This window comes from Mesocricetus auratus, unplaced genomic scaffold (genome assembly GCF_017639785.1).
Source record: "Mesocricetus auratus isolate SY011 unplaced genomic scaffold, BCM_Maur_2.0 Super-Scaffold_100013, whole genome shotgun sequence".
In the NCBI taxonomy this organism is placed as follows: domain Eukaryota; kingdom Metazoa; phylum Chordata; class Mammalia; order Rodentia; family Cricetidae; genus Mesocricetus; species Mesocricetus auratus.
In genome coordinates this window covers 78,414,622-78,558,429 of record NW_024429196.1, presented here as the reverse complement: position 1 = coordinate 78,558,429, position 143,808 = coordinate 78,414,622, and the positions used below count along the sequence as shown (strand labels likewise).

General features: G+C 48.6%; 1 protein-coding gene and 1 long non-coding RNA gene across 4 annotated transcripts; one reads left to right on the top strand and one right to left on the bottom strand.

Annotated features, from left to right (window-relative positions):
- The first annotated feature begins 46,670 nt into the window (after positions 1–46,670).
- Slc28a3 (solute carrier family 28 member 3) lies at positions 46,671–103,571 on the top strand. The gene is made up of 18 exons (XM_040756100.1): positions 46,671–46,855; positions 70,997–71,095; positions 73,846–73,931; positions 76,112–76,203; positions 78,037–78,226; positions 80,537–80,681; positions 83,000–83,113; positions 83,833–83,910; positions 84,693–84,773; positions 85,595–85,675; positions 87,847–87,972; positions 91,326–91,456; positions 92,015–92,183; positions 93,244–93,441; positions 98,815–98,896; positions 99,445–99,543; positions 99,772–99,883; positions 101,420–103,571. Exons 1-18 carry the CDS (start codon positions 46,745–46,747, stop codon positions 101,544–101,546), a joined length of 2,121 nt encoding a protein of 706 aa, XP_040612034.1. The 5' UTR covers positions 46,671–46,744; the 3' UTR covers positions 101,547–103,571.
- Positions 103,572–103,628: 57 nt separating this feature from the next.
- LOC110342485 lies at positions 103,629–111,167 on the bottom strand. Of its 3 annotated transcripts, none has more exons than XR_005881007.1 (3): positions 111,074–111,167; positions 108,816–108,910; positions 103,629–104,063 (listed from the first exon to the last, which is right to left on the bottom strand). It is a non-coding gene; the product is annotated as an uncharacterized LOC110342485 (long non-coding RNA). The 3 variants fall into 3 exon arrangements; XR_005881008.1 differs by having other exon boundaries at positions 108,816–108,874; XR_002384569.1 differs by lacking the exon at positions 111,074–111,167 and adding an exon at positions 104,409–104,539 and having other exon boundaries at positions 108,816–109,038.
- Between the last annotated feature and the right edge of the window lie 32,641 nt (positions 111,168–143,808).

Sequence of the window (143,808 nt, the reverse complement as noted above, 5' to 3'; positions counted from 1 at the left end):
CATTCTCTTCTCTTAAACTTCAGTAAAGCTGGGTTTAAATATGTCTAAATACAGCTCTCAGTTTTATGAAAGCATTTTGTGAGTGGGGTAGGTCAGTGCTGGCCCACAACATACAAGGCCATAGGTTCAGACTCCGACACTGCAACAGTAACCCAATTAATGTAATAAATCATTTCCCTTTTTCTCCATCAATGTATCAGTAAACACATGAGGAGAGTAAACTTTACTGTGGAGATGGCATGCATTTAACACAGTGAGGATGAGATCAGAAATTGGCGACTGTAACCCGCAAGTCAAATCTAGCCCTAAATAAGGGGTTTTTTTTTGTTTTTGTTTTTTTTTGCGAGACAGGGTTTCTCTGTATTGTTTTGGAGGCTATTGGTCCAGCCTGGCCTCGAACTCACAGAGATCCGCCTGCCTCTGCCTCCCGAGTGCTGGGATTAAAGGCGTGCGCCACCACCGCCCGGCACCCTAAATAAGGTTTTATTAGACACATGTTTCCATATTGCCTGTGCCTGATTTTACATTGTCACCAGTGTTTCTCTCTGGATTCCGCTCAGCAGATGCCATACCCCACCCCAACAACCTTCATCCTTTTTGTTACCAAGGGCCACGCCAATTTTGTAAAACTCCCCCATTTTGGTTAAACCTTGACAACTCCAGTAATAATGGTAGCTTGGCTTCTAGAAGTAAACTAACTTCTTTCTCTAGATTCTTGACTCCCTGGCAGTGTGGACCCTAGTGAGGGCCACAAGGAGAGGCGTCTGCTGTTCACCTAGTACCGTTAGCTGACTGCACATGGCCAACTCCTAGTCAAGGCTAATTTCAAGTCCAAAAAATGAAACAAATTTAAGAAATGTTCAGATCTCCTTCCCTGCTCCCTTTGGGCCCTGCACCTCCCCAGCACACGGGGAGACAGCAGGCCCTGATTCTACAGAGATGCCCTCTGCAGATTTCTCCCAGCCACATGGTTGCCCGACGGTGAGGTGAACGAGGAGGACACTAATGAACACGCTAAGCTGGACAGAGAAGAGCACACCCATGTCTTCAACCCTGCGCAGAGAGCTGCAGGCAACCAGGAAACGCAAGAGTGGGAGAAACAGTCTTCTTCCCCAGGGAAGAGCACGCCCACAGGGTATCCAACAGTCAGCCCTGAAAATGGGCAGAAGAATAACTGTGAGAGCCAAAGTTGCATTTAAGTTTTATGCCTAAGAGATCCATGAAACAAAAATGCCTCAATCTGCAAGCCCCTTGCCCAAGGACAGACAGACAGCTCCTGAAATGCTGGGAGCTGTTATTTACGGGCGATGACAAGTCACGTGTTTTCACCGCTCTAAACAAGGTTGTCTGACCCGTCTGCACCGGACGTGCTGCATCACATGTGGGCGGGAGGCTCACAGGAAGGAAATACATCAGGATGTATGCTTGCTCCTGATTGGATAGAGGTTGGAGGTGCATCAAGATGTATGCTTGCCCCTTATTGGGCCTGATGGGAAATACTTAAGCCTAGGCAAAACTTGAATCGGGGCCATTTTTCTTGGGAATGGGAGATGGACCTGGCCAGAGCCCATCTATCTGGTCAGTATTTAATTAAAGCCTGCTTCATATTTGGCTGTAAGTTGTAGTAGTGGTCTTAGTCTCGACTGGTGGGATTAACATATTATTCAGTCTGAGCAGGTTATATTTAGGAATATATATGTACATGCATACACGCATATAACAGCAATTAATGAAAAAGGGGGGCATGAATTTGAAAGTGAACAAGGAGAAGGACATGGGAGGGTTTGGAAGGAGAAAGGAAAGGGGGAATGATGTAGCTATAGTCTCAAAAATAAAAGAAATAGCAAACTCAAATGTCCCCTCTGTCCACCAGGGCCCTTGTCCATTCTCTTAGCGTGGGATCAGTGCTGCATTCAGGTATGGCGACAGTCCGAGGAAGCGAAACCATTGACTGTCTATACATCTGCAACACAAGTTTACTGACCCTGCATGCAGGAGTGAGACTCAGAGTGTGGGTCATTTTGTTTGAATGTTTTGTTTTTTGTTTTTCATTTGTTATAGTTTCCTGACATCTTTAGGAAGCCCCGTCACTCTTAGTGGGGCGGTAATCAAGCTCTGAATTTTAAAAATGACCGCCACACTTGTATTTCCACATCCTAGTTCGCTTCGGTCGGGAAGAGAGGCCACGATGTGACTCCCGGCTCACCTAGAACTTCATTCCCTCAAGAACAGTGGCTGCCACCTGAAAAGCTGGTGCTTGTGTGGGAAGGCATGGAGCAAGGAGAGCTGTTAGCAGTGGGAATCTGTGGTTGGTCGGGGGAACCTGTCTAAAGGAGCTGGGTGTGCCAATGGTTAGGGCCATATCCTTCCATTTAGCATTGGCCAACATGAGAACCTTCAAAAAGTACCATACAATTCATAAAAACAAGACACACAGACAAAACCTACTCGTCTACTGAAACTCAGATGGAAAGGGTGTCAGTATTCAGGCATCTGTACTGGGCTGCCCTTGGGGTTCCATCAAGATATGCCCTCAGGGGCAGCCACTAAGAGCACCATCTGTGCACATTCACAACTATGTTCCCTTTTAAAAGGCCCCTCCCAAGTAGGGAAGCTCAGAATGTTAAGTGCCCACTCGGGCCAGAGGAGTAGTTTTCCCAAAGGGGCCTCCACGGAACCCCCAGTTAAGGCCATTGTAACAAAGGCTCAGCAAGTTTCTCCCACGACTGGTAGACTTAAGGATAAGTTTTAACACCTGCATGTCAATTGAGTTTTCCATCCCTGTGACTAAGAAACCATCTCAAAGGAGGATGTGTTTACTGTGGCCCTGGGTTCCAAAGCTCTCGGTTGAGGATCAGCTGGACCTAGAAGTTTGTGCCTGGGGAAAGGAAGATGGTATCCTATGGTAGAAGCAATTTACCTCATGGCTATTAGGAGAGGTGTGGGGGGGAGAAAGAGGAGAGGAGAGGAACCCAGATGAGATACGGCCTCCAAGCACACACCTCTAATGCCCTGCTTCTTCCCCACCCCCACCCCGGCCCTGCCTTGGAGAGTTTTCAACATATCAAAACAACGCCATCAAGTCACAAACCCATAGATAAGCCCATGAAGCTAGTCAGAGACCTCGTGATGCAGCCATCTCTCAGTGACTGGATCCACCAGCTGGACACCATGCCTCTGATATGCAGAGACACGTCAAATCATAGCAAGGTAAACATGAAAACAACTTAAAGCACAAGTTAGAGTGGTGTGAGAAAATTGCTTATAATTCATACGACGAATAAAAAAAAAAACCTGAAGGATATTTCTCCTAAAGGTTTTCAAGTTTTACTCTAAAAGCCGGGGCTCTTTCGCCTTCTTCAGCCACCTAGATGGTCAGTGAAATCTAGAATATTCACCCAGGACCAGGGGAGGCAGTTCAAGAGAAGTTTCCTTCAGGCCCCCCGGAGTATCTACTGGTGAAGACTTAAAAGACCAGATGAGTCTCTGTGCGGCCCAGAAAAGGAACAGTGGTTTCAGACCCTGCTGTAGAGATGTTGGAGTTCTGATCCTGCCAAATAGAAGCCCTAAAAAGACTCATCATGAGAGGAGACTGAGTCCCATGAGTGAGGACATGAGCACTGTCAGGACCAAAGCAAAGGTGACAGGCCCTACCTTAGAGCCCAAGTCCCCAAATTCAAAAGTGTCAAGATGATGGCGGCATGTTACGTCAGATTAAAATGCCGCAGTGTGCAGAAGACAAATTCAGGCTCGCTATGATGTGTCACGTCCCCAAAGTGCCCTGTCTTAATGTTATCACACTAGGTCAGGTGCCAGGTGCCAGTAAGTGGGTTTTTAGGGACACACATATTCGTGGCAGGACAGTACGCAATAAAGAACTCTAGGTATATGGGGAATGAAGTTAAATGCGTAGACTTTGTCATTTGAAATGCCAAGCCTCTTTCCGTTGGTTCTTTTTTCTCTCGGGGGTATTTCAGCTCGCTTTTTGCTGACCAAGGGAACGTGGCATTTCTGGGCTTCAACAGTGGCTCTGGGTCTCTGATAAAGGATCACGGATTGATAGTGTTGGAGTCGCTCTCATTGTCCTGGCTCATCTTCCTCGACTAGCAACAGTGTGCGGCTGCAGGGAGACCAGCTTCCTTAGCTGGCAGTGCTCTGTAGCTTTACTGGGGGATACTGCTCAGGAAAAAAAATGTCCCCGGTCCCCTCTCGTCTTCCTTTTCTCCCCCCTTCTCCCCTCCTCTCCCTTCTTTCTCTCTCTGTTCTCAGAAGAGACTGTGTGGGGTTAGGGTAGGTACTGGGGAGAAATTCAGAGTGTATCATACGCCTCCCCTGCCATGCCAAACCTGCCACAGACTTGCAGCCTCTGCCTTCTCTCCATCTCCCTTCCCCTGCCAGCAAGACGGACACTCAGCCAAAGCTCCTCTTACCTGAAGCTGGGGAATACTTAAAAGAAAAAGGAGTACGACACTGCCCTCCCCCTGTGCACGTACATCCCTGTCTCAAGAACTCCAAGTCTTTCGTTTGATCCTTTAGTCGCTAGTGAAAGAAAATTTAACTCGTTACTCTGTCATGGCCAGAAGTAAGAATCCTACATGTTTTAATACCTCAGTAATTTTCATTATTGTAATAATAACATAAAATTCTAAGCAAATGTTATCAAAAAGCAATTTGGAACAAGCCCTGAATTTGGAATGCAATGCCTGAGTCACCCCACGGGCTCTGGCTGCCCAGCTGTCACATGAGCTCCCTGAACCTCCCTTGGACAAACAAGTCGAGCACGTGGCTGCTGGTGCCCCTTCCAGCTCCAGCATTTTAGGACGCTTCCATTCCCATTAGCTAATTGGATTCATGGGATGGACTACTTCAAGAATCCAATCAGCAGATCCTTAGGAAGGGCAAGTTATTTCTGAAGCTCTCAGTCCATAAAATCTCATTGACTCCCCCCCCCCTCCTGCAATCTTTCCACCGTCCCCTCTGAGGACTGAATTATGTCGGGAGAGGTCCAGGATAAGATAGGACTTAGGCTGGAGCAAGGCAGATGGGCTGTGTGTGACAAACGAGACCTCATAACCCAGCGGGCACAATTTCTAAGCTCAGGGACACTGAGGTTGGTCATCTTGGACCCCCTTTCTCAACTGTCAAGTGACCACAATGCTGCTGCCCAGCCAGACTATTCAGGAGACCAGGTAAGGCTTTATATATATATATACAAGGACGCTCTCCCCAGAGCCCACTGACAACTAAGGATCCTCCTAAGTCCGCTCACGAGAAGTGACAACACATACATTAAGGTTTAAGTGTCATCCTCACCATGCAGCCTCTACCATCCCCTACGACTAAGATCCATTCCACATGTACAGGAGCAGCTGCGCCCCCAAAGGAACACCTGCCCCTGTCCCCTCCCTCGGGATGTAATCAGATTTTCACTCTAGAACAGAAAAAGAATCGCCCGGGAAGAATGGTCACAATGCTACCTCAAGAAGAGGGTCGGGGCCAGCAAGTTGGCTCACCCTGTAAAGGTGCTTGCCTCACAGCCCGCTGACCTGAGTTCGATCCCCAGAAACAGCGAAACGGTAGAGAGAGAGCCAACTCTACAAAACTGCCCTCTGACCTCCACACGTACGTCGTGGCAAATGTGTGTCCCCACATAATGTCACCCATACACAGGGAGGGAGGGAGGGAGGGAGGGAGGGAGGGAGGGAGGGAGGGAGGGAGGGAGGGAGGGAGGGAGGGAGGGACACCCCAAAGTGCTCACAGACCTCAAGAACAAGAGCACCCATGGGGATTCCTGAGTCACTGTTGGGGGTCAGTCCAGAGAACATCTGAGAACTACTGCAGAGAACCCACCCAGGACCCCCCTATACTGAATAAGAGTAAAGGGAGCAAACACCTTCCTTTGACAGTCCAGGGCTGTGTGGACGACTAGCCCGTGGCCTGGGTTGAGATCACAGAGTAAAAAGAATCCAGGACAATCTGTGTTCAGCAGTGCCCTCCAGTGGCAATCAGTGCAACTGCAGAGCTGCCAACAACATTTAAGGTTTTTGGTTTTTTTTTTTTTTTCTCACTGAAACTGAAAGTTTGGACTAATTCCAAAGAGAATGCTAAGCTGGAAGGGTGTTTGTAGGTTGTTTTGAAGTTTTAGAAACTTCCCTTTAAGTTTAAAATGTTTTGAAAAGTTGGCAGATGATTTTTTTAAGGAAGGAACCAACCCTAAGGAAACGCCAGGGCTCTCTGTCAGTCTTCTGCGAGCGGACTCCAGGGTTCCAGGTCAGTGAAGACAGGTTACACACATGAACACCAGCAGCCAGGCTCAGCACATGGGCGGTCAGTTAATTATCATTATAAATAAATGTGCGCTGAATTCGGTAAGGACCTACGTCTCCGTGACAGGAGGGCTTGGCCTCTCAGCGACCCTGATGTCCACTGAAACCTAAGCCGTGGAGGATGGGACATTCTCACTGCTGTGAAGCCAGCATCAGGAGTGACGCCTAGCATACACCATTAAATGAACTGAGGGAGGTGGAAATGAGCTTAATGTGTCACACAGCTGTGACCCAATATACAGTCATGTACCCTGTAGCCACATGTCAGCTAAGACCCCCCCATACACAACGGTTTCAGAAAATTATATCTGAGAGATGCATCACCCTTTACAATAGCCACAAACAACATAAAATATCTTGGGGTAACGCTAACCAAACAAGTGAAAGACCTGTATAGCAAGAACTTTGAGTCTTTAAAGAAAGATATTAAAGAAGATACCAGAAAATGGAAAGATCTCCCATGCTCTTGGATAGGTAGGATCAACAAAGTAAAAATGCCAATCTTGCCAAAAGCAATCTACAGATTCAATGCAATCCCTATCAAAATACCGGCACAATTGTTCACAGACCTTGAAAGAACAATAATCAACTTTATATGGGAAAACAAAAGACCCAGGATAGCCAAAACAACCCTATACAATAAAGGAACTTCCGGAGGCATCACCATCCCTGACTTCAAGCTCTACTGTAGAGCTGTAGTCCTGAAAACAGCTTGGTTTAGCACAAAAATAGACAGGTAGACCAATGGAATCAAATTGAAAACCCTGATATTAACTCACACACCTATAAACACTTACTTGATTTTTGGCAAAGAAGCTAAAAGTATGTAATGGAGAAAAGAAAGTATCTTCAACAAATGGTGCTGGCATAACTGGATGCTGCCATGTAGAAGACTGCAGATAGATCCATGTCTATCGCCATGCACAAAACTTAAGTCCAAATGCATCAAAGACCTCAACATAAATCCAGCCACACTGAACCTCTTAGAAGAGAAAGTGGGAGGTATCCTTGAACGAATTGGTACAGGAGACAGCTTCCTGAACATAACACCAGTAGCACAGACACTAAGATCAACAATTAACAAATGGGACCTCCTGAAACTGAGAAGCTTCTGTAAGGCAAAAGACACAGTCAACAAGACAAAATGGCAACCCACAGATTTGGAAAAGATACTCACTAACCTTACATCTGACAGAGGGCTGATCTTCAAAATTTAAAAGAATTCAAGAAGCAAGTCTTCAAAACACTAAAGGATCCAATTAATAAGTGGGGTACAGAACTAAATAGAGAATTCTCAATGAGTCTAAAATGGCTGAGAGACACTTAAGCAAGTGCTCAACATCCTTAGCCATCAGGGAAATTCAAATCAAAACAACTCTGAGATACCATCTTACTCTTGTCAGAATGGCTAAAATCAAAAACACCAATGACAGTTTATGCTGGAGAGGATGTGGAAAAGGGGGACACTCCTACACTGCTGGTGGGAGTGCCAACTCATACAGCCACTTTGGAAAGCAGTATGGAGATTCCTCAGAAAAATGGGAATAAACCTACCACAAGACCCAGCAATTCCACTCTTAGACATATACCCAAAAGATGCACACTCATACAACAAGGATGTCTGTTCCACTATGTTCATAGCAGCATTATTTGTAATAGCCAGAACCTGGAAGCAACCTAGATGCCCCTCAACAGAAGAGTGGATAGAGAAAATGTGGTACATTTACACAATGGAGTACTATTCAGTGGGGAAAAAAACAATGGAATCCTGAAATTTGCAGGCAAATGGATGGAACTAGAAGAAACCATCCTGATTGAGGTAACCCAGTCACAAAAAGGGAGTAGGTGTGGCTTTGTTGCAGGAAGCGCATCACGGGGGGGGGGGGGGGTTGAGGTCTCACATGCTCCTCAAGCCAGGCCCAAGGTCTCACTGGTTTCCTGCTGTCTGCTGATCCGGATGTAGGACTCTCAGCTACGTCTATCTCCAGCACTGTCTGCCTGTGGGCCGCCACGCTTCCTGCCATCACGGCAATGGGCCAAACCTCTGAACTGCAAGCCAGGCCCAGTTAAATGTTTTCCTTTACAGGAGTTGCTGCCTTCACCTGTCTCTTAGCAGTACCAGAAACCCTGACTAAGACACAATGTAACACACTTTGTACTTCCTTCTAGGAGTCGGCATGCGCACTGCTAATGGTTGGCTTGCTCCAGTATGCATTCAATCTTGACGTCATCCAAACGGTGGGGGCCCAGTGTTTGTGAACCCTGCCCTGCTACAGAGAACAGACAACAGGGGGGGGAGAGGGAGACCCCCAACCCTGCGAATCCCCGAGACAAGATAGACTACAAAGTGGTGAACGCCTTTAAATCCCAGCACTAGGATGTTTAGGAGGCAGAGGCAGGTGGGTCCTCATGAGTTCTAGGCCTTTCTGGTCTGCATAGCAAGTTCCAGGCAGACCAGGGCCACACAGTGAGACCCTGTCTCAAAATAAATTAGCAAAGAGATCACCTGACCAGAAGGGGAAAGCTAAACTCTGAAATGGCTGGCTGCCTTTGCTTCCCCTCGTGGGTAACCTGGGGGAGACATCTTTTGGGCGTGAACCCACTGTCCTCACAGATGCCTGCCTCTCTAAGTAAACACAGCTTGAAGACTCAGCCCTGAGTGTGGTGTGTGTGTGTGTGTGTGTGTGTGTGTGTGTGTGTGTGTGTGTGGGCATGCGTGTGCGTGCAGAGCAGAAAGGGCCATCACTCGCATTGCTCGTGACAACGCAACTGGCCTAGATCTGCTCTATGGCGCCTGCACGACGGGGAGGTCACCTGAGAACACACTGCAGAAGTGTTCCGTCCCTGAGCAACACACACCTGCAATTCCCAACAGCTTGAGGAAAGACTGCAGAGGCCTCCTTCCTGAGTTTCCAGACAACGGCAAGCTGGGTGACGCAGTCAGCGTGCCGTATGGGTTAATGTGCTCAGACAGAAACAGCTCAACCCAGACAACGGGCTGGGAGCAGATGGAAAATAATGTCTATCAATTCCCACCTATAGGCTGAAAAAAATCGGATGCAGGCATTCAAGGCAGAGAAAACTGGGCCTGAAGTGGCAGATGGGAAAGGCATGGAAAGTTACGGCTTGGCATCAGGGCCTAGGCAATGCTGGACATGGAACAGTGGAAACCACGTCTAGAACAGTGGGGGCTGGTGTCCGGGGACGCTCCCGGAATGCCATATGGAATGACTTCGGAGGACAGTGAACAAAACGGGGAATGAGACATGCTGGGGAGTTGGCTCAGTGCCTGAGAGCACTGGCTGCTCTTGCAGAGGACCCGGGATCAGTTCCCAGCATCTGCGTGGCAACTGGCAACCTTCCATAACTTCAGACTGGGATCTGATGCCCTCTTCTGGCTTCTATGGGTACTGCATGCATGTGATACACAGATATACCATCAAGCAAAACACTCAGACACGTAAAGCAAAAAGAAATCTTAAAAAATAGTGTGTGATAGCTGGGCATTGGTGGCGCACACCTTTAATCCCAGCACTCGGGAGGCAGAGGCAAGCGGATCTCTGTGAGTTCGAGGCCGGGCTGGACCGACAGCCTCCAAAACAATACAGAGAAACCCTGTCTCGTAAAACAAACAAACAAACAAAAAAATAGTGTGTGAGGTGCCATGCGTTTTCTACATTTGTTGTGAATGTGTGTGCATGTATGCCACCGCACCTGCGTGGAGGCCAGAGGACAACCTTTATGGGTCAGTGCTCTTACCCCACGATGGGAGCCTCGGGGTTGGAATTCGGGGCGGCAGGCTTGGCGGCGTTTGCGACAGCCCAGTAATTCCATGTCTAATGCTCCGTGACGCTGTGAGTCATGACACCAAGTAGAGCTGGCATGAGCACATTTAGAAAGGAAACGGGGACTGAACAGAAGTATGTCCCGCGCCGGCAGCTATCAAAACCAACCCGGTCAGCTCCATCCCGGCTCCGGCCGGGGGCAGGCGCCGGCGGCTATCAAAACCAGAAGTGTGTCCCCCATCTGCTGGAGTCTTCTCCAGGAGGTTTCTGGAGCCTCCTGCCACATCCGTGTTCACGGATACCCAGCAGCCCACATCACGGGCAGGAAGTGGTCAGGCCGCAGAGAGTCGCTGGGCACGTGTCCACAAGCGCTCCATCCTGGATTTTGTTGCTGGAGGACCCTGGCCTTACTCCCAAGAGCTAATGGACATCTGAAGAAGTCACACACAGCCACCGGTATCTTAGTACTGAGGGGACAGGAGCTGAGTGGCCTCCAGGTGCCTGCAAGGTGGAGTGACCTTTGTCTAAAACACTTGGGACCAGAGAGCTTTAGATTCAGATGCTTTCCCGAGTTCAGAATATTGGCATACACATCATGGGAATCGTGGGAGTTTTGCTCAAGTGAGAATACAAAATCCGGTAGATCTCATGTTTACATATACAGATCACGTACACATAACTGTGCACGCCTCATTTTTCTTTCTGAGACAAGCTCCTCGCACTAGTGTGTTCCTGGCTTGTCTGGAACTCACAGAGATCCTCCTGCCTCTACTTCCTGAGTGCTGGGATTTAAAGGTGTGCAGCACCACTCCTGGGGGGGGGGTTGGTCTTTGCTTCCAACTAGACAACCACACAATGTTGTCATCGTCGGCAAAGTTCACACTGAGAGCCATGCGGTCCAGTTACAATAAATGAGTAAAATCTCATAACGTTTTAAGCAAGCTTATTATTTCGTGGCCGCGTTCATAAACTCCCTCTGTGATAAGCCTTCATCTGGCCAGGCCCTCACTCAGGCGGCTATGAACACCCTTCCAAGACTCACCGGTGCGAGTCGCTTGCTTTGCTCCGGAGCCTCGCTCCCCTCCTGGGCACGCATGCCTGATCGATACAGCTTTGCCTTTACCTCCCCGCCCTACACACGGTTCCGGGTCCCCACGACCCCCTCTCCTCCCTCTGACTCTGCAATTGGGAAAGGAGACAAGCAGGAGCCTGGGGGTATCTGTTGTAGCCATTAGTTTCCACTCAGGGTCCTATTTTTGCGTCTTTGCTTACCATAAATTAAACCTTGAGGGTTTGTCCAAAAAGTCCCAGAAGGCGTTGTTGTTAAGTGGGGATGGGTTACCTTGCACCTAACAAAGTGAAACACTGTCACCAAGTGGCCTTCTCGAGTCATCACAGGCTGGCCTCGTTCTGTTCCCAAGCCTCTCAGATGAGATAAAACTTGAAAGATCAATTGGACCAACACAGCCCTTCCCTTCTTTTCTCCTAATAAATAAATAAATAAATAAATAAATAAATAAATAAATAAATTGCTTTATACTCATAGAAATTTATTCACAGGACTTGGGGGATATCTCAGTCAGTTCAGCCTTGTGAACATGAAGCCCTCCTTCCATTCCTAAACTCTTCTTTTATTGTGTATTATGTGGAAGACTGATAAAGGGGAGGGACATGGGAGGGGGAGACAGGAGTGAGAGACAGAGACAGAGAGACAGACAGAGAGAGACAGACAGAGAGAGACAGACAGAGAGAGACAGACAGAGAGAGAGACAGAGAGAGAGAGGAGAGAGAGACTCACATGGCATGAAACTTAGAACCCAGGTGGTCCCTGCTTGTCTGCAGAGGGTCTGCATTCTGCTGGATGCTTCACTCAGGACCTCCATTTGCCTGTTCCTAGTCCCAAAAGCTCTGTTCCTAGGTGCTCAGTGTTCTGTGTCACCCGAGCTTTTTTTTTTTTTTTTTTTTTTTTTTTTGGTTTTTACCAGACAGGGTTTCTCTGTATTGTTTTGGAGGCTGTCGGTCCAGCCTGGCCTCCAACTCACAGAGATCCCCCTGCCTCTGCCTCCCGAGTGCTGGGATTAAAGGCGTGCGCCACCACCGCCCGGTGTCACCCGAGCATTTACTACAAACTCAATTCCACAGAAGCCAAGAGCTGAGGCTAAGTTCTGGAGTAGCCCCCAAGGTCTTCCCATTTAGAAAAGCACTGAACACTAGGTTTTTTTTTTTTTTTTGCTAGTATTCAGTGATTTTCTAAATGGGAAGACGCATCCCTGAAATGGCTTCAGCTGTCCAAAGGACGAGGACATTCCTACCTTGGAGACTCCGCTTTACAAGCAGTGTGTGATTCCATCTTGAGGGCAAACTCAGAGGCGGGATGGTTCTTGCTGTTTGAATAAACATCGTCCGAGGGCACCATCCACAAAGGCAGACTGATAAATACCTTATTCTTAGAAATAAAACTGGAGCCACAGGGAAACATGAGCACATGGGTATATAAAAATTGTATCAAGGAATCCAGGCCCCACAGCTCACAAACACACCGGACTGAAGAATGGGTGCAGCACGCTCCCCTGGGCCCCACAAAGAGGAGGAGCTAACACGGTGATGGCTGTGGTCCTCGCTGACCTGTCGTCTGACGACTTGTGCTCGGCAAAGACCCACAGGCAGAGAACGGCCACCTGCGCCAGGGCCTCCAGCTCTGCCGAGGGAGGCTTCACTGGTGATGTGGGCCTAGTGACATCGCCACCCATTCATCTGGTGATTTGTCGTCTGGGCCCACCATCCGTGAGTCTGTCTGCCTGCACCCAATCCTGCCTGTTGTCTCTACAGCTTCCGCGGCGGGCCTGTACCACATTTCAGGAGTTCAACTCTGACCCTGCGGCCTGACCATGCAGGCAGAACCTCCGGCGTCTAATTCCTACAGATTCCCTCTGCATCCTTAGCAGCCTCTGCTTGCCTCACTCGTCCCGGGACTGTGACGTGTCCTCTTTAACTCTGTGACCATTCTGTAACTGGATGGATGGATGGATGGATGGATGGATGGATGGATGGATGGATGGATACAGAGACAGATACATGCATAGATAGATACATACATACATACATGCATCCATAGATACATACATAGACACATAGATTTACTGCGAGATGTAAATTGTGACCCAAGAGTTAATATTCATGACTACTATTAGAATAAAAGAATCCAGGAGTGGCAGGAACCCAGGCAACCACAGGCCAGGGCCATTCTAACCCCTGGACCCCACTGGACTCCAGAGAAATCCCCCACCCCACACCATGCAGCCAAACGCACCAACCAGGAGCCCACCAGGCACTGTGCCTGGCACTTGGCCCTGTACTCAACTCTTTGTGATAGGAAGCACGACCCGGCCCGGCACCAGGGCCTGTCCACTCTGGGCTCCAAGCAGGCCCACCCGGTACCTTGCAGCGCCAATCAGATGGACACTGTTAGTGTGAACAGAGATATGGCATGGTGGTTTACGGGGGGGGGGGGGGAGGTCCTGTGAACAGAGGCAAATCTGAAGAGATGAGAGAGGAAAGGGGTGCCCTAAGAGATGGCGTGGGAACTTACTCTTGACCAGGGACAACACACAGAAAAAGAAGCCCTGCACTTTGCCCAGGCAACACAGCAGAGCTGACCCTGTCCTCGAGAGCAAAGGTGAGCCAACAACTCAGAATGAGTGCAGGAGACCTAGCCCCTCCCCTCATGATGTAAAATTAATCAATTAGTTTTTAAAAAAAGAATGTGTGTTTGCCTCAGCCAGCCACCAAGGGGAAACCAGGACAGCACGGTACACATCAGCCAACAACATGAACGAAGCTGTAAGTTTGTTGTTAGTCAGTAAATTCTGACATCATGAGAGGATGCAAACATGTCTGTTTCTGACATCGAGTGAGCATGCCACCTGCCTAGTGAGAAATTCAGGCAGACACACACTAAGAAAACCTTCCAGTGGGCCGGAGGTCCTGAGGAGATCGCATTCCTGTAATTTAACCCAACTACAAGGTGTGCCGTGGATAACGACTATCCCGCCACGACAACGTAAACGCTAACAGACACGAGAACAGCGTCACATTTGAAACTCCTTTCTTACCCGGACGGACGGCATGTGTTCTGCTGTAGTTGTTCTTACCAATTCACCTAAGGTGTGATATCACGTGGCTACGTCAGCCAGCTAACTAACCTCACACTTCTCTCTACCCAGTGTTCAAGTTTCTGCTTCATGAAGAAAGCAGCTGTGGTTTTTCTTAATCGATGGTAGACAGACCTAATCAGACACACTGCAGCCTTCGACTCTTGTTTCAAACGTGAGCCAGGCTGAGCTCCTCCTAATCTCACTGGGTTTCAGTTTCCTCGCCAAAAAATGACGAGACTGGACGGAGGATATCTGCGATGCACCCATTTCCCAACAGCCCCTCCCACGTGCTCAACACTCCACGCTCCCTGTGAATCAGACCCACCGCAAACCAGAAACTAGACACACCTCCCAGCACAGCCCTCCTCACCCATCACATCTATGGCTCTTGTCCGGAAGGCTCCAGATGTTAAGCAATTTCCTCCCCAGCTGCCCTGACCCTGGGCTACCTTTCTACTGCCAGCCTGAGCGGCAGTGAGGGCAAAACTCCCTGTGACCTGCTGAGGCACCCTCCCCCAGCCACCCGCAGCTGGGAACGTGGGCGCTTCCGAGCCCTGGAGTCAGGTAGAACAGTCCCTCCGGAGGACCACAGCTGCTTCCATCAGAAAAGCTACACTGAGCCCCTTTGTGCCAAGCCCACAGCTAAACCCAGCGATGCCACTCACCCTCGTCAGTCCTCAGTCAAGGCTGCCTTTCCCATCCCCAGAGGCCTGGGGGAAGGTGAACCCTGCCTAAGCAAGTCTGTCTGGGATACGGGTACCTGGTAAAGCCCACTGGGTAAAGGAGCACTGTGAGAGTGTCCTATGGCTCCCTGCCCTGGCCAGGTTCAGCCACCACTGCATGGCACAAGAGGTGGCCTGTTAATCCTCTCGGCATTCGAAAGGGCTCCTCTAGGCTTCCAACCTCCAGTTCTCTGTTTCACCCCCTCCATGGACAGACCTTGACCTTTCTCCCAGTTTCTGAGCCTTGTTCTACTTTGCTCCTAGCTTCCTCTGTTAAAGAAAACTTTGTTCAAGAGAGAGACCAGGAGGAGGGACATGGAATGGCCAGGGAGATGGTCCTATAGGAGAAAGCAAGCGTTTGCCAGGAAAACTTGACATATAGGAGTGAGATCTAGAACCCTGGATATGGAGTGAGATCTGGAACCCTAGATATGGAGTGAGATCTGGAACCCTAGGTATGGAATGATATCTGGAACCCTGGGTATGGAGTGAGATCTGGAACCCTGGGTATGGGAGTGAGATCTGGAACCCTGGGTATGGAGTGAGATCTGGAACCCTGGGTATGGGAGTGAGATCTGGAACCCTGGATAGTGGAGTGAGATCTGGAACCCTGGATAGTGGAGTGAGATCTGGAACCCTGGGTATGGAGTGAGATCTGGAACCCTGGGTATGGAGTGAGATCTGGAACCCTGGGTATGGAGTGAGATCTGGAACCCTGGGTATGGAGTGAGATCTAGAACCCTGGGTATGGAGTGAGATCTGGAACCCTGGGTATGGAGTGAGATCTGGAACCCTGGGTATGGAGTGAGATCTGGAACCCTGGGTATGGAGTGAGATCTGGAACCCTGGGTATGGAGTGAGATCTAGAATCCTGCCATTCTTGTGGCACAATAGAGGAAAAGACAGAAGAGCCCAGAAGCCCACCAGCCAGCTCACCTGAAGCACATACAGAAACAGCAGAGACCCTGCCACAAACAAGGCAGAAGGCAAGAACCAACTCTCAAAGGTTGTCCTCTGACCTCCAGAAGTACACCATGACACACACATGGCCATAAACACACATACACTATATATGCATGGACACATCACACACACACACACACACACACACACACACACACACACACACACACACCGAGAACTGACCTGAATGCCCCTTCCCTGAGGACTAACTTTCATGGTACCAGGTAGACATAAAAGAAGAAAGGCAACCAACAGTCCTCCCCATCCATGAGGCCCAGGCACGCAGTGATAACCCTAAGGGTTCAGTAGTGGCAGCTGCACCTTGGGGAAACCAACGATTCTCTAATTGGACTTAGGACCCACTCAACAAGAGGAATAGCACGCCTAGGACTGGAAACCTAGCCCACTAATCAGTGCTAATGAAATCGTGGTTTGGAGGAGACTCTACAACCACTAACTGACTAAACCAGCACGGATCCCTAACAACAGTTGCTCTTATACCTCCAGATCAATTTAGTGGTCACCCCTCATCAAGGAAACTTCTCTTTGCAACAGACAGATACCACTACAGAAAACCACAACCAATAAAAATGCAGAGTTGTGGAGCCCAGTCCCAGTGGATACATCTACAAAACATTCTAGCACCTAAGACTAGAACTTTGTGGAAGAGGAACAAGATTACTATAAGAGCCAGAGAGGGTCAGGGAGTTTGCCATGAGACTGTGTCTCCCCGTGACGTCAACAGCTACACCTGTAAAGCTCACCACCATGACCAGATGTGAGCGGAACAAGGACACCAGTGAGCATGCCCAGCTGGATGGGAAAAGCACAATGCACACACAAGTGGCTTTTTATGAATTCATATTTAGAAATATATATGCATCTCAAGCCCAAACACATGCATGCGGTAACAATTGATTAAAAAAAAAAAAAAGAGGCCATGAATTTGAAGGAGAGTGGGGAGGAGTGTTCCAGAGAGCTCAGAGTTAGGAAAGAGAAGGGAGGAACATTGCAATTGATTTATAACTAAAAAAAAAATTTAGATAACCCATGTCAGGCTTTGTCACTAGATCTGAGCAGAGACTCAGAGAGCCCACACCACAGCAGGGAAGAGATGCTCTTGACTCCAGGTCTTTGCTGAAAGGGGCAATCCCTCCTCTGCACAAAAGTCACTTCCACTCTGAAGCTGTGTGTCCCAGCCTGCCATCGCCCCTTTAAAATGCACCCATCCAAAAGAACACTCTTCCAAAATGTTCAGAGAGGCCAGCAAGGCTGAAGTTCTTGGGGCCCCTCCTCCCCCACTCCTGGGAGGTGCCCTGTGTCTCCTCCTGGTCAGCCCCCTCCAAAGCATGCTCTGTATTGCTCAGGTGAAGATGATTCCTCATCTGGAAGAGTAATTATTGGTGGAAGGACCTGAGACAGAGCTCTACACTTCAGTGTCCGCTCAACTGCGCTCACAAACCCACGCTCCCCTTAAAGGGAAGCTACGGCCCTGTGCACGTCCCTCACGCTCCCACAGCACGTGGAAACACTTCATGTTCTGTGGCCTGTAGAGTACCTCCCAGCCACCCTGCTCACACCTCACTCATAACAAAACTGCAGGCGGGGTTTCACCTCTGCGGGGCTAGAATTTAACCTGAGTCTGTAAAACTGACTCACTGGTGACCTGTCAGAGAAGCAAGCCCCAATTCCACCGTGACTCTGAGGAGAGCAGAACGACGGGAACGGAGTACAAACGTAGTAGGAATCCTAGCACATGATCAGCTGTTTATGGCCCTTCTCCCTTCCCGGTTGGAAACCTGCAACTTTCTAGGAATCTTCCCAGATAGTCCATTTTAGGGAAAGGACACACACTAAACTCCTTGGGCAACCTTAGCGGCATCTGGCTTTTACACAGTGGTTTCTGTTTTTACAGCCTGTGAGATTGTAATTCCATCCAAGGAGTATGCAGGGTCAACCTGTAATGCCGATTATCAAGGAGGAAACAGGGAGAGGAGGAATGCAGACCTCAAAAACCCCCGGAGCAATGAAAGGCTTCCAAAATCCCATCTATGGTCACCAATAGGACACAGGAAAGGGGGCTGTCACACTCACAGGTGTGCCTTCCTTTCGTAGATCTCCCCCTCCCCTCCCCCCACCTCCCCACCCCCACCCCATTACTTAAACCTACACTAAAATATCTTCGGCGCAATCTCCAGCTTCTGCTTCACAAACCGATTCCTGGAATTCTTTCCAGGTTTTACTTGGGTTTGGCCCCAGTCAACGTCCCTGAAAGATTAGAAGAAGCCCCAGGCTGCTGAAGGTAGGGACTTAGAGCCGTGTCTGCCCCGCAAGCACTGACAGCTTCCTTGCATTGTGGAAAGCTAAAGTCTTATGCCTAACTTGATGACCCACATGTCCCCAAAGACAAGCCGACCGGGTTCCTCTCCTACAGATAGATGATCTGAGCCAGTGTTTCTGTGTCTCTGTCAGATCCTTCACGACAGAAGCAAACAGAGCCCTGACACCTACCTAGCTCACAGCTTCCTGCCTGTGGAATCCTGCTGCTAGCCTTGCAGGGCAAGCCTCACCAGGAGGCACGGCAGCCTTCAGCAGGGGCCAGAAATTCACATTCGAAACATCGATGCTGGAAATGACGTATTCCTAGAGCGAGGGCATGCTGTTACTGTCCCCACCAGGGAACACTGAGACCCCTTTCCCCCGGTCACCCTCCCACCCATGGATCAACAATAGGAAGAAAACACAGCAGCATCCATTTGCACACTGTGGCCATGCACCAGCCACAAACCATCACTGTAATTAATCTGTCTCCACACCTCTCTTCGAGGCCCCATTATTCCCAGCAGACTAATGTGCCCAGGGAGGGGAACGCTAAGCTGTAATATATATATACCCTGACTCTCACTTGACCCTGAGGAAGCTTCTCCCTAACAAAATTGTCATGGAGTGCAGAAGAGGATGGTGTTGAGGAGTGGGTGGGGCTCACTCCTCCCAGATGTGTTTGGAAAAAGCTCAGCTTTGAACCCAGCACTTAGGAGGCAGACGCACAAAGGTCTATGAGTTCAAGCCAGCCTGGTCTAGACAGTGAGTTTCAGGCCAGCCAGGGCTACATAGTGCAGAGAACAGGAAGCCCTGGTAGATTTGCCCCTCTGTAGAGCCCAGCATGACGAAAGGACTGTATTAAAGGGACTCGTTCGCTTGGAAACAGAGGGAAAGGCTGGAGATGAGCCCAGGATAGCATCTGAAGGAGAACAGAAGCCTGTGGGCCGGGGGTCTCCCCTCCTCGCCTCTCTATGTTCCGTTCCCAGAGCTTAGCTGTCCCTCAGCATCCTCGGAGCTTGATAAAGAGAAGCTGGGCACTAGACAGATAAATATTTCAAAAACAAGATAAAAACCCTTTTTTTTTTTCAGATAAACTATGACTCAATCGGTGATTCAGTCTGGAAATCCCGAGAATCTTGCTAAGCTAGTCATCAGGGCAGCCGAAGGACACGGGGACTTGGGGAAAGAGCAGCTCTGTCCAGTTTCAAGCTACACCAAGGAACAGAAGAAAAGCAAAGCAGCCAGCATGATGCGGTGAGGCCAGGCCCGAGAGTGGATGTCAGGCTTCCTCTGCCACCTGCACCCAGGTGCGTGCCAAAGCCTTCACAGCCAGGTGTGACCTCCACGCAGTTCCCTCCTATTTTATTTTATTCTGTTTTGTTTTATTTTATTTTATTTGGTTTTTCGAGACAGGGTTTCTCTGTGGCTTTGGAGGCTGTCCTGGAACTCACTTTGTAGACCAGGCTGGCCTCCAACTCACAGAGATCCACCTGCCTCTGCCTCCCGAGTGCTGGGATTAAAGGCGTGCGCCACCAACGCCCGGCTGTTTTATTTTATTTTTTGAGATAGCCCCTCACCCATGTATCTGCCCAGAGCTCGCTATGTACACCAGGCAGGCCCCCAAGTCCTGGAGCTCTGCCTGCCTCTGCCTCTGCCTCTGCCTCTGCCTCTGAGTGCTAGGATTAAAGGTGTGCGCCATCACAATTCAAGGTAAACAGATCACCTGAAGACAGGCCTCCTCCTCCTGTGCTCCTGCTAAGCCTGCTGGTCCCCGCTTAGGTTCCCAAGTCCATAAATAAGTTGAAGTGGGATCTCCCACAACACAATGTCCTTCCTAACTATGGAGAGCCCAGTGACGTGAAGCCTTGTCGCTGTCCTAGGAAGAGACACCGTCTCAGTCATCTGATGCCCCTCATGCCAAAGACGAAAGACTTTCCTCCCTCAGCAGATGTGTTATTAGTTAAGTCCCGTTTGCTATGTTATAAAACAGTGCTTTAAGGTAACTAGAGAAGGAAAGGGTTTGTTTGGCTTACAGGTTAAAGTCTATCATCAGAGAAGCCAGGACAGTAACTCAAGGCAGGGACCTGGAGACAACTGAAGCAGGAACCATAGTAGAACCCTGCTTACTGGCCTGCTCCTCAGGGCCGCATGGCTTGCTCAGCCTGCTTTCTTAAATACCACAGGACCACCATAAGTGGCCCCGCCCACAGTGGGCCGGATCTTCCCACACCAATCATTAATCAAGGACATTACCTCCAGATACACCTGCAGGACACTCTGATGGAGACAGCTCCCCAGCGGAAGTCCCTCTTCTCCGGTGACACAGTTTACATAGGATTCACAGTCACAGGATGGCTTTGAACCCCTAGATACGGGAATGGGGGCTTTGAAAACACACAGCATTCAGATAGATACACAAACTCTTCCCAACTCACTCAAGTGACTCTTGGTTCCCAGAGCTTAGCCCCGCCGTAAACCAACACACAGATGCCTTGATTTTTTTTCTCTTAAACTAGATCTAATTAAGCATTTTTGTTGTTTATTTTTTATTTTATTTTTTGTTGTTTGAGACAGGGTATTACCGTGTTGCCCAAACCAGTTTTTAACCTCTAATCCTCCTGCCTCAGCCGCCCCAGGATATTACAGGCAGCTAGGTTTACAGGTATGCACATGCCGCCCCAGCTATTTTAAACTCAGCAATAACCAACTATCAACCATAAAAGAAATACAATCTGGAAGCATTCTAGGGATTTGGTTACGCCACAGACCTTTAGCCTTGGTGGTGGAAAGCATCTCACAAAATCAGCCCTAAAACTGAACCAGCGCTCAGTGGGGAGCGAGAATGTTGGCCACAGAGTGAACTTCGAGCTGTGCACGGCGGATTCCTTCACCCGAGGTGTCAGCATCGCAATTCCTCATCCAGCCGTGCCCACTGGGGTTAGTCCGGGGCCCTCATGAATATCTAAGTCTGCATGTGCTCACGTCCCCTACACGCAATAGCATTGATATTTGCGCATAACCTACGCATCCTCTCGCATTTTAGGTCACTTCTAGGTCCCTTATGATACCTCACGCAATGCACACTCTGTAAGTAGCCGCTGGACCGGTGAGACCGCCCACTGAAAAGGTGACCTCCTGAGTCTGGTCCCTGGAGGTTTCTGACAGGAGAGAACTGACAGTGTGTTGTGTACTCTAGGCCTTCTGGCCAGGGTGCTTACGGCAGGTGCTCCTGTCCCCCATCTCCCCATAAGAACACTAGGATTGCATCACAGCCCTGTCCTTTACATGAGTTCTGGGTCTTCGAACTCAGGTTGGCATGCTTGCCCAGCAAGGCTTTCTGTACTGAGCCTCTCCCTGGCCCATTGTTGTTGTTAGTAGCTTACCACACTGGCCAGTTTTTTATCAACTTGACATACGCCACCGCCATCTGAAAGCGGGGTGCCTCAACAAGAAGACGCCTCCATACGATAGGGCATTTTCTTAGCTACTGACCCATGGGGTGGACCCAGCCCACCACATGAGGTGCCATCCCTGGGCTGGGGATCCTGGGTTCTATAAGAAAGCAGGCTGAGCAAGTCATGAGGAGCAAGCCAGTGAGCAGCTCCCCTCCATGGCCTCTGCATCAGCTGCTGCCTCCAGGTTTCCGTCCTGTTCCGCTCCTGTCCACGCTTCCTTTCCGTGATGAAACGGGATGGGGAGGTGGAGGCCAAACAAACCCATTCCTTGGTCCTGGCTTCCATCACAGCAGCAGTGACCTCGGGTAGGACGCTTGCCAAGTGAGCTTTGCGGCAGCATGTTCCCACACACACTTCCCTGGGCTAAGTCTCCTACCTTCCTCCTGAGGCTGCCCCCTCCCCTACGGTGATCTTTTGTTCCCAGCATCCCCTACTCCACTTGACTGTCTCGGGGCACGCTCTGCTGTCTTCCCCGAGTCCCATTGAACAGCTTCTCTCCTCCTCAGGGTCCTCAGAGTCTCGAGGAAGTCAGAATGAGCCCTAAACCTGCTTCCCAGACTCACCCAACTGAGTACACTCGGCACCTTGTGTCAAAGGACAATAAAACTAAGACAGGGTTCCTTCCCAGACACCACTGACTGAAGAGTTTATGCCACCGAGCAAACCCCTTCGGAGGAGGGTGGGCACAGACACTTTGCCCTCAGACGGGCTCTCCCAGCCCAAATCGAAAGAACCCATGTAACTAGAAGCTGAGGGGACCATCTCGGGTCTGCTCGTGTTGTTACAGCACTGACACTCCCTCGAGAACACACGAGGACTCTCCCATTCCCTCCAGGGCCCTGTGAATTCTGTGAACTCAGTTTTGATAACAACCCTGGCCCCGGGACTTTGCATGGCCGCTAACAGGCTCTGGCTGCATACTCACAATTCTGTATAAACGACACCATCACAGGCAGCTACGGGGTCATCCCTCATGCTACAGATAAGGAACTCTGGGGCTGGAAATGCGAGTGTCTTGCCCAGTGGTCACATGCTGGGTGTTTGCCCACACCGGTGTGCACACACACACCCCTCCTCCATGGCTGGGGAGATCACTCCAACTCTGTGCTGGCATATCCTCCCCGTCTCCTGAGAAAGGGCTTTGCTTTCTGAGAATCATTTTATAAAATCTCTCCAAAGTGGACTGCTAACAGCATTCCTTTGTCCTGTGTAAAAGGACCTCATGTGTGAGTCACTTCACCTGGAAAGTTAGTGACTGCTTTGGTTTTTTTCCCCATACCTGGCTAATTTCTGAATTATTTTTTAGTCTTTTTTGGGATTTTATTTATTTTTATTTTACATGTATGGATATGTATGTATGTATGGTGGCTGAATGTTTGTCTGTGTACCAGGTGTGTGCAGTGCCCATTGAAATCAAAAGATGGTTTCAGATCCTCTAAAACTGAAGTTACAGACAATTGTGAGCTGCCATGTGGGTGCTGGGAAACGAACCTGGGTCCTCTGGAAGAGCAGCCAATGCTCTTAGCCACTGAACCGCCTTCCCGGCCCCGTCATTTAAAGATTTGCAAGTCCCTATAAACCCCATAAGGGCGCAAGCAACCACACCTGTTTTATAAACGGGGAGACAGACCTGAAACGTCTGTGGCTTCAGACCCCGCTGTGCCTGGGTGCTGAGCTCAGAGGATGCGCACACTGCACGGTTGCCTCCATCATCTCTGCATCCGCAGACCTCCGCCTGCCATCACCCTCCAGATGGAGGGCAGAGGGCTTCCCTTCTCCTCCCATAGCCTCCTGGGACTCCTCCCAGAGTGGCTGTTAAGATAAAGCGGGAGGGGAACCTTGGTGGATTCCATGTCATGCGAGGGTGATCAGGGCCAGGGAGACAGCCGAAAGAGCAGAAAGAGAGCAGCCTACGTGGGCGGGTTCTTTTAAAGGGGTCCTTTGCACCTGCGTGCAAACTGGTTCTCATGGAAGCCTGGGCTGACCGGGTTACTGCCTGAGAGCATTCTGCCAGGTGACGGGGTAGTCCAGCATAATGCCTGAATCCTGACAATGGCTTTCCCCTTCCTCCACACTCTCTCCTTTAATTTTGATGACCCTTTTCAGGTCGCAAGGTACTTGGGTAAAGTCACCTTCACAGTCACACGTGTGAGGAACTTCACACGGCCTCTGTCATGTCTCATCTCTTAGTGCCTGCTCAGGACATGCCAGGCGCTGGTTAAAACAATGAGCACCTGTCTCTCGGGGCGGGCACTGCCCTGGGTACCAGGAAGGAAACAGCGAGGCAATGAGTCCCTGTTCTCAAGTTACCAGGAATTCAAAAGTGAGTTGCTATTCTGCAGCCATGCAATGAGTTCGCATTCAGCAGCACTGAGCAACTCCTCAGGCTGCCAGGTTCCGTGTTGCGCTGTGTCCCCTGCTGTCATGCATGCCAAGAAGACAGTCGATGCCCAACTGCAGCCCTTCTGACCAGCCTGACCCACCCAAGGAAGGAAAGTCCATACCGCAAGGCACAGATGTGGAACACACTCTCTCTCTGTCTCTGTCTCTCTGTCTCTCTCTCTCTGTGTCTCTGTCTCTCTCTGTGTCTCTCTGTCTCTGTCTCTCTCTGTCTCTCTGTCTCTGTCTCTGTCTCTCTCTGTGTCTCTGTGTCTCTGTCTCTCTGTCTGCCTCTCTTTGTCTGTCTCTCTGTCTCTGTCTGTCTCTCTCTCTGTCTCTCTCTGTCTCTGTCTCTCTGTCTCTGTCTGTCTCTGTGTCTCTCTCTGTCTCTGTCTCTCTCTGTGTCTCTCTGTCTCTGTCTCTCTGTCTCTCTCTCTCTGACACACACACACACACACACACACACACACACACATCAAAGGCCTGGTTAGTCAATAATGCTTTCCCCTTCTCATGGTGTACTGAATCTGGCTATCGGTAAAATGTGAAAATGCAAATAAAAGGAAAAGTCATTTTGAATGAACAAGTGTCAAAACTGAAGAGGTGCACAGGATGTTGGGAATTAACAAACACTGCCGTGGAAAACTGGGCATGACGGTCAAGATCTACAGTCAAAACAAACCATGGGCTGAGGAAGGAAATCGTGGCCAGCCTGGGATGTAAGAAATCTGTCTTCAAAATGAAACAAATGGGGGCTGGGGAGATGGCTCAGGGGTTGAAAACACTGGTTGCTCTTACAGAGGACCTGGGCTTGATTCCCAGCACCCACATGGTGGGCTCACAACCGTCCCTAACTCCAGCTCCAGTGGATCTGACGCCCTCTGCTGGCCTCTAAGGGCACAGCACAGACATACAGCATAATAGCCATACACATAAAATAAACAAATCTAAATTAATTAACAATAAAATAAAAATAAATTTAAATGAAAGGTTACAACAGGAATCAAGGACATGGCCGAGCGGACAAAAACAATTGGTGAGCTTGAACGCACCTCAAAAGAAATCTTCTAAGCAGAAAAATCAAAGAGAATTAAAACAAAAACAAAAAAAACTTAATCTTTGCTTAATCTTTAACCTTGATATAAATCAATATATTCTGGGAGTAAGCTTAGAATAGCTGAGGGTTGGCTGGGCATTGGTGGCCCACGCCTTCTATCCCAGTACTCGGGAGGCAGAGGCAGGTGGATCTCTGTGAGTTCGAGGCCAGCCTGGTCTACAGGGTAAGTTTCAGATAGGCTCCAAATCTACACACAGAAACCCTGTCTCGACAAACAAACCAAACAAAGAAAGACTATCTGAGGGCTTGCCCAGCACAGAGTGACAAGAGGTAAGACATCCCCACGTTTGGGCGTAGGTTCCTCAAGGAGGAACCACAGCTCAACAAATAGGATGGTGGTGGTGTGCGGAGTCAGTGCTGCTAAGGGTGGTCCCAGAGACACGGAACAGGACTGCTGAGAAAGACCCTAGCAGGGCTGGGGAGGGGGCTCGGAGGTTAAGAGCACTGACTGCTCTTCCAGAGGACCTGAGCTCAATTCCCAGCACCCACATGATAACCCCCAACATCCATAATGAAGCCTGGTGTCCTCTTCTGGCCTTCAGGGATACATGCAGACACAATACTGTGTACATAATAAATAATACATATTCTTTAAAAAAGAAAACAGAAAGAAAGATCCCAGGATGTGAGAGGGTAGGGCATCTAAGTCAGCCGTCTTGTTTGAGGTTCTTGTCTGGGGAAGGGAGGCTCGGCCCAGTGTCTTACGCTGCTTTCGTTTTTGTTGCTTGAAACTTTGCTTTGGTTGGCTGGCTTTGGCTTTGTTAAGACAGAGTCTCACTACATCTCCCTGCCTGACCTGGAACTTGCTTATACCGACCAGGTTGGCTTCAACCTTTGCTCATCCCCCTGCCTCCGGCCCCCCAGGTAAACGGTACAGACGCGTGCCGCCATCCTGGCTTAGCATCGAGCTTTCTAACCAGCTTCACTCGCATCGTTCTCACCCCAGCTGTCTCTCTTACTTTTAGTAGAGTTGCTTGGGCTGTTGACTAGAGTGTGACGACTTGCCCCGGAGCATTCGCCTTAGTATCTTAGTATGGCATGTTTTAAACTCCTGATTGCGTGTGAACACTCATTTTCCTTTGTAGTGTCACATGTTTTGCACTATGCATTTGAAAACACCACTCTGAAAGGGGAGCTGTGGGCTCCCTGGACCATCAAGGACTTGTGGCATAAAAACAAAGTCACCCTTGGCTGAAAGCGTAAGAAGTCCTCAGTGTTTTCGTAGTTCTGGTATGTGCTAGCTGTCCCCTCAGACTCAGGAGAAGGGACGGCGCTTGACGACCCCTGGGAGACCAACACTGTCTCGGAAGGAGCACTGTGAAAACAGCCCCAAGTCTTCCTGGAACTTGCCCCTCCCGGTGTCTTCTTCACACAGCCTCTCAGCCATTAAAGCCCAAGTTCCTCTCCTCTCTCTACCCTCACTCGCTGTCCTCAGGATGGAGCACATGGGGTATCAGAAGCCAGGTCGCTCCCAGGAAGGACCCTCCAGATCTTCTAAGCAAGCCTAGTACAGCTAGGATGCACCCCACCAGCGAATTTTCACACAGAAATCCCCTCATAGCTAGGACATGCTGGCTTTTGGTTTTGTTTTCTGTGTTTCTCCTGGAGCGCTAACGCGGTCTGTCTAGTCTGTCCTAGGTCGGAACAAACCTCGAGGGATACAGAGACTGAGATGGGTTCACACAGGGCTCAGGAGCAGTCTCACGGCCAGCCGGTCTTTTGGGAGCTGGACTGCAAGTCCGTCATCTGGTCACCGCATCGAGGAGGCAGGAGAATACAGAGGCCATCTGTGGCTCAAACCGGCGAGTGCAGAAGCTGGAGAGACACTCACATTAGACCTCCTTCTTTTCTTCGTACAACTCAGTAAGCATGCAAAGGCTTGTTATCTGAAACTCTGTTCTATGCATTTACCCTTGAAGCGTTTACCCAAAAGTTAAGTTTGAAAAAAACCACTGAGGACATCGCTGAGGTCAGCTCATAGGGGCAAGTGTTTGTGGAAGAGAAAGCAGCTCATGTTCATTGAGTACCTAGTGCATCTCAAGCTCTGTGTTGGTACTGGTTTGTTTGAGACAGGTTCCCGTGTAGCCCATGTGTCTTAGGGTTTCTACTGCTGCAAAGAAATACCACAGACAAAAAGCAAGTCAGGGAGGAAAGGGTTTATTCAGCCTACACTTCCCCATTGCCGTTCATTATTGAAGGAAGTCAGGACAGGAGCTCACACAGGGCAGGATCCCGGAGGCAGGAGCTGGTGCAGAGGCCATGGAGGGGAGCTGCTTACTGACTTGCTCCTCATGGCTTGCCCAGCCTGCTTTCATTACAGAACCCAGGATCAGCTGCCCAGGGATGGCACCGCCCACACTGATCACCAATTGAGAAAATGCCTTGCAGCTGGATCTCATGGAGGCATCTCCTCAACGGAGGCTCCTTCCTCTCTGATGACTCTAGCTTGTGTGTCAGGTTGACGAATAAAACCAGCCAGTACAACCATGCCAGCCCCAAACTCGACGTGTATCCCAGAACGACCTTGAACTCCTGACTTTCTGCCTCTGTCTCCCAAATGCTGAGGTCACAGGCAGGGACCAGCATGTCTGGCTTGTGTTGGGGTTTCAGATGTGTGATTTTACTCAGTGTGGTCTCCGCAGAGGGGAACAGGGGGTGCTAAGACTAGCCGTGGGTGAGTTCCTGACCACACCGTTCTGAATTCCCGTCTGGTCACGTACCTCCATCTTGGCTTCTGAGGACTGCATCTTGTTGGGTAAAGCCTTCCCGCCAGCCTGGTCCCAGAGCCGCATCAGTCACAAATAACACACAAGACGCTATATTAATTACGAAGCTGTTGGCCTTGCTTGTTTCTTACTGGCTAGCTCTGACTTAAGTATTCATTCCATAATTGTTAATCTAAGTATTTCTCTTACCGGAGAAAAGGGTCCGGACTTCTTGCCCCTATGGCAGCTACATGATGACTCCCTGTGTTTCTCCTACCCAGAATCCTCCTCGACTCCTAGTCCCACCTATCTTGCCTCCCTATTGGCCAACAGTGCTTTATTGACATATACACAGGACTTCCCCATCAGCATCTGACCGAAACTCCTTTCTCAACTTCTCCTCTTAGACGCCTCATGAGGACCTCAGCATTCAAGAGTCTCCACGCCTCACCCAGCCTGCACCACCACAATGCTCACCTCTGAAGCCTGGTATCCCAGTAGACGGCAGCCATATTGTCTTCCACCTGTGTTTCCTACCCTGTGTCCCCACTCCCGGGGTCAGTCATGTGTGCTCTCTGCCCTGGACGTTGTTGTTTCCATATTTTTAATTTTTTTAATTAGCAGCTATGATTCTAGGGGATGACTTCACTGTGACTCTTTGTTCACGCCCTCCGTCACCGTCTCTGAATCCCCCTTCTCCCCTGCTGTTTCCCGTCTGTGCTAGCGTTATTGGTCACCTTGACAGAATCTAGAATTCTCTGGGTTTGGGTATCTGGGTTATTTCTCTGGAGGATTATCTTTCCTGACTGATACAGAAGACACTTGCGAGCTGTGGGCAGGACCATTCCTAAGCAGGGGCCCCAGAACCGAAGAATCAGCACTCGCTTGTGTTCCTCCTCCTTGCCACGACAGACTGTTTCTTGGACTGTGAGCTAAAACAAAGCCTTCTCCCTTTATTCAAGTATTTTATCACAGCAATGGGAAACTTAGATACTTCCCTTTCTTATACTCATGCCTCTACTTTCTTATCTTTTATGAGTAGACATAGAGTCTTCGAGTGAGAGAAAATGTGTGACCGGCCTTTTGAGTCTGACTTAATTGGCTGACGTCAACGCAAAGCCACAACTTTTACCTCAAAGTGAGTGCATGGTTCATTCTGGAGCCAAATACAAGTCACCATGACCCAGGTACACAGACTCAGACCATCCCAACGATCCAAGGTAGCAGCAGTTTTGTTAAGTTTCTATACTAGGAGAGCAATGCAAACTATGAATTGGGTATTTTTAAAGGTGTTGATGGAAACATTGGGTGCCCAGGTTACGGTGCAGCGGAATTCACACTGGAAGTTGGGCTTTGGGGATGGGGTAGCAAGGAGAAGGGGAGGAGCAGTAGGTGGCGGCGGCGGCTTGGTGGACAGGCACGCTCCTTTAATCCCAGCAAAGGCAAGATAGGAGGAGGCAGAGGTGGTCCCGGGAGCCCGGAGACCCCTACCCTAGCCTATGCAGCAAAGTCCAGGTCAGTGAGAGACTTGGTCTCCAGCCAAACTCGGAAGGGGTGCTGAGGAACATCAGAGCTCATCCCTGGCTTCCACACAAGTGCAATGCACATGTGCGCCCACAAACACATGCAGAATTACCTAAGTCCCTACAGTCCCAACACAGCACTGGGGGGTGAAGGCAGGAGGACCCAGAGATCCAACAGCAAGTTAGAGGCCAATCTGGATTACATCTCTAAAAAAACAAAAGAAAAATCTAATGAATTCCAACACAGCACACAAGTCGGCCACCTGTCACAGGCAGCTCAGGCCTGGCTCAGCCTCCTCCACTGAGCCGGAGGCTCTCATTTCCCCGGGGTGGATCTCTGTCCTCTCTGTCTGCCTTGTCGCATGGTTTACCTTCTGAATATGGATCCACATTCTGCAGCCACCTTTGTCATTTCTGGCTGCTGTCTGTGTCCAGATGCTAGGCTGCGACCTTTCCCCTACATCAAATCCAGCCCCCTGGACCAGGGGCTGAGATGCATCACACAGGTGCAGAGTCTTGCAGGGAGCTGCTGGGGGGAGGCCAAGGAGGGATGGGAGAGGCGAATGGTGGTCCGGACTGTAACTGCAGGTCTTCCCTCTGCCCTGCTACCTTGGGCTTTGCAGCTCCTCTCCGGCCCTCGTCCCGTCGGTCAGATTAGGGACAGTGGCTTCCAGGTGTCTGATAGTGCTTTACTCACCTCTGAAGCCTGGTATCCCAGTAGACGGCAGCCATATTGTCTCAAGAAAATATTTGAGATGTGATGGGGAAGTCCTGTGTCTATGTCAATAAAGCACTGTTGGCCAATAGGGAAGCAAGATAGGTGGGAGGGACTAGAAATCCAGGAGGACTCTGGGTAGGAGAAACACAGGAAGTCAAGATGTAACCGCCTTAGGGGTAAGAAGCCCGGGACCCTTTTCTCCGGTAAGAGAAATACTTAGATTAACAATTATGGGGTAAATACTTAAGTCAGAGCTAGCCAGTAAGAAACAAGCAAGGCCAACAGCTTCATAATTAATACAGCGTCCTGTGTGTTATTTGGGGACTACAATGTGGCAGAGCCCAGGCGACTGGTGGGGAAAAACCAAAGCAGCTGGCAAGGAAAAGGCTTCCCTCTACAGTGATGCCCAAGGTGACAAAAGAGGAGTAGGGGGAAGCCCATGTCTTTAAGACAGACAACCATGGCTTGGGTTATCTGCTACAATAGCAATGCAAGCCAAGGTGTGGTTTAACTTATTTTCTGGGGGCTGAACCTCAGTCAGGTAAGCAAGTATTCTAACACTGAACTATATCTACAGCCACAGGGTTTAACTTCTGAGCTTCCGGACTTCTTTGGGTCTAGGCAGGGGGACACTTGGCTGCCCCATGATTAGCTGAGTGTGGCGCTTCTGTTAGTGGAGGACACTGCCGCATCTGCTCTCTCTGGCCAGAGTCATATACTAAACACAGTCTCCCCCTTCTCCACCCCTGCTGCAAATAACTTAAGAGGTTCTTAGCCCTCTCCTGGCTCCTGTATGATCAGCCACACCCTGGTAAGAAAAAGAGAGGGAGGCAGGGCTGGGGAATCAAGATTCCTAGTCACTTCCTGAAACTAAGCAGAGGGAGTGGCTTGGGGAACTCCAGCCTTGCTGTGTGAGTGACACACAGTGTGTCTCATTCAGGCCTCTCACCCAAGCTCTGACACTGCCATGACTTAAGTCTTTGGATGGAGACAGGTATGTACAGCCATTCTGCAAGCTGCAGACCTAAGTCACGTACTTGTGAGATCAAGTTAAGAGTCACTTCTCACTCGTTGAGCAATTCCGAGCAATTGAATTAAGATTTGGGCTAGAGGCATATAGTCCCATCCGGTCCTGTTAGGAGATGGTTTTTAGGAGGCAGAATCCAGTCTCTCAGAGTTCAGAGCCCTTGCCCAGCATGTACCAGGCCTGGGTTCCACCCCTGGTATCGGGAACAGAACAAATAAGAAAGCCCCCATCGGCCGGGCGTTGGTGGTGCGCGCCTTTAATCCCAGCACTCGGGAGGCAGAGGCAGGCGGATCTCTGTGAGTTCGAGACCAGCCTGGACTACCAAGCGAGTTCCAGGACAGCCTCCAAAGCCACAGAGAAACCCTGTCTCAAAAAACCAAAAAAAAAAAAAAAAAAAGAAAGCCCCGATCATTACCAGGCATCTACCGTGCACCAGGACCATTGCAGAGGCTTGGAGTTCACTGGTGAATTAAAAAGCTCTGCCTTCATGGGGCCACAGTCTAGCAAGGGAAATCAGAGATCAACAGAGGAAATGGGTGCGGTATTTCTCCTCCTCCCTCCTGAGAGCACCCATCAAGTCACCGTATGTGTGATTTCCAGTAGCCAGGAGCACAGTCACTCTGAGTACCCTTCCAGACCCTGTGTATGTACATACCTGTGTGCACGTGTGTGCAGACAAGTGTGTGCCCTTTCTTCCCAGATGCCACACCTCTCCACCCTGCACACCTGTCTCTAGTCTCTTAAGTGCCTTACACAAGTCCTGTGCATGGCTTTCTGACCAAAAATCCTGGAGTATGCATACTTACGCCTACTAGAAATCTAAAATCTTGGAACCTAGACCAAGAGGGCCTGAGGAAGAGACATTAATATTACATACGCTTATCATGGCTATCGCAGGCATTAACCGAGGGAATAATCAACGTTTGTAACAATAGCTGGTTGGTTTGCAAACGCCAGGTCCTAGTCTAATAATGTTCCAAGCTGGATTCACAGTAGACCCACACAAGTCCTTAGAGGCTCCAACAGGTTGTAGAATGACGCGAGACCCCACCCTAGATGTGTAAGGATCTAAACCAAGCAGGCTCTGGCTATGCTCGAACTCCCTATGTAGCCAGGGCTGGCCTTGAACCCTTGATTCTTCAGTCTCCACTGTCTGAGGTTAGAAACATGCATTTCCGGAGACAGCTTTGACCTTAGAAGTTCTTAAGAAAAATGTGACGCAAGCGTAAAGAAACAGAAGGGACAGCGTGTGCCTCGAGTGGTTCCCCAGAGGCTCACTGCGTCTGGGAGCCCACTGGAAACACACTGGGACTATCTGATGTCTACACCACGCCGTGTCACTGTCCCCTGTGCCTTTGGCTCTAACAGCCAGCACCTCACCAACTACCCAACCTTGGATTTAAAAACTACTAATCCAGCCAGGCAGTAGTGGCACACGCCTTTAATCCCAGCACTCGGGAGGTAGAGGCGGGTGGATCTTTGTGAGTCCCAGGCCAGCCTGATCTACAAGAGCTAGTTCCAGGACAGCCTCCAAAGCCACAGAGAAACCCTGTCTCGAAAAACAAAACAAACAAAAAAGGATAGGAATAATTCAGAAAATGTCCCTCATATGTTTTTCACTCAGTATAATTTCAAATTCCTAGAAAAGTTCCAAGAATAATCCACGTTTCTCGGGCAGGTTCCCCTTCACTGCCGGCCTGACCGCTTTCCTTACTCTGTCTGGAGCTCCTTCACATCCACGCTGTATCTCTACGGCTGCTGCTTTTATGAATAAACCATTTGGAAGCAAATCACACTGCTTTAATTCATTAACACTCCAGTGTGTGTATGTCCCAAGACCAGTCTAAAAAATAAAATAAAATAAACAAAAACCCAATACAATTACCAGAATGCAATTATCTGAATAGGTAGCATAAATACGTTACCAGAGTCTAAGCTCTGGATCTGATCATCGGTCCCTAAGCTGCACTCCCCCTTTTCTCTTCGTTTGAGGTAGGATCTCTCTATATAACCCAGGGTGCCTTGAACTCATGAAAGATGTTCCTTGTTAGGAGCAATACCACAAGGGAGGAACCTTGGGGGATTCCATGGCACGGGAGGGTGGCCGAGGCAGGAAATAAACTTGCCAGGCAGACAGAGCTTAGTGAGAAGTTTTATTAGAAAGGGGAAGGAAAGAGGTAAAGAGAGAGGAGAGGAGAGAGGAGGGAGCCGGGAAAAGTCCTGTCTGCCCCAGGGAACAGCGGGGAAGGAGAGGGAAGGAGAGGAAAGAGATCCTAAGTGGGCAGGGTCTGTCTTTTAAAGGGGTCCTTTGCACCTGAGTGTAACCATGGAGCCCTGGGCTGACCAGGGTGCTGCCTGAGAGCATTCCACCAGGTGACAGGGGCAGGCCAGCGTAACGCCTGAGTCCTTACCCTCCTGTCTCAGCCTTACCTGCTAGCCCCAGGCATGAGTTAAAGGTGTGATCAGGTATGATCCTATGCCCTGTCAATATGCATTTTGTTTGTTTGTTTTCCAGACAGGGTTAAACTGTGTAGACCAGAATGGCCTTGAATTCACAGACATCAGCCTGCCTCTCTTCCAGAGTTCTGGGATTAAAGGCACTCCCGTCTTACCTTATGTTTTTGAGAAATGGCTGTAGGTTCCCATAAGAATGTGGGTTTCACAGCCAGAATCTAGGATTTTTTTTCCTTATTCAGAGCAACAAATCCCAAAACTCTCAGGGAATAGCCTAGTTCCAGTTTTCTGTCCTGTAAAATGAGGCTATTGAATCAACTGTATCGGAGTTCTTCCGAGTAGCAGACGTAAACTCAGCGCGTGTGCAGATAGCTGACATTCAGTAGAGGGATGGGCTCACCCTGGAGACTGAAAGACCCAGGAATGCGCCTGCAAGCTGGAGACCCCACGGGTGGTGTCTGAGGCCTCTGGACCGAGCTGGAGACCCCACGGGTGGTGTCTGAGGCCTCCAGACCGAGCATCTGCTGTGTCTTGCAATCACAGTGAGAACCTACATTCTACCGTGGGGTTTTTGTTGGTGGTAGTTGTAGGGTTTTTTGTTTGGTTAGTTGTTTTATGTTTTTCTGTTTTTCAAGTTAGGGTCTCTCTGTGTAGTAGTCCTGGCTATCCTGGAACTCACTTTGTAGACCAGACTGACCATGAACTCATGGAGATTTGCCTGCCTCCATCTGCTGAGTGCTGGGATTAAAGGCGTGCACTGCCACAACCCGGTGTTCTGTTTTTGTTAAAGTTTATTTATGTATTTATTTATTTGGTTTGTGTGTGTGTGTGTGTGTGTGTGTGCAAGAGTGCACAGGATTCACTAATGGAAGCCAGAGAACAATTACAATTGTTGGTTCTTGGAGAGATGGCTCAGGGATTAAGAGCATTGGCTGTTTGTTCTTCCAGGGGTCCTGAGTTTGATTCCCAGCTACCACAAGGTGGTTCACAACCATCTATAATAGGATCTGATACCCTCTTCTGACATGCAGGCATACATGCAGAACACTCATACATAAATTTTTTTTAAAAAGAGAGAGTTGGTTCTCTCCTTCCACTGTATGGATTCCAGGAACTAAACTCACAGCATCAGGCTTGGCCATAGATGAGCCAGCTTGCCAGCTCCAAATTGTCTTTTGTGATAAATATTTCCCTTGCCCCAGGACCCCCAAGAAGGATGCGGTCCATCTCTTTCTCCTGTCTGGTTACTGTCCTGTAAGTCAGAAGTCTCTGTCTTATTTGTCTCTGATGGTCTTCACACGAGGAATATAGGTCCAGGCAGATGTCCCCCAGCTGGGCCAAGTGTCTCTTTATGATTACTCTGTCTGTTGGGAGTAATAACAGAGGATATGATATGTCCCTAGCACCTCCTGTCTGAAGCAGCAGACTCTTACTTGGTCCTACTTTGAGCGATCATTTGATTAAAGTAGAATCTTCTGGGTCTCCCCATTTAAAGTCTATTCCCCTTGACTTTGATTAAGAATTTGCCATTTATGAGAAGATACTCAATGTCTATGCAAATGTTCCTGCCACAAAGTTTTCAGCCACGGGTGTTAGCATCCACTCATAACGCTTGCTATGAGGGTTATAAAATAGTCAATAAAACACATTTGAGTATTCACTTTTTTCCAAGGATGATTTTCCCCCCTTGGAACAGCCAACCATCCGAAAACACCAATAAGCGACAGGGTGTTTCTCGAAGCAGAAAGTGTTTAAAGCTTGGGCTGTGAGCCAAGTGTGCTCATGTATGCATGTGATCCAGCATTCAAGATGCTGGGACAGGCATTGCAGAGAGTTTGAGGCCCACCTGAGCAATTGGTTACTTCCAGGCTAACCTAAGAAGCATAGAGATGCCCTGTCTCAAAATGACAACAATAAAAAGAAAACAACGTTTGGGGCCCTGGAGAGACAGCTAAGTGCTTGCCACACAGCATGAGTTCAGGTCCCCAAGCAGCAAGATAAAATAAATAAATAAATAAATAAATAAAGCAGGCATGGTAGTACATGCCCGTGATCCAAAGTTGAGGAGACAGAGGCAGGAGGATTCCTGGGTTTGCTGGCTAGCCATCCTAGCCAAAGGGCAAACTCTGGGTTCCAAGAGATATCCTGTAAAGAAAAATGTGGGAATGGATTGAGAGAGACTCATAAATAAATGCCGGGCCTCCACACTCATGCACACAGCATACACATGCGCTCATGCACAACACACGCCTTGGGCTGCGTCTGCAGAGGCTTAAATCACACACAATTGACACACTGTTGCTTCAGAGGACTGCAACTGACACTATTGCTAACAGCCTTCTAGAGACAGAATTCCACGTCCATGCGAAGGTGTATCTGCTGCCCACACTTGGACCTGCCCGCTTGCGTACTCAGCTGTTCTCTGAATCACACCAAAGCAATGGTTCTATTAAAAGGAAAAGCCTTTACCTCGGCACATCCTTTCTCAGAATGAATTTCCTGGAAGGTCTTTATTGACCCAGAAGTTGACTGTTGCTAAGGCCTTTCACCGAGCACAAGTCAGTGTTTGTTCTCACCTGCCTTAGTCAACCTGGTTTGAATAGATACAATGTTTCCATTCTTCTCACACGGCCAGAGTGGGAAGAAATGAGCACCTCATCAGGGACTGAGCTGAACCGTAGCCACCCGGCGGGTTTGCCTACAGCCTTTCATGTGTGGACGTTCACTCCATGTGCTAAACACTCTCCGAGGGGCAACCTCATCCCGTCTTCATCACAGACCCAGAAGACAAGTGTAACTATAATCCTCATTTTGCAGCTAACAGCAGTTGGCAGTCAACTTACCTGAGACAGTTGAATGCAAAGGTAAAGACTGTGTTGGAGGCAGGTTAGACCCCTTGCTCTTGGTAGAATGGGCTCAGCAAGGAACCCCCTGTGCCTTTGCAAAGCCCATACTACGTGTTCAGTGCAAAGCCTGCACTTGACCCCCGAGGGCGACTGCCCCCGTAGGTTTTGAACCATCAGCTCTTCAGTTACCTCTTGAGGAGTCTTATGCCAAATCCGTGAGACGCCAAAACAGACCACCAAGAAGCCGACTCACCGATGCAAACGCATAAGGTTTAATGTACAAGCCTCGGCAGGGACTCTGTCCAGAAAACTGGCACAGGAGCTGCAGGAAACACGGTGCCTGGACTCAATTGTGAGGGGTTTTTAAAGGAAAACACCGCAAGCAGGGTGGTATGTGCCTTGGCTGTGTAGGATTGGGTAAGAGTAGGTGACCTTGATTCCCTGACGTGGGGGCTATGGGGAATTTCAAAATTGTTACTAACAGTTGCCCACAAGGACAGTTGTGATGAAAAGATGTTATTTACCAAAATTAGCCATTGCCTGACCACCCGGATGAGTTCATTTTGACCGGGGTGGGCACAGTTTGGGTGCTCCTTGGAACTGTTTATGGTTCCTTGGCTGGAGCTGAATCAGCCTTGTGCCACACAGAGAATTTCTCAGGGTGGCTTTTTCTGAGGATGCAGTGAACTCCATCCTCTCCAGCGTACCTTGCTCTTACATCCCCCCTTTTTCTTACAGGTAGCCCATTCCTGGGTTACTAGTGGACAATTTAAAAGACTCTGGGGAAGTTTGGGGTACAGATTCTATTGCCATCTTGTCCCCTATGTAAGGAGGTATTCTTTTGACTTAGCATTTCAACCAGGAGAAAGGGGTGACGTATTCTTTCCTGTGCTACTTCCTGCTGACTTTTGGGATGTTGTCAGAGGTCCAAGCAGGCTGAAATGCTAGTCAAAAGCAAAAGGGGGATTTAGGGAAGGGGATGTTTATCAGGAGCAGCTGGTTTGCAGGACTCTGTTGAAGATACAGGGAATGTTCACATCGGCTGGACTGGTTCACATCCACAGCAACTTTTAGGGCCCACAGTCTCTAGGAGTAAGTTGGAGCCAGAATCTGATGCTTGAAGAAACCTGTTAGGACACATTTAAACTAGGAACAGAAGTTTAAGCTTGTGTATTCAATCTGTACTCTTAGACCCATAGTATTAGTGATCAGAAAGGGCAGGAGTACTAAGACCAGGGGAGAAAATCCCATCCTCAGAACAGACAGGTGGGAAACTTATCTGGAGTCCTTTGACCTGTGAGAAGTGGATGCAAGCTTTATAACATTTTGATCCTCTGACACCTATATGAACTTTATTATATAAAGAGACATAAAAGTTTTACAAATATTAGCATTACCAATCTGTACTAAAATCCGTATTGCAGAAAAAGCAGATGTTGGGTATCTGTAATAGACTCATAGCTTGGAGTCCTAGCAAAAGCTACAGATTTGGGTTAGAAGCATGTATATTTTCCTTCTGTCCAGAGAGGGTCAGGTATAGATTGAACAGAGATGCCGTTGGCCTGATGAGAAGCCCTTTAGGTTTATACTTAGACAACGATCAAAATAAATCCAAATTCTTGATCTTGTAACTGAACAGCAGGTAGTCACCATTATACCAGATTATCAGAACTTTATTAAACATTAAGCTCTAAACTTTTATATCATAGAAGGGAGAAACAAATTTAAAACTATTTTTATATTTTAAATCATTTTTATATCTTTAAAATGTTTATTTTTTTATATCCTTAGCTTCTTATTTAGGAGCCATATCAAGGCTTGATTTTAATATATAAATTGAGCTATCAAGCTGGCTATAGCCTTGTGGAAGGATCTGTTTGCCTGATGTTGTCAAGCTGACAAAGTTAAAGCTAGCCCAACCATCAACACCATCAGAGATCTGAGAAGGATAAATTTGATAAATGTTACATAGCTTCCGGATCTATTAAAAAAATTACAGGGACCAGTTCATACAGTTACCCATACCCAAGTCTTTATAGTGTTGGAAGCAAAAGCATCAGAAGAACAGCGTCAATCTTCACCAGGCCCATAAGGTGAGAGTGTCTTCCTCTCTGTAGAAGAAGGACATGGAAAAGACTGACCTTATTCTGTCTAGGTGCAATCAATTCTCCAGTGTCCTACAGCTTGTCCACCATCTGGGCTGGGTCCTGGCAGCAGGTGCTGCATTGGGGCATCTTGCCCCCTGGTCAGCATAGTCATAACCCTGGTGCAGGCACCAGGTGGTGCCCCATAATCTTCTTTGGAGACCTTGGGTCACTGTCAGGATCTGGGAGTCTCTGCCAGACATTATAAGCTTTTAAATTAACATTTTAAATGCCATATTCTGCAGATCTCTGTAGTATTAGAGGGTTGCCCGGGTAAATCTGAATAGACAATTTTGTTTCCAGTTACTGAGCATAACTTATGAAAACATATGCAGGGGATTAAATAAGATTTATCCCTGTAATTAATCATATTAGTATTTAGCATGACTACAATTAACAAACTTGATCATTTAAAGGGATGGCTATTAACTTGATTTTTTTCCTTTTTTAGACTTAGGTCATTGCCTTAATGTATCACAAGAAATAAACGTCCCAATTGTTGGTTAGCATATAGTGCTTATGGCTATGATTTTAGCTTTTTAAGTACAAATATTAACAAAAACATTTTATGAGTACAAATATCTTATAACCTTATAAATTTAAGTATTTAAAAATTGTTCTTAAAAACTGAAAAATCTCTTAATATCTTTCTGCAATACCAAAAATAAAGTACACTTTTATGCCTTTAAAACTATTATCGCCAGGCTTTGGTGGCACACACTTTTAATCCCAGCACTCGGGAGGCAGAGGCAGGTGGATCTCTGTGATTTCAAGGCCAGTCTGGTCTACAGATCCGAGTTCCAGGACAGCCTCCAAAACAATACAGAGAAACACTGTCTTGAAAAACAAACAAACAAAAACACTATCACCTGGATGGCTGTTAAATTATAAAACTTATATGGTATGACTATACCAGAAAATAGACACAACTTTCTGACAAGCATATATAACTTTCTTGAGAAATAGACAGACTTTTAGACCAGAATTAACGTAATATGGTCAAATTTTTAACTTATATTACTGATTTGTAAGCATGAGAAGCCATAGCAAACATAGCTCACACTTCCCTCTTACCTTTGATAATCTTTTCTCTGACCACTGATGACTTTCTTTGACCCCCTATAATTTTCCCTTTTTTTGGGGGGGGTTTCGAGACAGGTTTTCTCTGTGGCTTTGGAGGCTATAATTTTCTATATTACATTTAGTCTCTTTTTTTGTCCTTAGACATTCTTATTTTAGATGAATTTCTCTTTCCCTTTCCCTCTTTATTATTTTAGTCTCCTACCTTTTCACTCATTTCCTAGTCAACATAAAAACTTTTACCAAGGTCCTTCTTGTGGTTTCAATAGCTCTGCACTTGTATCAACACATTAAACCCTGTACCCGTGTGGAACATCTTAAATGATGACAAGTGAGTGTAACCCATTAGATGACCAAAAGCCATATATGTTTCTTTTCCTGTGGAAACAAAAGCATGATTTTCTCCCAAACATATGTATCTTTAACTTTTGTTTTAAAGTCAAAGCTTCCCACAGCATATAGACTGGCAGAGTTTAACATTTTTTCCAAGCAGAATTAGGACAGAGAAGGATTACAGTGGGAAACTGCTGGCCAGGAGAAGAGACCTTGATGGTTATCACAGTGAGAAGAATTTGGCTTAGGAAGGGAGTGGAGGAATGTGTCTGTCCCGTGTTAGGTTGAGTCCCATCAACATCCATACAGTCAATACGGACAAGACAAAACAAACAAACAAACAAACACAGCAGTTAGACAAAGATTTGTAAGTGTCAGATTCACAAATGGGAGGCAAACTCCTCAGTAGCTGTTCCAAAAGTTACAAAAGTAAAAATTGGATTAAAAAATCCTGACGGGACAGCCCCCACAGGAGCCCTGTCCACTGAAGAAGGGGAACATCTTTTGACCCTTCCTCCATCTGACCTTATGGGCACGTCTGCCAAGTCCTTCTTGATCTGTTTTATACAGTTTCAAATTGTCCTCTAGCAAACCAAAAACAGAAAAGAACAAAACCACGGAAACCTGACAAACACAGAACACTTACTCGACCAGTGGGAAATTAAACCTTTAGGGTCAGGAGTCCTTGAGGGTCTTATGGGTCCCGGTCGAGATCCCACATGTTATACCAAGTTCGTGAGACCTTAAAAAAGACCACCAAGGAGCCAACTCACCAATGCAAACGCATAAGGTTTAATGTTAAGTTACCAGCCTCAGCAGGGACCCTGTCCATCTAACTGGCACAGCAGCTGCGGTGCCTGGACTCAATTGTGAGGGGTTTTTAAAGGAAAACACCGCAAGCAGGGTGGTACGTGCCTTGGCTGTTCAGGAATGGGTAAGAGTAGGTGACCTTGATTCCCTGACGTGGGGGCTATGGGGAATTTCAAAATTGTTACTAACAGTTGCCCATAAGGACAGTTGTGATGAGAAGATACTATTTACCAAAATTAGCCATTGCCTGACCACCCGGATGGGTTCATTTTGACCGGGGTGGGCACAGTTTGGGTGCTCCTTGGAACTGTTTATGGTTCCTTGGCTGGAGCTGAATCAGCCATGTGCCACACAGGGAATTTCTCAGGGTGGCTTTTTCTGAGGATGCAGTGAACTCCATCCTCTCCAGCGTACCTTGCTCTTACAGGGAGAACTGGCTGGTGTAAATTTAGGCTCCCTCTCTAATCACTCATTTTGAAACTCGCTCGTACCTAGTCATCAGGACGCATGCGCAGGAAGGTAAAGATCCAGTGCTGTTATGCAGAGCACGGTAAGGAAGTACTCTGGGGCGAGGCAGGATGGCGCAAGCCTTTAGTGTCGGCACTCAGGAGGCAGAGGCAGGTGGAGCCCTGTGGAATCTGTGCCCTCAAGGTCAGCCTGGTCTACATAGGGTTCCAGGCCAGCCAGAGTCACACAGTAAGACCCTGTCTCAACAACAACAAGAAAAGGAAAGGAAAGAAAAGAAAAGAAAAGAAAAGAAAAGAAAAGAAAAGAAAAGGGAAAGAAAGATGAACTCTACTAGCTGGGCATAGTGATGTATCATGCCTGTAACCTTCAGAAGCAGGAGGCAGGAGGATTGTCGGGAGTGTGAGGCTGCTTTGAGCTATATAGCCAGTACCGAGCCTTCAGTGCTGCAGAGCGGGATACCATCTTAACAAACAAACAAACACCAGGACACGCAGATTAGGAAGCAAGGAAGGCAGGAAAGAGAGATCCCCACCCTGACCTTGCCTCTCAGTCCCCAGAGTTCCTGGTTCTCTCTTCCCATCCTCTTTGATCAATGAGTAAGTTCTTTACCACCGAGCCCCCCCCATTTCTAGAACTCTCAAAGCACTGCAGATAGAATGGGTGTGACTTCTGCCCTCTGTGCTCTCCTGTCCAGGTGTCCAGTGGCGCCTTGTGCTTTGACTAAACATTAGGCAGTTGAAGGTTACAAAGTAAGTAAATAAATTAGACGCAGTCTCCCGGGCAGGTCTATTGTTTTCTTAGTTTTGTTTACCTTTGCTGGTTCTCCACAGTTGTGTGCAGCTTGCTTCCTATGCTGGGAGAAACTGGGACATTGTTTCACTTCCTTTAATAAGGCATTACTTCTTTGCAGAGCTTAAGTAGATGTCAGAGACATGAGCCCAAATTTTGACTGCGTGATTGGGAGCCTGGCCCCGGAGAAACTCCCTTTGTCTTTCTGGTTTAATGGGAGAAGTATCTTGAGCATTGACACGGAAACAACCCAAATGCCCAATGGCACCCTGTGTGTTCCCCATACACTCCTTTCTTCCCTTCCTTGCCTCCAGAGTTGTCCTCTTTGGAATTCGAACAGAAGGGACCAGACAGCCAAAATAAGCCACACAGCCAGGCCTCATTCCAGCGCCTAGGGCGTTGATTGGCAGGGCTCTGCCACCAAGAGCACACTGCTGCCAATCCAGGACCTGGCTGCAGCATGTGCAATTTAAGAGTGACCCAGAAGCACTGACAACGCTGCTAAGCAAAGCCTGGAGGCCTCCCAGTTTTGAATATATATTCCCATATATATTCCCTTTTTCTCAGTTATTTGTTTTTGTTTGTTGGTTGGGGACTAGAGGCTGAAGGCAGGGCCTCATACATGCTAGTACATACACATGCTGGTACAAACATGCTAGTACATTCTCTGCACATGCATGCAGCTTTATCCCCCAATAACAAAGTCTCTGCTGCTGGGAAATCTGGAAAACTCAAGTGGGTTAGGTTAATCAATTTATAAACCATGCAGGAGTACTTTTTTTTAAGACAAAAATCTCACTGTTAAGCCCAGTTTAGTCTCAGAACTCATGATCCTCCTGCCTCAGCTTCTCGAGTGTGGGGGTCACAGGCACGTACCTCCGTACCCGGTGTATTTTATTTTAGCTTTAGTGTCAACATTACCGTTGATGAAGGTCTTTCCTTTTGCAAGCGCACAGACAGACGATGACCTGTGGCACATGAACAGTCTCCAGAGAACAGCAGAGGCAAGCATGGCTACAACACAGCCCCTGATGCCCCTGCTTATCACTGCACATGGGTTACACACAGTAGCCTTGATTTTTTCCCCCTTCAGAGAATGTCTTCATACGGAGCAACCTGGTTACAGCATGATGCGAACAGCAGGAGTACGTGTTTTCTTGGTTTGCTTTTATACTTTCGATGCAAAGGTTGCTTCCAGTGGACACACGCAGGGATTCGCAGTCATCATGAGGCAAAGGATACAGTAATCGGTTGCTTAAAAGGCCCACTTGTTTAAAAAAACCAAATGTCCACTGGTTTTGTTGCTTCCCAGTGCTTTTGATGTTCAAAAGTGAGATTGAGGCTCCCAGGTGATGGTGGCACACGCCTTTAGTCCCAGCACTTGGGAGGCAGAGGCAGACAGCTCTCTGAGGCCAGCCTGGGCTACAGAGCAAGTTCCAGGACAGCCAGGGCTGCTCAGAGAAAGCCAATCTCAAGACAACACTACAAACAAAAACCCAAACAAACAAAAAATGAGATTGGAGGACTCCAAGATGAAAACAGCCCAGAAGGGTTGAGAGACGCAGCTATTCCTAACAAACCAGGACTTGACGTGACTCTAGATGATACAAAATCCACTCCTAAAGTGGTGGGGGCACACACCTTTAATCCCAGCACTTGGGAGGAAGAGGCAGGCGGATCTCTGTGAGTTCAATGCCAGCCTGGTCTACAGAGCCAGTTCCCGGACAGCCAAGGCTACGCTGAGAAACTCTGTCTCAAAAAAAAAACAAAAGAAGAAAAACCAAAAAAATAATCCACACATACATAGCTCGTAGCAAGCACCACCACTCCTTAAGTCCAGTCAGCTCCGGTGTTAAGACATGGCTGGATTCCTATTCGCTCTGAGAGTTAAATCTGCACAGGCTCCAGGTTGCATATGAGATCGACCTTAGTCTGGACACGATGACCATTTAGGACATGTTGGGGTCATGGCTGTATACACAACTTCCTCAGGTTGCCAGTTTTCTTGGTGTGGTTGGAGAGTGGGAAGTGGTGATCACCGTGTGTGTCTTTGTGGGGAGGGGGTGAGATAGCGTCTTGGGACACAGCCCAGTGTGATCGTGACCTCACAACCCTCTCCACCCTCTCCGTGGTGTGTGCACTGCCTCCGGTGCACTCTATGTTATAATCAGACTGTACAGTGCTCGCCACTGCCAGGGGACAGGCTCAGAAATATCCACGTGCTGTGTCTTTAGCCAGTGGGCGGAGAACACATTGGGTTATGGCTTCTGCCCCAGGCTGGAGATTGAACCCAGGACCTTTCGCTTGACACACAGAAGTCCTACAACCGCACTACAAACCTAGCTCCAGGACTGTAGCATCCAACAGCAAGCTCCAAGAAAGTCAGCCATCAGTCAAGCCCCTGCAATTACCATACAGCAGCTTTAAACAATGCATAAGCAATTGTGTTCCATTTCTGACACTACAACTTTAATTTTTGTTTGTTTGTTTTTGTTTTTCAAGGCAGGGTTTCTCTGTGGCTTTGGAGGCTGTCCTGGAACTAGCTCCTGTAGACCAGGCTGGTCTCGAACTCACAGAGATCCGCTTGCCTCTGCCTCCCGAGTGCTGGGATTAAAGGCGTGCACCGCCACCGCCCGGCTAACTTTAATTTTTTTAGAAGACTTCATATTACACTATTACGTGCAAAGGTCAGAAGAATATTTTCAAGGACTGTTTCTCTCCTTCTACCATCCCCAAGACCAAAACGGGGTCCTTAGACTTGAGCCAAACACTGGTTTTACCCACTCTGCCATCTTCCTGCTCTTAAGATTTTCTTTTTTCTAAGACACAGTCTGACTACTGACCCCGGCTGAGCTGAAACTCACTGTCTAGACCATGTCAGCCTCCAGCTTGCAGCAACCCCGTCTCTGCCTCAGAATGCCAAGGCTACAAGGGGGTGCTGCCACACCCAGCTTGAAATTAGAATCTCATATGACTTTCATGTGTCATAAAATATCCTTCCCTATATGTGATGGAAAGTGCAAGAGAAAGCTAACGGGAGGGAGGATGGGGCTCAGCTGGAGGGAGGATGGGGCTCAGCTGGAGGGAGGATGGGGATCAGCTGGAGGGAGGATGGGGATCAGCTGGAGGGAGGATGGGGATCAGCTGGAGGGTGGATGGGACAATGAGGCTGCGGGGGAGGGTAACTGTCTTACTTAGGGCTTCTACTGCTGTGAGAGACACCATGACCGCAGCAAGTCTTACAAAGGAAAACACTTAATTGAGGGGCAGCTTACAGTTTCAGAGGTTCGGCCCATTATCGTCACGGGGAGGGGGGACCAGGGGAGCATGCAGGCAGATGTGGTGCTGCAGGTGAGAGTCCTACACCTTGCAGGTAACAGGAAGTCGACTGAGACACTAGGCCATATACCAAACATAGGAAACCTTAAAGCCCACCCCCACGGTGACACACTTCCTCCAACAAGGCCACACCTCCTAATAGCCACTCCCTGTGAGATTATGGGGGCCAAGTACATTCAAATTGTCACAGTAACCAACCAGGATACCCTAGGACACATACATATGAAGACGCAATGATAAAGCCCATTACTTTGTATTTAAGTCTAAAAACATTTACTTAAAATAAAAAAATAGTGAAATATTCTTCCCTTTCATTATTTTTCAATTACTAACCTAAAGCACACTCTTAGCTCTTAGGACATATGAAAATGGGCAGTAGGTTGGATTTAGCTCTTAACTGTAGTTTGCAGACTTGAGGCGGGAGGGAAGCTGGGATTTGAAGCCACACAATAAGTTTAGGTCATTCCCCTAAACATTTCTAGAGTCTATAAGTGAAAATAAAAGCCATGAACTTCATAGAAAAAATGGTGAAATACAAAGGACACTTTAGCAATCATTCATAAAACCACCATCCAGATATGGACTCTAGGAAGAGCTTTTCTCCTGTTCTTTTGTCCACTGTCTCCCCGTATTAAATTTTATAATTCTACTTTTTCATTAATGAGAAACTACACGATGATAAAGGAAAAGGAGGAGGAGGAGGAGGAGGAAGAAAGAAGAAGAAGAAGAAGGTGCAGCTATATGCTATATGGTTCATTTAAAATATTAGGGAGTACACAGTCAATCTCCTCCCGTTCATGAGGCACACCTCTGCACTTCTATTCTTGGGGTTTTGAAAACCTCAGTCTGAAGCAGGGAGCAGAGAAAGATTTTTCAGGCCAGACCCGCATCTGATTCTCATCATCCTTTTACTGTCTTTCTCCAGGCAGAATACAAAGTCACGCGTGTTGTGTCCATCACGTGCCTGGCATCGGCACAGCAACACCTGCCTAGCCCCCAGTGCCATCCACAGGAAGTAGGCGATTTTGCAAAGGACTACAGAGAAAAACGGAGGTTCCCGTTTGTGATGGAAAGTCTATGCTGGGCATCCCTGGAAAGAGGAAGGGGGTGGACCTGCTCAAAAAGAGGCTTCACCCCGCCCTCCTGCCCGCCCCGCCTGCCCCACCCCAACCAGGTTCCAGCCCAAGTCATTTAAAAGGTTTCTGGAAGGGTTTCCAAACTGAAGGCAGCAGCAGGTGGCCCTCTGACATAGCAGAGGCGGTGCTCACTCTCGGGCCAGCCAAGGATGTCCAGGTCAGAACGGGGCAAGAATGCTCAGCCCAGTGGCAGCGAGGGGAGCATGGAGCTGAAGCCAACCACCGAAGGGAACCACGGCTGCAGCAACGCAGCCTTCCAGGTGAGCAGGGCTGAAGGGGGCCAGGGAACCTTCTGTCTTCACATCTGGCAAGCTTAGTAACAGGAGCCGTGGGCTCACTGAGCCACAGCAAGAATGTTAATTCTGGAATGGGTACGCCTTAAGCCCATTATTTTTTTCCGACTTGGACTCCTCTGGTTGGCAAACCTGAAAAGTGTCTTTCAAGGTCCCCTGTTGATGTGGACTGCGCTCGTCACTAGGGAAACAAACTCCCGCCCTCTCCCTTTTTGCCCCTGGACTCGCACAACAAGTTCAGGATTTGCTCTCTGGTTCCTTCCCCAAGATCTGGGCAGGGGACTCAGACCCCAGTAGTAGAATCGTGAATGGGTTGTCAGCCCGGGTGGAATGGAGCCCAGGAGCCTGCCCAGGACAGCCTACTTACGCAATTCTGCGTCCTCAGCCAAGACTACCGAGTGATTAATACCCGATTAATACCGGTAGTCTCAGGGCTGGGTGCCACAGGTGGCCCGAGAGAGAGGCCAGTTTCTGCGCTGGCTTGCTGTAGTGCCCTGCCTCCTGGGAACCTGGGTTCGAGTTGCTCCTTAACGGGCTTGCAACTTGAGACCTTTGCAAAGATAGGAAGCCGACCTGAGCAGGGCTCAGTAACCCTTGGGCTCCGTGGGTGCTTAACGGGCAGAGCACAACTTTCGGACGCTAACATGAGAAGGGGGAGGCGAGTGCTTGGCATGAGCCTGGTCTCTCCCACCGCGAAGTCACTTCAAGTTCCTTCCGGAATGGCTTGACTGTCTACCAGTAGTCACAGCAAAGCCCCTACCCTGGTTTATAGGTATAAGGAGGCCTGCATATTAAACTGATTAAAAAAAAAAAGACCAGTTGGTGGGGAAGGGGGAAAGCATATATAGTTTTTGTTGGTGTTTTAAATTTCATGTGTATGATGTCTCACAAGAAAGGAGCTGAAGAGTCTGCAGGAGTGGGGTGTGACCCCCAGGGCGTGTGTGAACCCCAGGTGTGAACCCCAGGTGTGACCCCCAGGGCGTGTGTGACCCCCAGGGTGTGTGTGACCCCAGGGCGTGTGCGCCCTTTCATCCCGTGCCTGTATACAGTGGAGAAGAAGCCACCCGAAAAGACAAGGGGCTGGGTTTTAGGGTCAGAAACAGACGGGAATTGCTCATGGAAGATAAGGGTTTTTGTCCTGAGGTCCATTTGCGCAGACTTCTCTGTTGATGGGCTGGCTCGGGTCTCTTCCGAGTGCGCCATAGGAGGGGAATCTGTGGGCTGCATTCGGAAGGCCAGGAGGGTAGAGTCTGCTCGTCCTTCAGAGCCCTTGGTTCATCAAATTCTTAGGGGACACTTGCATGTTTGAAGGGTGGCACTTCCTGACCGCCCCATAAGCAGGAAGGGAAGGGGGACCTTAAACATGGGAGCAGCCATCTGGAAGAAAATGAAGGTTGGTGCAGGGTATAGTCAAAGTGACTGTGGCAGTGATTTGGGGCAGGGGGGAGGGGAATCTGTCTCCAGCAGCTGGCAGCAAAGGCACAACATGCAGTGGGTTCCATTTCTTTTTTTTTAACCCTTCCTGTTCTTTGACACCACAGACACCATCCCTGGCAGAGTCCAAATTACTCCTTCCAAAGTGTGTTTTACCAAGGTTTGTGAGGTTTTTTTTTTTTGTACACCTACATTTGCCAGGTACATAAGCCGCCCTCTGCCCCAATATGGCCAGCATTAAGAGGGAAGGCTGGTTCAAGCATAAAGCCATACCTTTGCCCTCAAGAAGCAGAGCAGGGCAGCAACTCACAGAAAGATGCAACAGAACACACAAGGGCTTGAAAATGAGCACAAAGATGGTGCCGAACCTCCTGGGCAGCCATGAGCACACTGCAGACAAGCGAGGGCTTCAAGTGCGGCGATCCGATGAGCAGAAAGGGGGGGCAGTGGGGCTTCAGAGGCAAAGAGCTGTCTGTCTGTCTGTCTGTCTGTCTGTCTGTAGGCCTAGAGGCACAAGAGGGCAATGCAAGTGTCTTCAGTGGAGCAGGAGCGCGGAGGAGGTTGGCGGTACCCGGTGATGAGGTCTCTATGAGCTAAGGTGCTTAGGGGGAAATCTCCATGGACAGAGGGTTAAAGGTACATCATGTTGAAGGATGTAGATGGGACACCAGCGAGGACGCAGGGACACAGGCAGTGGGCACAGGTGCTGCATTCAGGCACCGACAGGGAATGAAGGAGCCCAGGGTGAAGTCTCAGGGTGGGGACAGGGTGTGAAGGGCTTCTCCTTCTGGACTTCCAGTTCTCCTCTGCTAGATAGAATCAGAATGCTGCCTATGCGGGAACCACTGAGGAAACCCAGAGTGCGGATACACCGCACTACAGAGAAGCGTGTGTAACTGCGTGTTTGTGGAAAACAGTGCCTGGCACACAGCGTGAGCAGGAGCGTAACAGTGGCACTGGGTGCCCTGGCAGGACAAAGTGGAGTTTTGTAGCCCAGAGTGTCAGAGATTCCTGTTGGTTAGCAAGGATGTCCAGAGTGAGGTTGGCTCAAGGGAAGGAGTGAGTTCCATCAGAAGCTTGTTGGTTGAGATTCCAAGTGTCTCCTCCATCAAGGTTGTAGGTAGACCCGCTGGCGAGGCTCAAAGAATGAGGAAGAGAGAGAGGGTTTGGGGAAGGAGGCAGACAGAGCCACTGAGAGAGCTGAGCAGAGTCGGGCAGGATTGAGAAAACTCCGGGATAGGAAAGAGCCTCGGGGACAACAGGAAGAAAGCCTGAAGGGCAGAGAAGGCGGGAGGACCAGGCACCAGGATCCTCAGTGCCCAGCCCCCATACAGAGCTGACCCAGGCCAAGACCTCCCTGCTGCTGATACCCTTAACCTGTCCTATGGATCCCACACAACATCTGTGCTGCTTTTAAACCTTACAGACAGAAACACCAAACACAGCCCTTGCTGTCTTCACACGTATACAAAATCAGACACGTTGTTCCAACCTCTGTGGTGGGCTTCCTCTTTTTGGGGGGTGAGGTTGAGGCAGGGTTTCTTTGTGGCTTTGGAGGCTGTTCTGGAACTAGCTCTTGTAGACCAGACTGGTCTCGAACTCACAGAGATCCACCTGCCTTTGCCTCCCGAGTGCTGGGATTAAAGGTGTGTGCCACCGCCCAGCTTGTGGTGGGACTTCTAAGACTCACTGTGGTGTTGTGGGCATGAGTTCTCCTTCCCATAAATATTACTGTGGATGGACGTGTGCATTATTCTGTTGCTGCTTCTAAAATCAGGGTAGGACCGAGCACCCTCCTGGAACACCAGAAACAGTTTACTCTTGGTTGTGCTTAGGGGCGGAATTGCTAGGACATTGAAATACGACTTGGCATTTCACTTTGTTTCAAGGCAGGGTCTCATGTAGCCCAGGCTAGCTTCAGACTCTCGGTGTACTTGAGGATGACTTCAAATTTGTGGTCCTCCTGCGTCTTCTTCCCAAGGCTGGGATGAGGGGTGTGTGCACATCAATGCCTGGACCAAAGGGAGGACATTGTGCATGCCAAGCAAGCCCTAACTGAGCCCAGATACATTCGGCTTCCACTAACAATGCCAGACCGGCTTCCTACGTGATTATGCCATTTCAGACCCATCAGAAGGGCGGCGTGAATTCTTGTTTCTCCCCCACGGCTTCACCAGTCTTCAGTTGGCTGTGTAAGTTCCGCCACTCCGGTGGGTGTGTAGCAGTGCAATTATACAATTATCAATTAACACAGCATACTGGGAAATACATCATCGGGCAATTTTGTCGTTGCACGCATATCCTCTTTAAACACACCTGACAGCGTAGGTCAGCCTCTGGGCTCACCCGAGTGAGATGTGGCGAGCAGAACGTGCCCAAGCCTTCGCCAGGGTAAGCAGCCTCCCTCTGTAAGTTAAAGACCACACTCTAAGAGCAGATGTGCACTGGAGGGGTCAGTCAGAGGGCTCAGCCCGAAAGGGGGAGGGGGCTGCAGTGCCTGGTGACTGAGTTCCATCCATGGTTGGAGAAAAGTGATACACGCACGCGCGCGCGCGCACACACACACACACACACACACACACACACACAATAAGTATATCGAAAGTTGTTTTTAATGCATGTGGTGACCCAAGCCTACGGGCGGGGAGTCACACCGGTAAGGCTATCCTGAGTTGATGAGCAAGTCCCAGGCCAGCCTGGGCCACACAGTGAGACCTTTCAAGTGAGTGAGTCTCACTCAGAAAGTAGACTTGTAGTATAAATGGACATAGTGCTGCAGGATGGAAGGAGGGGGGGAGGGGGGAGGGAGGGAGGGGGAGGGAGGAGGGAGGGGGGAGGGAGGAGGAGGAGGCAAGCCAGGTGCTCCTCTATATCACGGTGGCACAACACTTACTTAGCGTGCATGAGGTCCTGGTTTCCAACCCACTGAGGTCTGTAGTTTCCCAAAAACTGAGCTTAATGTATGTGTAAAAGGGGAGCCGCTTCCGACTCTTCTGTTTCTTCAGAGACCATCATTTCCCCAATTCATAAACACATTTGTCAGATGTCCATACCTGGCACGCATTCTGGAATAGGAAAACGGAAAGATTTCCACAAACTCATGGGAGAAAACTGAGCAAAGCTGACTCAGGGAAGTCACAGAGCTCAGTTTCCAAAGGTGACCATCCAGGCAAAGTTTTGAAAGAAAGAACACTTTCATTAAAGGCTTTCCTTAGCGTTTAATTCCACTTCCTTCCTCCTGTGTGTGAGCCTCAGCCTTGCCACATCCTACCCTCAGATTCTCCACTTACTCTGAAGTCCCCTGTGTCATGTGTGGTTGTGCCTGTCTATAATCCCCACCCCCAGAAGGCTGGGGCCAGCCTGAGCTACGTGGACTGGCCTGTGGTTCAGGGGTAGAGCCCTTGCCTGACACACACAGGGCCTGAGTTCCATATCCAGCCCCACAAACAACAACAAAACACAAACAAAAAGTCGGCTGGGTGGGACCGGCTTAGGCAAGGCTTTCACGGGCTGAGTGACTCAGAGAATGGGCTGGGGACCCAGCCAGGCAGGTTTGGAAGAGCCTGCTCAGCAGAGTCCACCTAGAGAGACCTCAGGAGGGTGAGGACAGCTGGGAAGCAGGTGCAGATGAGTTCACGCTTGGGTGAAATCACACAGAGAGGAGAGGAGGGCCCGAATCCTAACGGACTACTCAGGGGGGTTTTCTCCGGGTTCAGGCTAGGAACAAGCTTGACGCAGCCCTGTGCCTTTCCACACATGGATTAAAATCCCGCATCACATGCGGGACAGTGACTCACTTTTGCTGTGTGCATGCGCTTGTTTGGGAAGCAGGGTCTCCTCACTATGTAGCCCTGACCGTCCTGGACTCGCTCTGTAGACCAGGCTGGCCCCAAACTCAGAGATCCTCTGGCTCCTGGCCAGTGACTTCCAGTCAGGGGAGTTTCTTAGTCTTTTTATTTCCTGCTCTTGATCTATCCACACCTGACCTGTAGCCTTCTCCTCTCCCCCCTCCTCCCGCCACCCTAACATCCCTTCTAGGCTCTGGATGGTTCGCTCTTGCTCCTAATGAATAAGCAAGCCCTGCGCAGAGAGCACAGGCAGGTTGTCCTATTCGGCACAGTTGTTCTCGGTCAGCCTTAGCGCTCTCTGCTTCTGTGTCGTCATCCACAATTGTTCACCGTTAACCCCAGCACTCTTTATTTTAAGGTCACAATGACACCCTCAGATGCACTCCTCAATCTAGTTGTTTCTATTTTCTTTCCATATTTTTTTTACCAGCCTATTAAATAGCTGCCAATTTTGTTCTTTTTAAAAAATACCAGCTTTGGGCTTTTGTTGGTCTGCCTCTAGTTTCTGTCTCATTTATCTTTGTTCTGGCCTGAATTTCTTTGCTTTGCTGTCTGAGCCCAGGTCCTTGCTCACGCTGGGCAAGCACACCTTCCCGGTCAGACTCCAGCCCTCATCCTCATTACCAACGTTCTTCCGTCAAATTCACTTCACTCTTCTTTTTCCAGTTTCTTTCTGTGAAAGGTTGGGTTACAGACGAAGCATCTTTGTATGATTTGTTTTTATTTTATGTGTACGCTCGCATGTATGTCTGTACGTCACGTACATGCTTTCTGCCCTCGGAGTCCCTCATTTGCAGTTTCCCGACAACAGTGAGCTGTCACGTGGGTGCCGGGATCCAAACCTGAGTCCTCCGGAAGAGCAGACAGGGCTCTTAACTGCTGAGATATCTCTCCAGCCCACGATTTAAGACCTTTGTCTTTGTAATGCAAGAAATTACAAACTGAATGTCCCTCCAGCCGTCAACTTTAGCTTCGTCGCTTAAGTTTTATGTATTTGTTTTTTTACTTCTTTTGGGACAGTGTCTTGTTTTGGCTTGGTTTGGTTTGGTTTTTGTTTTTCGAGACAGGGTTTCTCTGTAGCTTTGGAGGTTGTCCTGGAACCTCGCTCTGTAGACCAGTCTGGCCTCAAACCCACAGAGATCCACCTGTCTCTGCCTCCCGAGTACTGGGATTAAAGGCGTGCGCCACCACCACCCAGTTTTGGAGAGTGTCTTAGTTAGAGTTACTATTACTATGCTAAAGCATCATGACCGGGGAGGGAAGGGTTTATTTCAGTTACACTCCCACCTTGCTGCCCGTCATTGAAGGAAGTCAGTGCAAGAAGTCACACAGGGCAGGAACCTGGAGGCAGCAGCCGACGCAGAGGCCATGGAGAGGCTCTGCTCACTGACTGGCTCCTCTTGGCTTGTTCAGCCTGCTTTCTTGCAGAACCCAGGACTACCAGGCCTTGGGGTGGCCACACCCACAATGGGTGGGGCCCTCGAACATTTATCACTAATTAAGAAAATGTCCCACAGGCTTGCCTGCAGCCTGCTTTATGAAGGCATCCTCTCCAGTGACTCTGTCTTGTGTCAAGTTGACATAAATCTAGCCAGGACAGACAGGGTGTCACTATGTAGCCCTGACTGGTCAGGAACTCACTATGTAAACCAGGATGGCCTCAGATCCACAGAAATCCACGTGCCTCCACCTCCTGGGATTAACAACATGTGTCATCATGGCCAATCATAACTTTTTAGTTGCCCTTGAACTTGCTATGCAGCTGAGGATGGCCTTGAACTTATGACCCTCTTGTCTGGACTTCCTCATGCAGCAGCCACACCTAGCTGGACCCCAGGGCTTCAAGCCTGCTGAGAAAGCATTCCACTAGCTGAGCTGCGTCCTCCGCCCTCAGACCTCTCCAATGACACTCTCTAGTTGGGATGTTATTCTAGTACAGACTCCAGGCTTTCCAAACACAGGCAAAATAGATACCGTAACACCTTTGTTAAGTTCAACATCATCAACATGAACCATCTCGTCTATTCGTGTGTCTCATTTTTTATTTTAAATTGAACTTTTTCACAATATAATGTGGCAGTTTTAGAAAGCAGATTGTGTCACTAGAGTTTTGCTTTTGTTTTTGACACAGGGGTTCCCTTTGTGGCCCTAACTGACCTGTAGCTCAGTATGAAGCCCTGGCCTCGAACTTGCGATGAACTTGCTTCTGCCTCCCTGAGCAGTTTGTTGTTTTGCCCTTTGTTTGTTGTCATTGGTTGTTTGGTGACCTGACTAAATCAACACGTTGTGGTCAGTCTTCTTGGTCATGTGTTATATATGACAGTCCCAGGACTTCTGCAGCTTTCATGTGTTATATATGACAGTCCCAGGACTTCTGCAGCTTCTCTAACCAGAGGGCTGGGAAGAATTTGCCTAGCACTGGTAAGACCTTGGTTTCAGTTCACATAGGGAGGGAAATGGTTTTCACATACACAAATACGCGCACATGCACATGCACACACACACACACACCTTTCAAAGCCTTTCTTGGACAACTCATTCCCAGGAGCTGTTAAGACACTGAAAGATATCAAACCTGGCAGTTTTCTGGGGGAGTTAGTGCCTTTCCCTCTGTGACTGCTTGGCTGCCAGCTTGCTTTGTGGCTGCAGGAATATTTCCACAGGACTGCCCTGTCTCTTGAAGAGAGACTGAAGGAGGGGGACATACGGCACCTGGGAGCTGGCCGCACTGAGAGCTTCCGTGATAAGCACCCTGTGGGCCTCTACTTTTTCCCTAGAGTTCTGAAAGAGTGACTCTGATAGTTTGGTCAGAGTGCATGTACACACCTGTAGGCAGGGATACACGTATGAACACGCCTGTAGGCAGGGACACACGTATGTACACACCTGTAGGCAGGGACACACGTATGTACACACCTGTAGGCAGGGACACACGCATGAACACACATGTAGGCAGGGACACATGTATGTACACACCTGTAGGCAGGGACACACGTATGAACACACCTGTAGGCAGGGACACACGTATGTTCTGTCAAGAGGAGGGTGGGGCTGAGGCTCAGGGCTTGCCAAAGAGAGAGATACTTTAGCCATCTAAATGGTCACAGGCAAAGGACAAGCGTGAGTGAGAGAGAGAGAGGGGGGGGGAGGGAGAGAGAGAGGGAGAGAGAGAGAGAGAGAGAGAGGGAGAGAGAGAGAGAGAGAGAGAGAGAGAGAGAGAGAGAGAGAGAGAGAGAGAGAGAGAGAGAGAGAGAGAGAGAGTCTCCTAGAGGGCTTCTTGGGCCGGGTGCGTCTACACTTAGATTACATGGGGCAGGAGCCAGTCTGTTACCATCCCTGGTTCTAGCTGGACTGACATACAGGTCACCCAGCAGCCGTGACTGACTCAGAAGGCCACGTGTCCACAGCATCGGTGAGCTGCAGAGGACAGGCAGGACCTACACGAGCTCTGGTTGTACCTTTCACTTGCAGTGCTCAGAAGCTCCACTCCACGGTCCCTTGATTTAAAAGGGGGAGCCGGTCCCTGCCCATGGACCTCATCCAGACACCTTGGTGAAGGAGGGGGCTGGCTCCGAAAGCTAACGGAACAGTCACTTGCCAAATGGGGGGGGAGGGTGCAAATCTGGAGTTTTCTATATAAAAGCTCCTGGTGAGCGGGGACAGCGGGTCTCCACACCTGGGACTCAGATCCCAGACGGCAGATAGCAACAGCTGTCACTCAAAGCCGGGATCTAGTCTTTGACTTCCCAGTCCACCCCTTACCTGGGTGAGGGGGGCTGACACAGAAGCAGCTTAGGGCCTCGCCGTGACAGTGCCCTCCTGGGGAAGGACCGAGAAGGGAGGCGTGAGGGGCAGAGATGGTCACATGCAGGCCCTGTGTCCTGTGGCCGTAGCTAAGGTGGAGCTTTGCGGGCGTGTCCAAGAACGGAGCCCATGATGACGGGGAACCTGCTGAGGCGGGGGGGGAGCAGGGTGCTGTCTGCACCTGGTGACTTCACCGTCCTCCCTTCCCGTCTTCTGCCTCTGTAACGCAGACTTTGCTTTTTAATCACGCACATGTCTGTGCAAGGGCATGAACCTGTGGGTGTTGTCCACAGAGGCCAGAAGCGTCAGATCCCCTGGGCTGGACTTACGGGCAGCTGTGAGCCTTGCTACACGTGTTGATATCCCACTGAGTGAGAATTGAAGCCCACGGAGCAAGCTCTATTTACTGTGCACAGGACAGAGTCTCCAAAGCAGGGCTGAAGAGAGCGGTGTGGCTTAACTTTCCGGGCCTCTTTTATAGGGAAAAATGCAAAGCGGGGCTTTTTCAAAGGAATTTGGTAGCATAAGGACTTGGCAAGCAAATTTTACAAAAGCAGACAGCAACCTGGATTATCTGACAGATCATCCTGACAGAGCATTTCAAGATATCTCAAGATTCCCTTGGCAGAGAACCGTATCAGGGTAGAGTAAGCACGTCGAGGTGTGAGTCAGACTCCACTGGGTAGGGAGCATGGTAAGGTCCAGAAACAGGTTAAAGCGCGGCCAGCTTGAAATTTGCAGCAAATAGAAATGGGCTTACTCTGATCTTGAAACAAAACAGCTTTTAACTTGAAGATGGAGTCAGGCTGGTCCATCACATGGATTCTGGGAGCAGAAATCCAGGCCTCTACAAGAACTGTTCTTCTCTTACCTGAGCCCTCAAACCTTTGTTTTTGTTTTGCTCTGCTTCCGAGAGCCAAAGCTGTTTGACTTGTACAGTGTGGCCTACAAATTCAACAGGAATTTATTGAACCCTGACACTGTGCCAGGCCTGATAAGAGAAGCCACAACCTAGCACCACTTGGGGTGTGTGCAAAATTCTACTCCTGGCACAGGTGGGAGTCGTCTGGGAACTGGGGAGTCACTGCCCACTGTGCCAAGTAGACATTTTATACATGCTTCCATTCTTCCAATCAATCAAACGGCCCTAAGCAGCTGTCTATCCAGCACTAGACAGAAGGAAAACTCCGACTGGGACACACAGCTCAGCTTCTGCCTGAGCTATTCACTTTCTGAATTGTATTTTATGAAGAAGGATCAGATCTGGAATGGGAAGGTAGGAGGGGCTTGATCCTGGAAATGGACAGCGTAGGAGAGGAGGCAACGCACGTGCTCTGACTTACCTCAAGGCACCCTGCTGACTACAAAATCCTGGCCCTAGGATTCTAAAATCAGTAACAGACTTAAAGCTGGATTTCTGTGTTCTGTGTACTCGAGAACATTCTAGGATAAGCTAGCCAGGCAAATGACAAGGAGTTGGAACTGAAGTGATGGTATGAGTTCTCCATGACCAGAAAGCAGCCTGCTAACGTGAGGTGTCGCTTGGGAGACTACCAAAGCAACAGGAGCTGTGAAGTTGTGTGTTTGTCACCTGATGGTGGTCCCCCAGCTGTCCTCCTGTCCCTCCCTTTCAGTTTCATCAGCTTAAAGCTTTGCGAGGTTTTACAACATTTACAGGGGTTTTCTGTGTAGCCCAGGCTGTCACGGAACCAGTGGTGTACAGCAGGCTGGCCTCAAACTCAGAGGTCTGCCTGCCTCTACCTCTTGAGTCTCCCTACAACCCCCCCCGCCACCTCCCCCATGCTGGGATCAAGGCGTGCACCACCACACCCAGCGTAAAGTAACTGAATTCAGGGTTTCCACCAGATCCTACTGTGTCAGGAATACTTGCAAAGGGAAAGTTAGAGAGCCCTGGCCTGGTGTGTTGGGCCGGGAAGCCTTGACAGGGAAATGTGTTTCACCGAGGCTCTGGCCCCTGCAGGTAGAGCAAAGGGGATAGAGCAGCGGTGGGTGGTAACAGATCCAGCAGGGGAAAACTGAGATGAGGCCACCAACATCTCAGGAGCCACCAAACACCAGGCTTCCCCTGGGCCCACGTGGCTACTTCTGTATCCCCTGCAAAACGCAGGCCTTCATGCCTGAGGAAAGGAGGGAAGATCTGGGGGAGCCCAGCCAGGGCAGCCCAGAGGCAGGAAGGTCTGCTCTTGGTGCCCCAGGTACTGACTGTTCTCAGTGTGGCAGAGACCTTGGCTGGATATGACAAGAGGCCTCTTGCCAACAGGAAGCCAGTGATAAACTTCTGAAACAGGAGGCACCGCAGGTAGGAACGAAAAAAAAGCCACACATTGTGAGGCAGGAAAAGCAAAGGTTGTGCAGGCAGAGTTGAGTCAGGCTGTCTGGATCTGTAGCCTACACACACACACACACACACACACACACACACACACACGCACACACGCATGCACACACGCACGCAAACACCACATACGTGTGCGCAAGCATGCATGTGCACAAACACATATATACACATACACGCACATACACTCACACACATATGAACACATAAACACATACAAATGCACACATACACTCACACACAAATACACAGGAGCACAAGCGTGTGCACGTACATACGCACACGTATGCACACACATGTCACTCAGGCCCATTTTCTAAATTGTCTACTTCTTTCTCATCCAAAAGATGCCTCAGCCATTAAGTGCAGGAGCTGCTCCAGGGGAGAGGGCCGTGGTGACCCTGTACCTCCAGCCCCAGGGAGTCTGACACCCTCTGCTCCTCTGGGTGCCTACACTGACATGCAAATCTCCACGTGCAGACCCATGAACGCACACATAATTTAAAAAAATATTTTTTTTTGGTTTTATGAGACAGGGTTTCTCTGTATTGTTTTGGAGGCTGTCGGTCCAGCCCGGTCTCGAACTCACAGAGATCCACCTGCCTCTGCCTCCCGAGTGCTGGGATTAAAGGCGTGCGCCACCACCGTCCAGCAAAAAATAAATCTTAAAAATGTAGGTAAATGTCTGACGAGATGGCTCAGTGCTTAATAGTTCTTGTCGCTCGTCCAGCACACACAGCGTAGCTCGAGACCATCCACTACCCCTTTTCCAGGGTATATATGATGCCCGCTTCTGACCGCCACAGAAACCGGGGACACACATGGCGCGCATACACACACGCAGGCAAAATACTCATACACAAGGTAAAAGTAATCAATAAAATAATTTTAAAAGGTAGGGGAATGAATGCCATGCCTCGTAGTCCTATGGAGAAACGAAAGCCCCACACCACAAGTCCCCGGGGAAGTGGAGGCCCCGCCCCTTGCCCGCAGGGCTCTTGGGCAATGAGTGCCAAGCACTGGCCTCAGCAATGACTTCACACCACTTAGCTGGTTCAGAACAAAGCAAGCCAGGAATGTGAGTGTGAAGTCAGTCTCTTCCTGCAGCTAACACTGGGGTCCCTTGATGTGGCAATGGGGCGCTTCCCCCACCCCGCGGCTCCGTGCAGCACGGAAGTTTGGTCCCGGTTCTTCCCCACGCTCGGCCCTAAGCTTTGTCCCTCGCCTTTCCCCCCATCACTTCTTCATCTGAATCCAGATCCTGATGAGTCAGCAATGCAGTGCAGACCTTGAAGCTAGGACCCTCCTGCTCCAGCCTCCTGAGTAGCTGAGTGCCACCACCCCGTGTCCACGGCCCGCTTTGAATCAATCCTTCCAAACAGTGTGAAGCCCCTGGGCCATTAGGTCTGGGTGAAGCTGGGTAAGCCTGACTCCCAGCTGTGTCTAGGAGAACTGCGAGAGGTTACTCTTCAGAGGCCTGGGGTTCGTCACAGCTCGCTTCGGTTGTCAGCTTGACACACTCAGGGAGAGGGAACCTCAACCGAAAATTAGCCTCTGTCAGATTAGCTTCTGGTCACGTGGGTGAAGCACCTTAGTTGAGGTTCCCTTTATCTTTCTCTCTCTCTCTCTCTCTCTCTCTCTCTCTCTCTCTCTCTCTCTCTCTCTCTCTCTCTCTCTCTCTTTGCTTGTTTTTCGAGACAGGGTTTCTCTGTATTGTTTTGGAGCCTGTCCTGGAACTGGCTCTGTAGACCAGGCTGGCCTCGAACTCACAGAGATCCGCCTGCCTCTGCCTCCCGAGTGCTGGGATTAAAAGCATGCGCCACCAACGCCCACCTGAGGTTCCCTCTTTTGAGTGTGTCAAGTCAGCAACTGAAGCCAACCACGGCCTAGTCGTTTCCACCTATTTTCTATTTAGGCAAATGTTTTTCTTAAAAATCTCTGTGGCATATAAATGCAAGCCATGTGTTTCTGTTTAGTCTGTACCTATTTAAGCAGCCACCCTTTAAGGTAAATGCTCGACGGCCAAGTTAATTTAGAAATCCCCACCAAAGAACTGTTTTCCAACTGTAACTCGAGGTCAATGTCACTAAATATGCAGGAAGTCCTGACTTATGGCATGTGTTATTTGTCTTGTTTTGTTTTTAAAGAATGAAGGTGGGAGGAAGGAGGTTCGGGGCAGGGGAGGAGGGACTTACTATATGGTCCTGGCTGGTCTGGAACTCTCTATAGGCAAATCTGGCCTCAAACCAAATAGTGTTAATCATATAGGTCAATCATTACAGAAGCAACTATGATGTGAGTGGCTTAGGACCTATTCTGAGAGGAAGTCGCGGGCTGAAAGCATCAGTAACGGCCACCACTGTCACCAGGGCAGCACCTGTATCCGTCCCCACGTCATCTTACTCCAGTCTCTCCCTAGATCGAATGCCTAAAGCCATTGAGTAGGCGACGCATACCGGGTGCACCAGCGCCTGGGAGGCAGTGGCAGAGAATAGTTAGTGTATTCGTGGTCCAGCCCGTCGCAGGAGTTGTCAGGGTCTAGCCTGGACTCTGCCAAGTCCCCACAAGTGAGATCCAGCCACCTGTCCCCTCGTGTGCCAACTAAAGAGAAGAATGGTGAGAAGCAGAGAAAGGAGACATGGTCCGTGTGGCCACAGCGGAGAGAGGGAACAGACCGATGGGTCTCAAGGCGTCTTCTCGTACTGGTATGAGGCGAGGGTGCTAAGGGCGAGGGTACGTGTGTAATTAATCATTCCCAGCCGAGATGTGGGCCCACCCATGGCTGACCCTTGGCCCGCCCTGCGTCTGCTCTGGTCAGTCAAGCATGGTGGTGATCTGCTCTCAGAACTGTGTGTAATCTCTTCCCGCTCTGCCTAGCTTCAGGCTTCCCTGCCCCCAGCGTGAACTTCTGCTGGACAATCTGATAGCAGGGGTGTCTCTCTTTAAAACCACTTTGGCTCTCCAGCCAGGAGGTTAAAAACCCTGGGCTATAGTACAAAACTCTGTTAGAGACAGAGACAGAGATAAACAAAGATGGAGAGACACACAGACAATGAGAGAAAGACAGAGAGACAGAGATAGACAAAGATGGAGAGAGACACACAGACAATGAGAGAGAGAGAGGGAGAGAGAGAGAGAGAGAGAGAGAGAGAGAGAGAGAGAGAGAGAGAGAGAGAGAGAGAGACCGATTCTTGGTTTTTGAAAAAAGTCTGGCCAAACTGTGTCTCAGACAAGTGTTGTCACCATCTTTGTGTCATTTGGCTGTGAGTATCAGACAACATAAAAACATTCCTAGTCTCAGACTTCATCAGAAGCCTCAAAGGGGAAAAGACTTCTTGCCACTGGCCGGGCGTGGGCGAACAGAAAGGACTCTTGCAAACGAGAAAACCCATCTGCAATCGCTTCCAAGTCCTTTCTATTTTCTCCCTCACCGACATCTGGTGATTTGCCACTAAGAATGTTTTCCTGTTTCACATGATAAACAGGTTACGTTTTGAAGTCACAGACGCAGCCAAGCTCATTCCAACGGGCCTATAAAAGTGACATCTCGAGAGCTTGGGGTACAGCTCAGTGGGGGAGCAGTGGCCTCATGTACGCAATGCCCTGGATTTGATCCCCAGTGCCATGAGGAAGAGGAGGAGGAAGGGGAGGAGGAGGAGAGGGTGAATGAGCACCTTGGCCATTTTAATGGATGTCGCCACGCTGCAATTAAACAACCAAATATACAATTTACGGTGACAAGTTTCCTTCTAAGCTCCCTGGCCAGAGGAGCCATAGACACCCCTCCTTCCCCCAGCACAGTGCCTGTCCCATAGGAGCTGCACGGTTGTCATTTGTTGGAGGAATGAGTGAGAAAGCTCCAGACGGAAGTCAGGACACTCTCGGGCCTGAGTGTAAAGGGGCCGTGACGGCACAGGAAGGGAAAGATGGCAGTCTGGAGCCCGGAGGAAATACCCAAAGTGCCATAGCCCGCGGGTGCAAGGGGACAGGACGCAGGCGTTTTAAAGAGAAATTGGGCCTCGTATGATGAAAACTGGATTTAGGGGCACAGAAAATATTGAAAATAGAAGTGAGGCAGTAAGTTCGTAAGAGAGGTTGGATTCTCCAGCGAGGATAGACGCCTGCCCACAAATTCTTGGCATCGGGATAAAAGGAACTAATAACAATGCAGATATTGGAGATGCACGGGAGGAAGCCTGTAAATTCATTCTCTGCTATAGCAAAACAACAGAATGGGTAACACTAAAAGGAAGAAGGAATAAGTTTCCCAGAGTTCTGGAGTCCGAACGGCCTGAGGTCCAGACACCAGCATCTGGCAAGAGGGAAGAGAACACCCCCCAGAGTTATGACTGTGCTTGTCAGTTTTTGTCAGCTTGGCACAGACTAGCATGGCCTGGGATTAAGGACCCTTTTAACTGAGGAACGAGATTGCCCTGCATGCAAGTCTGTGGGATGCATTTTCTCCATCAGCGATTGATGTGGGCGGCCCAGACCACTGCAGGCGGCACCACCCCTGGGCAGAGAGTTGCAGGTTGACGAAGAAGGCTGAGCGAGCCATGGAGAGCAAACGCTGATCTTCTCTGCATCGGCCCCTGCCTTGAGTTTCTGCTTCCCTCCATGATGGACTGTGACCATGTGAGCCAAATAAACCCTTTCCTCCCCAAGCTGCTTTCCGTACCTTATCTCAGAACAGAAAGCAAACATGAATAATGGCCAAGCCACTGACCTGGAAAAGATCCAACTCTGGCAATGAGGATACAATCCATTTATCATTGGAGGGCCGACCACCTATCTCCTAAAATGTCCCAGCTCTCAACTCTTCGCAATGAGGATTAGGTTCCTAGCACATACACTCCGAGGCACACAGTCAGACTACAGCGAAGCTCTCCAAGGCACGCCACAGTCAGACTACAGCAAAGCTCTCCGAGGCATGCCACAGTCAGACTACAGCGAAGCTCTCCGAGGCACACAGTCAGACTACAGCAGAGAGGGTCAGCATTTGCCAAGCGGAGAAACACGTCATGCGTGCTGCAGCTGTCACACCACTTACTGCTCTCACAATCAGTCGCTGTGTGCTTTTAGACTGCATTTCAGAAGTTCTCATAGGAACATCTTCCTTTAGGTGGAACAGGCCAAGCTAAGTCAGAGGAAGGCAGGAAAACAGAGGAACACTGGAAATTAGAATCAGGCAGAAATCATCATGCAGACAGTCCAGCAGGAATGCTGGGCACAAAGCTAACCGACCTTCAAGACTAATGGGAGAGGCAGGCATGGCAATGCACACTGTCGTCTCCAAGGCTGGGAGGTGGCGGCAGGGGGATTGCTGTCATCTGTGTGTTTCTATGACTTCGGACTTAACAGAATAACGAGGAATCTACAAGGTCAGACAGTCACACGACTCCACTTTTCTTGGCGACCCTGTTGTCCTGGCTAGTTTACACCAGCTTGAGCCATCTGAGAGGAGGGAGCCTTGGTTGAGAAAAGCCTCCACAAGGTCTGGCTGTCAGGGATCTTCTTAATTAGTGATTGATGGGAGAGGACCCAGCGCGTTATGGGTGGGGCCGCCCCTGGTCTGGTGGTTCTGGGTTCCACAGAATGCAGCTGAGCAAGCCATGGGAGTAAGCCTCCTCCACAGCCTCTATGTCAGCTGCCTCCAGGTGCCTCCTGCCCTGTTTGAATTCTCGTCCTGACCTCCATCAAATATGGAGTAGATGTGGAAGTGTGAGCTAAACCAACCCTTTCCTCCCTAAGTTGTTCTTGATCATGGCGTTTCTCCTCAGCAATAGTGAACCTAACTAGGACACCTGCTAAGGTAAACACCAGCTCTTTTGTTCTTTTCTCTTTCTTTCTTTCTTTCTTTCTTTCTTTCTTTCTTTCTTTCTTTCTTTCTTTCTTTCTTTCTTTCTTTTTGAGACAAGTTCTCACCTTGTAGCCCTGACTGGCTGGAACTCATTATATGGACCTAGATGGCCCAGAAGTCGCCTGTCTCTGCCTCCTGAGTGCCGAGATTAAAAACATGTGCTGCCACAAATTAGCCGTTCTTTAAACTTTTATTCATAGGTGTCATGTGTATTTGTGTATGTACACGCCACATGAGTGTAGGTCCCCACAGAGGTCAGAAGAGGGCGTCGTGTCCCCTAGAGTTTGAATTACAGGTGTTTGCGAGTCACTGTGTGAATGACAGAATGGAAGCTGGGTTCTTTGCAAGAACAGCCAGTGCTCTTAGCCACTGACCCTCTCTGCAGCCTTTTATCTGAGGTTTATTTGTTGTTGTTATTTGTTTGGTTGTTTGGTTGGTTGGTTGGTTGATTGGTTGGAAGGTTGAGGGTTGTTGGTTTGCTTCGTGGTTTGGTTGGGGATTTTTGTTTGTTCTTTTAGAGACAAGGTCTCTCTTGTGTGAGTTCTGTGTGTTGAAGATTTATGTGAGTTTCAAACTATAGCTATATACTGGGTGTTACAGACAACAGCATAGCCAGTGGTGAGACATTACAAATCTCTTCTTTCTGAAAATTAAAAACCGTTGCTGCTCCCAAATCAATATGACTAACACACAACTACCTTTGTCAGTTTTAAAGTAGCATTAGTGATCAGCTAGTTATGCTTGGCTTTTCCTTTTTGAAGTGGAGTGTCCTCTTCATTTACACCTACCCTACGGTCTGAATCTTGGCTATTGTCTTTTGTAATTGTCCCGTGGGTAGGAGTAAGACAAGTCAGTCTTGTGGACAGTGAGGGGAAGGGAGATTCTGCTCCAGCTGTCAGATGGAGAGGCTGTGAATATCCCCCCCCCCCAAAGAACATAGCAAGACGCTGATAATCAGTAAAACTCAGTGACGACCGATTTCACCCGTGAACTAGCTGGGACTCTCAGTTTCTGCAGAGGTGAGTCGGCCTTCTGAGGAAGAATGAGGAAGCAGGGAGAGGTTCAGGCCCAGTCAGAGGCCTGGAAGTTGCAAAAAGCAGGAAAGGGTAGGAAGATTTGCTAAGTGGCGATTACTCAAGTCTGGCCCCTCCTCTGGCCAACTCGGAGGCTGCTTTCCTGAACCTTCCAAAGGGTCTAAGTCAGCTCCAGGCAGAGAAGCCAGAGATGCATCCTCTCCACCTCTAGGGGCCAGTGAAGGGTTTAACTACGCAGTAAGATCTCACTGCTCCAAAGGACTCAGGGATCCCTCTGCCCTGAGCCATCAGCATTTAGAGGCCATGTTGGCAGTTGTTCAGGTTTCTTACCGTGGGAGAATGGATGAAATAATTTGTGCAGAGAGACTGCAGTTCGTCAAAAGCCAAGAGAAAGGTCTAGGGTTTAAAGGGCACTGACTGGTCTTTGGTATTAACCACTTCCACATGATTGAAACCACACTACTGCCCACACACACACACACACACACACACACACACACACACATGCACACATGCACGCCCGTCCCACACACACACACACACACGCTCGCGCGCGCCCACAGCCATCACGTCCAGCTTTACCGCTAGCCACTCTGGAGTTCCTGTTGGGTTCACAGGAAGGCTGGGTCCTCCTTTATCACCAGGAAGAGCGACACCACACATCGGTTCATCAACAGCCAGTGGGCTGTTTCCCAAGTGTCCCCAGATATCTTTTACACTAACCCCTCTTCCTGTCACTATGATAAAATACTCCTGACAAAAGCAGTTTAGGCCCGTGGGTGGAGCACGCCTTTAATCCCAGCAAGGAGGGAGGGAGAGGCTGAGTTCAAGGCCATCCTGGTCTACGCTGTGAGTTCTAGGACAGCCAGAGCTCCATAGAGACCCTGTCTCAGGAAACTAACAAAGAAAGCAGTTTAGGGAAGAAAATAATGTCTTTGGCTCACAGACCTTGTTGTCCCTGTGGCAGGGACAACAAGGCAGGAGCTCAAAGCAGACGGTCACATGACACCCACCATCAAGGATGTGAACGCTGGTGCTCAACTTACTTCCTTTTTCTCAAGCAGTCCAGGAGCCACGCCCAGGGAAGGGTGCTGTCCTCCGTTAGCATGGGTCCTCCCGCCTCAGTCAACTTGGTCAACGCCACCCCTCACAGGTGTGCCTGCAGGACTGTCTCCAAGTTGACTGCATAAGCGCCTTGTTTGTATTTGTTCCTCGTGGCAGTGGCATTTAGAATAGTTTGGATTGAAGACAGAAGAAAGAAAATAGCGCTCGCTCAAAAGGGGGAGGGTTTTTTTTTATTCTGGAGCCAAATAGCCTAGGAACACAGTCTGACATTACCCCAGACTCTGTGTTCCAATGTGATAAGCTTCATCAAATTTTTATAGTCACAAAGCAAACACAGTGGTAAACCAGCACACTTTTCAAATACGTCGGTGGGGTGATCTAAGAAGGTGACTGGCAAATCCAGCTGGGTTACCTCTTAAGGGAGAGGGACATAACATAGAATGTTATTTTTTAGGGCAGCAGAAGGTTGGTTCCCCACCAAGGCCAGAGGCAGAACTCAGATTCACTTTTTAAAATAATATATTTAATGAAAAACAAAAAGAAAAAGTCAAGTGTGGTGGCTCATGCCTTTAGTCCCAGCACTCAGAAGGCAGAGGCAGGGGGATCTCTGTGAGTTTGGAGGCCGGCCTGGTCTACAGAGTTCCGAGACAACCAGAGCTGCCTTGAAGAGCATATACATATACATATATAATTGTGTTATATATAAATATAATTTGGTTTAATTTTATTTATATGAATGTTTGCCTTAGTGTATGTCTGTGCACACTTACCTGCCTGCTGCCAACAGAGGCCAGAAGAGAGTATCAGATCCTTTGGAACTCGAGTTACAGGTGGTTGTGAACTGCTGTGTGTTTGCCAGATACTGAATCCAGGTCCTCTGCCATAGAAGTGTTTCGTTTTGTTTTGGTTTTGGTTTTTCGACACAGGGTTTCTCTGTAATGTTATGGAGGCTGTCCTGGAACTTACTCTACAGACCAGGCTGACCTGGAACTCACAGAGATCCACCTGCCTCTGCCTCCCGAGTGCTGGGATTAAAGGTGTGCGCCACCAACGCCCGGCCGCAGCCAGTGTTCTTAACCACCGACCCATCTCTCCTCGTAACTCCATCTTTTCACATTGTGCCTGGGAGGTGGAACCTAAAGCAGCTGGTGGGGACAGGGTCTCCTCCTGCCTGTCTGTCCAGCCCTTCAGCATGTTAGTTCTGAAGCAGAGCCTGCTGGCGTCAGAGAGTGGAGTCACTGTCGCACTGGTGGAATGGAGCCCCCAAAGAGGACACTGCGCAGCCACACGCCGGTGTTGGAAAGCCATGCAGCTCTCGCAAATATAACCAGGATGTAGGAACTGTAGTGGGAAAAGCAGCCCCGTTAGAGGAAACCGTGAGACAGGATTTTAGACGGCTAAGAAGAATGCTCAAACCGTTCACTTACTGTTTAAGGCTCTAAATGACCACAGTGCAAATGATCACAGGGCTGAAGCCCGCGCTCCCGGACGTGCTTGCCCTTCTCAAGCTAGCTTGCTTCCCAAACTGTAGTGTGGACAGCTCCACAGGCACAACCAAGCCTTCTCACTGTGTGGGAATGAAGGGAAGGGGCTCCTGTGCTCACAGACATGCCCATGTACTACTGTTTCCTCGGGGCTGCGGACACGGCCCAGAGGCTAAGCACCCTGGCTGCTCTTGCAGAGGGATCATTCGGTGTCCAAGCACCTCCAGTTCCTCGGATCTGAGGCCCTCTTCTGGCCTCCATGAGCACTGCATACATACGTGACGCGCACACACACGCATGAAGAAAATCACTCATGTGGATGATAGATACATTTTTGAAATAGCATCGAACTGTGTAGCCCTGGCTGTCCTGGAACTCACTACGTAGACCAGGCTGGCCTTGAACTCATAGACAGCCACCTGTCGGTCGGTCTCTGTCTCCCTGCTGGGGTTAAAGGTGTGTGCCACCACCATGCCTGGAAAACTTTTAAAATAAATGTTTCTTAATTTAAAGATGCAATAAGTGGGGGAGGGGAGGGATGTCAGTGGGGCTGAGGGAATTGAGACCAAGCAGAGAGCATTCCCTCAATACACTAACTTTCCCCGGGAACTCGGGGTTTTTTGCTTACAGTTTTGTTGTCATTGTTGTTCCTTTTTTTATTTTTTATTTTTTACAGTTGTCTTAGTTATGGGTTTTTATTGCTGGGATGAAACACCATGACCAAAAAGCAACTTGGGGAGGCCAGGGTTTATTCAGTTTACACTTTCACGGCTCTGCTCACCGCTGAAGGAAGTCAGGACAGGAACTCAAGCAGGGCTGGAACCTAGAGGCAGAAGCTGATGCAGAGGCCACTGAGGAACCAGGCTCACGGCTTGCTCAGCCTGCTTTCTTATAGAACCCAGGACCAGCAGCCCAGGGATGGCCCCACAGTGGGCTGGACCTGCCCCCATTGATCACTAACTGAGAAAACGCCTTACACATGGGTCTCGTGGAGGCATGTCCTCAACTGAGGCTCCTTCCTCTCTGATGACGCTAGCTTGTGTCAGATTGACACACAGAACCAGCCGGTACAACCGTTAGTAGATGATGGATATCAGCTCTGTCAGGAATGTGTTTACTGAGATATTAGCTCTCTAACACCTTAAACACATTTTGAAATTTGTTTATATGTAGAGTGTTTCCAGCCCCCACGTCACTGCCTTGAAACACGCATGTGGTTCTACGGCTTCCCCATCCAGTGTCCTGGAAGTTTCTACCCTGAGAACAGGCATGCTTACAGGTGTGAGAAACAAAGGGATCGGTAGTCTGACTTATTAGACAGAAAGAAATGGTGGCTAACAAGTGGTTAGAAGCCTGTTATAACCCACGGTTCCAAAGAGGAAGAGAAAAGCTGGTCATTTTCCCCCCACCACCCACCCACACCCACAATAACCCCTTATGTCTGTTTTAAATCCCTGAGTGGGAGGCGCTTTTCTTCTTGGAAACATAAAGACCAAGGAGCGAGTCCGCTGAATAGAGCATTCCCAGCACACAAGGGAGAAACCATTCGGGGTTCTCTCTCTGCGAGCGTGCAAAGCAGCATGCACGCCACCCCCAGATAGGATCACTGACACCCACACACTGGGTCCTTCATCAAAGATCTCAGATGCCGCCAGCAGGTGGCAGGAGTGACCAGCATCGAAGGCTGACACTTAAAAAGAAAGAAAACCGACCTGAGGCCCCTCCAGAGGAAGCAGCCAGCAAGAAAAACAGTTATACGGACAGGACAACTAAAGTTTAGAACGATACAACCTGCCGAGTGTCACACGCAGCTAGAAATAAAAAGGAACAACAATGGCCACGAAACTCCAAGCAGGTGAAACCCGAGGTCCAGGGGAAAGTCAGCGTGCTGAGGGAAGGCTCTCTCTCCTCAGTCTCGGAAGGAGCTGTTCGTCCGGAGGGCCCCTGTGGAAGTCTTCCCACTGCTCTGACCTCTTGCCATTCCTCGTGTACACATTTCATTCCCTCCTATACCGTTACTGGGCATTCCTGAGATCCCCACCAGAGGCGCCACACATTACAGGGAAATTGGGGTGTCCTCCTGGCATCTCAGTCTCCTTACAAGAATTTAAAGATGGGAGTGGTATCAGATGCCTTTTATCCTAGCACTCTAGAGACAGAGGCAGGTGGATGTCTGTGAGTTCAAAGTCAGCTTGGGTTACAAAGCAAGTTGTAGGCCAGCCAGGGCTACATAGTGAGAACAGAGGAAGAAGGATAGAACGGAGGGAGGGAGAGAGGGAGGATTATTTAAGAACAGACATTAGAGCCAGGCATTGGTGGTGCACGCCTTTAATCCCAGCACTCGGGAGGCAGAGGTAGGCGGATCTCTGAATTTGAGGCCAGCCTGGTCTACAAAGTGAGTTCCAGGACAGCCTCCAAAACAATACAGAGAAACCCTGTCTCGAAAAACAAAAACAAAAACAAAAAAAAAAAAAAAAAGAACAGACATTAGGACAGTTTTATTAGAGTTCGAAGCCCTGGGACCTGGTACACCCAACTGTAAAAGTCGGCATCCACCCAGGAGAGAGAGAGAAGCCATGCCGGCTGAGTGAAGGCGCATGAAGTGAGCCGCATGGGGACAAACAGCCACACTGCAGAGAAGCGAACTTTAGAGAAAGAAAGCCCGGTGTGTGGGAAGCCGTGAGCAGAGGAGATGGGAAGAAAGGGACGGTTTCGCCTCTCAGAATGGCTCACACTTAGGAAGCTGCAGAGTTGGGGCTCACCACGTAGTACGTGTCCACACTGGAGCCAGGAATTCTGGGAGGGAAAAGTACATTGCCTTATTAGGATAATCATTTCTCCTATCGCTTGAGCGTGACTTAAAGGTGGATCTGCCTTCCCGAGGGGTGGTCCCTCAGCTAGGTGACTGACTTGCCCTGGCTTAGGTCCCCTCGCGGGGCCCCTGGTACTGGCTCTGCAGTCAGGGCCGAAGGTGGGAAGCTGTTGTCCTTCCTCAGTGTGCAGCGTGTGGATCATCCCACGGGAGCAAAGCAAAGCAAAGCAAAATCCATCCCTTTCCTTAGGAGCCCACGGCAGCTCCTTGAATCGGGTGCCTCGTGGGAATACCGAAGCCCGAAGCCTTCATCCAGCCACTTTCCACAACCCTTCCTGGAACCTTCACTGAAGGGACGGCTGTGTCTGGGCTCTGACTCCCGTATTCTTTTTCTTTCTGCTTTGTTCTTAGGACGAAGGCCTGGAAGGGCAGGACGCACCAGGAAACAGCGCAGCCAGGAGCAGAGTTGTACGGAGCAGCAGCGGCGGGGAACAGGGAAATGCCAAGCAGGTGGGGCAGATGCGGAGGAGGATGGTTGAGGAACTGTTGCCATGGTGACACTGCTGCCAGTGAATGGAGTGTTGTTAGTGTGTCTAAGGCAGGGTAGGCCAGAAAGCACACACAACAAGATTTCGCTTTCAAGGTCTCGGAGTTCCCTGAAAGGGAAACCAGCCCCAGGCAAAAAACCCAGTCTTGGGCCAGCCTGGCCGTTCGTCCTTGTAGCCTCTCCCCTTCCCCCCTCCCCCTTCCCCCCCCTACTCAGGGGGCAGAGGCAGGAGCAGGGCCAGCCTGGGGTGAGACCTCCTGGCAGAAAAAGGAAAGCACCTGAATGTTAACTTGAATGGGAGCATGTGAGATGCCCCTCCCTTGGCCCCGTGGGGCCCAAGAGTCCCTCACAGGACTTTAGCTTGCTCAAGTCTTTTTGTTTGGGGTTGGGGTGTTTATTGTTTTTTATTTTGCTGTTGTTATTTTTTTAATTATTGTTTGTTTGGGGGCAACAGGGTCTCATGTGACCCAAGCTAGCTTCAAACTCAGTATGCAACAGAGGATGACCTTGAACTCCTGATCCACCCACCCTCTTGACTTCTCCAATCCCGGTGGTAGGATGACAGGCGGGGCACCCCATCTGTCAAGGAACCCTGTGCTGTTAGATTTAGGAAGAATTTCTTCTGTTGCTGCAAAAAAGGAAAGTGAGTAATTACTCGTGTAGATCACCCTTGAAACGTAGTCCCAAGTACCTAAAACTGGAAAGGTTATTGTAGCAAATCTGGAAGCTAAACATTGTTTTTTCATCCAAGGGGAGAGAACTGGTGTACCTTGGAACGTAGCCTGTGTTTATGCGAATACACCGTTGTACATGTCAATGTTGGGGTCACACTGTCCATCTGACTTACTACTCATTTAATACATTGTGCAAAGTTTTTTGTCAACACCGTGTTCCCCAGCAAGCAAACCTATCCTCGTGAAAACCGCCCCCCGGACGCTTACAGCAGTTTTTAATCGTAATTGGCAACCCCCCCCCCTTGGAAGCAGCCCAGACACCCATGAGTAAATCTGATAATCCAATGTTTTTCAGCACTAGAAACAAACGAGGAAGTTATGGGAACGGTGGTGAGAAGACCTAGAGGAGCTGTAGGTGCGGGTTACGGAGTGAGAGAGGCCAGTTTAAGACAGGGACACGCCCATACCACACCCAACGGCATCACCCTGGAAACGGCAAAGCCGTAGAGGAGTGGAGGGACAGTGGTTTCCAGGGCTTAGGGAGAAAGTGGGGTGAGCAGAGGGAACTTTTATGGCACTGAAACCATTCTGTACAACACTACAGCAGCGGAGGTCTGCTGTTATCCCTTTATCCAAACGTAGATGGAGCACTCCAGAAAACGACCCTTGTGTTAGTCGGGGTTCTCTACAGGAATAAAACCCACAAAATGAAAATAGCGTGATCATGGAGGTTAAGGGTAATTTTGGTGTCCTTCTTAAATTAAACAGAAGGCATCCCATAGGTGGTAGGTAGCTTAGGACACGTTGACAACAGAACATCATAATCATTTAAATCAAATGTTTACCAAGTTATAGGCCAAGCTAGATGTCAGGTAGAAATAAACGGATAAGGGGCTGGACAGATGGCTCAGCTGTTAAGAGCACTGGCTGCTCTTGCAGAGGGTATCCGGTTGCCATTTCCATCTATAACTTCAGTGGGATCTGATGCCTCCTTTTGGCCCCTGTAGGCACTGCATGCATGTGACACACAAACAGGCAGAACGTTTACATGCTTAAAATAAAAATAAGTAAGCCTGTCTTTAAAAGAAGACATAGATGGCCAACTGCGGCATCTGGAACTTGGTTGGACCCAGCCTCTCTTCCTGTGGTTCCTGCCTTCCTAGTTCCTGAGGACCACTCTGGAAACAAAGGTGGCAGGAGGCAGAAGGGGAATAGTCCTTGATGAGTTACGTGGCCTTGGTATCTTCCTGGGTCAGAAATGATCTATCTCTGTGTTAAGTGCAGAGGGGCAAAGGCCACCCCGTGTGTGGCAGCAAGCAGAAGCCCCAGCATTATGCCTGCCAGTGTGTGTCCAGAGCCGAGACGCACCTGCATGGTCCCAGCTACAACGGCCAACTTCACCAGCCGAAGATTCATTGTGGAGTGGAGAGAGGGAGACAGTCTGGGAACAGGATAGGTCATGGATATTTGGGAGAAAGCTCACACTGTTTCCAGAAAAGCTGTCCACGGAAAGTGGCTCGTGTGCACGTGTGCACCCATGGGGACGAGGGTGACGCCCCTGAGACCCTGAGAGGCGTCTGTCAGCTCTTGAAGGATGAGACGGGTGTTCATACCTGCAAGCCTCGGTTTGGTTTCACTACTCTGGCTATAAGCTGGTTCAGTGCAGAGGGAGAATGACACAGCCTGGCTACTAACTTCATTTGGCCCTTCCCCAAACCAGAGCTGTGTCTGCTGTTGAGTGACCACAGCAGAAACAGGAACAAAATCAGAAATGCAAACATGTTCCGATTTTCAAAAATAACAAAAAAAAAGTGATGATTGGGGGGAGCGGTGCTACCTGAGGAGGCTCCCCAGGGAGGACAGAGATCATATGTGTGATCCTGAATTTCTTTGTGATTGTAAGAGGGAAAAAATGTCCATGCAGTGCATTTCTTGCACAACAATTTTAAAAGGACTTGCCTGGACGCTGAGCTGAGGAGCCCAGGGTCCACGGTACCCAGATTCTCATTGTTCTCCCTGTCCCAATGTTTGATCTCCAGGGTGACAGTCAGATCACGATTGAGCAGGAGTCTCCAGGAAGCAAAGAAGACGTGGAGGATGATGACCAAGATGAGCATCCAAAGGGGTACAGTCCTTAAGCCAGGGACACAGCATCGACCCCCTGTGTGTTTTATCCCATGTGGTGTCGTTTTGCTTTATTCTCTTCTCAATTATCTCACTATGCTTCATTAGAAATTGTCACCCCACCCACCCACCACCACTTGGAAAAAAATGGATGGCCTTTGGGGGTGACAGATGTGGTCAGGTCAAAAGGAGGCTGCTCTAGGAACCCAGTGTTTGTTTCCAGGTTCACCCAGGACAGTCTTCTCATTAAAGGCATGAATTGCTAACTAGTGGCTCCAACCCACACACAAGGATATCAATTCATCTTTTCCACATCAATCAATAGCAATTGATTTCTTGAAACCCACATTAAGTCTCAGGAAACTAGCCCAGGGCCGTGGCTCAGTGGGTGAAGACACCTGCTCCCAGACCTGGTGATCTGCCTGCAACCCCCAGGACCTACCTGTTGGAAAGAGAGGACCAGAGGACCAACTATTAAAAGTTGTCCTCAGATTTCTGCACTTGTTCTGTGTCACACACACACACACACACACACACACACACACACACACGCAAAATACAGAAGTGTAACGAAAAATTTTAAGCTGCTGCTTTTCTTATCTTGAAGCCTTAGATGGGTCCTAGTTTTTATAATCACCTAAGACAGGAGACACAGCAGGTGTAACCTTGAATTTGCCATTACCATCCTCTTGCCTGCTCTCAGATGCTAGGGTTATGGGTGTGAGCCACCATTCCTGGTGGAGGCAGTATTATTGTCTGGATTTTGGGTTAGTAAAATGAAGCTTGAAGAAGTGACCTACCCAAAGTTGGTCCACTTGAGAGCAAATGGCCCGGAACCTGAGACTTGTATCATAATACAGGGGCCCATGATCTAAATCCCTATGTAACATTTTATTTAAACTTCTGTATCTCTAAAGAACTTTTAAATATTCCCCTATCTTTTAGTGTATACGTGTCTGCTCACCATGCACGTATCTGGTGCCAGTGGAGGCCAGAAGAGGCCATCAGCTCCCTTGAAGCGGGAACTATAGATCAGTGTGAGCCACCGTGTGGGTACCAGGAGCCACGGCCAGGTCTCCTTCAGGAGTAGTGTGCTCTGTCACCACCGAGCACCCAGCTCTGGGGAACTTTTATTCTTTTTTTTTTTTTTTTTTTTTTTGGTTTTACGAGACAGGGTTTCTCTATTGTTTTGGAGGCTGTCGGTCCAGCCTGGCCTCGAACTCACAGAGATCCGCCTGCCTCTGCCTCCCGAGTGCTGGGATTAAAGGTGTGCACCACCACCACCCGGCAGAACTTTTATTCTTATGGCTCAGAACAATGTCTCCCCACAGCGGTTAGAGTCAGGGCTGAGAGATCTTGGTACCCGTGCTCCACCAAGAACATTTGCCAAGCCCCATCCTTCATTTGCTCCAGGAGGCTCTGGTCCAGGGGGCTGGAGACGGCCCTTGAGAAGTCACGTGTCCCCGGGTTTCACTGTGTATTCATGGTACTGAAGCAATCACCGCGGGTTGAGGATTGTTGAGCCTAGAGAACCAAGTGAACGAAGTGTCCTCTACACCAGGGACTTTGCATTGTAGGGTCAGATTGCTGTGGCGAACTACACGCGGTCTCTGCCACTGAAAGCTCTGGTAAAGTCGATGCGCCGCGGATGGAGGGTCTGTTAAAAGTGCCTCTTTACCAGCACTGCTTTGAAAGCAAAGCAAACCACCATCTCCTCCCCTGAAGGCCATGCATTATTGTCTTTTCCCGAACTAGACCCTGAGACACTTAATCTTTACCGCACTTGGACTCACCTGGCATCTTCTAGAGTGGCATGCCAGATTCTCAGCACAGGGTTTTCACACGCACTCCTAATCAGGAACACCACCCACGGTGACGGTACCCTGCGAGTCTTCTAGCCAGAATTCCCGCCTCTGCCCTTTCTGTGGTTTAGTGGTTATATGCCTGGTGGTGATGTAATGGTTACCCATCCCCTTTCTGCTCTCCCCCTTAGAGTGTGGCACACTCATCCAATGGTTAATCCATGTTGCGGCCAATGTCGAAACTGATGTTCTGTATCGGTTTTTGAGACATGGCTTCAGAAACCCGTTTGCGTTGCTTACAAAGCCTAGCCCAGGCTTCGCACCCGGATATCCCGTGTTTGGGTGTTTACCCTGTGGGCCTTTTGCTCTTACGTTGCAGATGTTTGGAAAGAAAGTATGATGCGGTTTGTGAGTTTTGTAGAAAGCACAGAATCATTCTTCGACGCGTCATCGGGGGCATTTTATTGACTGGTGAGTACGAAGAGGCCGTGGGAATGCTGTTGTCTTTTCTCGGGATCTTTTTTTTTTTTTTTTTTTTGGTTTTTCAAGACAGGTTTCTCTGTATTGTTTTGGAGCTTGTCCTGGAACTCACTCTGTAGACCAGGCTGGCCTTGAACTCACAGAGATCCGCCTGCCTCTGGCTCCCGAGTGCTGGGATTAAACGCGTGCGCCACCAACGCCCGGCTCTCGGGATCTTTTAAGTGTTACCTTCTGTGTACAGAGAGAGATTGCCCCTTCCCCTGGACCTCACTCACTCACCCAGAGAAGCAGGGAAGCTGATCAGCAAGCCCCAGCGGGAAAGCCTACACAGATTGCTTGCCTGCCTTGTTCATAAAACCAAGCAGAATTTTAGCTTTTGAGTCGTCTCCCGACTCAGTCCATTTTCTGTTGCCGTAACTGGATACTACGGTACTCATTCTTAAGGTTTCTCAGGTCCTGGAACAGAGTCCAGGATCAAGATGCCGCCAGCACTGGTGAGGGCCTTCTACTCCATCACCGCAAGGAGGGAGCGTTGCAGCATGAGACAGCACAGGCTCACCCACGTCTCTGTGTCTCTTCACAAAGCCACTAGTGACACCATGCTGGTCCCACCCTCAGGACCTCATCCAATTCCTACTGCCTCTTGAGGCCCTGCCTCTGCTACTATCACTATATGAATGTGGGCATTAAGTTTCCAACACACAGACTTAAGGGGGATACATTCAGACCATAGCACTGCCTTACTGGCGGGGCCCAGAGAGCCCTTGTTATTGTGACGTTTACAGAGGAAGCACATTGGCTAATGCAAATCCAGGATCCTTGGGCCACTGGCTGACTTTGCAACAAACAACACAAGGTTAAACAGCAACAAAAATTAATTGTGGGAATGAATACAAGGTGAGATCCAGGACCTTCTGGACCACACTTTAGCCTAGCGAGAATGTACCCTGGTTTTCTGTCTTCAAAGTGCATTGCCAAAAAAAGAAAAAAAAAACATTGTCTATAAAATGCGAACCTTCCCATGAGCCCATAGGCATTTGTATAAGAATGCTACACTGCCAAAGCCGAGAGCTGAGCTCATGTTCAAACTGCTGGGACAGAACAGTAAGGGTTGCTCATCTTCCCTCTATCAGGCCATTGTAACAAAAATACAACTGCAGATAACAAGGAAGTAGGAAGGCATAGCCACATTGCAATACTACTTAACCGGAGGGTACAAGTACACACAGCAAATGCCACTGAGTTTTTCCACCCTCCTAGTAGCAAGTCAGGCAACCTGTGAGCCATTGTTTGTTGAGGGTTCAGGATAAGAAACTTTATTTTATTTTATTGAGACAGGGTCTCACTGCATAACCTTTGCAGTCCTGTAACTCATTATGTACACCAGGCTGGCCTTGAGCTCACACAGATCTGGCGAAATCCCAAAAACTGGGATTAAAGGTGTGTGCCCACCACATCTGGTGTTCTTATCCTGGAACCTGTTCTTTAAAAAACTGGGATTAAAGGTGTGCGCCCACCACATCTGGTGTTCTTATCCTGGAACCTGTTCTTTAATTGGAGCCACAGTGGCCAAGTGTCAGGTTCAAGAGCTGAGAGGGTACTGTAAAAGAGAAAGAACAAACAGACAACATCCTTTCTCCGTCTTAGAGACATGTTTGTAAGAAAAGCAGAAGGCTCAGGTAAAGAAATCGGTGCCTAAACCAAAGCCCCCCTGCATCCGATGGGTGCTTGATGAAGCCGTCCCTCATCTAAGTGAGACCCAGGCTGGAAGTCCAGGACCACTGGTTTGGTAACGTTAACCATCTGGATTTGCCTCCTGGACAGGTTTCCTGGCTCTGGTGATTGCAGCCTGCGTGCTAAACTTCCACAGAGCCCTGCCTCTTTTTGTCATCACCGTGGTTGCCATCTTCTTCGTAATCTGGGACCACTTGATGGCCAGATATGAGCACCGAATCGATGAGCTCCTGACTCCAGGCAGAAGACTTCTCAACAGGCATTGGTTCTGGCTGAAATGGTAAATGACCCCCTTTCCCCTTACCGCAGTGGAGGAAATGTTGGCTGTCTCTGACACCGTTGCAAAAAAAATGTGTTCTAAAATTCCATCCTCGCTTGTGGGATATTGATGCTAGAAATAACCCCGAGAGCAGCTGTTATAACGCCTCCATTTGACAAACAAGAAGTGAAGACCCGGGTGAGATAATGGGCCATGTGGAGTGACTCAAGGATACCAGCAAGCCCCTTGATTCAATGGCAAATGTCCAGAGATGATCTGCTTATCTTGATGTCCGTACTAGAGGGGTGCCTAGATATCTACTTACTAAAATTTAACAGGGCAATGCAGCGTTCTAGTTATGCAGGGATGGCTTGACTCTCTTTCTACCTTGTCGGTAGGATGAGATCATGATCGGCCAGTAATGTCTGTCTTGCCCAAGGTCGGAGAAGAGCTGCACAGTGCTGTCTGTTTTCAGTTCTGACTTAAAGATCGGTTTACAGCTGGGCCTTTAATCCCTGCACTCGGGAGGCAGAGGCAGGCAGATCTCAGTGAGTTTGAGACCAGCCTGGTCTACAAGAGCTAGTTCCAGGACAGGCTCCAAAGCCACAGAGAAACCCTGTCTTGAAAAACCAAAAAAGTAATAATAATAATAATAATAAATAAAGATCAGTTTATAAGTACAAAACAGAAAAGACGGATAGCAAAGTGAGCTTGCATTTCCCAACCTGCATAATCTCATTAAATTCTTTTACAAAACAGAAATCATGGATTGCATTCAATCTTGAATATGTTTTATTTCACTTATTTATTATTATTATTATTATTATTATTATCTATAGTTTTTAAATAGGAAATGAAAACCAAGATGAGATGATAACTCAGGGTTTTGTTTGGGGTATTGTGTGTGTGTTTTCAGTGCAAAATGAACATTAATATTATTTTTATATTTTAAGTTGGACCAACTAGTGTCCCATCATTTGCATTTCTTTATTGGCTATTGAATTCAATAATTTTTTTAGATTAGGTTTTCATTTCCTCTCATTTCTTTCTATGCCTTTTGCTCCTTAAAAAACTAGCTCTTGCTAGGCAGTGGTGGCACACAACTTTAATCCCAGCACTGGGAAGGCAGGCAGATCTATGAGTTCAAAGCCAGCCCGATCTACAAAGTGATTACCAGGATAGTCAGGTCCACACAGAGAAACCCTGTGTCAAAAAAAAAAAAAAAAACCAAACAAAGAAAAACCCAGGAAGACCCAGCACACAAGTTTTCAGTGTGAGCCATGCACTAAAACCATGACATTTTTCCTTTACTTATCCCATTCTATTTAGTGGGAAACATCTATCATCCATGTTATATAAACATGTAAAAGTCAGTGACCTCTCTGCTTACCCTTAGCTAGAGACCCCGTGACTACAGGCCCAGTTGCAACTTAAGATGTTCCTTCCATCCCTGGCTGGAGAAGATTCAGATAAACGCCCCGTCTTTTCTTTCTCCCTGTGGCCTGATTCTAGGCTTGCCTGAAAGCCAGTGCCAAGATGAGGACACGGAAGGGACTTCGGGCTCTAGGAATGGGACTGGTTCCTGGGGACCTGACTCCCCCGCTAAAGGAAGCAACATCCTACAATGACCCCCCTGGGCTTTTCTTTGACGTCTCACTGTGGGATCTCCTCCTCTTAGAGATAGCCTTATTGGGTAGTTCACAGGCCTAGTTCTCTCCATTGAGAACCATATGGGCTACCCTGGATGCTTCATCCATCTTTGGTCTGGTTCACCAGGATAGCCACACAATGGCCTTCCTCATTGCCATGGGAGCCACGAGTCACCTATCATGTCCACCAGACAGGACCCAAAGTCTGATTCGGCTCTGCTGAGGTCCCCCAAATACAGAAAGTACATGCTCTTTTTTGGGAGAGGCAGTGGTTGGGACAGGGTTTTTCTGTGACTTTGGAGACTGACCTGGAACTCGCTCTTGTAGACCAGGCTGGTCTCAAACTCACAGAGATCCTCCTGCCTCTGCCTCCCGAGTGCTGGGACTAAAGAGGACCGAGGAAGACGTGTCTCTCAAAGACCCTTTAAACAGAGGCGAGACTCTTGTGCAAACACCCATTCTCCTCTCTGATGTTTATGTGTGAGCCTCTGAACTTGTGAGGGCCTGAGCTGGAAGGCAAGAGGGACGTGTGTCACCATAGCCACAGCTGAGGGAGGCGCAGCTTCCTGGTTCTGCAGCCCGCTGTCCGGTTATCCGTTTTCATCTGTTAGTGTAAACCTCACCATGCTACTCAAGTTCTCACCAAAAAAAGGACAGCAGCCCCTCCCTTCTGTTCTCACAGGGTGATATGGAGCTCCCTGATCCTGGCGGTTATTTTCTGGTTGATCCTCGACACTGCCAGATTGGGCAAACAGCAGCTGGTATCCTTCGGTGGACTCATAATGTACATTATCCTGTTATTTCTCTTTTCCAAGCATCCAACCAGAGTAAGTACGGACTGGTCTCTGGAAGGGGGGGTGGGCAAGACTCCAAAACAGTGACTCTGAAAGAATCTAACAGTGCAAAATTTTCTACCCTCATGCGAGTCCTTAAGGTGGCGAGGGTGCGTCTCATCTGAGCTGTTTTGTTTCTACTAGTTTCCAGTTACACAAGTAAAACTTTCCTTTACTGCCAACACACAGGAGAAGTCATTCCCTTTGATCCATTTTATATTCAGTCCTGTGCTTCTTCATTTTGGAGACAGGAACTTATGTACCCCAGGCTAGCCTCAAACTCTCTCAGGGATAACCTTGACCTTCTGATCCTCCTGTCTCCTCAGGGCTGGAATTCAACGCATGTGCCACAGCACCCAGGGTAGGGGCCTGGGGACGGGATATGAGGGTCTGCACACGCTAATGAAGCCCTCTGCCAACAGAGCTATGTCTCCAGCCTTCAATCCCTTTACAAAAATCCTGTTGATGATTTGGGCTTTTTCATTCTCAAAATCTGTCCTTATACGCCCTTCCCCTGTTGCATCCAATTCTCGCCCCCTCCTTTTTTTTAAATCAGCCCATGAGATGGGTATGAATTCTGAGACTAAAAGCTTTTACCTGGCAAATCACAATGCAAGCTGTAGAAGTCCTTTCTGGCTAAAAGGACGACCCACGGAAAAAGCACTTATCAGAGACCAAGTCGACCTGATACAATGAAAGTTATTTGCCCTGCTCAGTTGACCACCTCCATTCTCTGTGCCATCAGTCCCCCATTTCCAGGTCACTCGTTTCTGCTCTGAGATAAACGTAGATGACAGTCCATTTCTCGTCATCCTAGGTCTGCGTTAGAGGTCATTGCTCCCGTTATTGCGGAACGAGAGTCCCTCAGCTGGGCCGGATTTCATCTAATTCACTTACAAATTGTCAGATAAACAAACTTTGAACACAGAAAAATCAATTTCTACTTTTCCATTTTCCAAGTGGAGTAATAATTGTACATGTAACATTTACAATTTGTGTCTCAGACATGATGCTTTGTTTCCAAGTCATTTCTCAGGACTTCTTAGCAACATACTTTCTCAGATTTTGCACCAAGGTTTATAAAGAGTGGGTGTAGCCCTGATATACATGCATACATGCAAACATACATACATGCATGCATATGTACATGCATACATACATACTACATACTACAGAACATCTCTATCTAAAGGTTGTCTGAAGTCTCTCTTGGTATTCAGTGATAGGTGAATGCAGACTTGCAGCTGCCCATGGTGCTGAGTGTCCAGCTCTAAATAAGACTTTTATAACATCCCCTCTGAGGCTCAGAGAACTCTGTGGAAGAGAGTGCAAGAGGAATGGAGGACCCAGAGATAGGGAGAAAGGCTTTGAAATGCCATCCTCGGCATGACACAGCCATTGCATTGAGTTTACTTGTACAGGGCCTATCTTAGTGTCGTTTCTTGTTGTTTTGACAAAATACCCCCGACAAAATTAACTTCAGGGAGAAAGGGTTTACAGCAGCTAGTCATAGTATTCACAGTCAAGAGAAGAGGGCAATAAATCAGTGGACTCATGCCTAAGCTCAGTTCCCATCTCTACCCTTACACAGTTCAGGAGAGCCTGTGTAGGGAATGGTGCCACCCACAGTACGCAAAATCTTCCCACTTCAATTAGTGTAATAAAGATAATCCCTGGCCACAAGTCAACCTGACCCTTCATTGAGACTCTTCCCAGAGAGTTTTATGTGTGTCAAATTCATGATTAAAACCAACAGTCACAGAATTACTACAGACTACTCATAAATCCTGGCAGAGTCAAGGTCATTGTCTTCATTTGTGTGTCTACTGCTGAACCCACCAGACTCAATGGATAGCTCCAAGTTCATGGTCACACAGATGACCCTGTTTGAACTCAGTGAGTTATGAAACAAAGCAAATAGACAGGAGCGTCAGAAAGAGATCTACAAGGATAAGCAGGATAGACAAGGTGGGAGAGATAGGCAGGACTAGCGAGTGAGAGTAGCAGCATGATTATGTACGCATATGAAATTGTCAAAGAACAAATTTGACCAATTGGGAAAAGCCCCTGCTCCTAGCTGTTTGGGCTTCCCCTGCCACATGTGAAAATGTTCCTAAGGGGACAAGTGGCCTCTTGGACATCTACGTTGAGGTCACCATTAACATCCTAATAAGGTAACTAGAAACAAAAGGAGTCCGTGGCCATTTCTGAAAGCTTAGTCTCTGAAGTGCCCAATGTTTTACTGTTCGTTTATGCCTCATTAAAATGGTGAAGTTAGCACAATATGAAACAACCTCCATCTTTCTTCGCAGGTTTACTGGAGGCCTGTCTTTTGGGGAATTGGATTACAGTTTCTTCTTGGACTCTTAATTCTGAGGACTAATCCTGGATTTGTTGCTTTTGATTGGCTGGGAAAACAAGTTCAGGTGAGCGGCTCAAAAGACAGTTGGGCAAGCTGGAACAGAAGGTCAGGAATTCAAATCCAGCCTTGGCTACAATGCCAGTGAGAAGCCAATCGGAGCATCATGAGTCCTTGTCAAAAAAAAATTCTTTTCATTCTTCTACTTTTAATATTTGGATGTAGCCCTCAGGCCATTTTTTAAGAAGGCAATTTATCTGTAATATTGTACCCTTATTTTAATTTCATAGTGCAAATTAGGCTTGCTGCTTGCATCAAATATGTTCATCTATGTAGTTGATTAAGCCTGCCACTGCCCCCTACCTGTGTCACCCATGAACCACGCCCTTATCCCCCATCATCCTGCCCAACTTCTGAGATGGTTCCCCAAAATAGAGAACAGGCCTTCCTCTGCACCTGGTGGTAATAGGGTCATCCTCATAACACCCATGGCTTATGGGAGCCGATGACCCCAGTCAGAACAAGTCAGATTAAGTGTCAGAAATGGCAGGAAGTCTACTTGTAGTGTAGAGACGATTTAAACGGAAACACTCACAGCATTCACTAGAGGAGCAACACTGAGAATATTAACTTTGCAAGTTTGCTTAATGAGTTTGCTGGCCCTCATATATCCTCTGCAGGGAGTCAGGTTCGTCTGTGGCCTGTAGTAATGGTTCATGGTTTGTAATGACCTCTCTCTCTCTCTCTCTCTCTCTCTCTCTCTCTCTCTCTCTCTCTCTCTCTCAGACTTTCCTGGGGTACACTGATACTGGAGCTATGTTTGTCTTCGGTGAGAAGTACACAGACCACTTCTTCGCATTTAAGGTAATCCCAGACAACTTTCTATGCCTTATCGTTAAAATGACAAGAACACTAATGCTGAGGCAAAAATGTGGTTTTAGGGATATTATTAATAGGTTTTTCTAAATTAGATCTTGCGCAAGTTTTCCTGGCACCTTGCCTCTGACCAATTAGCCATGGAACAGGGGGGAAGGGAGAGAGGTAGGGCAGGGGCAGGCTCCAAGAAGGGAGCCATTACTTCTGTTATGGGCACCGATTTTAATGACCTCTTCTAATCTTTTTTGTTCCTTGATTTATCTTATTTGATGGGTACTCGTGTCTTGTTTGCATGTATGTATATACATCACATGCAGACGGTGCCCACAGAGACCAGAAGGGAACATTAAACTCTCATGGAGCTGAAGTCACAGGCAGTTCTAAGTTGCCACATGGGTGCTGGGAGCTAAAATTGTGTCTTCTACAAGAGCAGCCAGTGCTCTTAACCCTGAGCCATCTCTCCAGCCCCTGACTTCCTCCGATCTTAATTACTCCCCAAATTCTCTATCCCAGACACGGCACCATTGAATTTAGGGGATACTTAAATATCCACCACGTGGACCTTAGGAGACACGCTCAAACCAGCTCATTACAGAGATGCAGGCTGTCCAGAGGACAACTGTTGACGGAAGCAGCCTTCAGTTCGGAGGGGCGTTGCTTCTATTATGATGCCTCTAGGACCAAGAGGGAGGCGGGGGGGGGAGGAGCCTAATAGGAAACTCGGGGTACTTCTCGCACTGACCTCGTTTGTGCCCTCACCCCGTCCTCAGGTCCTGCCGATCGTGGTTTTCTTCAGCACCGTGATGTCGGTGCTCTACTATGTGGGACTGATGCAATGGGTCATCCGAAAGGTACTGGGCCCCCAGGCACTAGTTATATAATGGCACACACACACACACACACACACACACACACACACACACACACACACACACACAGAGTAAGGAAGGAGTGTCAGGGGGACAAAATGCTGGCCTTGTGCCCAGAAAGCAAAACAGAGGGAGACTGAGTCCCCAGATGTCCTCAAGGGAGCCTTCTGACAGCTTCTGGCCTCCCATTTAGGCTCCACCCCTTAAAGATACCACTTCCTAATAACACTGGGGCTGAGGACCAGACCTTTAGTATGTAGACACTTGGTGGGGGAGCCTCTAGATCTAACTATCCCACAAAGCCATCACAAAAATGGAGCAACAAAAACCATGCTCATTTGAACTAAGCAGGGAAACACCTTCAGTCACGTCCATCTTAGTATTTCCTGTGGGCTCTCTGTGCCTTAGTTCCCTCTTCTGCAATAGCATAGCAGGAATGGCAGCCTCTGCTCCAAAGAGCCAAGAAGAGATGGGTCCCAGGTCTGTGGCTCCCAGTCATTCCTAGACCACAGGAAAGCTTTCCATCCGTGCAAGCAGTTATTTATCCATTATTCTTACTTAACCTACAGAAACCATTTCTATATTGCTCAAAGACAGGCACAACGATGCAGACTTTAACAAGTAGGAAGACTCAGTTGCTTGGTTCTGTGGCTAGAGTAGTTTCACCCATGTCCAGCCCATTGCCAACCTGCTATCGGTCTTAGAGACCGCAGTGCCTTAACTGAGATTCTATTCTTAGCTGACTGCTAAACCTTTGCTCTATAAGTAGTTCTTTGCTGACTTTGTCTTTTTCTTCCCTTTAGGTTGGATGGTTAATGCTTGTCACTATGGGGTCATCTCCCATTGAGTCTGTCGTTGCTGCTGGCAACATATTTGTTGGGCAAGTAAGTAGCAATAACAGAAATGAAGCAAAGCAAAGCAGTCGCCGATGAGGAAACAGAGGAGGATGCGCTCATGGGTGCATCATCTCTTTAGGGTAGAATGAAGAACATAAGATAAGAAATTCCTAGTATAGCAGGGCGGTGGTGGCACACACCTTTAATCCCAGCACTTGGGAGGCAGAGGCAGGATCTCTGTGAGTTCAAGGCCAGCCTGGTCTACAAAGTGAGTTCCAGGACAGCCTCCAAAGCCAGAGAAACCCTGTCTCAAAAAACAAACAAACAAAAACCCAAAAACAAAACAACAAAAAAAAGAAATCCCTAGTAGTGTGTGTGTGTATGTGTGTGTGTGTGTGTGTGTGTGTGTGTGTGTGTGTGTGTAAAGAGAAAGGGAAAGGGAGGAAGGTTATGTTAGTATGGAATTGAGTTATTGAAAGCTCAGAGAGAGAACACAATTATTTTTATCAAACCATGGAGCTTCTCATGCACACATTCCCCACAAACCTTTTACCCATCGAGGCCTTTGGTCAGCTCTGTAGAGGCTAGCAGCTGTTCATCTCAGATGGATTCCACTGCCTTTGAGCTGCAGATAGTGAACAGTGCCTTCTTCACTGTGATGCCTGTGACAATGAAGAAGATGGAAAAGCCCCCACCAACAGTCCTACAGGCGTGCGAACAACCTCATCCCCATGTGTTCAGCCATCCACCTTCTGAGCCTGCAGAGAATGCTTTCAGATGTTTTCCTTCTCATCAAAGATAAGCTTTTACGCTATGATTCTCACTTCCCTAACCCATTCGATGAATAAATACCCCTTTTTCCCAAAGCCCATTTAAACAAAGAAATGTAATCCCTCAACATTGGAGCAACCCTAAGGAATGGGGCAGGTTAGGAATGGCAATGAGCTGCACCACTTAGGACACTCGGGGATCACACGATGGGGCCGTGGGAACACTGCCAGCAACACTGCCCAAAGAAAGTGGACTTGGAGCAAAAATCGTGCCACAGAAAAATAGGTGGCCCCCAAATCCCAGGCTTACACGTGTTCCAGGCAGGCTGAGCCTTCTTGGTAAGACTGGCTCACTAGCCTGAAGCAGTCTTTAGTGTGTGTGGTGATAATGCTTCTTTCCCTAGGAGTTGAAATTATAATAATTACAGTCATAAAATCTCTCAGGACTAATTAAGGCACCATTTCGAGATGATTGCTAGTACCTGTGGGGTAGAAGGTCTCGCATACTGGGCTCCTATTTAGTCTATAAATTGAGACTCAACACACTCAATCTCACAGAACAGTTAGAACTAATGAGCAGAAAATTGTAAAATTGCACGCATGCGTCTGTGGCGCTCAATTTGATGGTTAATACGCCCAAAGTGCTGCTGTTATTGATGGAGAGTCCCACACTGCGGGCTGCCTACCCTCTGTAATGAAATTCAAGCCTGTTCCACTATACCCTGGCCTGTCAGTCTCAATTATGAAATGCCTATAGGTACCTGGCCTATTCTTTTCTTCTATAATGGCCTCTATTTCCACAAAACATGTATGAGTCTGTCAAGATCAATCTGGAAGACAGAATGTTGTAGGTGTTCGGGAACCCCGGTCTGTAAGGCCAGACTACCAGGTGGAGTTACTTGGCCAGTCCTCAGGAAAGTATCCCACGTCCTCAATAGCATCCCGCCCAAAGCTGGGTGGAGGACTGTTTTAATAGACCCACATATTACAAGATCTACCCAGGACTACGTATGCAAACTGACGTAGGGTTCAAATGACCAGGACACCAATGGTGTGGGACATGCTACAAATGCTGGACGCATCTTGGGTGCACATACTCTCTGTGGTGAGATTGCTTGGGATATAATTAGCTTACACAACGCTCGATCTCTTTCCTATTGTTACTACTTTTCTTACTTCTAAGAGTCCAAAGAGACCAGGAAACTTCTCGTTAAAGTATGACAAAAGTTGCCCCCAGTCCCTTTACATTCAAATGAAGGACCCTAAGGAGTCAAAGTGGAGGTGGGGGCGGGGGTGGGCGCACCCTCAGAGTTTCTGATTCCAGGCGGAGAATTTGCATTTCCAGAGTTCCTGGTGACTGCTGGAGATGGTCTTGGAATCTCTCTAACAGCTGCAACAGGGACTACGGTGTTAAGCGTCAGAAAGCTAACGTTTAACGTTTGTTTCCAGACAGAGTCTCCACTACTGGTCCAACCATACTTACCGCACGTCACCAGGTCAGAGCTCCATGCCATTATGACAGCTGGCTTCGCCACAATCGCTGGAAGCGTGTTGGGTGCCTACATCTCCTTCGGGGTAAGAACCTTTGGAATATAATTAGCTTAAGTATGTTCGATCTCCCACGTCTGTCTTATTGTTTCTTTTTCTTTCTTGTTGCTGGTGGAAAATGACACCAAGAAAATGTCCCTCTCATTATCATGACACAGTGACCCCGAGGAAACTGAGGGCTTCTCTTCCGTATTCCTGCCACTCTTAAAATTACATCTGACCATGACTAATTATATGACAAGGTTATCTTGCCTAAAATTTTCCATCTGGACAGAAAAACAAAACCCATTACTGACATTCACAAAGACAGCCTAAACCAGTAGTTCTCAACCTGTGAGTCCCAACCCCTTGGCAGTTTAATGATCCTTTCACAGGGGTCACCTAAGACCCTTAGAAAACACAGATATTTACATTACAATTCATAATAGTAGCAAAATTACAGTTGTCAAATAGCAATGAAAATAATTTTATGGTTGGAGGGGGTCACAACATGAGGGTTACAGCATTAGGAAGGTTGTGAGAACTCTGGTCTAAACCAAGGATAAGCAAACAATATCCCATGAGCCAAATCTAGACCCTGCTAGATTTTTCTAGAAGGCTTTGTCAGAAACTAGATTCTCCTATTCTTTTGTTTTGTGTGGGTCGAATAGTTTGACCATCAAAACCAAATTCACTGACCTGACCCTTGGGAAAGGGCTTCTAATGCAGAGCAGTGCTCATAAACCTGATTCGTTTATTAAAGGTTTATTATTTATTATTGGAAATTATTAAAGGTACTAGTTGTCTGGCACACACCTGTAAAGGGAAGCTTTTTCCTTGTGAGAAGCTTTCCTGCCAGCCTGGTTCTAGAGCCGCATCTGTCCCAAATAAACACACAGAAGGCTATATTAATTATGAAGCTGTTGGCCTTGCTTGTTTCTTACTGGCTAGCTCTGACTTAAGTAATTACCCCATAATTGTTAATCTAAGTATGTCTCTTACCGGAGAATAGTTCCGGGCTTCCTACCCCATGGCATTACATCTTGACTCTGTGTTACTCCTTCCCAGAGTCCTTCTGGACTCCTAGTCCCACCTATCTAGATTCCTATTGGCCAGCAGTGCTTTATTGACAAATGCACAGGACTTCCCCCCAACACACACCCAGGAATAATTAAACATGAATTTCTTAGAATGAGACTTAATCATCATTTTTTATTTTATTTTTTATGCTTACCAGGCAACAAAACCTTTATTAACCTTTTTTAAACAGAGGTTCAGCTATTACTGAAACTTGTAATTTCTAAACTTAAATTGGGGCAAATGGCCATAGTGCAGAGTAATGCCATCATTGCCCACTGGGAATGCAGACTGAAGAATTAATAGCCATTCTGAGGCGGAGGACCAGGTGCAGGTAGACTGTTTCAGGATGTTGTAATCAGAGAGAGTGCAGACATCTTCCAGCTGCTTGCCCGCAAAGATGAGTTGCTGCTGGGGGGGGTGGGTGCCCTCCTTAGCCTGGATCTTGGCCTTCACATTCTGGATGGTGTCACTGGGCTCCACCTCCAGGGTGATGGTCTTGCCGGTCAGGGTCTTCACGAAGATTTGCAGTTTGACCTGCTAGCGAATGTGATGAGACCACAAACCGCCGAGCGCGTACAAACACCTAGACTCAAGCAGCTCCAAAGCGGACAAAGCCTCGCATCACTCCATTTTTTCTTTTTCTTTTTCCTCTTTTTTTTTTTTTTTTGACAAACCCTAATTCTAATGCAGAGCCCATTCTAAGAGCTGGCGGCTACTTTTTGAGGTTGGGGAATGCCGTGGCCCCACATTGATACAGTACCCAGCAGGGAGACTAGCAATGCAGGGTTGCATCAGGGTTCTTACGAGATACATGAATTTATCCCAGATCTTCACAAAGGGCTGGGAGAACCCAGTAGTAGGAACGGTGAAAAAAGAAACATGGGCTGATATAAGAATAAGCAATCCAAGCCGGGGTTGGTGGCGCACGCCTTTAATCCCAGCACTAGGGAGGCAGAGGCAGGAGGATCTCTGTGAGTTCGAGGCCAGCCTGGACTACCAAGGGAGTTCCAGGACAGCCTCCAAAGCCACAGAGAAACCCTGTCTCAAAAAAAGGAAAAAAAAAAAAGAATAAGCAATCCACCCTCTAAAGGAACAGAGCTGATAGAATGGTGTGTGTGTGTGTGTGTGTGTGTGTGTGTACACATATGTATATATGATTTATTATTAGAATGGCTTATAGGATATGGTCCAGGTCGTTCAATAATGGCTGTCTTACACTAGGGAGTAGTTGTCCAGTTCGTGAGCCTGGCTGTCTCCGCAGTCCCAATCTGGTACTGACGGCCTGGAGGCTTCCTGGCAAGCAGCTGGTCGGAAGCCAGATGAAACAGGTTGTGCCTGTTTCACCAGTGGAGGAATGCTGCGGCAGACGGACAGATGGACTCTCCATTGAGAGGGAGAGCAAGCAGGCAAAAGGCAACGTTTGCTTCCATGTCTTTTACCTGGGCTGAAAGTGAGGTCCACAGTTAGTGGGAGTCACCCTGCTTCAAATAATCAAGAAAATCCCTCACAGGAGCAACCTGGGCCTTGTGTTCTAGTTCATGCTAGATACAGTGTCTTCATTAGGGTTTCCATTGCTTGAAGAGACACCATGACCAACTCTTACAAAGGAAAACATTTCATTGGGGTGGCATGCAGTTTTAGAGGTTCAGTCCATTTTCGTCATGGCGGGACATGGCGGCTCGCAGGCAGACGTGGTGCCGGAGAAGGAGCTGAGAGCCCTACATCTTGTAGGCAACAGGAAGTGGTCTGAGAACTGGGCAGCATCTTGAGCATATATGAGACCCCAAAGTCCACCTCTGCAGTGACACACTTCCTCCAACAAGACGGCAACAAAGCCATGTCTCCTGATAGCGCCCCTCCCTGTGGGGCCATTTTCTTTCAAACCATTATATGCAGCCAAGTTGACAACCAAGGTCAAGTCCAGTGTAGGGCAGGAGAGAATGAGGAAAGGCGAAATCATTTACACAACAAAGGGAGAAAGGATGAGTTAACTGTGCAGACAGAAAGGATTTCAGGAGGGAGGAGGGAGGACGAGTAAGGACCGTCTCTCTGCACATGGTCAGAGGTCCTTTCTCCATGCCCCTCCCACCACACCCCCCCCATCTGAACTGAGGCTGTGACAAAAATGTGGGACCAGCGGAAAGTCCAGAGAGACTACAGAGAGAGGGGCTGAGAAATCCCTGAGAATTCTTACAACGCAGGGTTAATCCTCACCCCCAAACAACCAGATTTAGGTTCTGACTCCCAAGGCCTAGGACTGGGCACATGGAGTGGCTGTTCTTCCGGATTCCAGAAGGAATCGGCCTCCTCCCTCTCCACAGGTGTCATCCACACACCTGCTGACTGCCTCAGTCATGTCAGCCCCGGCATCCCTGGCTGTGGCCAAACTCTTCTGGCCTGAAACAGAAAAGCCCAAAGTCACCCTCAAGAATGCCATGAAAATTGAAAGTGGGTAAGTCGACACACCACCTAAATTAATAATCGTGCGGGCCGGGGATACCAAAGTCGTCTCTGATGACGGAAGGGAAGCACAGCCCGTCCTGGCGTTAGAATGGTATTAAAGTGATTCCGTCTCAAATGAAGTGGTTACGAAATGGGCTTTCTTTCAGCTGCGAGTTTTTAGAGCAAGGGTATTTTATAAGTATTCCCTGGCAGCTACTGTTGATAGATAGTTTTTAAACTTATCTATTTTTGTCACTTCTTGATTTTTTTTATTATAAATGCCCTCAATTTTAAAAGCACCATTGTGTTAGGGGAGGGAACGGGTATGTATACTTAGCATGCATGAAACCCAGGATTCGATCTCCACCACCAAGGAAAAGGTAATGCAGCCGTGGAGTCCCACATCCCCGCCCCTGACAGTGACAATTCTAAGACTTTGACACCGTAAGAGACTGAGTACTTTAACTAAGGCTGTGTCTAAGGGTCACCTCGTGAGCAGCGACTACGACGGGGCATCTGTCCAGAGATACTCCGTGGTAATTTTGGAAATTCTTATTTCTTGACAAAGTGATTCAAGAAATCTCCTGGAGGCAGCGACACAGGGTGCATCCTCATCCATCCCCCTGGTAGCCAACATCGCTGTGAATCTGATCGCCTTCCTGGCCTTGCTGTCTTTTGTGAACTCAGCCCTGTCCTGGTTCGGAAACATGTTCGACTACCCACAGTTGAGTTTTGAGGTATGACCCCGTCATGTTTTGTTTCTGACCATCTCTGTTTTAAAAATGAGTTTAGAAGCCAGGTATGGTAGCTCATGTCTTTAACCCCATCACTTAGGAGGCCAAGATAGGAGGCTTGCCATGAGTTCAAGGCCAACCATGGACTACAGAGTAAGGCCTTGGGGTTCTGACAGGATACGCCCTCAGCTGCAGCCGCTAAGAGCACCACCTATGCACATTCACTATGTTCCCTTTTAAAGGGCCCTGCCCACCTCTTCTGTCTCCCTCCCTCCCTCTCTCACTCTCCCCTCTCTCTCTCATTTCCCCTCTCCCCTCCCTCCGTTACACACTCACTTTTCCCCAAATGAAAAACCCCTCCACCCAAGCTCTGTCACGTGGCATCTTCCTCTTAAACCACTCTTTAAAATCACAACGCCAGGCCCCAGAAAACTAGCCATGAGCATGTAGCAGCCTTTCCTAGCCAACTGTGTTGTGCTCTCTCATTCACTATAGACGCCTCTCAGTCACCCCACCATCCGGTCCCTGCGCTGCCTTCTGTCCCCCTGTGATCCCCGGGGCAGTCATTCTCTCCTGATCTCTGTCACCCCCACCCTCCCACACTTCTCTGCTGACCTCTCACCAAGAGCACGTGCTGTTTCCAATGACCCAGTTCCAGCGCTACAACAGAACACTTGGTCCGGAAGCTTGTGAGGTGTATTCAGCTTGCCATTTTGATATCTGGTGAGGATCACAGGCAGACCCGTGCATGACATCCAAAACGAAGGAACCAAGGGGCTGACCCCTCTTTCAACAAATGCCCTCTCAGTTTGATTCACTCCGCAGAGAATGAATTAATGTAATGTCCTAGGAAAGATGCTCATTGGTTTTTTTAAGGGTCATGTACCCATTCACACCACTACATGGGAATCAAGCCTTGACACCTGATAGATAAAGATGGGCAGATGGTTGTAAGGGGTTCCCAGTGCCCAGGAGAGGCAGGAACAATCCAGTCATGGAGGGAGGGGGCAGCATGGCAGAATCCGAGGCAAACCACCGTTTAATCGGTGTCAACACCTTGCAGCTCCTTTGCTCCTACGTCTTCATGCCCCTCTCCTTCATGATGGGAGTCGACTGGCAAGACAGCTTCATGGTCGCCAAACTCATAGGTTACAAGACATTCTTCAATGAATTCGTGGCTTACGACCACCTCTCAAAACTGATCAATTTGAGGAAAGCAGCTGGACCCAAATTTGTGAATGGCGTGCAGCAATACATGTCGGTATGTACACACAATTCTTTATCACATGAATGCATTTTCCTCTGCTTGATTGACAGCAGAGCAGAACAATCCAAAAACTTGACCTTGTAGAGTTCATAGTGAGCACAGCATAATTTTTAGTCGTGTTATCTTGACTGTGTGAAATGTGTGTAGGGAAAGAAAGGGAAGAAAAGAGATGAGAGAGAGAGAGAGAGAGAGAGAGAGAGAGAGAGAGAGAGAGAGAGAGAGAGAGAGAGAGAGAGAGGTGGGGCTTTTAAAAACTATAAACATAGACCCTAGGGTCACATGAGCTGGGACTGGCGTTAGTGCACAGGTCTGCCCAATGTCCTCTGTGCTCAGAGTGGTGGGTGCTATGGCAACATCACAGAGGGACACCGCAGGCCTCTGCTGGTCACCTTCATGTTCCGGTGACACAACGCCCAAGGGAGACAAAACAAGGCAGGCTCCTCTCTGCTCACAGTTTCGGAGGCTTCAGCTCATGATCCCCCTTGGCCTTGCTGCTCTTCCGTACAAAGCCGCACGTCAAGGTGAGAGCATGAGGCAGGGGAGACCCGTTCACCACAAAGCAACCGGGATGATGGCGGCGGTGGAATTATTTCACTAGACCCAAGATAAAACGAGAAGTGGGTGTTTATTGGGGAACACTTTTACAGAAAAATGCAGAGAACCGCGGGAGCATTTCTCCACCATTCCTACCTGATCGGCTGACCCACCAGGAAGAGCTGGCAAACAGAAGCCGTGAGGACTCAAGTTTCCCTCTTTCCAGCCTGAGGTCACGCCCAAGGGGCATGGCCACTGTTACAAGTTCACTGCAAGACCACTACTACCCAGGGAGATAGAGACACAGAAAGAGGAGGGGACAGAGCCCCTTCCAGGGTGACCTAGTTTCCTTTACTGGGCCAGACTTCCTGTCCTAGTGTGCTTGTCTGTTGCTGTGACACACACCATGACCAAACGCAGCTAGGGAAAGAAGAGGTTTACCTCAGCCTACACTTCTGGGGAAAGCTCATCGCTGAGAGAAGCCACGGGAAGGAACCTGGGGCAGAGACCACGGAGTATCACTGCTTGCTGACTGTCCCCCAGGCTCAATCAACATCTTCTTTTCCACCCAGCCCAGGCTCATCTGCCTAGGAGTGGTACCGCCCACAGTGGGCTGAGCCCTCCTGCAGCCATCAGCAAGGAAGAAAATACCTCACAAACGTACCCCGCAGGTCAGCTGATACAGGCAATTCTTCGGTTGAGGGTCCCTCTTCCCAGGCAAGGGTGTGTCAAGTACATCAGCTGTCACGCCCCCTGAAGATTCTGTCGCCTCCCACCTTCAGCACAGAAGTCTTTGGAAGTTGTTCAGGAGCCAAAGAATAGCAGGCCTTGCCTTCTCGGAGTTGATGGCTGATTGCGAAGGCCTCCCTCTGCCAGCATCACGGGTTCTGAGGAACTGACGAATGTCACCCTGCACCTCGTCATCCTTCAAAAGATGCTGAGGCACGATCGCTGCTGGGAGGGGGAGGAGGCAGATGAAATGCTTACCGCTGTGAGTGGAAGCTTGGGTCAGTCACACAAAGAGGCACTCAGGGCTTCTTGGGCTTTGATGGAGTGAAGACCTTAATCTGCCTAAGACATGTCTGCAGCTGAACGTCCAGTTTATCCCCCGCCCCCAAAGGTCAGAACCATCACAGAAGGAAACTAAGAAAAATGAACATTTCTAACCATCCCTGTCTCTCTCGGAAACAACCCATTTGGAGTTAATGTCCCCAGCATTAAAGCGTATTGCCAAGTGTGGAGATGCCCACCCCTGAGACCACCACTTCCTCCCTGGACCTCCAAAGACCAAACTTATGGATTACACAAGTGGAGTCACCTCCCCAGGGCGTCCTCATGGGAATGATTTTGTGGTCAAGGCACTGCACCCCACAAATCTGATAGGAACGGGGTCCATGGGTTTTCTGTCCTCACTGTTCATTTTCCAGGTGACCTAGCAGTGGGACTTGGACAACTGTCTTCGTTGTCTGGACGCCATCTACAGCAGTTTGTTTCCCTGCCCAGAGTAAACAATGGGCCAAATTAACTGACATGTTTTCTGCCTCCCCGTTGCCAGGAGGAAGTGCTTTGTTAATGAGCAAAGCAAGCTGCCAGTTCTGGCAATACTAACTGGTTCTCTGAAAAGCCCGATGGGAAGGCAGAGCCCCGGCTGCAGAGCTGATTCCATTTGGGAGTGAGCCCAGCAGAAGGCAGGCAGGCGCGCAGGGCACATGTGAGAACAGCTCGGAGGCCTCTGCGGTTGCTGAGTCGCAGTGGGAAAAGCAGTTACTCCAAATTTTTGAGCATCTTGGCCCCCACACGGGAGACCATCATCTTCCCAGTTCAGACCATCTCGATCCACTGCATAACCGTTTACATTCGGAGGGAAAAGGAAAGCGGTATTGTCCCAGAGTCCTTCCGCAGCCAGGTCTACACACACCTCTGCCAGATCCCCGTCAGAAGCGGGCTAGCAGGCTCTGGCCACTGAAGCGTGACATGTGTCCTATGGGTCTGGTCGGGGTGCGCATCCTTTTCTCAATCTGCCGTGACCAGGAGCCTCCCAGTCCTGGTCCTGGTGTGATGCTAATGCCTCCGTTCACCATGTTTACTGTGACAAGCGTAGAGGTGACATCATTTTTGCTTTTAGGGTAAGTGACTCATCAGTCTTGGCCTCACTGATGGTGCCAGGAAGATGGAATTGTTTCAATGACCACCAGGTGTAGTCACACTGTGTTCACGCTCAGCATGGACTCAAGCGCTGTTTGCAAAATGGAGTCTCTCAGGACAAGGGTCAGTCTGGAAATCCACCGTTTTGTATAATGTGGAGTAACAAACACAGAGCAGCCCTCAGCTTGACCTCAGCAGCACCTTTTCCGGGCTGGATGTGCTCAGGAGAAGCAGTGTGCTCAGGAGAAGCAGTGTGCTCTGGAGAAGCAGTGTGCTCAGGAGAAGCAGTGTGCTCTGGAGAAGCAGTGTGCTCAGGAGAAGCAGTGAGCTCTGGAGAAGCAGTGTGCTTGGGAGAAGCAGTGTACTCAGGAGAAGCAGTGTGCTCAGGAGAAGCAGTGAGCTCTGGAGAAGCAGTGTGCTTGGGAGAAGCAGTGTACTCAGGAGAAGCAGTGTGCTTGGGAGAAGCAGTGAGCTCTAGAGAAGCAGTGTACTCGGGAGAAGCAGTGAGCTCTGGAGAAGCAGTGTACTCGGGAGAAGCAGTGAGCTCTGGAGAAGCAGTGTGCTCGGGAGAAGCAGTGAGCTCTAGAGAAGCAGTGTACTCAGGAGAAGCAGTGAGCTCTGGAGAAGCAGTGAGCTTTGGAGAAGCAGTGAGCTCTGGAGAAGCAGTGAGCTCTGGAGAAGCAGTGTGCTTGGGAGAAGCAGTGAGCTCTAGAGAAGCAGTGTACTCGGGAGAAGCAGTGAGCTCTGGAGAAGCAGTGAGCTCTGGAGAAGCAGTGAGCTCTGGAGAAGCAGTGTACTCGGGAGAAGCAGTGAGCTCTGGAGAAGCAGTGAGCTCTGGAGAAGCAGTGTGCTTGGGAGAAGCAGTGTGCTTGGGAGAAGCAGTGTACTCAGGAGAAGCAGTGTGCTTGGGAGAAGCAGTGTGCTCTGGAGAAGCGGCATGCTCGGGAGGAGCAGAGGCTCACCAACGTGCAGAAACTTCTGGGCTGGGTCCGTCAGCCTGAGAGACAGTCATCAGATGTGCAGCCTTGAAGAGGAAAAGCCAGCCCCACATGCTCCCTTCTGCTAACTCACTTCTGCTTCCTGTTGCCTGGGGAAAGGCTGCTCACTCTTATGTTTTCCAATGGGTACCCTGAGGTCTCCTGGGGTTGCAGGAGCCAAAGAACAAAGGCAGGCCTCAGAGTGGCCAGGCTGTGAGGAAGCTCCTGTTTACTGAAACACTTAACTTCCCCCGTGATCGTCAAAAGACAAAAAGACAGCACCCCCTGAAGACCTATTGGCAACTAATGATCTTTTTTCACCGTAGAGGACTGTATTAATCATTTTTTGTTATTATCTCAAAATACCTGAGAAAAAAACTCACTCAGAATTATAACACACCCCTCCTCCAAACCCATCAAGCTATGAACCCAGAAAGGGAGCAGTCTGACTCACAAAGTCAGAGCCCCCATAAGCCAAACATCTCCCGAAGACCCCCGCCTGTAAACACGGCTGTGCTGAGGGCCAAGCCTTCAGTGTGAGCTTCTGGGGAACAGTCACAATCCAGACCATACTGGTCACTCTTGTGTGTTTGCATAGACTGCATTAGCTTCCGTGCCATCCACAGCAGACTGCTACCCATGCCGTCCATCCACCACGCACACACACACCTTTCCCCTTCTGGAGAGCAATGTTGTGCTTTGTGGATCTTCACAATTTGTCTCTAATGTCGAACATCTGAGCTGTTCAAATGTGAGGCTCCCAGGAGTAAAGTCGCAAGAACATTCATGAGCAGTCTTCTGTGGCCTGTGTTTTCACATCTCCTACGGTGAAGAAGCCGACAGTGACAGCTGAGTGAGGCGTGGTCCCACTGACGGGGTCTTCCTGGTGGCCACTGGCTTTGCCATGTTCTCAGGGGTCTGCAGGCCCTTTGGACACATCATATGATACTACGTTTTCTTTTCTAGGACCATGCAGGCCGCATGTGTTACCTCGGTGAGACTCCAGCGTTCCCCAGGAGAGCGCTCTGTGTGACTTTCCTAATGGCGGTACATGAGTACCCCGGATACTTTACTTCCCAACACGCTTAGTGTGGGCAGTTTCTGTTTTTTCAGTTTTGGCTCTTGCAGTAACTGACAAAATACCTAAAATAAGTGAACTTAAAGGAGGATTCCTTTTGGCTCTTGGGACTGCGGTTGGCACCTCCCCAGTGTCTAATACTGAGCGTTGTTCCATATGCTCATTGCCCATTTGCATATCCTTTATAGCAATATATCCAAAACTTGGACAGTAGTCTGCTTGTTAATTATAGCAGCTCTTTGTATATTCCAAGTCGTCCGTTGTCAGATAATCTAGTGTAAATATTTTCTGAGACCAACTTCGTATCTCCCGCAACTAGCGCTGTGCCTGCTACAATACGACGGGGTGACCAAGTCATAAGGAATATGACAAGTTATTAATGAGCCGGAAGTAGCATTTGTAGATGTCAAGGGCACTAATCCCCGGTCTGCTGTCAGTGTTCCTTGAATCTACACTCTTTTCCCTCTCCCTCAAAATTCAAGAGCACAAGGAAACCATCGGTGGTTATTTGATGGCCCGCAGTGTGTGAATACTTGCCACCATTCATTCTGTGGACAGTGAGGCCCAGCTGGGGTGTCAGATTTCAGAGGGGGGTCAGGTCACGTACACACCTATGTTTATGCTTCCTTACAGATTCGTTCCGAGACCATTGCGACGTACGCCCTCTGTGGTTTTGCCAATTTTGGTTCCCTAGGAATAGTGATCGGCGGACTTAGTAAGTGAACAGAATATTCTTCAACAACAGCTGTGACCTTTACGGGTTCATCCTGCTCTTTAACTCTGTGTCACAGAAAGTGGTTCTTCATCAGTACAGTCCCCTAGGGTCTGTTTTAGCTCTGCTCTGGGCTACAGTTTTCATGTGCACACTCTAGTATACAAGATAAATGTGCTCAAACATACAGATACTTCTACCAAGCCAAAAACATCAGTCGCTTGTTGACCAATGCTGGTAGAGCTACAACAGGCACCCGAGGGGGGAATTCTGGGTCCATGGAAGCTCACTATAGAAGATGCTGTCATTTGTTACTGATGTCTGCCATGGGTGTAGACAAAAATGATGACAGTTAACAAGATGTCGTCTCGTCGATTGATTCTTCCTGGTAACCCATAGACACGGCCATGTTTTCGGGGCTCTGCGGGCCCTCTGGATAATTTTAAGGCTTGCTTCTCTTTCAACAGCCCTAAGAGTACAGTCACAAAATAATTAAGCTACAAATCTGGGTTTCTAATCCACCTAATCTCAAATGCCTCTTTCTCTCCCAGCGTCCATGGCTCCATCCAGAAAGCGTGACATTGCCTCCGGAGCCCTGAGAGCCCTGATCGCAGGGACGGCTGCCTGCTTCATGACAGCCTGCATCGCGGGTATGGAGTCCGTCCTCCGCGTCCTGGCTGCCCGAGGGATGGAAGCTTCCAGGAAGGCAGGCTTCCAGGCTGCGTGTGCAGCATATGCTGCCGCAGAAGGCTGAGAATCAGCTGGGCCGCGTACACTCGAGAGTGGGCTGCGTGGGCTGCAGAGGGGAAGCTGAGAACAGACGTAGCTCTGGGGTTCTGTGAAACTGTGACGGTAAACGGCACTCGGTTCCTCCCCAGGCATTCTCTCCAGCACCCCGGTAGATACCAACTGCCACCACGTTCTGGAGAACACCAACATACTCAGCAACACAACCGAAGTGGTATCTTGCTGCCAAAGTCTCTTGAACAGGTACTTTTTATGGTTCCGGTAATCTCTTAGTAATAATCAAGTCCAGCTGCCACGTGCCTTTTCCTGGGGGAGATGTGGGCAAATGTCTGTTCACCCCCAGATAGGGCACCGGCAACAGATGAAAGTGTGACAGTTACTCAGAGCCCTGCTTGGTGAACCAGTGAGTTTATTAGGCTTCCCTATAGAGTTGTGGGTAGCCCCAGAATGGTAGTATCAATGAAAACTCTCATGCCAGTACGGGTGATGACTTACTGAAGCTAATCACTCTCTTACTATTACCATAGACCTGGCTATCAGGCTATTACTGCACTTACTTGGTTGCCATAACTACTGAGCCAAGCTTACCTCTGCTCCATGATGGTGGACAGGCAGGCAGGTAGTGTGATCATGTTATCTTTGGAGAAAACGGCCATACTACAGCCCCAGCATAAAGACCACATCAATCTGTTTCCATGAGCTTCCTTAGCTGGCTCCTTCAATGGCCGTGTGGAAAAAAAAAAAAAAAAAAAAAAAAAACCTCATGGTGTTTCTGACGAACCTTGTGGTGTCTTATCTTTCCGGATAAGAGTAAAAGCTAGGCTGCTCACAAGTGGAGAGTATGCACCCCTGTGCACGCTGCACTTGGTGTGAACAAACTCACTTAACCTTGCAGCCGCCATGTAAGTTAGGTACAACCACACCTCTCCTTTGCATTCGACACGATAAAGCCGTATGGAGGCTCTGTCCGTCCAAGCAACATTAGTCCCGGCATTATCAAGACGGGAGCTGTCCACAAAGCCAGTGTCCCTCACTGCTGCTAGGATCTCGCTCTGGCCTCACCTCAGGTCCCCAGTCCTAGTGATCTCAGCTGATAGAATTTGGACGAGATATCTGCCATTTCCCCCTTTTACTGCCTCATTTTCACGAGAATCCAGGTGGCCCTGGAAGCACGGTGAGGACAATGGTGGGTGAGCGGCTAGGCCACCAGTGACCCTGCCATCCGTCTCCACCCTCTACAGCTTTGATTTGTGAAATCGGTGCTCCTGAACATTCTTATTAATGTTCAAGCAGCTTGTAATTTATTTGAGATTTTGGTTTTATGTGCATTGAGTAGCTGCTTGTATGTCTTTGCACTGAGTGCATGCAGTGCCCATGGGGACCAGCAGAGGGCATCAGATTCTCCCACCAGGACTGGAGCTACAGTTGTGAGCTGCAATGTGGGTGCTGGGAATTGAACCTGGGTCCTCCAGCAGAACAGCCAGGGCTCTTAACTTCCTACTCATATCTCCAACCCCTGTCTAGTGGTTGTTTTTTTTTTTTTTAATGAGAATTGTTCCTATCCTGTCATTGCTATTCTGAGATAAATAGGGGGAGTCCTCTAGGCCACCCAGAAGTTAAGAACCAAAACCAACCCTCAGGTGTCTCTGCCTGAAAACCCCCTGCACCTGGGAAGGAGGAAACCAGCTTCCTGCCCTTACCATTTTCAATGCATCACTGTCTGCTCACCTCCTGGGCCCTTCTGAGGCCCAACTAATGGTTCTACTCTGCTCCCACCAGCACTGTCGCCAAGGGACCAAGTGAGATCATCCCAGGAGGAAACTTCAGCCTCTTTGTTGTGAAGAGCTGCTGTGAGTTGTTGAAACCATCGACACTGAACTGCAGTTGGGTCCCGAATGCTCCATGAGCTCAGTCGTGTATCCGGTGGGATTCTGAATGCAGATACTGGGTTTTCTGCTCTGGAGGGGACAGAAAGCTATTGTCACAGGTTGATGACTCCACCACAGACTCAGCTTTAATGGCAGAGAAGGAAGGGTTGAGGGGATCCTTCTGAGAGACAGCGTCTCTTGCCTCCCCTCCCTTCTTAGCCCACCCTCTCTCCATGGAGAACTCCTACGATGATGTCCCAAATGGAGGTGTGACCTTCAGTCCAAACAATGTTCTCTTCCTGTTTTCAAGGGCTCCATGAGAAAGTAACGTGCGCACGAGCATATATATGGTAGCTCTCAGCAACGGGGCTATGACTCGGCCATACCCCCTTACAGTGCTCAGAGTATTTCAGGGTGGTGTGATTTAGACAAGTAAGGCCATCCTGCCTTTGCTCGTGGTTATCTGAAAGCGCCTTCAGTTTGACTCTCATGGGAAGGAGGGCTAATCTGCAATGACACACCCATTGGCTTTCTTCTTTTGTAATCAAGAGTCGTTCAGAGAGCCATGTAGACCCTATGGAAACCAGTGGAAGTCCGTACACTTTAGAGACTTGTAAGCAAGCGCCAGGCTGCATCTCTTAAGGTATTCTCTTAGTATCTTTTTATTTTTTTGGCTTTTCGAGACAGGGTTTCTCTGTATTGTTTTGGAGGTTGTCCTGGAACTCACTCTGTAGACCAGGCTGGCCTCGAACTCACAGAGATCCGCCTGCCTCTGGCTCCCGAGTGCTGAGATTAAAGGTGTGCGCCACCAAGGCCCGGCTCTTTTTATTTTTTTCTTTGACAGTTTTAGACACACATTTAATGTATGTTGATCTCACCCACTGCCATCTCCCAGTGTCCCTTCCCACCCCTCTTAGGCATCCCTCAACATGCCCCAACTCACAATCTTGTCCTCTCTTGGTTTTGTAACTCACTGAGTCTCGCGCTCCCTACTGGAATGTTGGCTTGATCGTGTGCTAGTCACCGCACCTAGAGTGAGCTCAAGAAGGCGGAGCCGAGTCATGTCCAGAAGACAGGATTTCACCCCCTCTGTTCCCATTCCCTGGCTCTTCCGTCCTCCCCCCCCCCATGTGACACTCTGTGCTTTAAGGAAGTTTATCGCGATGTTTGGTTTGGGACTGAGCGCTAAGTAGCCAATAATCCTCAGCACATTATCAGTTATGAGTCTCTGCGTTGCTGACTTTGGAATTAATCTATGCTGTGTCCGTTTCCAGTATCCAAGCCAAAGAAACAGCTCCTATGTGGGGTTCACTGACCTTAGGGAAACATGCAGAAACATGGCAGCTCCTAAAACTTCTGCTAGTAGAAGCCAAATTTGGTGGCACACCCCTGTAATCCCAGCACTTGGGAACTGAGACAGGAAGGTTATGGGTTCCAAACCATCACAGGGTACCTCACAGGACCATGTCTCCAAGAAAAACCAACAAAACTCCTGCAAGGTTGTAACAGTCTTCATTTCCACCATGTGCTGTGGGCCAAAGTATGTCCTGTGACAAGTGTGGTGTCTGTGGTCATAAGTGAATTTTCCTGCCACAGGAAGAGAACAGTGACTACTTTGAAGAAATAGTACAGTAGACTACCCAAGTGCCTGAGATGCATGTCTCTGTCATTGGGTAAAATGTATTTATAGGCCTGTTAATGTGCAATATTGTTATATTCCTGATAACAAGGTTGTATAACATTAGTCCTCTGCCAGAAGCCGTGTAAGGACCAACCATGAAGGAAAGTCAGCGCTGACTGAGATGGGAATGCCTTTCATTGAATCTCCCATCAATCAGCAAGACATCACGCGTGCTCCCTGAGCTTCAGTGTTCAGGAGAGTCAGCAGAGCAGTGTGGACACCACACCGAGAGAAACCTCAACACCTCTGAGTCAAACAGGGACTCAGGAAGAGACTCATCAGGGACAGGGTGATGCAATACCTTAAATGACTTATTCTGCTTCCCCTTCTGATCATGTACAAGAGCAATTTTTAAAAAAATATATAACAATCTACATATAAATCGTTGGAATTATTGTTTTTGCTTTGTGTGTGGTGGTATGGAAGGGGGAGTTACGTGTCCAGGTGACTTTTTATTCCTGAAGTAAATAGATCAAGAGAGTTCTAATTTTCTATTATGCCCATCCATCTCAGTCTTTAGACTTTAGGAAAGTCCATCCGCATGTCTCTGTGAGTCTTAAGGTCTCATTCGTGACAGCCTATGTACGACATAGTTGTTCCTTCTGTGTCTGCCATAGCTACTGTCTTCCTTCTGACGCCCGCTAAGTCGCTGATCCCCCCCCCAGTACATTTTCCTTCCTGAGAATCCCTGAGAGAACCTCCTTGCTGCTTCTAGTCTGCCTGCCTGTCAAGCTATTTTTTTCAACTTTGTCTTTGGTCATTATGGTTCCTTGGATGTTTAACTCTTCTGTGAGCCTCTAGGCTGGCTTCAAGGAGCTCGATCACTGCTGTGTCTGTCAACAGGCTTTCCCCTTTAGTTTGTAAAAACAGACATCTGTAACGAAAACAAAGATTGCGTTAAAAACTAGAACAGAAAAATCCTAAAATACACAATAGTTTTATATAAACATAACCAAAACGTCTTCTCTCTGCTCTGCTCACCCCGGTTCTCTGGCCAGCAGAGCCCGAGGTCACTGGTGGTTGACTAGGAGACACACCTTTCTTCTTGTGCATTCACAGAGACCGAAGCATGGGGGCGGGGGGCTGGTGACCACAGAAGAGCAAGTGTCACCTCCCACTTCCTCTTTACAGCCCGTGAGACACCCTGACAATTCCTACACCTTTTTGTTTCTCGCTCTCGCTTTTCCTTTTTTTTTTTTTTTAACTTCTGGAGACACACCTGTGTGGTTCTACATATGAGATGATAGAGTGCCAAGGAGGAAATGGAGTTAGGCACTCCCTGTAGTTTGGATCTTGAGTATTTCCCAAAGGCCATCGTGTTGAGGGCTTGGTTCACAGTCCGTGACCCTGCTGGAAGGTGGTAGACACTTTAGGAGGAGGCCGAGACCCTGGGAAGAAGCTCGGTGCTGGTGGTATGCAATTGAGGGGGTCACTGGGATCCCAGTCTCTCCTCCTCCTATTTCCCTACTTCCCAGTCACCAGGCCACATCCGCTACCCACGCCTGCCATCATATACTACATCGCTACAGACACAATACTGGAAATCCGAGCAACCATGGGCAGACACGTCTGAAAGCAAACCAAAGTGAATCTGTCTTCCTTTGAAATCCATCCTGCTGGGCAGTTTGCCACAGGTGCAATTGATTTGTCTCTGCTCCCCTCCTTTCCTCTGTCCCCAAGCCGTGTAGATATCAAAAAATTAGATCACCTGATAAAGTGGCCACTGTCACTGCAGCCCTACCTGGCGTGGAAGTCACTAGGTAGACCAGGCTGGCCTTAAATTTGGAGGTCTGCCAGCCTCTGCCTCCTGTGTGCTGGAATTAATAAAGATGGGGCTGCCATGCCTGACTCTTAAAACGTGTCTTTTTTCTTTTATAAATATTGGTTGTTTGATAATTTTGTTCAACGTGTTTTGAGTATATTTCCCTTTCAGATTCACTCCCCTCCTTCCCACCCAACTTTGTGGGTGTTTTTGTTTGTTTGTAAACCACCAAGATCAATTTATACTGCCCCAGTATTCCTCCGTCTTTTACTGGGGCATGGGCAACTTAGCAGGGGCCACACTCTCATCAAAAACTGGCTCCCCCGCTCCCAGCTAAGGTTGCCAGTAATTCCATGGCCGTGGTGGGATTCCATGCTTGACTCAGCTAAACGAGGAGCCTGATAGCCACCTGCCCCTCCAAGCTGGCATGTGTCACGATCAAGCCACACTTTAAGAAGTTAAGTCGGTTCTTTGGCAAGTTGGCACACGTGAGTGCTTGCCCTCTGTTTCTGACCACAGTGTATATTCCTTATTAAAATGCTTATCCGCTCCTGTCTAGGCAATATGTTTATCCCCATGCTAGCCTTTCCCAGCACCACAATCTTGTCCTGCTACTTTGAATAACATGCACATTTTCTTTACAAGCCGGTGCTTTTCTGTTACAGCAATGCTGTCTCATAGAAACACAATACCGTTCAGGTGTGAGGTTCCTGACTATATCCCCAATGCTTAGGGCACTGAGGCAGGAGAATTTGCCCCAATTTCAAGTCTGAGCCACACAGTTCTAGACCAGTTAAGACTCTCCCCTAAAAAGGAGTGGGATACAGTCAAATAATATGTCATTTAAGTTTTCCAAGTAGTCATCATGTCTTAAAAAAAACAATAAGGAGTAAATAAGATTGACCTTAAAGGTATCATTTCAAGGAGATCTTTTACGTTCCCTTACCAAGCAGAGTCTCTGGGATCCAGTGTGCACATCTGGAGCGAGGTACTAGAATGTTACTAGAAATGCTTTGTCAGTATTTAGATTGCACAAAATTTAAAGTTCAGAAGTAGATCCCCATACCCAGGTTCTCCTAAACTTGCTTAGTTTCCAGATAATGGAAATCAATAGTTTCTAAATTTACCTTAAAGATGCAGCTAGTTTCTCCCTGTTTCAAGTATTAGTGGCTGCCTCACTGGGCAGAGCAGTGCTGCCAGGTGACTTTCTAGTAGCCTGTGCCGACACTTCCGGTGTTGATACAGCGTACTAGGTGATTTTCTGAGGAAACACGTGGCCCTAATTCTCACCTGCCTTGATAGGACCCCTCTCTCCCGCAACATGTTTACTTGGTTCTCACACACTGGCTCTTTCTTCCTAACACCCTCCATCTAACTGAGGTTGGGGGGAGGTACCCTGAGCCACTGGCTAGGTGCAGGAAGATTAGCAACAGGACTACCAGCTGGCAGACACCCTGAGCCTGTCCCCTCCAAACAGTGTCACAAGCACCTGGACAATGGGCTGGTTTGGTGCTGCCTCTGGGGACGTTTGGTGCCATTTGACTTCCTGTCGCTTCCACAGCTACAGACAAGCAGTGGCCGCTTGTTCTCAGTTTATTCTCTGCCCACTTGCTTAACGTTCTCTGTCTGAGGCCTCCGTTGGTTCACGCTGTGACATCTACTCTGGAGAATACTGCAGAAGTTCCCAAAGCCACAGCACAACAAAGAGTCCAACATCCCCGATGGACAGTGGTGGCTCACGCCTTTAATCCCAGCACTTGGGAGGTAGAGGCAGGTGGATCTCTGTGAGTTTGAGGCCAGCCTGGTCTCCAGTGTGAGTTCCAGGACAGCCAGAGTTACACAGAGAAACCCTGTCTAGAAAAAAAAAGAAGAAGAAAAGAAAAAGTCCAACATCAGGTATGGGATACCTGCCTTAGAGTTGTTGGCTAAGGATGTCCTGGGGAACCCTACTGTCTTAGAGTTATTGGCTAAACCTCACTGTCTTAGAGTAGTTGGCTAAGGATGTCCCGGAGAACCTCATTGTCTTAGAGTTGTTGGCTAAGGATGTCCCGGAGAACCCCATTGTCTTAGAGTTGTTGGCTAAGGATGTCCCAGAGAACCCCATTGTCTTAGAGTTGTTGGCTAAGGATGTCCTGGAGGACCCCATTGTCTTAGAGTTGTTGGCTAAGGATGTCCTGGAGGACCCCATTGTCTTAGAGTTGTTGGCTAAGGATGTCCTGGAGGACCCCATTGTCTTAGAGTTGTTGGCTAAGGATGTCCTGGAGGACCCCATTGTCTTAGAGTAGTTGGCTAAGGATGTCCCAGAGAACCTCATTGTCTTAGAGTTGTTGGCTAAGGATGTCCTGGAGAACCCCACTGGCTTTGATTGCCCACAGAACTTGGTTACTTTGCTCACAGGACATGCAGAATCAACTTGGTACTGGCTGGGAAGCTTCCTCCCTGCTGGATAACTTCCATGATACTAGAAGGCACCACGCAAGCTGCTGGGGGAGAAAGGTCACCCAGTTTTATTCACAGAACCCTGGAAGCTAAGATGATGACCTTGTGGCAAATTATGCCCATGCATGCCATCGTGACACAAAACTTATGGGGGCCAGCAGCTTCTCCCCAACTGGATTTAAGGCCTGCTCCATGGGAAGAAATGTTTCCTTGACACTGTAAATCTGGTCAAGAGTCCATGACAGGAATTCATAAACCCCTATAGTGACCCCGCTGCTATCATTTTCCAAATGGACATAGTATCAACGTGTCTTGTGAGTACACATCTCTGCCTCTAAATTAATGTACCTCCCAGACCTCATCAGACAGTGCATTGGGCAGTGGTTAGGCAGAAACTCACAACTAACTAATCAGGGTGCAAAAACTAAAAGTCTGTGGCGTACTCAGCCTTAGGTAAGAAATTTATTTATATCATACCCTTTTCCGAGGCTCACGGAACATCATCATGGAGATGCTGCTATGCTGGCTGGTGAAGGCGCAGCCTCAATACCAAAGAACCCTGGAACTAAGGGGCTCGTAAAGAGGAGGTGTAATGAAAATATATTGAGTGCATGCAAGATCAGAGAATTAATAAAAAAATGTATTTTAAAAAAAATCCCCAACCTCAATTTGCCTTTACATTGGTTGATTTTTTTTCAGTAATCTGAAAGTGCCTTTTCATACATGACATTATGGTTCCAAATGTGAGTGATTCCCACTTTTATAAATAAACCCTTTATCCCTGAGGAGATCTTAGCATCTCAGCCAAGAATAGACTAGAGTCACGAGATGCAGGTAATTTTCTTTGTTCCTCCCTCCCCCACCCCGCACTGGTAAAATCAATGTATCCACATACCCGAGTGACAGGCCCCTGTAACTGCACAGTACTAATATGCATTCATTTTGCAAATATTCCCACCTAATTGCTCTTAGGCTTCTGCAGTTTAATTAGGCTGCCAGGGAACTCTAAACAGCAATTATGTGCCTTGGGTGGGGGTGCGGACTGATTCCCAGTTCCCCGTTGATTCTACCAGGCGTAAGTAGGAAGAAGGTGCTGAAAGCCAACCAAGACATAGCCCACCAGGAAAGACTGCTGCCACCGAGGCAGGGCCTGGGAACTAAACAGGAATAATCGAGTTCTACTGAACCTTGTGGTCTAATGAGCCCGTGGGTCCTGAGAGAGGCCACTTTCTGTGTTTTTAAAGATTTACTTGGTTTTATTTTTCCATGTCGTATGAGCGTTTGCCTGCATACATGCATCTGTGCACCACGCGGGAAGTCAGAAGAGGGCATTGATTCATTCCGTTCCTGCCCTAAAGACCATACAAGCTTCTGATAAAAAAAGTATATCATCCTCTACATCCCACGGCCCATGTTACTGCATACCTGTGCAGCGAGTCCTTCCAGTCCTGGTCACTGTAGCCGATGCTGTGTTTCAAGACGCTCTGAGAAGTGAATCCATTCATATCATGTCAACTCTTCTAAACCGTTATGCAGTTTGAAAAAAAAAAAAACAGAAGGACAGTGCTTGTGCTGGTTGGCTTACGTCTACCTGACATAAAGTACTGTCATCTGAGAGGAGAGGACCTCAACTGAGAAGATGCCTTCAGACGATCAAGCTGGGAGCTGGGAGCTGGGAGCTGGGAGCTGGGAGCTGGGAGCTGGGAGCTGGGAGCTGGGAGCTGGGAGCTGGGAGCTGGGAGCTGGGAGCTGGGAGCTGGGAGCTGGGAGCTGGGTGTTAGTAGCACACACCTTTAGTCACAGCACTCAGGAGGCAGAGTCAGGAGGATCCCTGTGAGTTCGAGGCCAGCCTGGTCTACAGAGTGAGTTCCAGGACTGGGCTACACAGAGAAACTCTGTCTCTAAAAACAATATCATAAGATTAAGCTGTGGCCAAGCCTATGTGGCATTTTCCTAATTAGTGATTGATGGGCAGTGCCACCCCTGGGCTGGTGGTCCTAGCTTCTATAAGAGAGCAGGCTGATGGGGGATGTCTTTCTGTATGTATGCTTCTCTTACTGGTTGATGAATAAAACACTGATTGACCAGTAGCCAGGTGGGAAGGATAGGCAGAGCTCCGAGAGGAAGGAGGAAGGAGAGAGAGGAAAGCAGAGAGAAAGATGCCATGAAGAGACCGGGAAGATGGGATGCACCAGGCATTCTCTGGTAAGACAAGGCCATGTAGAAATACATAGATTAGTAGTTATGGGTTAATAATTAAGAGAGAACTAGCCAGTAAGAAGCCCTAGCCATCGGCCAACAGTTTTTGGCTTTGGTTTGGTTTGGTTTTTTGGCCAACAGTTTTATAATTAATATAGTATCCATGTGTTTATTTGGAGCAAATCCGTTGTGGAACCAGGCTGGAAACTCCAGAAGCAACAGGCTAAGCAAGCCAGGGAAGCAAGCTAGTAAGCTGTACTTCTCCATGGCATCTGCATCAGCTCCTGCCTCCAGGGTCCTGCCCTGTTTGGGTTCCTGCTCTAACAGCCTTTGATAATTAACTGTGATAGGAAAGGGGGGTCCCCCGACTTTCACAGCCAGCAGAGTGGGGCGGGAGGCAAGGAGGCAGAAACGGGTGTTGGTTCAAACTCGGGGACTCTCTGTACTTATCGGTTTCTTTGAGAGATTTAAATGACTCCTGGATTCAGGAGGCGATCGGGAAGGCCGGTGTGCTGATTCGTTTTCATCAACTTGACACAAACCAGAACCACCTGGAAAGAAGGTGCCTCTATTGGTAAACTGTTCCCATCAGGATTGCCCTAAGGGCAAGCCTTGCGGGGCATTTTCTTGACTAATGATTGAGGTGAGTGTGCCTATGCCCTGTGGGTGGTGCCAGTCCTGGGCCGCATAAGGGAGCAAACTAAGCAAGCCATGGAGAACAAGCCTTGAGCAAGCAGCGTTCCTCCATGGTCTGTGCACCGGTTCCTACCGTGAGTCCCTTGCTTCCCTCGGGACGGACTGTGATCCGTAAAGTGAAATAAAACCCTTCCTCCCAGGAGCTGCTTTGGGTCCGTGCTTAGTCACAGCGACAGAAACCAAATTAAGACAAGGTGATGATTAGCCTCCAAAAGGGGGCACGGCAGAATGCCACCGGCTCCCTTCACGCTGAAGGGGATGTGGAAACTGTCTCTCTCCCAAGTTTGAGAAAAATCGTCTGGCTGTTTGACTTCATATGGATGCAGTTGGGTCGGGATGGTAATAGAAGTGGGGGAGAGTGTGACAAACAGCTGTTTGGAAGCACTAGGGAAAAGCCACTGTGCGTGCGTGCCTGCGTGCATGCGTCATGCGTGCGTGCGTGCGTCCTGGGCTCTGCTCCCTAGCCGGGTAATGCCTCTAGCAGCCTGTGTGTCTTGGAGTGCGGCCAGCTGAAAACTGTGTAATTCGGTTTGCTCATCTGGAAGGTGGGCCGGTTCTATGACACGTGTGTCTGGTTGGAGTCTTCTGGCCAGACACAGCCTACAATCCTGTGACCTCACCACTGAGAGGCTGTGGCAGGAGCATCATCGGGTGAAAACCAGCCTGGGCTACACATTGAGACGACTCGAGAAGGGAGACAGAGACAGCAAGAACGAGAGAGAAAGCAGGAGAGAGATGGGGGGGGGATAAGGAGGAAGGAAGGGGGAAGATAAGAACCTGTGACCCACCCGGCTGGAGCATCATCTAACAGTGGAGAGAAACTCGCTCTCCTTCCGTCCATCCCTCAGAGCCTCAGCCATGGAGAGCCGAGCTTCTAGAAGGTGCACGTTTCCATGGATACCTAACCAAACAGAAGGAAACAATATGTTTGGACCCAGGAGAGGTCCTTTGTCGCAGAGTGACTTGACTACTGTTTCCATAGCAACAGACTGTGGAGTCCTCCAACTAGGGAGGAGTGCAGAATGTGGCGTGCTCAGGGAGGCTGCAGCTGGACACTCAGGGCTTTTTTTGTTGTTGTTGTTGTTGTTCGTCCAAACGCTACTCAAGTGCTCAGAAAGAATCCAATCAGGATTCTATTTAAAACGGGCAACGAGGTTGCTCTGCTCATTCCTGGGCCCCTATATAATGTGACAATGGAATTAATTCTTTCTCAAGTTCTGAACTTGTTTACGTGTTTTCCCTGAATCTGTGTCTGGACACCATGTGCATACGGTATCCACACAGGCCAGAAGAAGGCATCAGATCCCCCCTGGAAACAGAGTTACAAATGGTTGCTAGGAAGTGACTCCTGGTCCTCTGGAAGAGCAGCCAGTGCTCTTAACTACTGGGCCATCTCTCCAGCCCCTAAATTCTTTTTAAGGCAAGATCTCACCATGTAGCCCTGGCTGGCCTAGAACTCACAGTGATCCACCTGCCTCTGCCTCCTGAGTGCTGGGGTCCAAGGTCTGTGCCACCATAACCAACTGGAAATGAACTTTCTTTTTTCTTCCTTCCTCCCGTCCTCCCTTCCTTCTTTCCTTCCTCCCTTCCTTCTTCTCTTTCTTTCTCTTGTTGCTTTTTTATTTTTCAAGACAGGGTCTCACTATAGAATTCTAGCTGTCCTGGAACTCACTCTGTATAGACCAGGCTGTCCTTGAACTCATAGAGATTCACCAGCCTCTGCCTCCCAAGTGCTGGCATTAAAGGTGTGTGCACCACCACCACCACCACCACCTGGCTGGGAAAGAATTTCTTAAATACCTTCTTACTGAAAACCCAAGGGGTACCAGAAGGCCACTTTTGTTGGGTTTCAGGCTTATGCAAATGCTGCTGCTCCGTAGTGCAGACATCAGCAGTCGGGATACTTCAGAACCCTGGGAGTGGATCTGTGAGGGCCAGGCAGAGCTCCAGGCTCTTAGGGGGACTTCCCAAACCCTGTGCTGTGCTACTGCAGCTTCACTGGTGGAGAAGCTCGTTGTTCATAGCATCTTTGTGAGACGCTCCTATGAAAGCACTCAGCTTTGCTATAGGAAACTGTTAGTAATCCTGGGGCTGGAGAGATGGCTCAGCAGTGAAGAGCACTGGCTGCTCTTGCAAAGTACCCAGGTTCGGTTCCCAGCACCCACATGGAGGCTCACAACCATCTGTAACTCCAGCTCCAGGAGGTCCAACACTCTCCTGCCCTCCTCAGGCACTGGTACACATGAATAAATGCCGGTAAACATTCATACACAATAAAAAATATTAACAAGCCAGGCAGTGGTGGTGCACACCTTTAATCCAAGTTCCGGAGGCAGAGACAAGTGAATCTCAGTAAGTTCAAGGCCAACCTGGTCAACATAGTGAGTTCCAGACAACAAGGGAGAGAGCTGTCTTCACCTGCCTCATCAACTTTATCTAGCATGTGTATAAGTGAGTATCTGTGTTGGGGGGAGAGGGTGCATGGATGTGTATGGTGAATATGGGTGAGTGCACACACACATATGTCACTGCCTGTATGCAGAGGGGACAGCAACTTCACATTCCAGAAATCAAACTCAGGCCACTGGACTTTCACAGCAAGCTCCTTGACCTACTGAGCAATGGCACCAGCCCATTATGAAGAATTTCCTCTACTCACCCACTTGTACAAACTCACTGGGGAGATGACAAACCAGGATATCTTCAGCTGACCCATTTGCATCTTCTAGAACCGGAGCTGAACAGGGCTTGTGTGTGTGTGTGTGTGTGTGTGTGTGTGTGTGTGTGTGTGTGTGTGTCTGCAGTCAGCCTTTATAATGCCAACACGAAGTCAATGAGAAAAACAAAGACATTCAAGACAGTCTTTAGACTCGGTGCAGCACGAAGGAGTCCTAGTTCACAGCGACCCCACCAATGTGACGGCAACATCAGGGTGGGCAGTGTGCAGCAAGTCCTTGGTTGTCTGGGATCTGTTTGTCCAGGCAAAGGAACTAGCAATGCCATCAAAAAGCAAATGCAGAACTTAGTGTCCTACCCCCATGGCTTACAGCAGGGTGACCAGCTGACCCACTATGGCAGCCAACTATGCACACCGCTCTAACCCCACTCGATCCTCTAACGATATATCCCAGGATCTTTCCAGATGAAAGACAGTTGTTGTTATCTTTCAACAATGAAAGGTGACGTTTTTCACTATTTTGAACACAGCAAACGTCTTTGTTATGATTTATGCTTGTGTATTTAATAGCCTTTGCTTATATCGCATCCACTTTGCATTTCTATGCAGCGAACACGAAATGCTGCGGTAAACACCCCGAGCTCGTGCTGCGACCATCACGAATGTCAAGAGAGCAGGTGGGAACTGAGCCTCCAAGTTGTGCTTTATGAAGAAAGGCGGCCAACTGGCTCTCCAGAGCAAACACTGTTGATCATCCAGGAGCCCCAGCTTGCTCCCTGGCCAGGTGGCCGTGTGCACCCTTGGAATTGGTGATGTCCACACCTCACTGTTGCCTCTTCCCATCTTCCTATACAACTGGGCTCAGGCTCACTCAGACCATGGGGTCTGTACTATATGACGGTATCAAGTCCCCACAGTCTTCCCCACCTCCCCAGGATACGCAGACACATTTCTACACACGTCTAGAGAACTGTAATCACCCTCTGGTCTCTATCAACTTCACATGTGTGAGTATGCCTCTTGGAGAGGCTGTGGAAATGGAGCTATTGAAACTTGGGGCATAAAAATACATTATTTCCAAAGATCCTGACCTCCATGGAGGTTTAGCCGGATAACAACAGTACTGCCTTTCACTGAACTTTAAAGACTTACCAAATCAAAAGAACAGCATTGCAGTATGACTTTGATTTACGGAGCCGCAGCAATGCCCCCTATACCTTCTGTATTCAAAGACAAGGCTTGGCCAACCGATGGGAGAGGCCATTCTGTCTCTTATTGGTTGTTGAATAAAGCACTGTTGGCCAATAAGGAAGCAAGATAGGTGGGATTAGGAGTCCAGGAGGATTCTGGGAAAGAGAAACACAGGGAGTCAAGATGTAGCCTCCAGAGGAGTAATAGGTCCAGACCCTTTCTCCGGTAAGAGAACTACTTAGATTAACAATTATGAGGTAAATACTTAAGTTAGAGCTAGCCAGTAAGAAGCCAAGCAAACAGCCAACAGCTTCATAATTAATACAGCGTCCTGTGTATTATTTGTGGGTTCAGACAGCGCAACAGGTCCCAAGCGGCTGGCGGGGAAAACTATACTCTACAGCCAACTGCCTTAAATCTCGATACTCCATCGAGTAAAGAACTTGTAATTCACCCCCGACATATTTCCCAGGCTGCATCTGTGAATACAATTTGCGCCCTCCCCTAAGATTCATGCTTCACCGTTCCCTGCCCGCCCAACTTGCACACACCCGCCGCCAATGTCAATTAATGTCCCGGGTCCTCTCTTCCCACCTGTTTCTTTCAGACACTGACTTCCATGGCTTTGCACCTGAGAGACAACAGGAAGGAAGGAGGTGGAGGGCGGGAGGGAAAACCGTTTCCAGGGCATTTGGAAAATCGAAGTCAGCTGTAGCATCCCCCTGTTGCTAGGATACTGGTGGGCCTTGTACAGAGCCCCTACTAGGCTGGTCGCCTATAGGTGGGAAATAGTCTGCACCAGTTACCACGGTGATGAGGGACTTTTCTCCATGCCCATTGTTTCTTGTGATGTCAGGGGGACAGGTCTGCCGCAATGCTGAAAGCACCTCATGAAATCACTACTCTTCTGGTTCACCTTCCCCCGAGTGCCTCGGGTCTTGGTGAGGGAGAAAAGAGGGCGCTGAACTCTTCTGCAACCTAGAAAATAAAGTGTTTGGAGAAAACTCTCTTTTTAAACACCCGCTTCTGTGCCACCCCCAAGCTTACTCCGCTGTGAAATATTAGACTTTGGGCAATCAGCACCTGCTAGCCCAGAGTTTGTCGAAAGGTTGTCCCCGAGTCGGGGGGCTTCGCAGGCAGAGGAGAGGTGAGGCAGATGTAATGTTTGGGATATTGATCTCTTTACTCATGCGGGGGCAAATACCTTCATTATGACGCTGCTTGTTTATCCCCATCTTGAGTCTGATGCTGCCTTCCGTGAGTTTAGAGTGTGTGCTCTTACATCGCTTCATTCACTGGGGACAGAAATGTTGCTCTGAGTCAGCTTGCCAAGGGTCACTCCCCAGTTCCACTGTCTGCCACTTAAGTGGCCTTGTCCAAGTTCCCTAAGCCCCCAGGTCTTAATTATCTGTCACGGGCAGACGCCAAGAACCACGGTGAGACACAATTCATGACTGACAGAAGTTTGGAGGCCTTCCCAAAGGCTGAGTTAAGCTGAAGAGCCCGGAGACAGCGGGTGTCTCCCGCTGCAGAACTACCTGAAACAGGACTAGCTCAGGAGCACAAAAATTCCCCGTGTTTATGTCTCAGCTCCCACCGTCCACGACCCAGTGAGCTCCTTAGATTAGGCACAGTGACAGCACTTTACAGTCAACATGAAACTCTGATCACAAACAGAGCCCATCATGACCGACCGCTCGTTTCGGTCCTCAAACCTGGAACTTCCCGTTCATGTTGCTTCTGCCTGTGCTCAGCCCAAGGCTGCCCGCACAGTGACAGCGTGCAGTGCTGAGGCCCACGGCTGGCCACAAGGTGGCAGACGGTCCCCAGTGAGGGCCATGCCAGCTGGAGAGCATCCCTTTATTGTGGTCTTGATCCTGATTGACATCCGCTACACAAAATGACAAACGAATGCCCCCAACCAACATCAGCCCAAAACCAAGTTAGTGCCAGACTCCTGTAAATGCCGGTCTTTTGTCTATCTGATAGCTCGTATTTAGTGGGACACACGTTAACCTCCACATACGACTATGGTTTCACTCTAACACCGATGGCTAACTGTGTGAATTCCAGTTTTCAAATGTGTGAAGGGATCAAGAAACTCTGAATGCTGTAAGCCGCTCCCTAGGATCTCTAGAACCTCCTATTTATTTATAGGGTTTCTTATAAAGAGAAAACCTTTATAAGAAACCCAACATTGGGTTTTCTTATAAAGAGGAGAATATCTTCAAATATATTCTAATTCCTGCCAGCCTCCCCATTCCGGAAACCCACCCACCCTGGTTCCTTCTCTGCAGCAGTCAATATTTAAATAGGATAGAATTTAAATCCTACCCTAGCTCTCTACAAGGTCTTATAGAACGTGTGTTACTCTACAGTCAGATACTAGCTTTGTCTATTTCAATGTCCTCGTTTTTTTGTTTGTTTGTTTTTTTGTTTTTTGTTTTGGTTTTGGTTTTTGGTTTTTGGTTTTTTCGAGACAGGGTTTCTCTGTGGTTTTGGAGGCTGTCCTGGAACTCGCTTGGTAGTCCATGCTGGTCTCGAACTCACAGAGATCCGCCTGCCTCTGCCTCCCGAGTGCTGGGATTAAAGGCGTGCGCCACCAACGCCTGGCCTGTTTGTTGTTTTTTAAAGAAGAAATTGTCACAAGGGGGCAGATAAACTTGCCTAAGATGACACAGCAAATTAGTTCAGGATTGAATCTCAGACTTTGCCATCTCTTTGGAAGGGTTACTGGTTTCAGTTTTTTGTCTAACTGTCACAATTTATCTAGAAAGTCACAATTCTTTATCCTAGCCACCAGAAAACTAGGGACAGGGAGAGAAAATATCAGTGTTGGCTTGAGCTATGTTACAAGCAGTTGCCTCTGTGAAAAATGGTGCAAGGGACACCAAGAAACATTGTAGCTACAGCAAAAGGAAAACTCAAACCGTAGAATAAAGTCCCTCACTGGGGAAATGAGACACCCTGGGCACCCTGAGATCTCTTCCCTCCGAGGTGTCATTGTAAAGCAACAAGTTACATAACTGGCTTAGAAGAAATACAATTGGTCTTTACATGTCCGTCCAAGCAAGCAAGCCCGTGGCCTCCGAAGTAGCATCCCCGGGGAAGCTGTCTCTCGTGCAGGGAGGGACGCTGCAGCCGCTAGAGAGGCGTGCTTCTTTGGGACTGGTCTTCACCACCTCAGTTTGCATTCCTACCACAGCCATGAAGTTTCACTGTATGAGGGTAGGGTGATCTCTGCAAACCCCAGAGCGGAGTTCTGGTGAGCAAAGGAGAGAGAGAGTTATGTGCAGACGTGTCGTCCACTGTGGACCCTTAGCTGGTAAGGCAGCAGCATAGCTCTCATCTCCTGGACTGCGGCCATCCCAACATTGCCCCATGGCGAGGCACTGGCAAAGTCACATAAAAACACACGGCAGCATAATGATGCTCGACGTGCAGCAGCTGATAAAGACTGCAACAACGGTGGCTTTTGGAACATGCTCTCCATCCTATTGAAAGGGAATACTTGATTGTAAAAATGGGAGCGAGGGAGAGAGGGAGATGCTCAGTGCTTAAGAGCATATGGGGTGGTATTTTTGTTTGTGCTCTAACAAATAAAGCTTGTCCGTAGATGAGAGTGCAGAGCCAGCCACTAGTTAGCCATAGAGGAGGCCAGGCAGTGTTGACTCACACCTTTCATCCCGGCACCTGTTAACAGGAAATGATATGACTGGGAGGAGAGAAGAAGTGAGGCAGGGAGGAGACAGGAGCTTAGTTCCTTTTCAGCTGAGAAGCCGATAAGGTAAGGTGTGGCTGTGGCTTGCTCCTTTGTCTCTCTGATCTTTCAGCCTTTACCCTGGCATCTGGCTCCAGGTTTTTATTATTAAGACCAGTCAGAACTCAGCACGTGCCACTCCTCCAGAGGACCTGAGTTCAAGCCCCAGTACCCACTTTGGGTGGCTCATATTTGTGGCTGCCTATACTAATGTCACGTACACAAGTAAAAGTAAGACGAATTTTAAAACGATAATCAAGGGTGCCGTGCCACAGTTGACTGTATTGGATTGCGTCAAGAGGACGCACTGAGGTCTGCATGAGGTCTCTCTGTGTGGTGCACAGCAGTGGTACATTTTCCTGAATGCTATTTTACTGGGCATGAAAGTGAGTTGGTGACGCCAGGCGTTGGTGGTGCATGCCTTTAATCCCAGCACTCGGGAAGCAGAAGCTGGAGTATCTCTGTGAGTTCGAGGCCAGTCTGGTCTACAAAGTGAGTTCCAGGACAGCCTCCAAAGCCACAGAGAAACCCTGTCTCGAAAAAAAAAGAAAGAAAGAAAGAAGAAAGAAGAGAGAGTGTGAGTTGGTGGGTTGATTCCCATGTGGCTTCAACATCAGACCACACCATCGGTTGGAAAGGATTTACTCTGGGGGAATCAGCCAAAAGAAATGTTTTTTTTAAACAATGTGTTTATCGTTGACAGACTCCAAACATCTCTAGCTCTTGTTCTTAATCACTTTACATGTACAGACAAGCTACTCGTTGGTTTCCCAACTCTCGTCTAAATTTCTCTCAAGAAAAAGCCACTTGTCAGATCAAACCCTATGAAATCGTAGTCATTCCACCTTATTAGACGTTATGGTTCAACCTAACGCATTTAACATCTTGGTGTTGGCGGTAAAACAGAATTCACCCTAAAATGACGAACTGCCAACTAACACAAGCCGTACTGAAAACCACAGCATGTGATGCCGACCAGTCTTACAAGAGACAAGCATAGGTGTCTCCTTCAGAGGGGTGTGTGTGTGTGTGTGTGTGTGTGTGTGTACAGGTGTACACGTACCATACTGGAGCCATGAGTGAGAGCACAGAACTTTCCAGCAAGTATTTCAAGGTACAAATGTCATTTGATGTGTGGGTGTGCCCAGAAAAAAGTGTGCCGTTTACCCTCTCATTCCATAATTGTGGCCCAAAGAGTTTACCAGATAACAGCAGTACTACCAAGACCTTGTGCTGAAGAGGAGACTCCATTCTGTTCAGTTTTCCCCCCTGGAAAGCCCGGCATGTCCTGGACAGAAAATCCAGGCCTCCCCCAAGCAGAAGCTACTCCTCCCTCACTCCTTTCCAGCCTCTGTGCTCCCCAGCAGGAAGTCGCTGTGCTCTCTCATTTCCATTGTGATGAATCCTAAACTGCTCGTCTGAAAAAAGTGAGTCTACATGGCTGAGGAATTAGCTTCCACTGGGCTCCTCCTGAGGCGTGTGCTGTGGTCACCAGTCTGTGTGTGAGGGGTCCTCCTGAGGCACGTGCGGTCCTCACAAGTCCTCTGTGTGAGGGAGCACAGGGCTGGCCTGGCTTCAAGGTTTCTTTTCATTACTGCTGCTCAGCGATGGTCTCTGTACTTTTTAAGAATGCCTTTTCTAATGAAAAAAATTCAGCACCCTTTCAATATTAAGAAGTTAGGAACCGAGCAGTGGTGGTATCCTTTCATCCCAGCACTTGGGGGCAAACACAGGCAGATCTCTGTGGGTTCCAGGCCAGCCTGGTCTACAGAGTGAGTTCCAGGACAGCCAGGGCTACACAGAGAAACCCTGTCTTGAAAAAATAAGACAGAAAAATTAGGATGCCTTGTTTCCTATTATGCCTGAGTGTAGAATGTTCCACACCTTTCCTCTGTACAGTCTGTACATACAGATTGCACAAAGTCGTATCATAGCTGTAACTAGGAGAAATTGTCTTTACACGCCAGCCCATTCTCTCCTTTCAGGCATCCCTCATTGTCCCAGTTTCAAGTTTAGCTAATCCAACATTCAATCCAGGACGAGGCATTATCTAAAACTGTTACCTTCCCTAATTGCCTTTCATCTAGAACATGATGCTATTATTATTATCTTATTTTTGATGCATATTGACTAAAATAGAATCGCATCAACTCCATTTCCTCCCTCCAGCCCCTTCCAAGTCACCACTCTCCAACTCAGCCCATAACCCTCCATTCTCAAGCTGACAGCACGCCCTTCCCCCTGGTTATTCTTCTCTCTCTGTCTCTCTCTCTCTCTCTCTCTCTCTCTCTCTCTCTCTCTCACACACACACACACACACATACACACACACTTGCATGTATGTGTATTCATGAGTATGCACAAACACACAAACACAATCACACATCAGCAGGCCTTGGAAGACAATGTGTCAGTAGTCTGGCTGAAATTCACCTCCTTGCTTCCTTAGGCTCTGTCATCAAGCTTATTATCCCATTATCATATTATCTGCAAACTGGAAACGAGACCCAAAGTATTAAATTATAATGTTTATCTGCTCGAATACATCAGAAAAAATGTATTATGCTTTATATCGAACCACATCGGGAGACACTGAACAGCTGCGTGCTCCCATTAGTGAGGCTAAAATTGCCTGCTGCATTAGGAGGAGTGGTAGCCTGGTCTATACGGATAGAAAATAACTTCAAATTGTCAAATTATTTTCCGGGCTCTGAATCCTCATGCCAAAATATCCTGATTCAAAACCTACACCATCAGTAAATAACAAAGAGCCGACTGGGTAAGTCTGATCTCAGCAGCCAAGGGAGGGACAGTTCATGGTGAAGGACAGGAGGGTACAACATTCAAGGGCCCTTGACATTCCAAAGTTTTGGACAGGGTATGAAGTCTGGTGTAAGCTCACAAGCCAGGGATGCGGGCAGTCTGAGCCACTAAAGTCAGCACTGGGCCCTGTGTGGCAGCCTTTTGTATGTCTTAAAGCTGCAAAGCTCTTCACGGTGCACAGAGGAGCCTGATGACCCTCCCCGAGCAGCAGTCACAAGGTGGAAACTGTCACCCCAACCAAGCAGCAACCAAGTGCTTTGGTTCCATCTTCCCATCCATCTGTCTATTCAGTATGCCCACCCTGGGGCACAGGACTCCATGCAGGTGATACTGAGGCATCAAAAGGTATTTCTACTGTCAGGCCACCAGAGTACGAGCCGGTGACCTTGTCAGCCATGACAGTCCACATGACCTTGTCAGCCGTCGCCTTCCACATTAGGAAAAACAAGATGCTGTCGCTCCTCTGTTCCTTCCCGCTGTCCCTACCTGGTGAAGAGAAGACACGAAAAGCCTCTGAGGCCAATGAGGGGAACATGGAGTGGCAGCGTTCTTCTGAGTGCTGAATGGAAAGGACTTCATTGCACAGCTGGTAGACTCTCGGCAGTTAGCCACGCCGTAGTCCCTAACTTCTACATAAAAGATCCAGCCAGGGCTGGGGGGCAGGGGATGTGACTCGATGTTTTACTAGAGTGTGCAATACCCTGGGGTCCATCACCAGCACCATAAAGAAATTACAAATAATAAATTATAAACTTTCTACCGATGAACATTAAGTTGAAAACCAAATGGAACAGAGAGAGAGAGAGAGAGAGAGAGAGAGAGAGAGAGAGAGAGAGAGAGAGAGAGAGAGAGAGAGAGAGAATCATGGGGAACCAGGCCAGCAGCTGCTCCACCTGCGACAGCAACTGGGAATCCTATCTCTACTCTGCTTTTAGAAACAGAGGCATGTGTGTGTGTGTGTGTGTGTGTGTGTGTGTGTGTGTGTGTGTGTGTGCGCGCGCGCGTGCGTGCGCGTGCACGTGCTACAGCTGAAAGGTGTGCGTGCCATGCTGGCAGCCCTTACTACTGGACTCTGACCTGGGGGAGAGCTGGCAGTCACTGGGGGCATTTTCCCTGTGGTTTGCCTCCCTCCATTCACCGTCCGCCTAGGCAGCGCCCGGCTGTAGTTTCTACAGCATCCTTCACTCCTGGTCCGGCACCCCCAGCCTTGGCACTTCAGGGAAGGACTTCCTCTGTAAAGACAGCAGTGATTTTTCTTTGGGTTTCTCTTCTCTGTAGGAAGATGCTTCTTTTAAATTTTTCTTGATAGCTTTTACACCTGGCTAAAATGATCTGGAAAGTCGGTACAGAGGCGTCCTTTCCTTTGGTATCCCCAGGCAATGGTAATTAAAGTCCACAGGGATCCGTCTTCGCCCCCTATTAACACTTCCATAGCATTAAATGTTCTTCTTGGGCACTGTATGTTTTCCTTCACAACCCTCAGAGCTGCTCTCTCTCTCTCTCTCTCTCTCTCTCTCTCTCTCTCTCTCTCTCTCTCTCTCTGTCTCTCTCTCTGTCTCTCTCTCTGTCTCTCTCTCTGCCTGGTTGCTCCCCCTCAATTGCTCCACTCACTTAGAATTAGCTTGTGATTGGTAAGAGGGTGCTTGATTCTGTTCACAAAGCAGTTATCTTTGAACTTCCTACCCTGGTACCCTGTGGTGATCTATTGTTTATGATCTGATAAAGCCACTACTGGAGAGCAGAATGCAGAACTGGCCGCAGCCATAGAAGCTGGGCGATGGCGGCCACACCTTTAATCCCAGGACTCGGGAGACAGGGGCAGATGGATCTCTGTGAGTTCAAGACCACCCCGGGCTACATTAGAGTGAATCAGTCTAAAAGAGAAACAGAGCTCACACCTTTGATTCCAGCACTAGAGAGGTCTGTAAGGAAGAAGCAAAGGGTCTCATGTGAGATTCAGATTCCAGTCACAGGGAAGACAGGATCTCCACTGCAGCCTTGGCAGAGGTAAGAGCTACTGGCTGGCTGCTTTGCTTCTCTGATCTTCAGCTTGAACCCTAATATCTTGCTCTGTATTTTTCGTATTTGTGCTACAAATTAGCACCCAACACCTAAGGGCTAGGTCACGTGGTAGATTTATTTTTATCTGATGGAACAGGGAACTTCTATACCGATTTCCATGGTGGATGGACTAATTTATATCCACAGTTTATAGGGGTTCCCTTTTCTTTACCTTCTGGTCAGCTTAGGGATTGCTGTTTAACACCCCCCTCTTCCTGCTTAACCTGCAGCGGGTATTTTATTACAGTGTCGGGGCTCCAGGGGACTTTCTATTCCCCTCATATAGAGACGGCATCTGTACCGCTGTCAATGTTAGAAAAGGCAAACTGGGAGGAATATTAGTCACTGTTTGTAGGAAGCCTGTCGGGAATAAAAGTGTACCCTGGAGGAGACTGGTTGTGTGCATCTGCCAATCTGCATTGGGTCCAGGGGGCTCTCTCAGGAGGGTCCAGGGGGTTATCTCAGGAGGGTCCAGGGGGTTATCTCAGGAGGGTCCAGGGGGTTATCTCAGGAGGTTCCAGGGGGCTATCTCAGGAGGGTCCAGGGGGCTCTCTCAGGAGGGTCCAGGGCACTATCTCAGGAGGGTCCAGGGCACTATCTCAGGAGGGTCCAGGGCACTATCTCAGGAGGTTCCAGGGGGCTATCTCAGGAGGTTCCAGGGGGCTATCTCAGGACGCTCCAGGGAGCTATCTCAGGACATTCCAGAGGACTATTTCAGCAGGGTCCAGGGGGCTCTCAGGATGTTCCAGGAGGCTATCTTAGGACATTCCAGGGGGCTCTCAGGAGGTTCCAGGTCTATCTAAGGAGGTTCCAGGGGGGCTATCTCCAGCTTCTCCGCTGATCTATGAACCCTCCTGCTGGCCCAACAGCACTACACAGGAAGTCAAGTCTCCCGTAGGCGCACCAAACCTTCGTACACTGCAATCCTCACTCCCTAGATCCCTAATTTAAAAGAGTCTGAGTCCAAGCGGGCTGAGCCTATCTCAAGTCTACAGACTCAACAACTGGTGTCTCGGGGATCTTATTTGAAAAGCAAGCTCCAAGGCCTCACCGTCCCTTCCCATTGGTTCTAATCCCAGGTTTGGGTCCGTGCCATCTGCATTTCTCATACATTCCTGGCTCTGCCCCCCAAGTGAGCAGTTCTTGGAATGGACTTCAGCACACACTGCTCCACGAGCATTAATACGCATGGGTTGCGGCCAGTGTTTGCCCGTTTGTCTATCCAGAAAATGGTGACCAGGCATCCGCTGTGTGTAGCGTGTCACCCAAGAACCAGACACGCCCCTCGTGGGCCCGCCCCTCAACAAACTTACCGTTTAGTAGGGTAAATGAGTCATAACATAAATACCTAACCAAAGGTCAGGGTGTCACGGGAGGGCCAGAAGCATGCCGCAGGAGCTCCAAGCTGGGAGGCACAGAGTGGCTTTCAGGGACATGCGAGGCCTTAGACCTGACGGCCTGCAGGCCGGCGGAGGCAGAATAGTGTTCACATCGTGAGGGTTCACGGTGAGCAAAGGGGAAGTGAGAGCTTGAGGGGTGAAGATGGACGGGGTCAGTTTGCTTGGAGCAGAGCATGGGACCCACAGAAGAGCTTTGCAGCCAGATACTGAAGGGCTTTGCAAGCCCAGCCGAAGGGTTCCTAAGCGAGAGCTCCAAGTGCCCCTGGAAAGGGGGCTGAACGTTTGCAGGCTTGTGAGCAGCCACAAGCGTCTCCCCTAAGTGTGCTCCACCACTGTGTCCCTGGCAAGTGACCCGGAGGAAAAGCCACTGATCTCTCCCTGTAAGTATCTGCTAGCTCTAGAGTCCAGCCTGGAGCTCTGCCCTCCCATTATTCCTCATAATAAGACTCAGCATGAGCTCACCTGGCAGGGACCCATGAATGACAAAATGGGTGGGAGCTTTCACCTGAAGATTTCACCGTCACAGAGCCTGTAGGGATTCCTCGAGATGGGAGTGTGCCAGTTACCTTTCCATCGCTGTGACAAAGTGCATGTCAAACGCAACCGTGTTGGCCAGGACTCTCTAGAGGAACAGACATATATATAGAATGATACATATGTACCCCCATGTTGCGGGGACGTCCGTGGGGGCTGTATCTGAGGGGGAAGCGTGGACGAGGAAAGAAATAGACAAGAGGCAGAGATGGAGTCAGGAGGTCAGCCCCAAGTTTATTTCTCAAAGTTCCTATGTACCCCAAGCAAGAGGGGGAAGGGCAAAAGACCTCCTTATCACGACACAAGGAACGAACACCCGTAATTACCTCCTCAGTACCCAAAACATCTGGTAAACACACCCTAAACCAAATATCCTGTTGTTAAGGTAAGACATTCATTAGTTACTCCTTTGGCCAAATAACCTGTTGCCAAGGAAAGACACACCATAGCCACACCTTAGGCCAAACAGACTGTGGATTTAACCTTGGAAGAGCAATAACGGGCTCGAACTCTCTGAACTTAAGTCAAGATGAAACAGTCACTTCTTTGGGCCCCAGCATTTATCTCTATGGGATTTATTGGATTGGTTTATAGGCCGCAGTTCAGCTAGTCCATCAATGGCTGTCTACCAACAGAAAATCCAAGAATCCAGTCATGCTTCAGTCCATGAGGCTGGAGGTCTCAGCTGGTCTCCAGTACACACTGGAGTCCTGAAGAAAGCAGGCTCTAAAGCCAACAAAGGAACGGACTTTCCAGAGAGAGTGAGAGCAAGCAGATGAGAGAGAGAGAGAGACAGAGAGAGAGAGACAGAGAGAGAGAGAGACAGAGAGACAGAGAGAGAGACAGAGAGAGAGACAGAGAGAGAGACAGAGAGAGAGAGACAGAGAGAGAGCTTCCTTCTTCGATGTCAATATAGGCAGCCAGCAGAAGGTGTGGCCCAGACCAAAGGTGGATCCTCAGAGATCCAGGGTAGGAGTGGGTCTTCCCGTCTCTAATGATTTCATTAAGAAAAGGTCCCTCACAGGTGCGCCCAGCCACTTGGGCTTCAGTTAATTCCAGATGTAGTCGAGTTGACAACTAAGAACAGCATCTTAAGGAAGGAAAGGTTTATCTAGGCTCAGCGTCTGAGGACGCGGTCCATCACTGTAGGAGAGCATGAGGCGGGAGTGTGAGCTGATCATATTGTACCCACAGTCTAAATGCAGAGAGAGGAATGCTGCGCTCAGTTGGCATTCCCCTTTTTTATTTAGTCCAGAACCCCAGCCCATGGAATGGTGCTTCCCATACAATTCAGGGTGGCTGTCCACCTGGGTTGACCTAATCCAGTAACTCTGTCACGCATCTGCCCAGAGGTCTGTCTTCCCAGTGACCCTGGCAAGTTGACAATCAGTATTAATCGCCACAGGAATGATGAGAAAAACCTGCAGAGTGACAGTGCTCCACACTTGTACAAATTGGCCCTTATGAGAATTCCCCTACTTCTCTAGTTTGTACAACACACACACACACACACACACACACACAGGCACACACACACACACACGCACACACACGGGCACACACACAGGCGCACACACATGGGCACACACATGTGTGCACATGGATATTTTACACTAGACCATTCCCTGGTGACATTCCCCATATCATCTAACGAGTGAGATTATTTATGTGCATGCTATCACACACACACACACACACATGTGAACATGGATATTTTACACTAGACCATTCCCCATATCATCTAACGAGTAAGATTATTTATGTGCATGCTATCCATATGACTCTCTGCAAGCATCCTAGCAATCTGCCCAGTGAAAGCCACCAATAATTGTTGCTGGTGGTTTTTCTTGTCCTGCCAAGTCCCGATGCTGCTTCCAGCCCCAAATGAACACACCAAGACTTACATTAATTATTAAGCTGTTGGCCGATGGCTAGGGCTTCTTATTGGCTAGCTCTGTCTTAATTATTAACCCATTTCTATAAATCTATGCATTTCCATGTGGTCTTGGCTTATTGGAGAACGCCTGAACCTGTTACTTCTTTGGTGGCTATATGCCACTTGTCCTAGAGGGCTCTCTCTGCCTGCCTTTCCCAGAATTCTCCTCGTCTCCTAGTCCCGCCTATCTTCCTGCCTCATTGGCCAAACAGTGCTTTATTCATCGACCAATAAGAGAAGTACATATACAGAAGGTCATCCCCTATCAAATAATTTTTGCAGTGCTAATAGTCCCATCTCCAGAATTCTGCCTCACTCCCACCCACCCAGACAGAGTTTGCCCAACTCCACATCAGAGGACCATGTGCGCACGAATAACCAGAAGCTAACACCTTGAGATGTATTCCAGAATCACTCACGGCATCCATGACAGAAACAAAACACAACCGATGAATGTGGCCTCTCTCCACTCAAAACAGCACATGCCATGGACAAAGGACCAGGAGAAGGAGGTGGAGATGGTTTCCCAGGGAAGGTCTCTTTCCCCAGGAAATCTGACCAGATGTGAACAACGTGCAGTTTTGGGGGGAAGGCAGAGAGAAGGGGGTTTTCCTGAACACTCTGGAAGCTGCACACCCTTGGGCAAGCACAGTACTCATCGTGTGGTCTTTGTGCAAGTCTAATATTGTCAACAGCCTTTGCATGGGGAGCAGAAGTAGGTAGCCACTGCTCCCTGCTGCTTTTCTTACTGGAGAAGACACGTCAACAAATTTAACTGGCATGTTTTTGCTGTGAGTCCTGAATCTGGGACTATCTGGGCATCGTGTATGTCCTGGTCAAAGAGAGTCCTGCTTTGATGGTGGGCAGGAAGAGTGAGCCGTGAGTTTCCATTTGCCCTTTATGAATGGCTCCCCGCAGCACAGACATACATTAAATTCGTGGTTCCTCGTGGCTCGGTAGGTGTCTCAGCTGCCAGGGCGCTGTCTCCACCTCATTGTGGTGTTTCCCAGTAGTCTGAGGATGAGAGGAAAACCCGACCCTCTGTACAAATCTGGACCAAGGAGGGAGGAATCAGCCAAAGAGGTCTCTTGCTGTCTCGGAGGGGCTTAGCAATACTGTCATTCCTCCTTCGGTCTAGCTTGAAAACTGTGCCCAGAATGGCGATGCCATCCCAGGGAAGCTGCAGGCAGCTCTAAGGGAAGACAGGCCAAAAGGGAGTGAGTGACAGTCCTCCAGGTGGCAGTGACGACAAAGCACCGGCAGCAGGCCAGTTGTGACACCGTCCACCTGGGGGACGATTCGTAACCATGCCCTCCTCCACCTGCTACGCAATCTGCAGCAGGCTCTTCTGGGTACTGGGTGGGTGAGTGAGGGCCTGAGCTAGCATCTGCACCCCCCCCCCCACTGGAGGTGGAGATTTAGGACTGCGCCATTAGCCACATGGCGCTCTAGAGGCGCATACGGATATGGTAATGGTGCCACTAACCACTCCCACTTTGGAAGTGACTAGAGACAGGGCGGTGAACTACGCCTCTAGCCAGGCCCACTTTTGGGCGTGGCTAGAGGCGTGTACAGGGGTGGGAATAAAAGATTGCAGCAGAGCCACGTTTGCTCTCTTTCCGGCTTCCGGTTCGGTTGTGAGAAAGCTAGCTGACTCATCTGGGTTGCCCATTTTCTCTTGTAAGTAATTTCTACAATAAAGTTACCTATACCCTCAACAAGTGTGCCGTTTATCGTTACAGCGACACCCCACCATAGAAGCTGGGGCTTCATTTTATGAGCCACTAAGACATGCAAAGCACCAGGTACTTGTCTTTGTCCCAGAGTGTAATAATCAATTAAATGGGTGCAACTTATTGGGTATGGAGGTGTCCAGATATCTGGCTCGATGTTTTCCTCCCATGAGGATGTTGACCGTGAGGATGGCATTTATCTTGGTAGACCTCATAAAGCATATGGACTTTATGATGTGTGTGGGTCACATCCAGTCAGTGGAAAGTCTCTCCAGACCGGAGACCTTTCTTCCCTTGAAAACCCTTCAGCTCCCCCAGCTGTCAGACTCAATGTAAAACACAGGTCTCTGGGCGCTTGAACCTGCCGGCCACCAGACTGGAGCCAACCGTCAGCTCTATGGGATCCAGACTGGAGCCAACCATCAGCAATATGGGATTGAGTTTTCTCACTCAGCCTGCAGATCTTGAGACTCACAGGGCTCTATAAACACATGAGCTAATTGCTTTTAATAACCACTCCCCAACACCTATTAGTTCTGTGTCTCTGGAGATCTGGGGATTCCTGAGGCATGTTTTGCACCATGAGGGGGATCATGTCACACACCCCTCACCCCTGAAGAGGTGAAGATATAAAATTTACCTCTCTGGAACTCTGTAACCTGCTGTGTACCCCGTGCCCAGCCCTCTTTGTGGGTGGAAAGGCTGCTGATGTGGGTTACAGAAGCCCCCCTCAGAAGCCTGTGTAGCCAGCCCTGTAAGCTGAGCCCCCTCGTTTGTCAGCTGGGACCAACTCTTCAGGTAAACGCTTGAGTTTGTAGAGTATGCGGATTATGATCCAGTGTGCCCTACCGACTGCCTACGCCTTAACATTTGTATTAGCGTTATGCAATTCATTCAGTTGTCAAATACAGCATACGTATGATTCTTTTGGTTTGCTTGTTGTAGATGGGCTTCTTGATTATCGTTTGGTTTGTTGATTGGTTAGGTTTGGGGTCTGAGTTTTTGTTTGTTTTGTTTTTTGAGATAAGGTCTATCTATGTAACCCTGACTGGCCCACTCCCTATGTCAATCAGGCTGCATTTTCTCAATCAAGAAGTTGGGCCCTGAAATTGGGCCCCTAACTCACTCCTGTGTCCACTTCTTGAGTGCTGGGATTAAAGGTGTACACCACCATGCCCAGCTAAAACACACACAGAGTCTTAACACCGACATAACTGCAACTTAAAACTAAAATCTATTTTTCAAGAGTTGTAACAGATCAAACAGCTGTCTGTTTAGGCAAAACATTCTTAGACTCTTGATGCTGTAAACAAAGTAGCAGTCTGTTGTCTAAGGAACAACACAGGATGCTCAGGCCACCCAGAGCTGCTATTGCGCATTCAGGTGCTGGTCTGACTAAAGTATAAAATAAAGGAAGCAATCAGAAATATTCAAATATTGTGCCATGAGGATTTCAGGCAGCACCAAAAAGGAAGAAAATCAAATAAAGGAGAATGATAGGTCTTCCAGAGAAGGAAGCCATGAAGTCAAGCACCCAACAGAGAAGAGCTTGGAACAAAAAAAAAAAAAAAAAAAAAAAAAAAAAGAACGGAATGGAGACGGCTCGGTTGCTGTGAGCACCTGCTGGTCTTCAGGAGGACCTCAGTTTGGGTCCAGCACCCACACCAGACAGCTCACAGTCCTCCAACCCCAGGGGATCCCGTGCCCACGCAAGCACTCAGGTGCAAATAGCCACATGCAAACAGGCTGTGGAATAATCTTTTTGTACACTGTGAATGTGTCCCTTGGACTGATTGAATAAAAAGCTGAACGGCCGATAGTGAGACAGGATTTTTCGGGCAGAGAGAACACTGGGAAGAAGAAGGGTGGGGTCGAGCAGAGTTGCCAGCCAGACGCAGAGGAAGTGGCGTGGGCATTAGAAAGAAAAGGTGGCCAAGCCATGCGAAAGAACATAAATGAATAGAAATGGGTTGATTTAAGTTTTTTTTTTTTTTTTTTTGGTTTTTCGAGACAGGGTTTCTCTGTGGCTTTGGAGGCTGTCCTGGAACCAGCTCTTGTAGACCAGGCTGGCCTCGAACTCACAGAGATCCGCCTGCCTCTGCCTCCCGAGTGCTGGGATTAAAGGCGTGCGCCACCAACGCCCGGCCTAATTTAAGTTTTAAGCGCTAGTTATAAACAAGCCTAAGCTATTGACTGAGCTTTTATAATTAATAAGTCTCCACATCATTACTACAGTGGTCCAGTTGAAAAAAAAATCTGTCTACAACAGACACACCTATGCATAATTTAAAACAATTAAAAGAAACCTTTTGAAGGTAGACAAATGGAAACAACTACAGCGTTAGTGCCTCCGACTGAACACTCTCAGCATAGTGAATGAGGGCGAAACATCACCTGGAAATCCAAAACCGAATCTTACAGTGATTCCAGCAGCTCCCAGGAAAACAAGAAAAAAAAAAAAAACCAAAAAACCAAGGAGCCCTATGCAAAGAGGACATCACCAGAACAGCACCAACTCCAGCACAGAGGCAAAGCATTGCCTGTACAGGCTATCGGAAAACGCCCTCACCCTAGAAGGCTGCTTAGTCACAGGGTCAACCAAGGACAACGGTGGGAATAACGCTCTTAGATCAGTCCCCTGAAACTCCCTTCCCATCAACCGCTTTCAGGGCGACTAACACATCTGTGTCCTGATGAAATACAATAATAGCTCACGTGTGTGTAAGCCCTTCCTGGACCAGACGCAGTTCAAATGCTTTACAATACAGATCGATCGATTTACTCTTCACCCCAGGCCTGGGAAGTAAACACCCTCATTATCTCCATTTTCCAGACGAAGTTGGGCCCAGAAGCATCAGGCGCTTTGCTCCTGTCTTGTATTTAGCGAGGGGTGGTGGAGGCCGGAATGAAGAAGCTAAAAATAAAGGCAAAGGGGGCTGGAGAGACTGTTCGGTTCGGCCAATGAGGGCACTGGCAGCCTGTCCAGAGGACTCAGCTTCAGTCCTCAGTACCCACACGGTGGCTCGTGGCGGCTGTGACTCCGGTTGAAGGGCATCTGACAATATCTTGTCTCCTCAGAGGCCAGACACGCACACGGTGCACAGACACACATGCAGGCAAAACACCCTTGCTCATACTGACAAATAAATATATTTTAAAAAGAATAAAGATCAGGAGAAGGGGGCGGGGAAGGTGGTGGCGAGCAGGACCCTGTGTTGTTCAGCACAACTGTCTAATCCGGAGCCGAGGGAGGGTGGAACCTGACCGCTGAGCTGTCACATAAGTCTGCCTCTTGGGGAAGTAAGGTCGGTCGGCGTGTGCCGGGCCGGAGGGAAGCCATAGCGCATTAGATTCCTCTGTAACGAAGGCATAACTGGGTAAATGCCGATTGTTTGATTCTGTGAGGAAAGGTCATCGTGTGTAGTGAGGGGCAGAAGGAAGACAGCATTAAAAAAGGTATCTTTTCATCAGGATTTAACGATAAATGGGAAAATAATCGAATGCATGGAATCAAATCAAGAATGTTCTAGAGGCATTCTTTAGCTAAAGGGCAGCCAGCACCGGAATAAGTAACAGACGGTTTTAATATTTGTCTTTAGAAAACGGATTTGGGTAGAGGAAAAGGGAAATTTTAGTAGTACCTAAGTCTTTAAGTTGTATTAATATAAATAAAGTGTGGTTGCTTTCTCAATCAGGTACAAGGAAAAGATAACTACACCACACTCCCAGACACACATCCACATGCACATATACACATTAAACAGTTAAAAATGAATAAAAAATAAGCCTTTTTAAGAGTTACTAAAATACAGGAGCCAAGCAGTGGTGGCGCACGCCTTTAATCCCAGCACTCAGGAGGCAGAGGCACATGGCTCTTTATGAGTTCAAGGCCAGCCTGGTCTACAGAACAAGTTCCAGGGCAGCCAGGGCTACACAGAGAAATCCTGTCTCAAAAACAAAAACAAAACAAAAAACCAGCAACAACAAAGGAAAGGATTGAAAAGACAATTGATTTTATAAACAAGAACAGAGGGGGCTCTCTCAGAGCATCCGCTTTGGGTTCGCAGCGCTGACATTGGCCGCTGTAAGCCCAGCTCCAGGGGTTCTGACCCCTTTAGCCTCGACAGGCACTGTAATGCTTAAAAATACAAATATGTATTTTAAAAACCTAGAACAGAATGGAAACGGCCCAACATCATATATGAATATTTGTTTTTAACAAGTCGCTAAACTCCAGTGTAACACATTTCAGAAGAATTTATTTCACCAATTTTGTTGTACTGGGGCTGAAGCCTGGAAATCCCTTGCCTAGAAACTACCCAGTGTGGTGGGAAGAGATTCCACGATAGCCTAAAACTGAAAAAGACTCAGGACTGCCTCCCGTGTTTGAGCCCAAGAAGAAAAAGAGGGAACCCGAGGGAGGCCATGACAGGCCAGTCCTTGGTGCTCGAGGAACCTGAGAAAGTCCGCTGAAGGTCCCACACATCTCATTCTGCCCTTTGGGCCCAGCTCAGCTGCCCCAGGGAGCCCTGGGAATTTCACATCATGGGGTGACTTGGCTGAACCCTTTTCCCTTACTCGTAATTTACTTAAATGCCAAAAGTGTTGTAAGCTGTCAACATTTAGCACGGGTGACCTCCTTTGTGTCTCTAAGCTCTCTCTCTCTCTCTCTGAGTGCTCCACAATGCAATCTCTCCTCATCTCATCTCATTACGACGGGTTCTTAAGAAAATGGCATTTCTCAAAATGAACTGTTACAGGCCTCACAGCTGCAAAGTGCCAGAGAAGGCGGCCCGCAGCCCAACACCCTCCGCGGTGCAGACTGAGCTCCAGCGAGTGCCCTGGACGGATCCAACGTCCTATTACGAAGTGCACGGCAGGTCTCTGGATGCCCCCAGATACTCCCCAAATCACCACACAGCTGCGCAGTCCGAATCAGTAGAGACTCTGAAAACAATCCCTGGAGTTTGGGGATCTTTAAGACCATGAAGCTGCCTGGAATGGAGTAAGGAGGCTCTAAGACCCTGTTAACAAAGTCTGTGCCAGTGTTCGAGAAGACAGCTCAACAGTTCTGGAGTAGATCTTCTAGACCCCAACCCTCCTAACGCTGTGACCCGTTCATAGTGTGGTGACCCCGCCAACCATAAAATTGTAGTTCCTACTTCACAACTCTGATTGTTATGAATTGTAGTGTAAACATCTGATGCGCCCCCCCCCCGCCCCGTGGCAACCCACAGGTTGAGAGCCACTGCTCTGTTCTCTTTGTGCAGAAGGGGACATCAGTGCTAATTCATGGGGTCCTACATTAAGACTCAGAGGGAACCCCACGGATGATGGGAGTTCCAGAAGAGAACGTGCCATGTGTCAAAAATCACAGCGGTGGTTTTAGGGTGTCACCTGTATCACGCCCCAGGACAACCTGATGCTCCTGGTCGGTGGCCTGAGTCTATGTCTCTTAAGATTGCTGATCTATGATACAGCACCCATTTGTACAGCTGGGCCCCAGATGAGCGGCATTTGGGTGTGAACGTCACCCCGGTCTCTATGCCCCTGTTTGGGTTCAGATTTTTGGCTTGGTGGGAAGCCGGAGTCTGTGTGTTTCCCAACATTACTTCCCTGCCTCTGTTCGCCGGGGACTTAGAGCAGCTGGAGGTGGGCGGAGGCTCTTAGCATTTGTCTTCCCTGCTATTCCACTCGATGCACAGCCAGCAGGCCTGTGAAGTCACCCCGGCTTCGCAGGCCCAGCCCACATCCAGCCCCCAGGGTCCTGGCGCCCCTATAAAATAGAATTCTATTACACCACAAATGTTTACTCATCAAACATTTATGAAGCCTGCTGCTACCCAAGCAAAACGCTGCAGGAAAGAACACAGACGAAACACAAGAGAGAGGCCTCTCAGCACACGACAGCGATGACCTGCCTCTCAGCACACGACAGCGATGACCTGCCTCTCAGCACACGACAGCGATGACCTGCTTGTCACCACTGAAAGCCTCCTGGTGCTTCCCGGAACTCACGGCGCCTGTGTTTCCAGATCTGAAATTACCTGTGGGCTGCTCTCTTTCTCAAAGAGGATTGTAGGCAGGATTTCCTGAGGGTGGAGCCCTTCATGCCCAACACCAATAATTACGTGAGTCTTCACGGCCTTGTGGTTGTAGAACCTAAAATTCCCCTCACTCGCCTCATCTGGTTCCCCTTACAGAATTAAAGGTGGTGGGCCCGCAAGTCCGGTGACAACATTTTACATTTTGAAGAAGAAGAAAGGGAAAAAAATGAAAAGGAAGGAAGCAAAGCCCAAAGAATTTGATTTCTATGGTAAATGCCAATCTATGGGGGGAGGATCCAGGTCTCCTAACAGGGGCTCCTTTGCATATGTAAGTGGCTCATCGCCCCTAGCTGGCTTCTTTATGGGCAGCACAAAGACAGCTGGGGCTGGAGAGAAGGCTCAGCGGTTAAGAGCTGTTGCAAAGGACTGGAGTTTGGGTCTCAGCACTTCTGTCCGGTGGGTACAACAACCTGTAACCCCAGCTCCGGGGGATATGACGCCCTCTTCTAGTCCCTGCGGGCACTGCACATCAAGTAGAAGCCCATGCCCAGACACACGTAATTAAAAATAACATCTTAAAAATGGGGGAAACACTGGAAGCACTGAGTTGTTGGGGGAGAAAGCGTGAAGGTTGGGGCATTGTGACTATCAGGAAAAAAGCTTACCTCAAACTTAGTAAAGGTTAATCTTTGGTAGGCACTTACACAGGGCATCCTAAAGGCAAGGCATAGCCCTCCGTATACATCCCAAATAGCGTACCCTGACTTCTCATGTATGATTGTTTGGGTTTTTCTCTTCCACTATAAATAAATATTTGTTCTTTGTAAATAAATACAGAAAAAATATTTTTATTAACATAGGCTCCCCCAACTGTATAACCTCCCACCAGCCTGGTTCCTTTCTGCAGGGCACAGAGAAGGGAGTTCAGCACTCGTGCACACACACACAGGGCAGGGGGGGGGCTCTTGTCACTTCCTCACCCACACCAGAGAGAAGGTCAAATGTAAACCGCAGTGAGTCTTTCTCTGTCCCACCAACTCCGATAATGACTCGGACACCTCTTACTATGAAAGCTCGGCCTATAGCTTAGGTTTGTCCCTAACTAGCTCTTATAACTCAAACCTAGCTCTTATAACTCAAACCCATTTACATTAATGTACGTTCTATCATGTGGCATTACCTCTCTCCCATCTTGAGCCCCTGTGTCTCCGGCCCCTCAACTCCTCCCGCTCTTCCTCTCGCTCCCCGGAAATCCCGCCTATACCCTCTGCTCTGCGCTTTATTAGACCAATCACAGCAACGTATCCTCACACAGTGTAAAATATACCACAACAGTAAACAACTACTAAAAATTAGTAAAAATATCCTATTAACTCATTTCCTGTGTGTCAATGAATAGTCACTAACTAGCAGATAAGTTACCTGAAGAACTCACGGGGGGGGGGGGATTTATGATAAAGGGTGTTTCTGGGGGGGATTTATGATAAAGGGTGTTTCCAGGGAGATGAACAGCATGTGAGGAGCCCATGGGTTAAAACGCTGGTTTTCATCAGTCAGGGTCTTCACTGAGGTCCAATGACACACTCCACACACTTGAAGACCCGTGGCCATTCATCCGCCTTTTCCTACACAGTGAGGCTTTGATAAGACCCCACTGACAGATGGATGTGGGCCCATCATCTCAGGTCCCTTGTTTCTTAACTGGAACCTAGATGGTCCGTGGCTCCTGTAAAACGCACCTTGTTAGCGTTCTCTTGCTATAATGGTGCTTTAAAATACCTTACGAAGAAGAAGGATTTCTTCTTTTCTTTTTCCTCATGAGAGAACTACATCGAAAGTTTTCATGAGTATGATCACAGGGAAGAAAACCAAGGGCCACTCAGTTCTCTGTCTTTTCTGACTCCTGCTGCATTACATCACTCTCCTTCTCAAATCCCGCCAGCATCCACTAATTCTGTGTCATCTGTGTTTAGATCAAGTCACAGAACAAAACTTTGGTCAGTTAGGGTCTGTGGATACTACCATGGTGATGGGGGACGTCCTTCTGTGCCTATGTTTCTCTTATTGGTTGATGAATGAAACACTGTTTGACCAGTAGACATAGGAAGATAGGCGGGCTAGGAGACGAGGAGAATTCTGGGAAATGTAGGCAGAGTGGCGCCCCAGGGAGATGCCATGTAGAGGGAGGATAGGACACGTCAGGTGTTCTCTGGTGGGATAAGGCTATGTATAAGTACATATATTAATAGAAATGGGTCAATAATTAAGACAGAGCTAGCCAATAAGAAGCCCTACACACTGGCCAACAGATTTATAACTAATATAAGTCTCTGTGTGTTTATTTGGGGCTAAAGCAGCAGCGGAACAATTAAAAGCCAACCTGGCCTTTGGAAATCCTTATTTCTGGAAGAGTGAACTGGCTTGTTGGGATTAATGGCTCCTAACAGGCTGCACAGCCACGGTGCCGGCAGGCACACGTGCAAGACTACCCTACCCAACAGATCTAACGGGGTCTGATGAAGATGGCGCACAAGCCCAGCCACAACCTCCCGAGCCAGAGATGTGAGATGAGAAAGCATGAGTGGGCACCACAGCTGACTTCAGAAATGGTCCCCGGGGAGCAGGGACAATGAGTGATGGCGTTTTTGTCCAGGGTGTCCACAGGAACACTTGCACAAGCTAAGGTGTTGAGTTAGGTGGGGGGTGGGCTCACAGGGGACTGATAACAAGCTTTCAATGGTTCCTGGAATCTATTCCCTAGGCTCTATTTAACATACATTCACACATGCATGCTTACATGTGGGCATATGAACTGCATCTTAACCTGAGAAAAGCAAGAGATTTGGCAAAAATAGAGAGCAAAGTCTTTTTTTCCCTCAATATATGTTTTTATTTAAATTAGAAACATGAATGCTTCATATGTCAATCCCAGCTCCCTCTCCCACCCCTCCTCCCTTGTCCCTCTACCAGCCCCCCTCCAGCCCCCCATCCAATCCCCACATCATTCCCCAGGAAGGATGAGGTCCTCCTTGGGGGATCTCCAGAGTCTGTCATATCATCTAGGGCAGGACCTAGGCCCTTTCCCATGTATCCCGGCTGAGAGAGCATCCCTCCATGTGGGATGGGCTCCCAAAGTTCATTCGTACGCCATGGTAAACACTGATCTACTACCCAAGGCCCCAGAGATTTCTGAGGCCTCCTCACTGATGCTACCTACATTCATGGAGTCTGGATCAGTCCCCTGTTGGCCTCTCAGCCATCAGTCTGGGGTTCAAGAGCTCCCCTCTTATCCGGTCAGCATGGTCTTGACCCCTTTGGAGAGCAAAGTCTTTTAGTATAGCCTGATTTCTTTCTTTACTCCTTTTAAAATTGTGTGTGTGTGTGTGTGTGTGTGTGTGTGTGTGTGTGTGTGTGTGTGTGCGTGTGTGATGGATACTGGGAACTAAATCCAGGTTTGTGGCAAACTTTTTCAAACATAGTTTGGCTTTCCTTTGTGGGGCTGCCAGCTCCCCAGTAATGACGTGGAGACTTAATATTAATTATAAAAGCTCGGTCTTAGCTTAGACTCGTTATCAACTAGCTCCTATAGCTTAAATTAACTCACACTTTTTGAAATCTGCATTCTGCCTCGTGGCTCATGTGCTGGGGAATCCGTCTCTCTCTTCCCAGAGTTCTCTCTCTCTGTGTCCAGAAGTCCCGCCTATCTTCTCTTGCCTAGCTACTGGCTGTTCAGCTTTTACTACACTAATCACGGCAACACGTCTTCACACAGTGTCCAGATGTCCCAGAACACGGGTCCTCTACAAGAACAGTGCGTGCTCACGGGCTTGGAGAGAGTAACTGAAACAGACAGAAAGCAAAAGTGAGAGAGAAAGGAACGGTGCAGGAAAAGCTCAGGCTGGAGAGTCGGGAAACGAGATGTCATCAAAGACTCCAGCTTTTGACCTTGAGGTCTGGGCTGGGGTGCTGTGAGCCTCAGGGGGCACTTTCCTGTTGGTGAGACAGAGAGCACAAAATCATAGTGGCCGATTTCTATGACCCTGGTTTCTTGGGTTCAACATTAAGAACATAAGCAACAAAGAACTTCATAACAGCTAAACGTCTCTCTGTTTCAAAAGACATCATCATGAAAGTTAAAGGGACCAGAGACTGAAGGAGGAAATTCAAACAGAACGTCAGGAAAGGAATTTTGTGTCTAGGATGGGCAGTGGACTCTTAACCCTCCATAATGAAAAAGACTTTACTCGGATATTTCTCCAGAGAAGACGCTCAACTAGTCAAGAGTCACAGGAAAAGATACGCTGCATCATTGGCTATCAGGGAAATGCAAAACAAACCCCTGTGGGCGATGCTAATTTACCTTATGATAGTGACAATTGACAAGCAGGACAATGACAGCCATAGCAAAAGCAAGGAGGAACAGGAGACAATGAGGTCACTTCAGGAATGGCCCAGCTTGGGTTAGTGTATGACTCAGCAGCTTCTCCTCTGGTCTGTACCCAAGAGAAGCCAAAGCATATCCACACAGACTCACAGCACTGTTTACAGCTGAGGCCGAAAAGCGGAAACACACATCGCACACACCCCCATTAGCTTCCGCGTGAGTGAGTGAAATGCAGCGTGTTCGTATCATAGAATACTGTTTGACAATTTAAAAAGCACAAAATGCTCACGGTTACGTTGGTGAAGCTTGGAAACATTATTCTTAATTTTTAAAGTCAGCTACAAAATATGTTGCACTAGTCTATTTTTACAGAAACGTCTCTAGTGGAGTAATTTACACAGACGGAAGGTGCTTCGGTGTTCGAGGGCTGGCAGCTGGAGGAACAACCTGGCTGTGGAGCAGTGTGACAGCTCTTTCCAGAATGGGAAAAAAATGTGTTCTGATAACGGCTGGTGGTCACAAAATCCTGAATACACTAAAAAAGGTGGGATTTCATATTTCCAGTGGCATATTGGGTGTCAAGTGTCTGTTCTACAGGAGTTCCAGGGAGTGCATCTGTAGGAAATGCTTTGAACTGTATTTACTGATGCTTTCCCTAATAGAATGCAGTCAGTCAGTCCAAACCAAGCTAATACTTGGCAACCAGAAGGCTTCTGGGAGGACATGACCGCACACAAGCGCAGACAAGAAAAATGGTCAGTAGCACGCACACATGTGTGCACACACACACGCACACACACACACCCTCATTCACACACACCCTCACACAAATTCACACTCTCTCACACACACATACACACATGCTCACACACACACTCACACATACATACACACATGCTCTCAGATACACAACATACACACATGCTCTCACACACACAACATACACACATGCTCACACACACACACACACACACACACACACACACACCAGCAGCAGCAACAGCAGTTCAGAAGGAGTCCTGGAATTCATCTCACCTCACTCAGGGATTTCCCAGCCACAGACTTGAACACAGTCTCCTGCTCTTGCCCAACTAGAATCTGAGAAACCACTCTCCATCAAGCATCCTCCTCGCACCGTAAGCTACACTGCAGAAGTGATGACTCTGTCTCCCTGTATCAGACTGAATGCGAAGCCGGTAGACAGGGTTGTAGATGCAGCAGGAGCCCACCTGGCATCAGGAGAGCCCAGTGTTTCGTACTGAAAAGTCACTTTCTATTCCTCCATTCCTAAACTGTATTTGTGGAAAATGCTGGCTGGTGTGAATCTCTAATTTTCATCTCTTTCACACACACCCTTAATTCAACGATCGGGTTATTACTCTGACTTGTGTGTCTGTGTGTGCACGGGTACACGTGTGCGTGCGTGTGAGGCTAGAGAGCCACCTCGGGTATCAGTCTTCAAGCACCGTCCTCCTTAGTTTTTGGAGACAGAGTCTCTCACCGGCCTGGAACTGCCACATAGGCTAGCTGACCAACAAGCCCCAGGGACCTGCCTGTCTCCATCTCCCCAGGGCCCGTGCGTGAGTCCACCCAGTGCTGTGGACGTGGCTCTGGGGATTGGACTCAGCTGCTGCTGGCACAGCCCACAAATGGCAGCTTCTAAAGTCTTTCAACAGTCCCTAGTGCAAGAGTGTTCTTATGGCTTGTGGATGGACTCCAGGAAGGCAAAAACCAAAGCGGTCACCCTCACTGAAGGAAGGGGAGGAGTGGGCTCTGAGATTGGAGGGTGAGAAGTGTCTGTGTTCTACAGTATGAGTGCAGTTCCCAAGAACATTCTCACATATGCTGCTTGCGGCTCCCAGGGGCGCTCTCAGGCACTGCACAAGGCTCCCCCAAGGGCACGCTCACACACTGCACGAGGCTCCCAGGGGCGCTCTCACGCACTGGCACTGCACGAGGCTCCCAGGGGTGCTCTCACGCACTGCACGCAGAGCTGGGCAGATCTGCAGCTAGATCTCCAACCCGCATGATCTCTACCTTCGCTTTTTCGAAGATGTTCCATGTCCACTGTAACCAGATACAATCCTGTTCTTGAAATCCAAGCATTCTTTGCTCTCATGTTTCCTTAGTCTCTCTTCCGCAGTTTTGCGGATATTTTACGCATGCTTCATTTTTTAACCTGCCAAAAAACATGTAAGGCTTTGCTTGCATACATAAAATCCCTCATGAAAAGGGTCTTCAAAACACAGATAGGTTTGTGTTTGTGGTTTTTTGTTTTCGCTTATTCATTTAGTGTGTAATGAAGGAGGGTGAGTTGCATATGTGAAGGTCAGACAGAGGGTTCTCTCCACCCTGGGTCCCTGGGAATTGAACTCAAGTCATCGAGCTTAGCAGCGGGTGCTTTCACCCACAGAAGCATCTTGCCAAAGGTGTCAAAGATATGTACTATCTGCTTAGGGTGGGGGGTGTTCTATTTTTCATTTTTTAACTATTAAGCAAGATGAGCAGCAATGCTTCTATTTACTATGAATAGGTACTATCTGCTTCTCACTTATAGTTTATAAATTACCATGCTGCTTCCAGTCATTAGATACGGGAACACCCATTGGTTGGAGTGGTTGTGTGAACTGAAAACTATACCTAGAGGAACTTTGGGACGTCTTACATTCATGGTTCCACTGAGCCAGAAATGGAAGTCTGCACGAGTAGGTCACTCCACGGAGGGGGTGTGAAGGGTAAGAGACTACAGAGGCTAGCAGGAAAGAGAAGTCTGCAGGGATAGGTCACTCCACGGAGGAGGATGGGGAGGGGTTAGAGACTACAGAGATTAGCAAGGAAAGGGGAAGAGAGATCAAGAACTCTTAGCCACAGAACGCCAGGAAGTGAGTCACCTGGGGGAGGGGGGGCTGTCAGTCAAACGCCCAGAGACCAAACTCATCGTGTCTGATTCATTCAAACCCTGCCCCCACACGCACTAGCTATGTGACCTTGGGCCACTCTACGTGAAGCTCAGATTTTACGGCAGTGATGGTACCAGCTAGCAAGGTGATCGTACGCCCGACTTCTAGGGTGTTTTTTCTATGTGGAATGGTTAAAAGCATCACAGGGCTACTTGTGCCTGCTGGTTTGGTGTCCTACCACTGAGCTGCATCCCAAGACATTTATACACAGAGATGAAATACATACACATATCTCGAATACAAGCCCATTCCAAGCCTAAAAATGAGTTGAGTTCAATGCACGATAATCAACGCTGTTCTAAACCATAAACCATGGTATTTTCTCAAGCTAGCCTCATACCTGTCATGAAATTTAATGGGAGACTGAGAGTTTTAATTAGGATTCAAGCTACAACTATCATGTCTGTCTTGTAGTTAAGTTGTTCCTGTAACTTACTATCATAAAAAAAAAAACTACCCCCAAAGCCTAATAAGGTAACCAGCTATTCACTGTTGCCCATCATGGTGCTGGGAGGGGATGGGCTCAGCTGGGTGTCCTCACTTGGGGTGTCTCATTTAACTACAGACAGACAGAAACTCGATTCATGAGTTATCTGCAGGACTAACTCACATGCCTAGTGACGGCACTGGAAAACACAGCAGCTTCCCGCCCGTCTGTCCCCAAGCAGCCTCTCTGTATGGTTAGACTGGGGCAAAATGGGTCAGTTGAAAACAGCATGGCGGTCTGGAGGGAGCCTAGCCGCTGTGGAGTCCCCGGGTTCTCCGAGGAAGGCACATCCAAAGAGGGCCAAGGAGGTTGCAAGATCACTTGCAACTTGGAAGCAGGACGGTGTCATTTCTGTCCTGTTCTGTCGCTGGTCAAGGGCTGGCCACGGGCAGCCTAGATTAGATAAGGCAGTGACACGGGTTCTTCTTGTCAGTGGGGAATTGGCCCATACATGTGGGGAGGGGAGCAGCTTACAGATAAACTGCCATCCCTTCCTCCCATTTTCCCTCTAGAACATCAAGTACACCCTTGAGGATGAAAAGGGCAGACCCCGACCTGAGTCTCCTAGATGACTGTCCTAAGTGTCTTGTGAGATTTGTGTGTCTGCATTTTATGTGCCTGGGTGTTTCACCCGCAGGAAGTCCGCATACCACGTGTGTGCAGTGCCCTAGGAGGCCGGAAGAAGGTGTCAGATCCCCCTGAGACTGGAGTGACAGAGGTTTGGGAGACACCGTGTGGGTGCTGGGAATGGAACCCAAGTCCTCTGCAAAGCATCCAGGCCTCTTAACCACTGAGCAGTCTCTCCAGCCCCTAGTGGTATTAAAACTGTAAACATCATTATTCTACAAATAAAATTTATTCATTTTCCAAATATTAAGCAAATACAAAAAATTTTTTTAATGAATCACTGTCGTCCTGGGCTGGAACAGTGAAGTTCCTGTTTACTTGACCGGGGAGTCTGCAGACACAGCTGTTTAGTTTTCTCCCCACTGGCTAGGCTAGCAACTCAGCTCAGGAGAGCTCCCAGCGCTGCTCAAGTGGAGAGCCCGAGGAGCCAGACCCCAGATGTCGCAGCAGGCGTAGGGGACTGAGTGGGTTGGAGACATAAACGACTTATGCCACATTCAAGTCGAGAAGGGGAGCGACTGCCACCCTCTTTGCTAAGGTGATGGGCAGCCACGATGGGGTAGCCTGCGTTTGAGACTCATCCCATGGACACTGACGTCAGGGATGGTAGCTAGTCAGATATGGAATATTACACTGTGTCTCCGGGCTTACAGAACGAAAGCGGAGCGTTCACTCCTGCCCCTCGAGAACCTGTGGCCTTGTTCCCATCCCATAATATCAAAACCAGCAACAATGAGCAGCGAGCAGGATTCACTCACTTCTGTGTGTCCAACAGCCCACACGTCCAGGCTTCCGTAGCTTAAGATAACAAAATAACCCTATAATCCTTTCTAATTCACATTTTAAAGAAACTTATCTGTTTCCATGTTGTGTTCATGAGTAGTTTTCTTGCACGTATCTATA

Bases quoted from the DNA above. Each gene is read 5' to 3' on its own strand.
- Slc28a3 (XM_040756100.1), top strand. From the start codon at position 46,745: ATGTCCAGGTCAGAACGGGGCAAGAATGCTCAGCCCAGTGGCAGCGAG. The intron at 46,856-70,996 runs GTGAGCAGGGCT...CTTTGTTCTTAG, and splicing joins GCAGCAACGCAGCCTTCCAG to GACGAAGGCCTGGAAGGGCA. The intron at 76,204-78,036 runs GTGAGTACGAAG...CCTCCTGGACAG, and splicing joins CGGGGGCATTTTATTGACTG to GTTTCCTGGCTCTGGTGATT.